At 38.0% G+C, this 144179-nt stretch overlaps 1 long non-coding RNA gene across 1 annotated transcript; it reads left to right on the top strand.

Annotated features, from left to right (window-relative positions):
- The first annotated feature begins 32760 nt into the window (after positions 1-32760).
- On the top strand, positions 32761-141560 carry LOC110358963 (uncharacterized). The gene is made up of 4 exons (XR_002413831.2): positions 32761-32846; positions 129695-129754; positions 138108-138165; positions 140193-141560. It is a non-coding gene; the product is annotated as an uncharacterized LOC110358963 (long non-coding RNA).
- Positions 141561-144179: the final 2619 nt, after the last annotated feature.

Below are 144179 nucleotides of genomic sequence, written 5' to 3'. Positions count from 1 at the left end.
TGTTGCTTAAAGTAAAGTTTAATTATTTATTTTTTTTAACATAACCTCAAGAAAGCATATTTGTTCGCAAAATTTTCTCCACTGAATCTTTAAGACAACCCTAATTAGCGATACACAAATAAACAAACTGCAAGAACATGCCATCTCAGAATCACAAGGAATGTGACTCTTCTGAGAAGTAGTTTTCACCTTTATTGTAACATCAGCTAATACTATGGCCCTTATGAAAGGACCTCCAGGTCTGAAAAAAATTAACAAAAGCTACTTCCATAGGAAACCTTAACAAGATTTTCAGTTGTATTTTGCTGCATTGGTATAGTTGGATGTTTATGTGAACTTGTGTACACTTTTTCCAAAAAAAAAAAGCAAGCAAAGACTAGAGGGAAAGCTTATACAATATCAAAAGTTGAGTGTTATGTATGACGTGAAAGACGAGAGATAGATGAAGACTTTTATGGGACTCTGAGGATGTCTTCATATGGGAGTATTATCCACCTTTGACAAAACTGCCATTTAATGTAATCTGTTTACAGAAAAGAATTTGCTCTTCTCTATTATGTTTGTGAGTCCAAGAGCAATAAGTCACCCATGGCAGAGGTTATTAAGCAGAATTCAAAAAAGAGAGTAAAATAATGAAAATGAGCAAATCATTCCAAGACTGGACATAATCTGAGCAATGTTTATTGAATTGATTTATGGACTTCTGAAGGTGGCACACAGTTAAAATTCCACCTCCAAACAAAACCTATGAATGACATAAATCCACATAAGCTCTTAAAATAGAACATATGTGATATGTAGGGCTTGCATACACTCTACACAATGTTGAGATTCATTCACAGAGGAAAAAAAAAGGTAAGAAGTGTTTTACTGCTTAAAAGTTGCCTATTTAAACTCTTTTTTTCCGTGCACAAATGGGAATACAGAATTTCTTTTTACTATGCTGACTCAGGCATTGTTCTAGAAAATATAATTCAACTACAGAGTAACTCCCAATTGCTCGTACAGGAAGTATAATGGCATATTTTTTTTCAAAAGGAAGAACACAAAGTGAACTCTTTCTGTGAAATGACAATGGATCCTTTATAGTTTGTTGCAAAATTGTGTTATAGTAACACAGGCAATAAATTATGCCTCTTCCCAGTGAAACCTACCACCCAGCTAGGGCTGAAATATCTAAGAGTAGAAGCTAAGTTTTCCTTGAAATAAGGAAGGAGACATTGATGGGAAAGCTGCATGAACTCTAGTTTTTGTTTGCTTTTGCATTCTCTTTCTTCATAGTAAGATCTTATTGATGAGAAAAATTAAAGAGTAGGAATGAGCTATATATTTTATGTTTGATCAGTTAGACCATAAATTTGTATTGGCTTCGGAATTACAACAATCCTGTCCAAAAGTGCTACTCGTGCACGTGTATATTATGCATGTGATTTCATTTTGGTGGTTCTCACGAAATCAGGTTTGATGGAGTGAGTGCTGCTCTTTGATAGGCAGCACCATATAAAAGTTATTCAAATTCATGGATAGTTTAGTGTTACATATGCATTCCTATTTACACTCTTTACAGCTTCTCAAATGTTTTGCATGTTAATAAAATCCTCATCATTTGCATCTGGTTTGGAAATTAATGAAATGACTCAGTGGTTAATGTCTACAAAAATTCCATTTATGTTTCATGATGGCAATAGCATCTTTTTCTTCTTCAACAAATCAAAACTATACAACCTGTACTGATGAGCTTTTTGACTCCACACAGCACCCTCGAGATCTACATTCACACTGGTCTTAAACAGCATTTTCAATATTACTACTGTAGAACATAGCATATAGAAGAATATTACTGAAATAATTAGACTTAATAAATAACTTGATCTATTCATTACAAATTATCAAACAGAACTATAAAGAAACTTGAACAAAGAAAATGAGCCTAATGCTTGTGGAATTACATTCTTATTGTAAATAAATTAGCTTCTCATATTCCTAGATAAGGTGGAACTCATCTTCTACCACCTTCTTACAAAAGAAGGGAGCAGGTGGCTATGTTATGTCAGGGAAGGAGAACAGCAGTGAGAACACTCCATTTATTAGCATTATTCATAAACTTCCTATCATGAGCAGCATTGCACTATTTACTATTCAGCATCAGGGTATGAAAAGCGCACTCAGGCTTCAAAAATCAATGACAACTTGCCCTCTACCCACCGCTTTTCTCTGGCAAGCGGCAAAACAGCCACTCCTAAAACTCAGCATGCCATTTTTTAATTCACAGTTATGTTTCCACTTGAGGAGACAAGCCAAAACAAACTATTCCTCCCTGAGAAGCACCATGGGAATAAGTTCCCTCCCAACTTCAACGATTATTAGGCAAGAGTATTTCTCCATTCCCCCTTACAGTGAAAACACAGCCTGCTTATAAAGCCAAGCTTGCATTCTGCTCCTCTGTTTGCAGAATTCCCAGATGTCATTCTGTGGTTTGGCTGCAGAATCCCAGCTTTGCTTTTCTCCATCAGGTTGAGCCCCTTCACAGCTGAAAATGGGCTTGTGCTACGGCAAAAAGTGGCTGCTAAAGTCCAACAGCCAGTTCTGTGTAAGCGGTACAACCTTCCTCAGCTCATCATACACCTTTATTTCTAACCATTTCTTTACAATTTAGGACTTTGGGCATATGCATGCCCTAGCATGTGTATTTATAGCAAGTGTAGTTAACCATAGAGAAGATTCTAACAGATGTTTTCAAGTAATTCAGTCCTTCATCATTTTATTCCTCAAAATAAACAAAAAAAGAGGTCTTAGTATTATCAAGGTTTGTAAAGGAAGGAAATTTAGTCCAGATTTTCTGTAGTCATACGGCCTTACAAAGTGGAAAATTATTTCCCAGGTATCACGTAGCACATTGTTAAAGTGCATTACTCTGACTAATTGGCATTGTAAATTATTCAGCTGAATTCTGCCAGCATTATACTGTATTTACTTTCTGTCTTTTAAGCAGCAAAGCTGTGGTGATACTTGCAAGGAAAACAAGGATAGAATCCCAAATGCAAGCAGAACATATCGTGAATAATATACCATCATCCAAAAGAAAAGACCATTCATTTGACAGAAGGAGAAATGAGAGAGTGGCACAGCTCACATCACACACTGTAATGAGCCTACACAAAACTTATTTATGTCAGAGGAACGAGATGAGAAAGAGATGTTCCTTAGACTCAGCAACAGCAACAGCCATGTGCTGAGTGGTTTTAGATACCCACAGTGATATTTATGGCATAACCATCCAGCCTAGACAGAGAGGTTTCAGGATAAAACATTGACTGAAATAACCAGTGATGAAACACTTGCTCTTCAAGATGGAAATGATCCATTTGCTTTTCAAGAGACGAATATTTTCTTTCCAGAGCTTTGCTTTACACTGATCACATCATCATGCCTAAGGCAACACCTGACAGGGAGCTGTGTTAGTGGCTGGTGAATGAATCTTTCATGTGTGAAGGCTCTTTTTCTTTAATAGGTGATGATACATAATTTATTTCATTCTTAATTCTGCAAAATTGATTAACTCTATCTGAAGCATGAAAAGTTTTCATAAAATAAGTTGTTTGTTTTATATATGAGTGCATCGAAACTATTGACAATCATGTACCATTTATTCACAACAGTTAAAACTTGAGTGTCTGCAGAGTAAACAAGTATCTCATGAGCACAGATATTTCCAGGTACCTTTTGGAAAATTCAAGACTTTCAAGACAATATTTCCCCAGTCAACTTCCCCAAATCTGAATTTTCTAGGTGTCTAGTGTTTTCATTGGCTTTCATTATGTATCAATGCTGAAAGAGAATCTGAGTTTTTCTTGCAGGTTTGGTCTAAGTTAACTGGGAGGAACAATAGCTAAGGCAAGTTAAATTCCTTACAAGAATTATTTGATTAGTCTAAAATCTCATTAACCAGGAAGCTGTCTCTCTCCTTTGCCTAGCGATGTTGTGTCATGTACATCCCTCCATCAATTAATAAAACAATATATTTTGATTATTAATAACTTCCTTAAGAATCTGTTTTCTGTGGCTTTCATAAATTTATATAAATATTAATTAAGCATCATTATGAAAATTATCTAAGTATGAATCTTTTAATTTTACAGAGGAATAAATCAAGATGCTGGGAAACTACATGATTTGTCCAAGGACACACAAGGAATCAAAGTTAAAGGTCAGTTCATGGGCAAAGCAAGAAATCCTTGTGCCATAGTAGTCAGTGAAAATGAGGCCAGTTTGTTAACCATTTGTTAATTTCTGGGTGAAGTTTTAATCTGCATTTTCCTCACACGTTTCAAATATTTCCAAAGCCTTTGAATACATAAGATCATGAAATTACATAAAAAGGCAATTTAAAATGTTCATTTGAAACATAACAATCCACATATGTCCTTCAATTGTTTTGAATCCTACATGAAGAGTCCCATTTCTAGTTATAGTACATTCCAGGCAGAACAGTCCATTCAGGTTGTGCGTACATTTATTAAGTGAGGCAGCTTTCATAAAATGTCAGCATTCTGGGCAGAAATTGACATTTTGAAAAAGCTGCCTCACTTAATAAATTTAAGTGACTTGCACACACTGTTCTATGTACGGCACACCATAACATAAGAAGTATTTATACTGGCAGTGGAGCATTGTCAAGAAACTACAATGACCTGCAAAACAGATCTCTACATTTAGGATTTTATATAGTGAATTATTTTGATGTAGAGTTGCTTATTGCTTTCAGAGCTTCCGTCTTTTATTTACATTGATTATTTGACATGTACAAGATCATTAACAACCTCAGTGAACTTAACATCAAAACAGCTGTGTCAATAGAAAACAATGGGACTAACAACCTCAGAACTGCAGACTTTGCACCCCAAGTAAGTATTTAACAGAACAAGATAGGAGGGAGGATCCTGCTAGCTCTATATCCATTTTGTGGCAGACGTGGTATATGGTATGTCTTGCAGCTTTTACCCTTTAATTATCTAGACAGAGGCATCTCCTGGAGCATGCTGAGGGCTTTCTATAGGCAAGCAGGGCACGTGGGCGATGCTCCTGCCCTCACCACCCTGATTGTGGTGTGAAATCAGGATACAGACAAGCTGTTCACCAGCAATGAGGACCTCTTCAGTCCCACAGGGCAGACACACACCCAGCCAAGCAGTTGGTTTGGCAGCTGGGTTCAGTCAGTTCATGCCTTCCTACATGCCTTCCAGAAGAAGTAATGTAATTCTGTATTAATATCCTTAGCTATAAAAGGACAATAATAGTACTCTGCCTCTTCACCCTTCATAATTTTATTTTTTTTTACATTTTGAACTCTCCAGAACTATATATATATGAGCATCCTAATGTCATTTCAATCTCAGCTGGGATTTCGCTAAGAAATGATGCTAACTAGCACATCTTGCACAACCATATTATGTGTGCTAGTGACATGTCTATTTAATCTCTGAAATAGAGCTGGAAATCCTACTCCTTGGTAATTCCTAAGTGAAACACGTAGTCAAATATATGCATACATTATACACTGAAATATTAATGCTGTAAAGTAAAGTTTTCAACAGATAGGAAGTTCTGGGATTAGGACTCCCTGAATATTTTGCACTAGAATATTTTCTTTCATAATTTTTTAGTTGTATATTTTCTAGGTAATTCTTCCATTATTTAGCTGAAAGTACTTGCTTAATTGGCTATAAAAATCCTTTTCACTAGCCAACGTACACCTTGTACAGAAGACTCACTGTAGTCCTCTACTGAATACAGAATGAGCATCCTCACAATCTCTTCTATGATGCTACTGGTAAATTATCCAAAAGCTTGTCTTTGCTCGTTGTAGTAGCTCTACGAAGCAAACACAAGTTAACAATTCAACTTAAGGATAGCGAGAGTCTAGGCCGTGGCCTAAAGTTAAAACTTCCTACTGTTGTTTTAGTGTTACCTCTTCTCTTCTTTAGCCAAGCTCCCAGCAGGCAGGGCAAGATTAAAGTAGGTGGCCACAAAGAAAGGCTGCCAGTGATACCAAATTTGAATCTCCCCACTCAATTTTTATTTTATTCTCTACTTAGAAAACATTATGCATTTATGAAACATCGCATGATGCATGGTAATAAATAATTTTAATAAATGCCTGTAATGATAAAGATAAATCAAAAATTAGTTTATGTTTTCATTTCCTTGGGTAAATATATTGAAGAACGACATCTCATTTTCCTTGCTGACCTGGGGTGAGAGCACAGCAGCGTGGCATTTACAACAGATACTTCAACTGTAATTACCGAACAGTTAATATATCAATTTAATTAAAATCCCATAGTGATGAACAGCATAAAGTATCAAAAGAAGTTAACCCAGGCAAAAACAAACAAGACGACCAAAGCAATCAGCTGAGGCAAAATGAATTAAAGTACTTGTCCCATCGATTCAGAGGGGTTTTTTCTCCTCTGAGACAAGAGATCTTGCTGCAGCACTCTTTCAAAAGGATATTCATTGTGAGATACTGCACAGGAATACTAAGAATAACAAAATGAAGATAGGAAAAGATGTTCAGGTTGGATATTTTTACTGAGTTTGATGAAACAAAAGTGACCCCCTGATAAAATGAAAAATAAAGTCATGTTAACTCTTGCTGAAATTCCTTCTACTGGTTTCATTGTAGAATTTCTAGAGTCCAAATTCCTGTATTTTCTAAACCAAGACATTTTTACCTGGTCCCTCTTGGATATTGTAAAACTGCTCAACATCTTGCTACCAACTACTGCTGGTGTAGTTCTGTCTAGACACCATTCTTATTTACCAGATTAAGAGTAGCCATAGGCAACTAGCACCAACAGAAGAGCCCTTTGTCCCTAAAATCTAACATCCGATCTTTACCTAAGTTCGGTCCAATATTTTCTTCTTCCTCCTATCTTAAGAGCTATTCAGCCCTCTTTAGATTTTACTCAAGCAAAATCTCCATTTTTCTTCAGTATCATCTTACGTAGTACAGAGAGTGAATGTTTGAGCCCTAAGGTGGGGAAGGCAGTTTGAGGCTTTAAATGGGGAAAAAGCATAAGCGACTACAAACACTGAAGCAACAGCAGATTGTTGGAGTGGTTTTCCTTGCACACAATTCAACTCTTAAGACACAAGTCTGACAAATAGAGCTTCCTCTCTGAACAGTGGTATGTTCACGGATTATGTTATGGGTCACGAGGAGGATAATTTTGACATGTAAAATATCAATAACAGTTGGTAAATGCCTAAATAGATTCTTTTTTCTTCTTTCCCTTCTGAAAGCTGCTACAATCTCTTATAACATGATTGATATGTAGATGTTTTATATCACCTATCACTAAGCTGGTTCACTTTATTGTCTCCCTCTATCAGATTATGGAAATCACTGTCTTGAAAATGCTTTCAACAATACCTCCAAAAACTTACATGCAGTAAAATGCATTTTACATGAAACCAACATGAAAACTTCCAGTGAAATCCAGGACTATATTAGGTGCCAAGGAGCAACACTGGGAGCTTTCAGAACAGGATCTAAGATAACCAGTATGTTAATAAAGGGTCAGTTGCATCCCACACCATTGCCATGAGGACAGGCAATGGGAAGGGTTGCTGGGAGCAGTCTCTGTCTTTTAAATGTGGCCCCTTTGTTTTCAGTGCAGAAATGCGCCTGTTTCCACTCAGACAGTAAGATAGCATGTGGTTCCAAAGCTGAGTGTGGTTTTCTGGGGACAGAGGGCTACAACATTAAAAACAAAGAAAAAAATCAATCAGATATCAGAGTTTTCAAATTTGGTATTAAATCTTATTCAAACCAGCAATGCTTACTTACACAAAGACTGTTTTGACCACAAGGCTATTTTACTTGGAAGACCCCAGAAAACCAAATTGAGCCAACAGTCTTTTGGCTGAGATCTGGGCTTCCCATTTCCAGCAAGTGTTCCAGGATATGGATTAATCAGCAAGTTTGCTCTGTCTTCCTGAGCTAATAAATGGTTTTGTACTGCAACAAAACTTCAACAAGAACAGAGAAGTATGTCCTTGTTCAGTGTTACCTACGGTAAAAACTAAAGATCCATCTTGCACCTTGGATGAAGAAAAGTAGTTCTGTGCATGATCAGACAAACAGAGGAACTAAACTTTAAGTCTTCCCCTTCGTATATAAATTCTCTAAATATTTGGTAATCAAATAAACAGGGTATACACCAAGAGTACTAGCAGACATCATTGGATTTGGGAAACTGGTTCTGGGTCCAGATTACAAACATTCTAGGGTGGCTTCCTGGACTGAAATTCTCAAGGTGTTTGGAAAAAAGAGGCTACTGGCGCTTGCTCAGGACTGAGTAAAAGCTAAATCAGCTGGGCAGCCTGTCAAACCTCTTGCATTTCTAAGAACATAAAGACAATGCTGTAGAGAACTTGTCTAAGAAGTAACATGCCACTGGAATTCAAGCTCCTCCGGGTGCAAAGAGCACTTAAGATGGAGTTTTCATGATCCCAGTTTTGAACCTTGGCACCTAAACTTCACTTATGTTCTACTCTAGGCAATTTATGTTTAGATTTAGCTTACTTTATTTCTAAAACATCCAGTGTAGTTTTAAAGCTCACTAATAATTAATTTCCTGGAATGTGTAGTTTTCTGTTTACTCTATTTTTGTTTATGTGAATGTCCAAATTGCGTATACTTTGCTTCATTTTTGCAATAAAATTTGCAAAATTCTGAAAAAAAAATATTAAAATAGTATCCAAGTTTTACTCTGTAAAATAATCCAACTGTTATTATTTTTATTATTACTGCATGCTAGAATTTTGTTGATTCCTAAGGGACATCATCAAGTCCAATAACTTACCACCACAGGGTCCTACACTATGTATATTTACACTTATTCTTATTTTCCTTCCTTCTGGCCAGCCCACTGAGTGGGATCTTTTGTTCAGCTGAGCTGAACGCATTGCAGAGAGTGGGAGGAAAAAACAGTTTTATAACACTGTGTACTGGAAGTAATGTGGGCCTTAGAGACTGTTCAAATTTGGTTTGGTTCCAATTGTCTCCAAGCAGAGTCCTGATGTCCCCTTGTCTCCAGTCAGTGCTCCCCCCTGCCCCAGGGATTTGGTAGAGGGCCAGACTTTTATGCTTGAGAGATGCCTCTGACAGGAGCTCCTGATAAGGGTTCGGTAAAGCAGACAGAGCAAAGGCCAGCAGGGACACCCTTGTGTTCTCTAAGAGTATTGGTCAGCAAGTATGAACAACAGAAGAGCCAAAGTAGTTGACCTAGTAGTTGACCTGCTACAACTACCTGAAAAGAGGTTGAAGCATGGAGGGTGTTGGTCTCTTCTCCCAAGTAGCAAGTGATAGGACAAGAGGAAATGGTCTCAAGTTGTACCAGGGGAGTTTGAGATTGGGTATTAGGAAAAATTCTTCCCCAAAAGTGTTGTTGGGCATTGGAACAGGCTGCCCAGGGCAGTGGTGGAGTCACCACCCCTAGAGGTGTTTAAAAGGAGTTTAGATGAGGTTGTTAGGGACATGGTTTAGTGCTGGAGTTTGGTTAGGCTATGGTTTTATTTTAATTTAACAGCAATGACAGACTTCTCAGGTATTTCCATAGGAAACTCAGAGAACTCCTCAGGAGCAAAACGGTTGAAAATAATCAGGAAAAAAAAAGGTAAGGAAGAGAAAGTCTTTGAGACTGATGCTGAACCAACACCAGAATTCACAAAGTGCATGCACACCCGAGTACAGGTCTGAATAAAAATAGCCCCTTGAACAAAATAAAATAAATAATTAAATTAAGGCCAGCAGATTATTTGGGAGGTTGTGTCCAGGGGTTTAGACACAGGCATCTAGCACCATTTTAAATGTTATATGTACCTCCTTTTGCTCAAAATAGATGATGTTTATTTCCGGCAAATTACATATTTGGAAGAAAGTAGGAAATACATAGCTAGAGCTACTACCATGCAATCTTTTTTACGAATAATAACTCATACTATTTACAGGACCAGGTGCCTAGTGACTTTTTTTGCCTGGTCAAATCTGTAGTTATGTCCATCAAAACTCCCCTGTGGGAGATCTTATTGACTTGTGGTGACATGTACCAGAAAGGACAGAACTGTTCACTCACCAGTCCCTCGCTACTGAACTCAGCCAATACATCGCTCAGGACTCTCCAAGTAACTTCCAAACCCAGAGCATAAAGTCAATAAGAGCTTTATAGGATTTTCCACTTTTCCCATGGTAGAAAAATAACTGTGAGTTTGTTGTTTGGGAAGGCATTGATTAGCATATTGTTGGAACAGAGTGTTGACCTAATGATCACAGACTCAGCATGAACAAGTCTTCTAAGTATCTAGAAGAATAAGTACTCATTTCCCTATCCCTCTCGTATTGCTGTTAACCATTTCTTAACTTACAATTCTGTATTCCACTTGTCATGTTACTCAGGCAACTGAATAAAAGCAAAAAAGACAGAACATCTAGCAAAATCAAATTATCAGCTCATCTAAAAACAGTAGAAATCAGTTAATTTTGCATTAAAAAGCTTTTCAAAAATAAAGATGCAGTATTTTCTTGTGCTTTCTGTTTTTCAAGCTATTTATTTAGATAAAATTGGAAATGACCACGAGATGGTTCAGGCATGTCAGGACACCCCCAGAGCATCAAAAACGTATTTGCAGACACTCTGCTATCCAATTCAATACAGCAGGACATAAGCGACATGGGACTGCTGTATTTGTAACACTCCTGTTAACCCAGCTGTGTTGCTGAATTCAGAATGATTGCTACAAGCTTCCTAGATGTTTAAAGACACTGTGTTTCTCTTCATTTTGGGAGAAAAAAAAAATAAAGTTATGCTGAAGTAAAACCCATGTGGGACTGTACTGGGAGATGGCTCATCGCAATAGTGTACTGTAATGGAACAGAGTACTTTTAAGTATTTTAGAGGATGAGAACTGCAGGGGGTTTGTGTAGAATTAAGGGCATACAAGATGTGAGAGTGCCACACTGCCTCCTTTTTGCCTGCCTGTGCTTGGTTTGCTTTCCCAGAGAGTTGCTCCAATGTTATTCCCAGTTCCAGTTATGGATTCATGAGGCATCGACATTTCCTCAGGGAAGATATGGTTTTAAAGTACTGTTGTTTATGTTCTGTCTGAGTCTGTGCTGTACAATTGGTGTTGATAATGGAGTTATACTGAGATGATGAAGAACAGGAATTTTTAGAAAAAAAAGAACAACTAGATTGTAACATATGCATCTCTGCCATTGACTAAGGACAGACTATATCCCTTGTCTCCAGGAATCACAGTACTTCTCATGCAACTTCCCTAGTGTGCGGTTCTGATAGTCGAGAGCACGATGTTTTACAGCTCCCAGAATACAGAGCAATGCTTCTTCACCATAAGCAAAAGTTTTTGATGAATCAGTTCACAAGGGCCCAATGAACAACAAAAGGTTGAATAAAAAGTCTCTGAATACGTCTTATGTATCCACTTATACGGATGAATGTAAATTAGTTTTATATATATCAGCTCTGTTAGAATGTGGCCCATTGCAAATTAATTCACTGATATAAATCAGAAAATATTTAGGCATATATGTATGTATCTGTGTATACACATCTCCATGCCCCTACACACTCCTTTTCTAAACCAATAAAAGTGTATGTAGCATGATTCTTCCAAGACCTGAGTTTGTTTCTACAGATTCTGTTTATTAACATGCATTCCTGTCTAATGGCAGAAAACTGAATGCCTCATTACCTACTTACATCTACAAAATAATTCGGTATCATTCTCATTTTTACACATGGAGCACTGAGACGTAGCATAAATTGATTGTTCGGAGGACAAATTATAGTTGACCCAGGACTGAATCCCAGCCCAAACCTCTGTGTACCAGATGATGCTTCTCTAGTTTGGCTCTGAGATTTGCTTGGGAGAGAGGAGATTTTCCAGAACTAGAGAATTTTTTTAAGAGCTATGGACCTCTGTAAGGTCATATGCTGTCCTTACACTTCAGTCATTAAAAACTGCAAGAAGATAGCAAGACAAGATTGAAGACAGAACACTTCCTGAGAAAGTGGGCATTTTAAGGGGGTACAAAAGGAAGAATTAAGGCAGTAATACAAGTCAATGCAATTATACTGATGTACAGCTGGCAGAAATGAAGGAAAAAGGAAGGGCCATCACTTTAGATGTCCACAATGTTTGTGTCTATGACCCAGTCACTCATAATTCATCATTTAGAAACAAATAAAGAAACAAACAAACAACAAAAAAACCAAGACATTTCTAAAAAATTATTTGTCTGTAGTATTTGTGCCTTGGAATGAGATAAATTGCATTCTGTATGTTCCTTTTTTCTCTCTTCCTTAGGGAGAAGTAGCAAAGTTCCTCAGATGTAGCAGTATATTGCACCATTGCATCTCCCCAACTGCTTTTCTGCAACAGTGGGCACATGCTAAATGAGATTAAGCAGCTGAATAAAACCTGAAGAATCTTTTAAAGTAGTAAATTAATTAATTCAGGACCCTTTTCTTGTTTCCATTCTCTAAGTTGGTTTGTCCCCATTTATTCAGTATTATTCTCTTCAGCCAGTTTTTTTTATCTATTTCATCATCCTCTCATTTGCTATAATATCCTTGAATCTGCATATCAACTTCTTCTGTGAAACTTTATCAAAGCCTTACTCAGATCTAAGTCAATCAGATCTATAGCAGCCCCAGTCTCTAATGTCTTTGTCCCACTTGCTCCTTGATTAATTCTATCACATGCTTCTGACAAGATCTGCTTCTATAAACCCATGGCTCTTGGCTACTGCTTAACAGACTTTTATCTAACAAGCTAACAAGTTCACCCTTTATGAATAATTCTAGAAATCTTTCCCAACACAGTAGTTAAACCTACAGGCCTGTTGTTCTCTGTTTTACAACCTGAGTTAACTGACAATGCACAAAACATCAGAATCATACAGTTCTAGCAGTGCCTGATCAAGTGAAGATGTTCTCTTTGCAAATCATACCTATTTAGTGTTGCATTTATAGGGCAAGGTTTACGATGTGCGTTGTCATCCGAATGGCTGTGGCATCAGTGCAAGATAGATTTGGGGGAAGAGACTGCAAATAAACTGACTTTGAAGGCTGTTATGTGACCGAGGATTTAGGGACCAGGGATTTCTTTCACAGCATTGTCGAAAGTATGGCCAAAAACAACATGAAAAGAGGAAACAGTCCATCTGTTTGCCCAAGCCATATTATACAGTATTGCAGACAGATAGTTGTCTAACGTGTTCTTAAAGACATGAACTGACAGATCAGCATTAGCTTCAATCTATTTCATTGCTTCATTGCCTCCTTACTGAAAGAAAGATTTTCTATGGGACTCTTCACTGAGAGATGCACCAGATAAAAGTATAAACAGCTTAAAAAATAATTAAGCTACATTCAACATCTAAATCAAAATGGCAACTAAAAAGCATGATGCTGACACACCTTTAAACTCAGGTATTCCTTAAATTCCAGCTTACTAAAATCCGGGTAATACATCAAGAGGCATTTTGTTCTATGCCTAGTTTTTACACTTTCCCAAAACACTCACTGCTAGTTAGTGTTAGAGATGAGACACCGAAATGTTTGATGCACTTGTTGGTGTGCACGGGACTCTCTCCAGCGGGTCTGCATCTTCCCTGAAATGTGACTATCAGTCCCAAGGCTCTCTAGCTTACACTGTCAAAAGCTCCACGTCACAGTCAAGCTGCTATCATCTCACACTACGCAGAACTGCACTGCCACCTCCCCTATCACATTTATGTTTCCACTTGTTGCTTAGAGGCCTTTGAGACCATAGATTTTCCATGATGACCTAAGCAATGCTTCTTTAAACTGATAGCCTCTGTCTAGATGCAAAAATAGCCCATTGCCCCTAATAGTTCTTAGGATGGTACACAGAATCTGCATTTAGCCCATCTTTTCCATTGCAGTTTGACTCCCCTTAGTTATTGTCATCCATTCTTTGTATTAATATTCTTTAAGTCTGTTCCGTTGTGAGGACTGTAGCGAAACAGAAGCTCAGCTCATTTAGAATGGCTTGCCCTTGCCTAGGAGGAGGAGATCTTTACTGGTTTTCAGGGACCCAATTTTCCCCCCTTTCTTCTTTCATCACCAAGGCTACAAGCCTTGGCAACAGGGAAAACGGAACATCTATTTTTAGAAGCAATGAATGAGGAGTGTAAAGACCTAGAGATGGACCAATTAGTAACTACTCTGTCTCGTTAGCATTCAGTTTAGGATGGAACAGCAAAAGACAAATCTGAAGATCATCTGCATGAGATACTGGAAACAATGAGACCAATCTGATATTGCCTAAGGGAAATACATAATTACAAAACAGTATGGGTCCCAAAATGGGATCCTGTAGAACCCCAGTATTAGTGAATGTTGCATTAGAGATAAAGAGGCTTAACTGCAACAAGCTGGGTCCCCTAAAAAAAATATGATTCATGCTATGCTAGATAATCCAGAAGAGATAGTTAATCTCTGCTGCAGAAACTGATGTTCATTGATAACAAATGCTGCAAGTAAATCCTAAAATAGGAGATTAACATGGTCTTTTTAGTAAACATGTGAAGAGAGCTCTGCTGGATACTTCTATTAAGCATCTGGGGTGAATGACAATTGAAGTTCGTACTGAAATTTCTTGCATATGTTGCTTACTAAGGGATGTTCTTCCACCTGAACTACAGCCACATCTTGAATGAGTGAATGCTACAATAGGGTACACAAACCCCAGTTCTCCATACGAAATACTGATAAATTCAGGACATATCACAGTTAAATCCAAAGATGTAAAATGAAACATGGTCATAGAGCCATAATACTGGAACTGGTAGACAATCTGCAAGAATCAAAAGAAGCACAATTCTGACTGCAAATAACCAGCTCAGAATAAATGCATAGTCTTCTATTATTGTGCCAGTGTCAGTTGAAAACAGACCTAGACCTAATTTTCCATAGGCATTTATTCAAATAGTTTTAGTCTTCCTTAATTGGGAACCACCCGTTTTGAAAACATACTACTGATTATTCATGCTGCCTGGACAAGTACAGTTAAAAGTTCTATTGCCTAAAACTGTATTCATGAAATACCAGTAAACACTGAGTGGTAGATAAACACAGCTTTCAATGCTCATGTTCTTCTGCACAATCTGAACACAGATATTTGAAGAAAGAATTTTAATTTTGTGGGTACCTGTCAACAAGATAAACCTAACAAGAGATTTAAAACTGTGTAGCTTTCCTGAGGATGTTTTCTTTACATTTTAAACGAAAACTGTGGTCACTTGGACAAACTTGTTACAGTGTGAAATATTTCCTGTTTATGAAAGGCATGCATATTATCCAGGTCATGAAAACAGACACTGAGAAGTAAGAACTTATTAGATGGGCAGTGAGGCCTTACCAAAACAGAGGGAGTAGCAGCTCAGGGTAGAAAATACATTTAAAAGGTTGGACAAAAAGATGCATTACTGGAAATTCTCCTGAAACTTTCCCTCTAAAATTGTCAAGATACACACCCACCCCTGTATTATCTTTATGAATTGGACAAACATAACTCCCACATAGGAAGGAAGGGATTCATTAAGTCAGGATTTGACACTCGAATCCTTTCTAGAGATTTCTCCTCCTGTAGAGTTTTCCCTAGAGAGTTTACAGGCTGAAGGTCTCTCCTGCTGGACTGGCATTAGTTGATGAGAGTTTGTTGCAGATAGGAGCTATCTGATCTTCCTGGACATCCCTTCTGACTCTATTCAATTATTAATGTTTTAATCCTTACCATCCCCATTATACTTCTCAGCCTTTCACAGTTAAGCAAGCTTTAATTTCACCAGTAATCAGACCATTCTCCTCAAAAGACTCCTTGGCAATTACATCCGCAACAAGAGCTACAATTCACTCTTGTCAACCAAGCTCTTCCAGAAGCTCTTTGGCTCTCTGTGTGGGAAGGACTGAGTGTACTAGGGAAAAGCAGATCATCAGGACTCTCCCTATGGGATGACATTCACTAGCTGTAAATACAAAGGGAACATTAACATCATCTTTCCAAAACATATCACAAGGATGGGAGTTTACCGGTTAAGACCCTAGAATGAAATGTCAGCAAACTCACACCACCAGTCTTTCAGTGTCCTCAAAATTTGCAGTACTTTTACATCTAAACTTTTCCTGCTACTTACTCATTTTTATGGTCCTTAGGGCAGGGACACTGTGTGCTGGATTTACTGCAGCCACCACTGCTGTGTCACAGAACATTTCCAAGGTACAGAAAGCATGAGTAGAGTTTACCGGCAGAGTCATGAAATGATGACACTAAAGATACTTTGCTCATGCCTTGGTAGTTCATTTCCATGGCCACACAATTACTTGGCTAGCATCAGACTGCCAGAAGGGGAGGGTTTCAAACTAAGAGTGTTAAAAAGATGAACTGCAACATAAAATGCTGCTCCTATGCAATCCTTTGGAAGGACGGGGTTAGAACTTTTCAGGGTACCATTCTTTACTACCAGGGGAGAAGAAAGAGTTGTGGAAGCATACATACACACACAGATATATACACAATATGCATGCATATGTAAGTACAAGTTCAAGAGGAAAAGACGGATTTGCGAGGCACAGGGAAGAACCAAGACCAAGCACTGCAGTTGCTGGGAAGAACATACTTTTCCAAAGCTGGTTTCTCACACGCTGAAAATTACTGCTGTGAACATCCTTTCTCCCATCAAATCTCCACTACATAGAGAAGAGCTGGCAATCAGGAGCAATGGATCTCACCTGCATTATGGGCAATATGTCCCTCCCATCTCTGCTTCTTCTCACCACTTCATGGGAAGCCTGACCCCAGCTGCTGTGGCCACAGCTGTTCTCCACATGGCTCCTGCAGCTCTGAGCACAGTTCCTTGCTAGTTTCTTCCCTGAGTCACTTCTTTGCTGCACTTGACATGCCAGCTGGTGTGAAGAAAAGGATATGTGCATGTGTCTGAACAGGGGTGGTGATGAGACGGGGATGGGTAGCATCTTGTACCAACTAGCAGCGTCATGGTTTGGCAGCACCCAAACAAATGGGCCATTGCCTCCAAGAACTTCTGAACTTAATGTAAGTATTGAAAAATAGCTTAAAGCTGATTTGTGGCATTTTATCAGGCTTATTAGGAAGAGAATGTCAGAAATGTGAAAGCAGATCTGAAGGATGTTCAAAGACAAATGAATGGCAGGAAAAAACACAAACATAAAAAATTATTTCCTACCTAATTGATCACCAATTACAAACTTCCAATCACAGGGCTACAGATTTTCTTAAATTTTGAGTGTACCCTTTAATCTGTAGATCACAAAGATCCCAGTCCTGATTAGTCTAAGTTCTAGTTATGACCTTCAGCTAAAGCAGTGCCCTCGTTCCAAACTCTGCTCCCTGTACCCTAGCGCTTGGAAGTTTTAGAAAATGCTACATACTGCTACCCTGTCTTTGGGACATTCAAATACCAGAATACATGGCAATTGCACAGCACTAATTTCTGGCCAGACTTGAAACAGACTATGAAAATGGGAATATGGTGTATTTTGATCAGCCTTTCATTAGGATTACGGAGGGTGTTCTGCCATAAAACAGAAAAGGGTCTTGTTTGGTGTCAGAAGCAAGCTGCTAACTCCAAACCACACTCTCATGACCTGAACTATGCTCCTTATCGAAAAAACGGAGGAAACTTCCTTTTCTGCTTTCTCAGGGTCTAGTGTTGCTCCTTTTCACATGGGTGGCACCATTCACATGTACTTGAATTCCTCCTGGTTTGTCAATTGATTCCAGCTTCAAAGGATTAAACTATTTTCATCTTGAACTCTGAAAACCAGGCTATTTTTTTGAGTGCTTTTGGCCATACTTATGAACCTGTGTGGTGCAAGCAGCACACAATGGATCAGTCACACAGGTCTTTTGTGGTTTTACATGAAAAATAAACTCATAAATTGAAGAGGCTGCAGTTCCATGGGATTAATCAGTTTTTAAGTTTGAGACCAAATCATACTGGTCATTAAAAAGAGATCATTTAAGGTCTAGGAAAAGTCACAAGAATGCCATACTTTGTCTCTTCATAATCCCTCCTCTGAATATCTCCATTTACATTACTAGCTTTTCAAAAACACTGATAAAATTCTGAAATAAGTAAGATCTGAAAACTTGCTGAGTCTCTAGGTTAACACCCTTACTTGCCATTATGATGTTAGCAAGAGAAGTTATTCAAGTATAATATTCACTAATATCATTGCCAAGAAAGATTAAACCCAAGGAAGAGCCCCAGTACACCCTAACCTTATAATCTAAAAACTTCATTACCAATTAAAAGGCAAGTTTACAAAATAGCTGTTTCCCTCAACACTTTTCTTTTTAATTGTCAATCACAGCTATGCTGGTTAAATAGTAAAAGCATAAAGCTGAACTGCCTGCTCTATAGCTTGGTATATGTAGAAAGTAACATTGTGGGCTAATATGTAGGTCATGAAGCTTTGCAAGACAAACAAAAAGCTTCATTTGAGCAATAGCCCAGCTCCAATTGTTTTTATTTGTGATGTCAGAAAATCATTGCTGACCATATATTAACAGGAAAATGTGTGCTTTCCTGAGTGCACTAACACCAATGAATCTGATCACTAATTAGACAGGTTCTCAAATAATAATTTAGAAAAGCTAGCATCTCTGGAAGAAAGTAGAAAATAGGTTTACAAAAGAGGTTTACAGATGGCTGTGGGCAAACTGAAAGATGAAAAAGGTAGGGGAAAAAGATGCTGCTGAAGCTCTGAGGTCAGCCTCAGAGCAGCCAACATCTTTGTGGCACTGACATTTCTGAAAAGTCTTTATATATGCAGAAATTCAAGACTGTTTGGGTTACATGGTGATCATGCGTCCAGTGAATTCCACTTTGCAGCAAACTCCAAACCCCTGTATTTTATCAGTTTTACATGACAGATAAAAAGGAGAGAAAACAATAATAAATTTAAAAGATTACAACTAAGTAAAGGTGATTAATAATCTATCACTTCCTAGGCTTCTTTATCATCTATTTCTCTGGCAGTACAATGCAACAGCATTTTCCTAAAATAGCAGAATTTCACTGTGACACAGAGCTGGTTTTGCCACCTAATTCCTGGTCATTATATCATAGCCGTACAACACGATATAAACGGATTGGTAGTTCCCTCATCTTCTTACCCAAACACACCTTAATCCCCAATTGTAAACTGGCTGGATAAAGCATTTTCATGTGGAAATAATCCCACAGTGTATACATGGCAATTTTAAACTTAAATTAGTAGCAGTGAGAAAGATCTAGCACCTGTGAATCAGAATGGATTTTTCCCAGCAAGTTTCATTTGCTGTCCTATCCAATTCAAGATTAGATATGTGATTTCACTTCAGAAAAGTAAAATATCCATTGTAATCTTTTATCTTTCTCCTTTATTCAGCATACAATATCATTTCAAGGACCCCGAGGCTTCTGCAGTCGTGTATGGGTGAGGAGTTACATACGTGCAGGGTATTTTCACTAGTGAATTCTTTGTTGTGCATGATGCTGGGTCATGGTTGTTCTTTATTTGTCTGGCAAATTGATTATAGTTCTTTAAAGACTCTCAAGCAACACAAAGCAGACAGAAGAATTATGAGCTGGTTTAATGCATTTTACCTTGATAGAAAAAGCTTGTAGCTCAGAGCAGCAGTTAGGAAATTACACACACAGCCTTCAGCTTGAGGCTTTCACTGCAAGCTGCATGATTAAATCAGAGGTTTATTAGTACCTTGTCAATGACTTTGCTTTGAAAATGAACCAGAATACTGGCGTAGGAATCAGGTTGTTATCTACAGGGTAGTGTGATGCGTATCTGAAATATTTATCAAACCACTGTAACTGGTTGACATATGTTCTTCAAAGAGCAAACTTTAAAAAGTTTGATTGAGGTGTAACAGGGCTAACTGTGGTTTATTTTACTACCATAAGTTTGTTATACATTTTACATTTATTAAAATTGTAAGCAAGAATTGGTACCAAATCTAGATTTCAACCCAAAACTAAATTTCACACCATATCTGAGGATGGAGATAGCCATTCCAGTTTCCATATTTGCCAGGTGAACTGCTTTTTTTCATTATCTAATAGATCACAGCAATTTGGCAGCCTGGCACATAGATCAGGAAAGTTCTACACACCACGTCCAGTGGATCTGATGTATTTTAGATATGACATTCCACATAGAGCTGCCTGTGAATTCAAAACCAGTGTACCTCAATAATATTAGTATCACGAAAAGTCATGATCCAAAACCATTGAGAAACAAATATGTTTAATTTGCTAATGCCTCCTGCATTGTCACGGAATCCCACTTCTCCAGGCAAGTTCCCCAGGATATACGCTCTCTGCTTTTCATAGACGTATACCAATCTGGAAGAGAAAATCCAACCAAGAAGCCTAACCTGTAAGGTTTAGTAAGGAAAAGACACAAGCTGTGATTCTTCTGAGACACTAGGCCAGACTTTTACAGCCTCTTAGGGCTGATACAGAATGGAGAGAGGATTAGGAAGGATATATTTTAATCAACTTTAGGATAGAATTTGTAAAATTTTTTGCAAGCCAGTTTCCTAGTTTTCATGCATTTCTTAAATCATTTATTCAATCTAAAATGTTCAGAAAGTCACTACATAGAGTCTTGTTATGATTTCTGGCACATTGTATCAGGGCCAAAGACTGGCCATATTCCCCACCACACTCTCCACACTTTCCCTGCCCCCAAGAACTGCTGTACAACTAAAACTTTGAAAAATATCCATTTGCCCTCTGATTATCAAAAATCGTGTACTCTTTTCAAGCACTGCCAACAGATCCTTACTATTAGACCATTTGTCATTTGTTGGGGACACCTCTTGCTCATGTAAAGAAGCACAGAAACACATTAATCTGGAAAAAAGTGTTATTCTATGTCAGTTTTGAAAGCTAGATGTCTTATTTGAAGATATCGTATACAGCAGAATCTGTGCTTTCACTATTTAATAACAGAATGTAAGTAGCAGCATTTGCAGACAGAATATTTAGGTTGCTCAAGTCTTAAAAAAGACTGAGAGAATGTCAAAAGGAGAGATAAAACACACTGATTCTTGTCATTCTGTGACAAAAGCATTGTGTATACCGAATAGATAATTAGTGATTGTAAATCTGCAAGTGAGGAAAGAATGACTTTGAATTCATTTGAGACACTACTAAAAATACCTACTTCATTTTCATTAGTAGCTAAATACAAGGTAAACAGACTGGGGTAGCAAATAATTGAAAATATGTAATTCAATCAATTATATGATTTCATCAACAATAATATTTTCTCTCTCCATGCCTTTATAGTGGGAAAAGCAGGCTACAAGAACTCGAAACACAGGTAACAGCAATTTGTAGGAGAATGGACAACTTCCAAGTGAAGATAATGGTACAGAAGAGGACTAATGAGTCCAAGGAACAGATTATGAAGAAGTGACATGATAGAAGTATACAAAGTATGAATAACATGGCTAATAAAAATCATGATACACCTACTTACCCTTGCTCATTTTACAATTACAATACTCAGTTGGTGCAACACGGATTTTAAAAAGTTCCGCAGCAAGGTTTTACAGCCTCATACAAATATGATGATTTTCAAGAGTCTCAACACTCTAATAAGAGTGTTCACACCCCAGGGACAATGAGGACATTTTACAACAGGAAAACAAAGAACATAATTGTTTGGATTTTGGCATAATCCAAATCCAAATTTGTTTTTTAGCAGATATGATCTTCTGCTGCATGCTGGTTATTCTCAGTGTCTCTCACTGCAATATTTCATTTGTTAATTTATCTAGATCTGTGGTCTTGACCTGTTATGATACTTCTATCATGCTAAAAACCATATAAGTTATTAGTTTAATGAAAATCCTTCCTTTTTTTCCTCCCCATAATTACCCTTTTCCTAGAATGATCTGAAGTGTGTATTTGTACTGATCTGTGAAAATAATCATGCTCAGCCATAGTTGGATGACAGGATTTCTGTCTTCCCCCAAATGCAGGCACTACATTACAGGCAAAATTCTGACAGGGAACATTAGCCATCTTGTACAGGAACCTTCATTTCAAGTTCCTTCTAAGGGTCCTTCTTCCATTCTTCCTCATGCAGGGAACAGACAGCTGAACCTTATTTGGAAGCATAGACTGTGCCAGATGGAGCAAGCTGGTTTAAAAATCGAAGGGACACAAGAGCCTGGTTTCTGCAGGAGATAAACACAAATTGTTCTGCTCTGCCAGCACCTCTAAGCCCTCCTGTACCTTGGTGCAGCAGGCATCAGTTGGCTTTCAACTGCTCTGACGCCCACTTTGGCTGAGTTGCGCCAAGTCCCCGAGTCCCATCATCACGTCAGCCTTAACACTCTCTCTGAGTGTTATTTGTGAACATTAAGTACTGGTGTTTATTTGCTGCATTTAAAATAGGTTTAGGGTCTGAGATATTGCAGTGAAAAGCTACCTGTAGGGTGGTAGTGACTCCACACATCACGAACATCAGTCTGTCTCGTAAAAAGTCTCTAATTGAATTTGCATTGTATGATATTTTTTCTTAGGAGAGGTTAATGTTGAAGGGAGGACAAGGTGGGCAGGAGCCTGGAGGTATTTGGTGTGAGAATCCCTGGTATATTAAGATCCAAGAACTGTTTGGGTCTCATATAGCAGGCACAAGTACTATGAAGAGCTGCAGAGAACTGGCAGGATTAACTACACATGAAGGTCTCAGTTTCTCTGATATTAATGTCAGAAACCTCACCAAAATCCTCATGAACATTAACAAGATCTTTTTCAACTTTTTACCTGACTAAACCCAGTATTTTCTTCATGTCTTGTATAATAGCCACCTCATAGCTGGCACTTAATGTGAAACAGTAACATCAATAATATGAGTAATTTCTGAAGGTATTGCATTCTATAAACTTCCTATTTGAACTGATTTTATTTATTATTTACATTATCAAAACCTTCTTGTTACATCCTTGCCTACTTAGGACCTCTTTTTCAGAGAGTAAGATAAAGAGTCCATTATGAACATGTAGATACATACTTAATATCCACAGGTAATTATTTTCCCACCTGCAAAATAACTCATCAGCAATACTATACTGATAAATAAAGGTTTCCTCCTTAAATATGGGTAATTTTGTTACCGTACAGTGCAGGACTGTGACTTACATGCATATGAATCAGAAATGGTTTCACAGAGGTTTCACCATGAACTAGGCTGCACATGCTAAAGCCTTTTCCTGTCATTTTAATTTAAAACACCTGAAAATACTTCTTAGTACTGAAAATACTTCTTAATTCTACTTAGAAAGTAGTACCTTGCTCCACCAAGTTTCCTATCAAAATTAATCTAGTGCCTTGCAGAAGACACACCTCTCCCATGAAAAAAGGTTGAAAGAGTCGGGGTTGTTCAGTGTGGAGAAGAGAAGGTTTCAGGGAGACCTTTAAGTACATAAAAGGGGCCTATAAGAAAGATGGGGACAAACTCTTTAGCAGGGCCTGTTGTGAAAGGACAAGGGGTTATGGTTTTAAATTAAAGGAGGGGAAATTCAGGCTGGACATGAGGAAGAAATCTTTTACAATAAGGGTGGTTAAACACTGGAACAGGTTGCCCAGAGAGGTGGTAGATGCCCCATCCCTGGAAATATTCAAGGTCAGGTTGGATGGGGCTCTGAGCAACCTGGTCTAGCTGAAGATGGCCCTGCTCATGGCAGGGGGGTTGGACTAGATGAGCTTTGGACATTTGTTTCAAGAAGAGATTAAGCAAGCAATCTTATCGTCAGTCTAGGGCCCAGACAAGTCAGTGCAAGGCTAAGCCGTTGAAGAGTTCCCTCGTTCACTAGAACTTGTATTTTAAGAAGAAATTTTATGTCATTTAAAAAATTAAAAATTAAAAAAATTACTTCTAATTAATTCTAATTCTAACTGTTCAGATGTTTAAGGTGCACTACCAGAGCTCCTGAATGACAGATACTCAGTATTTTTAGTGCTGAGAGATTTTCACAAAATGCCATTCATAAGTCTTGGCAAAATTATTCCTATTGAAATCGGAGCCATGCATGTTAACACAACACGTACATAGCATATCAAGTTTAATCAAAGCAATACTATTTTTGATTTTTTGATTGACAAGTTCTTTTCACTGCTCCCTTAACTCAGCTATGACATTTTCAACACACACGCTTCTGATCAACATATCAGTAAATTTCAGGGTTGTTCTAATCATGATTTACCTATAAAAACAGGTAAACACTCTGTTTGTATTGCAGGTCTGTTAAACCTCTGCATAACAGGTCATGCTGCTATATCCCAGCTATGTGGACTGTCCCTGCAAAGAAAGGATGATCTCTGCACCTTTTCAGCAGATGTCACAATACTCATTAGCACACGTGTTGACAGGGATGGGTTTGTCTCAGTGTTCTTACAAGCAAAATATAAAATGGTCTGGAGATTTAAGCCATTGGAAACAGTGGCATCAGCTGCCTTCAAATCTTGAAGGAGAAGCCGAATTCCAAAACACTCATTTTGGAAGAAAGAGCTTTTAATATCATTTCAGACTTAGAAATTGAGTAAATCAGTCTTGATCACTTGGTTACTAAAAACAAATCGTGATAAGCTGATACATTTATGTTCAAAAGTACTTCTCACAAGTGGACCATATTCATCTGTAGCCAAAATGTGCTTGGAAGAGTTTTGTTATTCTGAGCATGAGTTGTGGGGTGACATAAATACAAATAAAGAAGAATGGTGTTGGGACTTTGAGGGTGGCTATTCACATTGGAAATAACTCCTAAATCAAAAGCCAGCTTCACAATATTGACATTTAAGAATTATTCTTTATAGCATGAGACTTCTTTTTCTGGGCACATACAAATAATTCATTAATATTTAAAACATATGAAATGGTGAAGCTCAGCTTTTTGGCGATGGACCTTGACTACCATTTTAAGTAAGCTTACTCTGTAATTGCAGAGGTTTACTAAGGCCTACTATGCAGAGTCTCTTTTTTTTCCAAAATAATTTAGATGGCTACCTTTCTATTTTACAGGGAAAAAAAAAAACATTAATAACTAATGAAAGTAGTAGAGTGAAGTTTAAGGGGTGTAGAGGGGGTAAAAAGTACTGTGGAAATTAAAGCATTTCTTCTAAAATGACATTTTCAGTACAAATTATATAATTGCCACAACATTTGCCCAGCACTTTGCAGTGATACTTTCACACTGGTGCTGATATTCTTGTACTACACAACACTGCTCTCTGTTTATTGATTATTGATTTATTTGATTTGATTTATTGATTGATTGTTTATTGATTATTTCTCATTTATCCTTGATTATTTCTCAGCACCTAGTAGGAGATAAGCTCTGCAAAAGCCACCCTCTTGTTTGGAGAATGATGTATATCATTGCATGAGTGTGACCAGTGTCTGCCAACTGTGTTGCTAAAATACAAAGCAAACATGCATCAAGGATTCAACTTTCGATCACTACTTTAGCCTTTCCAAAATATGTTACACATCATTATATACATCACAAGGGCACAGACAATTATGCAAGATACTTCACATAATTCATTTTTTCCTCAGAAAATGTATGCCTGTGAGACAGCAAGAGGGACAGAAATGACAGTCCCACTGCAGCAAGGGGACAACAGTGAATTGTGCTCATTTAAATGCTTCAGAGTCCTTGTAGCACAAAAACCAAAGCAACAGCTACAGGGAAAGATGAAAGTTAGCACAACTGACAGTGTCAATGCTAATGAGGAAAGACTATCAATGCAAACTCTCTGTTGGCCACATCAGTAGGACAAGGAAGCTCAATTTGCTGAATGTTCCAAAAACAAAATGACAAATTAAGCATCATCATCACACTTTTAAGTGTATGACAACGGCTTTTGTGTTTACTGTTGAGAACCACGCATTATTGTGGAACACATGTAAATACATATCGTATATCACAGAGCCATTTTTCACCCATAAAAATGTACCCATCCAAAGTCTTGCAGGCATAAATGAAAAGTTTTAAAATATATCAGCAAATGTAGCAATGAAATAAAATACATAGTGGGTGTTGTTTCTGTTTGCTACCTTAACAAACCAGTTGATGGACCAATATTAAAAAAATATCTATACAGATGTCCCACAGATGACAAAGACAATTAATTTTTAATAGCAACCCAGAATGATCATGATATTAAAATTGATCAAGACATATGTTGTATTACCACCAAAATCAAGATCAGAGGAAAGAATGTAAGTCCCACTTACTGAGACTAACTATGGTGTCTCACAAGAGTGCTTCTGAGAAGACCTGATTGTAAGTAGATAACTAACTGATACTGCTGCAGCTTAGCCAAATGTCACAGATATGTTAATAAAGTGAAAGGGCAACATCTGTATTATGGGGAAGTGAGTTTTATAACATACGCTCCTTCCGATGCTCTCCCAACTAAAGCTGCAGATGTAAGAGCTTCTGAAGACCTCAAGTATTGCAAGAAGCTGCATAAAATTTAACCCGGTGCAGTCCTGAATCACAGAATCATGTGTTTTGTCTTGGGAGAAACACAACTAATCACATCAGTAATCATATTTTGCAACTGTTTTCTTGATCAGCTTGGCACATGGAACACTCAACAAGGTAAGTACCATACCTAGAACTACAAGAATTGTGCTGAATAAAAAGCTGATATGCAGATCTTGGCAAAGGTACAGTTACTTAATCTCCAAAACAGGTCAGTAATTTGTCACTTCAGCCCTTTTATGAACCATCAACCTCATTATCGCAGTTCACTGCACAATCTGCCCTTGGGAGTCCAACACTAATAGTGTGCAGAGAGAGGTGAGACACACAGTCCAAACTACCTCATTATAGATCCACTTTAAAGAAACACTTACATATTAGGATGAAACAAGCATTACATTTAGAGAAACGAAAATCAATATGAGGAGCCCAAAAGCTAATGTGTGTTTTTAAGTCATACCATCAAAATCAGCTTTAAGAAGCAGCCCAGGAAACTGTACACATGACAAGTATCATTGATCTAGCTGTTAGAAAGGCTGTATGAATAGCGTCATTATACACTCTCCATTACTGATAAAGGCACTGCACAAGAAAAGAATTGCATATTTGAACAGGAAAAATGCTTTAAAACAAAAGATACAAAGAGCCTCCAATTTTACATCTACATGTATGTGTCTGCATCATTCTCCAGGTGTTAATGGCAGTAGTGCCCATGGCCTCAAGCCTTTTAAGTTGCTAGGTGCTCTGGGGAGCCGTTACTGCTTTTATTGAATTTATGAGGAGCGCAGGATACTTAGTGCCTTCTTGGCATCGTTAATGCAAATTTCCTTCTACAAAGCTTTGAAAATGTGTGGCACAGTAAAGCAGAAGTGAAGTTGCCCCATTAAATGTCCTTAACCACATTAAATATTCTATATAGGTACCACACCTCTAATTTCTGATGTAGCCACTGTAGAATAAGAGAACAATCAGTCTTTTTTCTAAATGATGAAGCTAATAAAGCAAGAGAAATCATAACATAGAAGTGTTGGCAGTTACAAAATACTCTGTTCTGTTTAATATAGCGGAAGCACATCACTTCAAAATCTCTAGCGCTTTATCAATTTTAAACACACAAACTTTTCCACTGTTAAATTTGATCTTGGCCCTATTGTCCTCTTTGTGACACTACTGTAGTCATCAGTAGAAAAAAAGTAATGCTTTAAGTGTCTGAAAAAGCATTTTGAGAATTTAATACAGACACAAATTCTGTATCAATTTTATGTCTTCAACTTATCTCTATTTTGAAAGCAACTTACCCAGGAAAAGAAGAAAAATATATTGTTAAGATATCAGAAAGATTGAAAACAGATTTGTTGTTCATTTCTACACATTTTATGGGCCATTATTTTTCTTACAATTTAAGTGGACTCAGATCAAACTTCCCTCATATACTTTTCTATTTGTTGTCATAAAACACCACAGATCCAAAATAGCCACTGTGCAGAAGTTTTTTCTTGATATTACACTGTGATCAGGTATACTGATATTATTTTTCTTTCTCCAAAAATAATGTTTAGCTAAAGGAGATCATGGAATCATAGAACAGTTTTGGTTGGAAAAGACTTTAACATCACCACATCCAACCATTAACCTAATACAGCCACGACCACCACTAAGCCATGTCCCCAAGAACATCATCTACACGTCTTTTAAATACTGCTCTGGGCAGCCTGTTCCAGTGTCTGACAACCCTTTCCAAGAATAATTTTTTCCTAATATCCAATCTAAACCTCCCCTGGCACAACTTGAGGCCATTTCCTCTTGTCCCATCACTTGTCACTTGAGAGCAGAGCCCAACCCCTCCATGCTCCAACCTCCTTTCAGGCAGTTGCAGACAGCGATCAGGTCTCCCCTCAGCTCCTGTTCTCAGGCTGAACAGCCCCAGCTCCCTCAGCCGCTCCTCATCACACTTGTGCTCCAGCCCCTCACCAGCTTCATTTCCCTTCTCTGAACTCTCTCCAGCACCTCAGTGTCTTTCTTGTAGTGAGGGTCCCAAAACTGAATCCAGGATTCAAGGTGCTTTCTCAGCAGTGCCAACTACAGAGGGAATGTACAGGTGATGAGTAACAGGTCATAGAAGACTAGATAAAACAAATATATTTCAAATACACTTCAAATACACGTCAATAACTTAAAGGGAAGATTTAGCAAAGTAGTCTTATCAAATTCTGAAAATTTAGTAAGCTTGAAGTTTAAGTCACATGCAAACCTTGGAGGCTGAAAAAGAATGGGAGGAGCTACCAAACACTAATAGGGTTTTAATTCAGAAATTTAATCCTGCTTTATAGTCTAGTGTAGCAAGAAATGCAAGACAACAGCATCATTTTTCGTGAGTTCGCAGTTTGCAGGGATATCATACACACTCATAACTGATTTTGTTTAAATAGATATGCTGACCTAAACCGACCGCACATTCTTTAGTGCATTATTTTTAGTGATGCTTTCCCCCTCACTTTCTTTTCCATGTACTGATTCGGAAGTAGATCAACTAGATTTGAAATACAGTGGATTTCAAGCCACGTGGATCAAAAGCACAGATGGAAAAAACTGAATTTCTATGGGGCTTTTACCAATTTATACCAGGTAAGTCTCTGTTGTGTGAGAGAAGCAGAAGAGGTGCCCCTTTTTGCCCCAACTTCTCAATAGACTGGCTTTCTAGCTAAAGGCACACTCTCAGAAAGCCTCTCTCTTTTCAGAAATGTTCCTCTGTAAAACACATAATGATTTGGAAATGTGTCCTCTAACAGTTGCAGATGTCAATGCCTCATCTGAAACACCCTGATAAGTTCAATGCATTAATACAAACAGCCTTGATTCTTCTTTCTACTGATACACGTGTTTTTCTTATTTTCCCCTGCACCTTCATTTCCCCAGCTCTACACATCATATTTTAGACTGTCAGGGTCTGAAACGTGGTGCCAAAATTCATGTTTTACTACTTGGATCAGCAGTCTGATTATCAACACATAATCCAACAAACTTTTAGCACTACTGAAAACCAGACCATCTGAACATAGGTAGTTATTACCTACCTTTGAGCTTTGCTTGTGGAAGTCTGTTTTCTTCCCAACAGGATCTGGCAAGAAGTGAGTTCCTGAGTGAACATATCCATTCACTTTTCTTTGGTTGTCACAAAATAACGGAAAAGGTATCTTGCTTTGGTTTACTGACTCTTATCCCTGAGGCACAAGAATACAGCTGAACAAAAAATTGTGAAAAAAATTCTGGAGAGTGTACTAAATTGATAGAACTGAAATGCACTGTGAGCTGCTTTCATATTTGTCGGATAGTTCATATAAAAAAAGTCCATGAGAAAGAATCAAAAAATGTGATGGGACAAGAAGAAATGGCCTCAAGTTGCACCAGGGGAGGTTTAGATTGGGTATTAGGAAAAAATTCTTCCTGGGAAGGGTTGTCAGGCACTGGAACAGGCTGCCCATGGCAGTGGTGGAGTCGCCATCCCTGGAGGGGTTTAAAAGGCTTTTAGACAAGGTTCTTAGGGACATGGTTTAGTGTTGGAGTTTGGTTAGGTTATGGCTGGACTCAATGATCCTGAGGGTCTGTTCCAAATGAAAATATTCTATGATTCTTTTGCAGGCTGTGCTGTGTTAGCAGGGAGGTTTATGGATCCTTTTGTGGTATAGGCATAGGCAGGCCTTCGGAGGAGTTCTCCACAGGCTTGTTCTCCTGCCTTTAGCTGTGTGAGCTGGCCCATGGGGAAATGGCATTGGCCTGAAAACCTCTCGCCTTTTTTCCACTCAATGTGGCCTTTCTTGGGGCATTAAGAGCTAAGAGTTCTCCAGGCTTGCACTGGTATGCTGCTTGCCGTGCCTGTACTAATGATACAAGCTGATTAGATTTGAAGCTAAGATTATATAGTGGCACTTCCTGCATTTACAGGCCTTTTTTTTTTTAAGGTCAGCTAATTAAATTACAGTGCATTGCCTTGTATCATCAATTTTAAATAACATTGCAGTTTGTTCACTACATGTATTATACCACTATGCATTTGAACTCTACTGACCAGAAGTTACATATTTCCATATTACTCTCTAACAACTAGGGCTTAGACACACAAGTTCTTTTGCCCTAATGTAAAACAATAATTGCTGAGCTTAGTTACATCAAAGGTCCATCTAGGCTGCTTTCCAGTAGTTGCTGTAAAGAGTAAGCCTAGGACAAGGATACTTCGTATGTGAGTAATTAGTAACTGAGCTTCTTGTCCATCTTCCTTGAATTAATGTGGTCTTTAGCATACTTGCATCTTTCATTAGTGATCTGTTTTGTGAATTTTATATTGTGAAATATACATTTTGCTTTTCACTTATTCATTGTAAATCTAAGCAGACTTGTTTATTTCACTTCAGTCTGCTGACAAACCTCAGAGCAAGAAGATCGCTCTTCCCATTCTGTATCTAACATACCAATTGAAGCCAAAATGAGAAGACTATGAAACATCTCAGGGCAGATGCATACCTTTCTTCATGTTCACATATATGCAAGACTCGCCTCTTATGGAGGGACACACCATTACTTATGTAATGGCTGCAGCTGAGCTAAACTGCTGCACTTGGTTAATGCCTCCCAAAGTTCAAATTGAAAAAAGTAAAATAGCTTGTACTGAGCTGCAGTGCTAGAATTAGACCTAAGCTGAGACAGGGATGTCTGTACAGCCAGTTGTGTTTACAGTGTAGACATAGTGCACAGAAATATCAAACAGCAGCTTTTCATACATAAATCTTAACTAACTTTTACTCGCGGTTTGCAATAAGGACAAGATAGTGGACAATCAGAAACCCTTTCCTTTGAAAGCCTCGGTATTTAAACACTGTGCTTCAGCATTGCATGCAAGTTCTAATTTCCCTCCAGCCTGCAGTGTGCCAGGCTAAATTTTTTGGATGGTCATATTTTAACATTTTAATCGAATTTTTGCTCCCACTAGGTGGCATACATTCTAAATGTAGGTTTACATGCACACCAGTATCCTTTGGGGGAGAAAAATCCATAAGCCTAATAAATCATACATTGCATTTTTTTTTTGGCCTGCCTTTTCCAAATTATTTGTTTCTGTACTGTCTCGTTTAGTCAGATACAGAAGGTAGTTAGGTACAAAAAGACTTCTTTTCCATGAACATAAAAAGCCAGGCTTTTATACTATCAGTCAGCATAACTTGGAGGGTACGGACACCTTAGATTATTTGTAACAACCAAATTTTTAGCCAAAATGGTTTCCTTCTCTTGATCTGAAAAATGATACATGCCAATTTGGGTAGGTTTTTGTCTGTTTTTTACTGTCCCAATTTTATGGGGTTTTTTTATTCAGAATCCCTCACAGTCCCCAATTGTTTCTGTTTGTGATATGCAGGTGTTAGAAGAAAGTTTGAGGAATGTCTGTTATTTCAATCTTCTTGTTTAGGACAAGATTCCTCAATAAACTGTAGTGCTTGTTTGTCAAATAAGTTTATATTAGGCGAAGGAGTCTGTATAATAAACAAACAGCATAGCCTACATTAGTTTTCAAAACATTTATTGTTCTCACTGTTTTTCTTTCATTACTTTATGTACGTGTAGTGTGCTTATGTCATTGCTGAATAGTAAACTTTGCCACTTCACCTCTCTGCATTTGCAGCACCTCGCAACTGTACTGTTTTAGTGAATGAAAATTTCAAGCAGTTTTCTGCTATGTGTGTGAAGAGCATAAATGAAAAATGGGCATTTTTTTCTACGGTGTGGCAGATGCACACCCCCTTCTCTCCCTCCCTCCTTCTTCCTTCGATATGGAAGGTGCAGACACATCCCCACCCTTTCCTACAATAGGGGTAACAGCTTCTTTTGTTTGACCCCAGAACCCGTTGATCAGGGTCGTTAAGATAGTGAAAGGAGGGGACGCAGAGGCACCGAGGAGCCGCTGGGCGCCCACAGCCAGAGTGGGGGATGCTTAGAAGCTTCAGGGCACCCCACAGCCACAGAGTGGGGAGAAGCTTCTGGAACGCCCACAGTCAGAACTGACAAGGCTTTAAAAACGGGACCCCTCCCATCGAGGTTTGGCCACCGTTGTGTGGACCTGTCGGAGCATGGGCCAAATGCTGCTGCCGAGAGCCCTCCCGGGACTGGGACGCTGTTTGCCTCATCTCCACGTGTAGGTGAGTGGAATAATTCCTCGCCACTTGGGCGGGTGTTTATTCCGTGCTTAAATATAAGCACGTGTATTTTCTTTAATAATTCCTTGCCAGATTCAGGCAAGTGCATACTATTCCTGGAGTCATGGACGGCTCTGGCATTGTTTTTGGTGAGCCACGTGTATGAACACTGTGGATCTCCGTTGTTACTATTTGCTGCACCTCAATAATTACCTCGACTGATACTTGAACCTGTATTTATGTCACTATTGGGGAGCTAAAACCCCGTTTTCCACCGGTTAATCTGCTGCACCTTCTTTACCGAATGAAAGTTTGTTTTGGACCCTGTTGTCCGCCTAAACTAACTTCGGGGTGACACTGGACACCAAGAAGTTTGCATTAGAGACGATTCTCCAAACACCATAATTCAGGTATAGTGTTTATAAGAAGGCAAAAGAGAGAAAGCACATAGGTAACAGTGAGAGGGATGTAGAAACCTGATCGGGATGCTACTGTAGAGCAGAAAGAAACTGCCTCCTAGGGGCAGAATTCTAGCGGTAAAAGAAATAGTTTGGTTTGCTTCAGTAGATTATGACAATAAATCTACAAGTGCTGAATTGTATTTGGTTTATGTATGGATCCTGGTCTGGCATGTTAGCACCATTGTGGATGATTGGAGACTCATACTGACGTAATACTAAGTAAGTGAAATAAGAGCCACCTCTGCTGACAGTTTTCCAAACAGAACCCCTAACTGTGCAGGCACCTTTATGGTCTGTGTTGTGTAGGAGGGAGTAGGGATGCATCCACCTCAGGTGGAGAGAGGGCAGAAGGGGTAAATGCTCCAGTGTACTGAAACATCGCCGATTTTAGTGGAAGTTGGAGTAATGTCAGTATTTGTAGTCTGATACAGCTCAAGTTTTAAATTGTTAAGTGTTAATTTGACCAAGTAATCCTTATGGACCTTCTCTCCGCTGTAGAGAATCTTAATGTGTTTTGCATTTTACTTCACTAATAGCTGGATTGCAAACATCTTGCAAGTGTGAGCCAATACCCTCTGTGAATAACAGCATCAACTTCAATGAGATTGCAAGGGGAAGTAATTGTCTATAAATTATAAGGAAAGACTCCCAGTCTACTTCTTTCACCTTTTTTCCTCTCCAATTTGGGATGAAATTGAAAAGAAACTTAGTTGGTAACCAAGTAGAAACTACCATACATGAATAACCGTAATTCAAACAGGATTTATAGCTTTCTCAGAGCATTACCATCAGCTTGACAGCTTGGAAACTTAAATTAAGGTAAACATGCTGTCATTAATGTCAATCATTATCAGGTGGAGTTTAAGGAATTGAAATTCCTTCTTCATTCTGCAAAAACAACAAAAAAAAAATTACAAGGGTAAGGAATATTTTTTAGTGACTTTTTAGTGGATTTCTCATGAGATGAAAGAAGTGTATGCTGGGGGAGTACAGAGCAAGTGGTCTGAAAATCTAGGTACTTTAGGTCTGCATTGACAATTATTTGATGCCACTTTTAAAAATCTTGGCTGCATATTTAGTCTGCTTCTTTTTCTCCTTCATGGCTACTTTTTCTCTGTACTACATAAAATATTCTAAGGGAAACCTTTGGTTCTTTACGTGGAGTGTCCAGTAACTTACTCTGTTCTGAGTTCTGCTGAAATTTGTAGGACCAACTTGCAGGGTGATTTAAGCACATTGCTAGCAGAGGAGTTCTGTTTTCTCAGTTTATTCTTTTGCTCAGTGATTTAACTTGGCTTCTCCCATGGATTTTTCCTCCCAGTTCTTCTCATCTGAGATACTACTTTGCTTGGATTTAGATGGAAAGTTAAAACACTTAAAATTTGCTGTCATTCTTTCCTTCCACTATGAAGAAAGAGTCTCATGCACATCCCTCAACTGGAGCCACTGCCTGCATTTGAGTTATACTTATGAATTCCACAAAGAGAATATTGCATTACAATTTCAATTTCTAGTTTCCAAGTGAAGATGTTGATATTACCAGAGTTAGCTCAAAGCTATCAATCATTAGAAAGCTTATTGACTGTACAAAATAGTTCTATCAATATCTCATTTGCTGTCCGATCTAATGCATAAGCTGTGTAATGCCAATACAATGACTCCATCTTTCAAATGATAAGACATAATTTCTTACAAGCATTTGCAAAAGGCCTACATTTTTATGTTTGGCCCATTGAGTCAGATGGATGTGTTTGTCCTACTTTGCTGCTAGGCAAAGAAGAATTGCTCTTACAACATATGTTTCAAGTATATGTAATAAGAGTATTGAAATAAATACTTACTTTGAAATACTTCTCAAAGATAGGCTTTTAGAATGGCTTCATGTAGTCTGAGATAAATGGCAAGCATCGCCTTTATTGGACGGAGATTTAGCTGAATGGTGTGTAATTGAAGGTAACCCAAGATAGTGGTGACAAAACCCAGCTCCAGATCCTGCTCTGCTTTTGTACCCTTCTTTGTTGACTTGTCACAGTATAACGATGTACAGAAACTGCAGCCTTTGTGCGGGCAGCTTTGTTCTTTCTGAAGCTCTGAGAAGCTTTTGCAATTGCTGAGGTCTAGACTGTGATTTGGGTATCAGGTGTGAGCAAATCCAAATGCTGCCCAGTCCTCTCAAGAAGACTTTCCACCCTGGGTCTCCAGGGGCCCAGGACAGCTCAGGTTTACTGATTCTCTGGAGCAGACAAAGCAGAATATGGACAGAGAAGTATTTCTCTTCTTTGCAATTCAGTGGCCAGAACAGCTGACTTAATGTTTAGGGGCAGGAGGGGTTAATGATTTGCTGCTGGTATAGGCCAGCAGCTAATTACTTTCTGTCTCCAACAACAGGGAAGCAGGATGGAATTGCCCCTGTCTAATTTGCAGTCATTCCTATGGAATGCTCCAGTGCAGAAACATGCTGCTGCAGGCTGTCTTAGTGACATTGTTTAGCCCTCAGTAAAATATGCAAACACTGGTAAAGTCTTAGGTGGATAAGACAGCTTGGCTTCTCTAGGAAGTGTATGGTAGCAACAAACCTTTAAGTGCAGCCTGGCAGCTGAAAAATCATAAGCAAGTTTCCATAGAATTGTGTAAACATTCAATATCTTTTTCTAGATATACCAAACACAAGGGCTGTGTGCCTTTGCATAACATTGCAAACTAATTAACTCTTCTGAAGTGGTATATCTTCCTGGTATCTCAAGACTTTGGTTGGGCTGGAAGAACAGACCAACCAGTAGGAGCTGATGTGTAATCATAGCTCAGTCTGGGATGAGCCCTCATGCAGTGAGATGGTTTCAAGATGACTTGATGATAGACACTTTAAAGATGGCCAACAACAAACATTCCAAATGCCTGTTTTTTTTCTCCTGTCCATCAGATCAGTGTATCTGATGGGAAGTATTTGCTTCTGGAAAAAAAATGTAAGGTGCATATAATCTTGTCTTCTGGAACTGGGATTAGAATATCACAATTCTAACCACCAAAAATTGCCATTAGGAGATGCCAGCTCAGTTTTATGATTTTTAAGTGTTTCCCTTACCTGTTTTTATTACTTGTTCATATGTTTTCTCCTTTTAGAACTAAATGTGCAAAAACTTAGGATTTTAATTAGCTTTTAATAGGGAATATTTTAAAAAGTTTAAAAATACTGACACGTTTCTACAATTGCCAAAACATTTTTTAAGAAAAGCCAAATTCAACCTCATTTGGTTTTGAATGAGAACCAGCCCTTTTTGGGGGGTGAAAGGGAAGAAAGCAAAACCATTCCACTACTAGTGGTTCAGTCTCTCAAATTAATAAACTTTTGCTGTTACAGTATTGGAGGAATTAAAAAACAACAACCCGGGTTTGAACCAGAATGTCATGTTTGTTTGGGGTGTTTTTTGTCTGTTTTGTTATTTTCCTTCTTCTTGGTGTGTGTGTGTGTCACTTTCCCTCCCCCTTGTTAACCTTACTTGCAACATTGCGTATCGTGGCTTTCTGCTGCCACTCAGACTTGGGAATGCTAAAACTTAGTTCAGATCTAGAATATGCCATTCTTCAAGTATTAATAGAATTGAGATTATGGATTTGAAGATTAAATCACTGAAGCGAGTGCAAAACAAGCCATACGCAGTCATGGGGTGGAAATCTGTGCTTTTGATCAGAAGCATACAAGAATGTCGACCAGCAAATGAATATTGTTAAGAACCACAGAAAACTAAGTGCAGAATCTCCTCAGGAGACCAAAATGCACAGAACTGAAAAACTAACAAGTATCTCTGATGTTGCTTCATAGAGAGAATACTTAGCACTAACTCTTGAGAATTACTATAATAACAACTGCATTAGAGATATAGGAGAATTTAGAAGTAGTTATGGTAAATGTGAATTAATAGAAGTGAGTGTTTGATGTGGTAAAGAGGTGAATACTATCATTTATACAAACTAATGACTATATAATTTTTTTCTCAGTTTCCTCAGGCTGATAACACAGAGTAAATCTGGCTTGGTTAAGCTGCTGTTTATTGTAGATAATGAAGAGTAAAATACAAGATTTTTGCTTATGTATGTGTTTGTATAAGTTTTGGTAAGCAGGTGTGAGAGCTGCCATGATTAGGTTATTTCCTAGAACCTACAAGCAGACTTGGTCTGCATTAAGTCCTGTGTACTGAGCATCATGAGACTGCTTTTACCACAAGTCTTAATCTTGCAGAGCAGAGGAATTACTGATGTAAAAACTGATTTAATCTGACTTCTCTAGCAAAATTTGAGATCAGTATTATACTACTTTTGTTTCTTGACTACTTAGTGGTACTAAGCACATCAATGTGACACTGTACGTATGCATCACTGCACACTCTATTGTGGCTATTTTATGCAGGAAAAATACAGAGCTGATTGTAGTTCTTGGAGACTTTCAGTGTATCATTGTAAAATTTCTTAGCTGGTGCACTGTAGTGTCAGAAAACACTATATCATTATTAAGAGTGCAAATTTCGGTACTGAGAATGCAGAAAATGCCACACTTTGGACTTCTGCTATGTAAATAATAGAAAATAATGACATATTTTACAGATACACCTGCAATTTCAAACAATAAAATTCATTTACTTATGGATATACATGTTTGCTTCTGTTCAGAAGTATAGTTTGCTTCTGTGAATGAATTACTGGACAAAGCATGATGAAGCTGGTCTAAAGCCTGTGGTACATCAGTTATGCACAGTCTGCAATTTATTAGAAATGGCCATGTAGTTCTGTTAAGATGTTTGGATTGTGAAGCATTACAAAGAGTTATGTCTCTCATAAGCTGAGGCGGGTTGCTGTGGGAAATGTTAGGGTGCAACATTATACTATATATGGTACATGTTTTCTGTATATTCTTTTTCCATCCCTGTATCTATAAACATTATTCATGACAACGTGAATGTTCTTTCAAAAAACACCATATAACTTTTATATTGGATAGAGTAGAGCATTATTGATTTGAGTGGGGAACAAATATCAGGCCCTCCTAAAAGAAAAATCTTTTGTCTTCATGCACATGTAGTCACTTAAAAACTGTGGAAGATATTACGGAAGTGTTATTACTCTAGTGCTTTTATGGATGAGCAGGTGGTTTTGCTAAAACTGGGATGGTGATGTATAGGAGAGATCACTCTGTACTTGTCTATTGCACGGAGGCTGAGAGGTAATATGTGTCATTTTCCTTTTCTTGCTGCATGGAAAAATCAGATATAGTCCTAAGCACGCCCTGGGCCATGTGAGGAGATGCTATTTTGAATGTAGGTCAGAAGAGACCAGAAAAGCTGGGCTCTGCTAAGTCTGAAGAAACCGATAGTCAGTTCAGGACTGGAGGATGTCTCATTAAGGCAGACAAAGCAAGCAAACTGTAGGTGCTGACCAGCTCTGCTTTACTGCATCTGATATAAACTACTGTTGCCTTTGAGCTGAAAAATGCACAGTGCTCATTTTCATAGCATTATGCAGGAAACTATGGAAAGACATATAACTGTACTTCTCATTTGATAAATTGATGGCAGTGTAGGTGAGCTGTTGGGACCCTCTGTACAGAAACATGTCAAAAGAAACACAATAGCCGTCTTTGTGAAGAGAGCCAAGATACAAAAGCCAAAGCTCCTTTCACAGGACGTAGTGACTCTTCAAGGATTTGCCTTGAAAATTTAGCTTCTCTAAGCCCTGTTAACATGCTGTGCCTACTGAAGTCAAGAGATGTTGAGAGAATGTAGAAGTATTGCTGATCAATGTAGAAGCATTGCTAAATCACTGCGTACTCTATGTGGTTGAACTGAGTAGCTACTGGAGATGCAACAGAGTTGTGGACAGAGGTATGTCCTGCAAACCTGTCTTCTGCTGAATGCATCAGGAGCCTTTGGTGGCAATATAATATAAGTACCAAAATGTAATGTCAGGTCTAGTGGGAGATTTGTCATTGCTATATAGAGCAGTAAGCCCCCAGAACCTATTGTTCTTTTGTATGTGTCCCCCTGACTTTTGTGTTATTTTTCTTTTAACCATACACATAAATATAGATATATTTAATTTTCTTCAGGATTTTCATGTAAAGAACTTGTTGTTTTTATAGAGGTTTGGTTCTGCCACAAAGGACGAAGAACATTTTCAGAAGACTTGGTGTAATTCTGTGCTGTGGAGTTGCAGCTTTGGAAATAACCTGGCCAGCTTTACTGAGTTACCAGTGAGTTAATGGAAGGAGGAGGAGGGCAGGAGTGGTGTCCTTTGCAGTCCTGCAGCATTTTGGAAAGGTTTAACCCTAACAGATGAAGTGAAGATGATAAATCGCACTGTCAGTTTTGACCAATCAAGCAATGAAATGGCAATAAGAGGACACTGTGCTTTTTTTTTTTTTCCTTTTTTCTATTTTTTTTTAAGTTATTTGTAGCAAAATTTTGCAAGTTACTGTTAGTTTCATTGAGCGACCCAGAGACCCTTCCAGTTATCTTGTCTGCTACAGGATGCACTCCATCCTAAAGAAAAATGTTTCTTTGGAAGGCATACAAAGTATACATTCTCTGAAGTAACAACTGCCCTATGAAAGGACCATAGGTTTAGCAGTGTATGAGAATTGAAGCAGGTGCTTTGTCTTAACTACACCTTTGTTTATTTTGAACTTTGTATCCTTATGTGGATTTGCTCTGGGAAATCAATTACTGAAGCATGCCTTGGGATTTTATTTACTGCTAAATCACAACAACTATCAGTTTAAGAAGGCAGTTCTGTGTTGATTTGTTTGTTTGCTTGTTTTAATTAAAAAAAGGACCATGTACCATCTCTTATTTATGAGTGGCAGCTGTATTGATCACCTTTAATAAATGTGAGCATCAGACAATAATGATTAACATGGAAGCCCTTTGTGAGTCTTACTATAAATGGCCAAATCTGTGAGGGTTTCCCATCCTCCTTCTTGTCTTTGATATTTGGGGTATCTTCGGAAGTGAAGCTTGTAAACCTGTTTGGCATGAGCATGACCCCATTTCCTTGTAGTCCTTGGAAATGCTTTGTCTCTTCAGGAGAAAGGCATAAGCCACTAATCAAGGTCTTATCCTGCCATATCCAGTATAATCAAACATGTTTTCTGAGACTCCGAAAGGTTGGTCTCTGAGCAGAAGCAGTTTTATATGGAGCTGTAAGCCACTTATGGGTGACTCCTGGAAAGGATTGTTTCCTGAGAAAAACATTGCAGTTTTCCAATTTCTCTGTTGTAAATGCTAAAGTAAACTCTATCTGCTCATCCATGTTCTTTGGCATTGAAAGGCAATGGTGTGGTAGCTGTGTGTTGTCAAGAAGTATTGACACATTCAGGCCCTTGCATATCATGAGGCAGAGCTCCACCAGTGTTTCTTGAGCCCCAATATGGTGACAGTTTTGAGAGGACATGACACGGCTGGAATTATTGGATCCATAAACTGTGGTGGGGTTTTATTACCTTTGTAGTAAGTCAAGCCATTGCTGGCTGTTTTCTTATAACTAGAGTTTAGTGGGAAGGTTGTATCCTTGGGAGAGCTTGCAAGTACACACATGGCTTCTAGAATTGCAGAAGGTTTTGTTTAGCTCTAAACGGCTTATTCATAGTGGTGCTAATTTGAGAGATGAGAAAAAGAAAGAAAAAAGAGAAAAAAATACTCCAGGATTCTAACAATGCATAAACAAAATATTTTACAGTATTTCCAGTTAATATCTAATGAGACAACACATCCTTCTTGGAATTCCTGCTTCTAACTCCAATTATTGTTAATGAGAATTTTATACCCTCTGCATTAGCAATAATATGTTAAGGATACATTCATGCAACAACTTGCAGCTATATATATGTATTTAACACCTCAAAGGGAAATGAAGACAGTGTGTGTGCCTGAATGTCTGTAATTAGCATTGTCATCAATTATAAATATAGCAGCTTGCTGTAAACTTTGAATCTGGATTCAGCTGGAGACTCAGGGCATCCAGCATCCCAGGCTGTTGGGACTGTAGTGGTTGGTAGAGAAGATCTGAGATATGTGCTATATTTTTATTATAAATTTTAGCTATAACAGCAGCTATGCTATTTCAGAGAAATGAAAAAGACATCTGCTACAGAAGCCCATCAGTGTAGCCCATCTGACTGTATACTGTACCTATATATGTTATGTATATTTTACAGCCTTGGGTTAATGGAACCTCCTGATTGCTGATATAGGAAAATGTCTTTTATGCTTACAGTGAAATATAGACAAATCCATAGCCTGTTACTGAAAGTCACGTGTGTTTGTCCAAGTCTGACCAGATAGAAAAATAATTCTTGCCTGGTCAGCTGTTAATGGGAAGGAGCTGGGATTTTTTGGTTTGCATTCGAATTTTTGAAGCACATTATAGTGTGAGATAAGGATACAAGAAATCTTAAATTCTTTAAGATAAAGTAATATGAGAGCTTATTTTGGACTCTAAACCCCTTGGCATCCTTTGTGCTGGTAGTCTGTAGCAGTGCCATCCAGCTGACACCTCTAATTACCATATTTCCACCTAACTATGTCCACAGACCTGTTTAACAAGACCAGTCTCTAGGGATGACCTTGAGCTGTCAGTGAAGATGTTTCCTTTGGTCTTATGTTGATAACTTTCTACGGGGGGGAAAAAAACCCTCTCGTGCCTGATGGTATAATAGCTTGAGCCAAGTGCAAATGAAATCCAGGCAATATGGTCATGTACACATTCAATCGCTTAAGTTTTTAAAGAATTAAAGCAATTTTATTTTTTTCTAAAGCGCAAACAACAGATCTTCAAAATATGTGCTGTACACTGTGTGTTAACCTCTGACATACTGTACAATTTCAAATGTGGAACAATCTGTATATTCTGAAGTAGTTTACTGGAAGATGCGATGTCTTTTTTCCCTTTATATCATTTGCTGATATCCTTAGTCAAGCAGTTCTCTTTATACTCTTGAAAAATGCCAGTCATTTTCAGCACAGTGAATAATCGTCATGTTGAATTATTTACATTCATTTACAATGTGATCTATAAAAATAAAGCATTTCAAATTTTGTATGCATGCCAGATTCTTACAAAAGAAATAAATGTTGTTGTTGTTGTTTTTCTCTCCTCCTTCAAATTAGATGTCTTTGGCATATGGTGAAAATATAAATACGCGTGTTCAGACAGAAGCTAAGTGGATATTATGTATGTTGGTATCAGTATTTGAATTCAGTAACATTTAATTGTTGACTCTTCTGCAAAGGTAGCAGACAATGGATGGCTTATTTTTGCTTGGGGTCTGCCATGACCTCGGGAAGTGCAATTCCGACTCTGTTGTTGATAGCTAAGTGCCAGTATATTTATATCTGGAAAATATAATTGGCAGCTAGTCATGTAAGTCAGAAAATATGTTTACCAGGCCTTCATCTAGCCCATGAGGTACATTAGTTTTTGCAAAGCTCTCTGAATGTCCAGAAGGTCTCTCTCTGATAGTCTTAGACCTGCTTTATCTCTTCAGCACTGAGCTCCTCAGTGTCATCCCATCTTGTGGTGAAGGAGCTCATGTCTGCAGTCAGATCTTGCTCTGGTCTGGATCCCTGAGGAGCCTGGTTTCATGGGATGCTGTGAGCACGATGGACTGGCAGCTGTAGGATCTGGTGGTCTGCCCTATACAAAACACAGTGGCAATGGCTGTTGCAAGAAACAGCCAGAGAGGGATGTGTGCTTTTATGTAAGGTAGCCAACCTTAAAACTTTTTACCTTGAATGGGGGGAAACCCAATTCATGTTGCTGTAAGTTTTTGAAACTTGCTTTTTCTCATGGAAGGGGGCTGATCATTGGACCTCTGGGTTGGAGTAAGGGGGGGGAAGGGTTAAGTTTAGGAAACAGTCTTCTGTCTTTCTATGGAGCCTTTTTCTGAACAATAAAGTAACTTTAACAGTACATTAGTTCACACTGAGGGGAGAGTATGTTTTGTTAGCCTATTATTTGGGATACTCATCTGTGGGGAATTCAGTCCTTGCTCTTGAGAACTGTGCCTGTGTCTTACACAAAATGGTCGTAGGATAGAATTCAGAAATGGTCCTTCATGTGTGGACTGCAACCCATCTTCATCTTACAAGCCTTTCTCATCATCTGTGTTGTTTTTGAGTGGTGCTCCCCACGTGTGACACCACTCCTCATGATGTGTAAGGGGGGTGTCACATTTTAGTGAGTGGTGAGCTGTAGGAAAGTGGAATTTAGGTGCATGCTCTTACTTGCTTGACAGGAACATCCACAGCACGTGGGGAGATTGTCTGTTTGTTTTAAAGTGGGGTGGGGGTGGCTGTTGCCAGGGAGTTTGGCCCAGAGACAAAGAGGTAGAGTGAAATGCCAAAGAATGATGTACACAAACATAAATTTCTGTAAAAGCCAAAGCTATCATCTTAAACTGCATTAAACCTTACAGCTAATGACAGTTAAAGGAAATTATAAGAAGCTCTATTCTCCTTTTCAAACTCTGTGAGCTCACTATCACACATACTTAATTGGATTGTATAACAATACTTTTTTTTAATAATTTGAAATGTAGAAATGGCCAAAGAAAGTCTGTTCTGACATTCTGACTCGGAGTGCTCAGCATCAGCTGCTTCAAGTGTAAGTGAAGGCAGCACCGTACCAAGTAATTCTGGAGCAGTTTGCCCATTGGGAAAGATTCTTCCTAATGCCCACCAGCAAGAAGTTGACTTATTCACTGAAGCATCAAGGTTTATATCTCATGTGTGTTTTTTTTAATCTCATCTAATGTAGCTGTGGATGTTCTCATTATGCATATAAAATCTAAATCCTTTTTGAATCTTGCTAAGCTCTTGGTCTTAATAGTACCTTCAGGAAAACCACCACCGGTTACTTATTTGTAAAAAAATATTTCCCCCTCTGCTTTTCAAATTGTTTTAGTTCATCACTGTTTATCCACTTTCACTTGTTTTTTTAGTATAACTTGTGGTAAATAGTGCTATCCAATTTGTTTTCTTTTTATTATTTTTGTATATCTCCATGGGTTCTGCTTATACCGCTCTCATTTCTCAATCACATGGTCCAAAACTTCAACTTTTCTTCCAAATTCTAAGTTTTTCCTTTCTGAATACAAATATCTTCCCTTAATACACCTTAGTCATGAACTGGACTGAGCATGAGCTGCAACTCATTGATCACTCTGTTTTGTTCTAGTAGTGAAGTTCAGTAGGTGTCAATTGTGTGCTTGGCATTCAAAATAGAGCAGGACTTCCAGTTCTGATTCAAACACCTTCCATTACAGGTGTCTGAACTCTGGGGATTTGTAGTTCAGTGTGTTACCATTCTGGACCTGTCTCATTTGAATCTGTTACAAAAAGCATTTTCCATTTTCATGTGGTTACTTACATTAGTTGTCTGCTCCTACCTGTTGTCTTCTTTCCTTCTGGCTAGTATTGTTGTTAAATCCTGTGATGTCTGTTTCAGCATTGTGTCTTTTTCCTTCAATATAGAAGGGAAGGAATGTTTTTATAGGTGCAAGTTTCATTACCTTTTCATGGGTATTAGTACCACTTGCTATCACGGAGTGCTCTGAGCACTCTAAGTGTTGTAGAGTCCCAACAGCAGGTAACATTTTGCTGAAGACTGATAAAATGTATTCACTAGAAAACTGTAAAAAAAGGCTGGAGAGAACCTTACAACCACAGGATAACAAATGTAGTTGAATTTTGGGATTAAATTCAAGAGGAGACTTAATTTGCTTCTTGTTTCTTTAGAAGACTGACTCCCTGAACCACGGTGAACATTTGGAGACTTCATATAATTACCCCTGATATTTCTGAGGAGTAGAGATGAAGCATTTCCCAGAAGAGCCAGACCAATGGTCACACTGACCTACTGTGAATATGCTGTGCAGTCCCATACTAGTTCAAGCATCTCAGAGCAGAACTGGTACTTTTATTTGTCTCTTCCTTTTCAGCAGTCCTTTTTTCCTAGCAATTATGCCTTTTAAATGCTTTGGGCTGCTGTTGACTCCTGCTGAGGACATAAGAAGGTATACAGGTGATGCTGATCACTTGAATGTCACTTGAGAAGCATCCAGCTCCTGCTGTGTATGCAGTGGGAGAGGCTGTTGCTGTTCCCAGAGGTGGAAGCTCATTCTGCAAAGTCAGCAATCTTTTATTCTGGGGTATGTGTGTTCCCTTTGTCTGTAGCTGGCTGAATTGAATGTGGGACTTTGAGGATTGCCTTATAGAATTTTTGTAATTAATTGTTTGAAATATAGATACAACTTTATGTAGATGAGAAGTGGCAATTAGCAGATTTAGTCTTTGTAGTTGATTGAGACCCAAATAACCATGGTGGCTGGAAAATGTTCCCCACTTCTAAGCTTAACCCATCTCTGTAGAGTTTGCCATTCATTTAGTCTGCCTGTAAAGGTTTTGTAGTTTTTCTTAACCTGCTTCAGGCTGGACCAGCTGGGTTTGTTTATATGGCCTGAAACAAATAATGAGCTATCACTTGAGCATTTTTGCTGGTAGGGACAAAACTCTGCAGCTGGTGAATGGAGAAGTTAAGGATACTCCATGTCTGTCCAAGGCCTCGTTGTCTGAGCCAGCAAAGCTGTTGTGCAGCTTCGCCTTCAGTTGTTTCAGAGAGGCTACTGGAGCTAAAAGTTGCCTTTGCCTTAGTGCTTAGCTTGATTGGGTAATAAAAAAGATAACTCGTAGTGGACTCTTCTCACTTGTTTTTCTGAGTGCACATTTCAAATGATGCCTGCACGCTTTGGGTGAGTCTCTGCACACTGTGGCCTGAAAACAGATTGGTATTTTTACCAGTGTACTTGTGTGTGCCCTTACATACTTTGTCCTTCACACATACACTGCTCTCAATAATCACTGTAAAATAGGTGATTTGTATATTACTGTGCCAAACAGGAAGCTGTGCAGTGGTATTGAGTAGTACTTAAGAAACCCTGGGAAGGTTTCCTCGCTGGAAAAATCTTGCTTGTTTGTTTGACCTGAGGTTATTAAGTTTCTTGAGCAAAAAGTTAAGTATTGTACCTATATACTCCATTAAGCATCCTGTGTTCTTCTACTTCCTTCATGATGTTACAGATTATTCCAAGAATTACTTTCTGTGAAAGATTTGCTCATTCTTTGATGTGGAATCTACTGGAAAAATTCAGGCTGAAAATTCTGTGTTACCATAAGATTTGTTGTTGTTGTTTGTGTGCACTTGTTTTCTCCTAGGATAGTCCATGAACTAACTTATGTCCTAGATTTCGAGATCAATGAGTAAATAACACAATACCCTGTTGGGCCAGCAAGTCTCTTCAGTTTGTGAAATACTAAAATTTTGCTTTAAGCTATTCCTGAATTCTCAGTAATTGAGAGTAATTGGGCAAGTCCAAGCTAAAAGGATCCTATATCATTTGGCAAATCAGGTTGTTTTAATGAAAGAAGTCCTTTTGCTGAGCCAGCTTTAGAATTGCAGGTGACTTTATGCAAAACAAAGACTGCCTGTGGTTTGGTAATCGTCTCTTTTAGCAACAGTGTATGCCTTGGTCCTTTTTCCTCATTTTACTGCTATTCACTTTCTTCGTGCAAGCTTTCTGTTTATCCAATAGTCCAGCTCATTGCTGCATCCATTTACATTTTGGTTTTCCACATGCACTGCAATTTAATTAGGAATAACTCCACGTTAACTGCTGATAGGAAAAAAAAAAGTACAAGGGAGAAGGTTTGTAGGACATTGGCTGTGATGTTTATGGAATTTTTCAAGATTTCTAAGTAATTGATGATACATCAGCCGTCAATCCAAACCCATGTCCAAAGAGACACTTTGAAACTTTAGTGCTTAACAGAACTCGAAATACCCACCTGTCCTCCATACTGATCTGCAATTACTGATTGAGGGAAAGATAGACTGTTAGAATTATTTGCATTTCAAAACACTGCCAATAACTATCTCATTGTTGATGTTAGGTGCTTTGTACTCGGTACTCTCATCAATTTGTTAGTGCAAAGTTCAGCATGGACAGAAAAGTGTAAGAACCAAAATCTGCCATCTATGGAGGAACAAATAGCATGATTTAAGAAAAATGAATATAAAAAATTAGCTTTCTCTAGACTCAAAGGAAACAGATTACACATGTGTTCCCTAAAGGGGGCATGATGCTTTTGTTGTTGCAGGACTCTTGCATTAACACTTGCTTTTTGCAAACATGTGGATTTTTTAATGATTTTTGTTGAAAGTCTGATGATACCATCAGTGGTGTTGTGGATGAAGCAGCAACACTTTTTTTATTTATTGGTGTTCAGTACTGCAGTGATGAAGACAGAAGACCTGGACAAAAGAAAAAGTTAAATAATAGTCTAGACCAAGCCATGGCTAACTATAATTTAGTTTGTAAATTGAGAATATTAACCTTTCTATCTCAGGCATAACCATTACATTTTATTTACTTAACATCAAATATTATTAAAGGTATGTTTCTTTCATCTTCAAAGCATGTAAACAGTGTCAGGTAACACACTTCTGGTGATGCAGCCAAAGAATTTTTCCTTATCTAAATGGAAAAGAAGGTGTCTATACAAATGAGTAGACCCAAGCCACAAAGTGAGGGAAGTTCAGATCAAGGCTAGGAACTTCAGAAGGCCAGCTTCATATGCTTGTACTTAATGCTAGTTCAAGAATCAAATTCATAAAGGCACTGAAATATGTCTAAACGTATCAACAGCCTTTTTGACTTTGGCACTATTCATGGTGCTGGGTTTAAAATGGTACTTGTGTTCAAGTGCTTTCCTAGATTAAAATTGGAAGGACATCGTGCACTGCACTTCATATTTCAGCATGGAGTGACAGTCTTTCTCAATAGACTAGCATTTTAGTGAGCATCTCAGCTTTTCACCATGTGAAAATACAAGATACAGAAATTGTATTTTTGGAGTGATACGTTTATACTTGTTTTTTTAAAGGGAATACTCAGGGGCAGAAGACTATGTGTACTTTATAAAGGAATCTGAGAGATAACATCGCTTTGATTTCCAGAAAGGCACTGATGCTGAGTTTCTAGCTGTGGCATTTTTCTACATCTGCTGCTCTTGCCAGAGATGTTTCCCAGCTGAACCTCTCTGCATACTATAGCAGAGCCCTCCTCCTGCCTCATATGCCATAGGTCATACTTACATTTTCTCATCTCTGCTCATCCCTTCCCCCATGCTCACAGCAGGGCCTCTGTTTAAGTAAGAAAACACTGTTGTCTGCGATAGTTTGCGAGTGAAAAATTCCCTTGATCCTTTTTGTGTGTGTGATTTCAGTTTTGTTAATATGGATGTGGCTGCTAAAGATGTGTGCTAAGGCCTAATGTGGACAAAAAGGTACCCTTATAGGTTGGGGATTCTCAAAAAAGCTATTGGAAGGCAAGCTATTAAATTCCCCTGGGAACAAATTAAAGATGTTTCCTCAAAATTCTGGCCTTGATTATCAATGTTCTGAGAAATTGTCTTTTCTGTAATTTTTACAGGTTTGAGAATAGCCAATATCTTACTCAGCATCCTTACCCAGCAGACAGGTGTCAATCAAACATTCACATAAGCATAGATCACTCAAGGTTGTGTGGCGTTTTAAAGGGCAGCTGTTTTTAGCTTTTTGCCTTTGAAAGAGCAGGTCAAGCACTCTATCCAGCATTAATGATTTTTCTCAATTTGTCACTGGATTGACTCAGTAACTTGCCTATTATTAACCCAGACCATTAAATGCTTTTAACCCTTTTCCATGGAATGAAGGGACCTCTCAAGTATGAACAACTTAAATGAACGTATTAATTTCATTCAGGTGCCATTTACCCTATAACACTGGCTTGCTTTAGTGATCCACTTTATAAAGACAATTCAAAAAGCAAAAGAACCTTTTTTAAAAAAAAAAAAAAACTATTTTACTACACTGAAGATTTTTGTTAAGACATGAAGCATGTGTTGGAGGTGTCAGTAGAAACTGTAATAGCAGAAGCTGGTATGTTTCATGGAGGTGCTAAAGGTGCATGCAATTAAGGCAGGTTATAAAGCATCAAGGAGAGGGAAACTAGTATAATGCAGAAAAAAATGAATAGCAATGAAGAAAACTTATGTTCTGTTGAGTGCTTACAGGAACACAAGGAAATCTGTATACAAAAAGATAGTGTTTGTCTGAGTACTCAGCACTGATATTTATCAATACATTCTTGCTGTGACCAGAAGTGAGGGCTGTTTTGGAAGTTAGTACAAATTGCAATTTAACCCCTGCTCCTCCAATCACATTTAAATTAAGTGTACAGGGGTAAAGCACTAGTGTAGTAAGGACTGTGAGGTGATCAAGCACCAACAAATAGGATTAATCCAGTGGGCGGCTTCTTGTCCTCTTGGGCATGGCCGCTGTTGTAGAAAAGGCACTGAGTTCTCCAAACTTGAAGACTATGAGATAATAGTTCCTCAAGCTGTGTGTGTGTAGGGTGGTTTTGGAAGGAAACCAGTCATTCTGTTTGGTTAGGGTTTTGTGACTGCTATGGGGTGCTTTTGGGGAAAGTTTTTTTGCAAGGCAGGACAAGTTTTTTGCTGCTCTTTGATAACAACAAGTGACCAGAGAGCAGAATTCAACACAAACTTTCTATGCTGTTTTTTTTGCCAATCAGCCAGGCCTGCATCTGATGTGAAATGGGTCATACTACATTCAGGTCAGTGGGTGCTTGCTAAATAATACCCAAACAGCTCCTATTCTAAAATACTACTACGTATCACTAACCATTTGTATATCTTTTTGCCACCGCACTCATTACTCTCCCATGTCATTAACTGTTTAATAGCATCTCAGAATTTGGATGTCCTCGACCAGAATTTTAGCTGGTAGCAACTTCTACCTGCTTTCAGGGAGAGAACAGGACAAGGATGTTTCTCTTCATTCATAGTAATCGTACTTGTCATGATCATCTGACTACAGATCTTGATTAAATTCTTTGTGGTAGCAACAATATGATTATAACTAACTGCTTGTGGCCAAAAAAGAATGAAAAAACACATTATGGATAATCTGTTTCTTTATAAAAACTTAATAATGGCCTGAAAAAAAAAAGATTAGATAGCAGCACAGAGGGTTTTATTACGCAAAATGAAATCAGTGTTCTCAGAAACCTAGATGCTTAATAACAGTAGAAGAATCACTGTTAAAGGTGATGACTTGAATGGGATACTGTTTTTCCAGATTTCACTGTATTTTACACTATTGGTGTAATGGAGCTTGGTGCTTTTAATAGTTTTTATATAGCTGGCAAAATTGCGTTTTTGTTTTTTTTGCTCATAGTTTTTAATGATTTTGCTAGCCTATGGCAAACTAGTTTGTAGGTTTGACACCTTATTATATGAAGACAGTCTGATTCACGACTAATGGTAATTTATACCTTGCTAGAGAAAATTTTACACCCTATGTAAGATCAGTTGTTGCTGTGTTGGTGTATTTGAACATATTCAAAATCAGAGCCCTGCTACCATCGACTTAGAAATGTGTGTTTTCTTTATAAACAAGGTGCAGACAAGAGCCCTGCAGGTGAGGGCTGGCTGAGGAATGTTGCAGTGTTTTTAAAGCATGGCCTTACTTCACCGTGATTGAACAGTAGTATTGGAATATCTGCCAAAACACAACCCTTACTGTGCTTTCACAGCATTCATCAGATACTCCTTTCTGTGCTTGACTACTTTTGGTGAATCTCTTCCCATTTTACTTGCTCATGGTAGAATATGCAAGATAACTTGTATGCTTGAGCAACAGGCAACTAAATAAGACTGCCAGACCCATATGTTGTTGAAATTGAGTTAAAGTTATTTATTACTCACAGGTGCCAGGAAAGCAAATGCAGTAGGAAAAAATATTGTCAACAGTTGTGGGTTTGTTTTTTGTGTTTGTCAGTTTGTTTGTATTTAAGTGCAATGCTTACAAAGTCGCTTTCAGAATGCCAGTGTAACAAGGCAGTCTTTTCATATTACTAGGTTCTGTGACAGGAGAACTCATCATTTACAGAGGACCATGGATACTCTACTTTGAATTCAGAGGTCCTGTTGAAAAATTGTGGAAATAATAGCCAACAAATTTGATTAGAGACCCCTTGTTCCTGGCTTACAGAATCCTGAATCCTAAGCACTCAGAGCACCCAAAAACCCTTTTTTATCTGAGTGTAAGATCTGTTCATTTTTTCCATCTAATCTGATGATAGATACCTACCGTTTTAGTAGAAAATACACAGCTTTGGATGTCAGGATTTCAGCTTTACTCTCTTATGTTACAGCTTTACTAGGATGCATTCCTGTGGCCCCAACAAGATACCTCTTTCCTGTGCCTAAACAAGAAATGTAGGAGACAATTGTCTTTTGTTGCACACAGAATCTCAAGTCCATGTGAATTGGATGCAAAAGAATCACTGTATCAAAGACTGATACTGATGTCTGCTTTTAACATAATGGAGTGACAGATGACATAAGCGATCCATCATATTTTGTAGATAATAGCTAAGTAGGGGTAAGAAACCAGTAAGATTTATTGAGAACTATGAGTGAGAAGGAAATTCTGTTCTTGCAATGCAAAACTACAGAGTTTGGCTTTTTCTCTGCAGGGGACTGCATTCTTCTACCATTGATGTTTCAGATCCTCCACAAGGTCAATGTTTCCTTTTCAATCCATTTCCCATGTGTCTTTCTCTTTTTTTTTTAATTTCCTTCCTGATTCCTGGCTTTTCATTCCAGTTAATTTCTTGCTCATCCATCCCCATTTTTATCCCAAAGGTTCTTATAGAAATATCATATTTCCACTCATTTACTTAATCATTCTGGTTCATTTCTGGGTTTTGAGCTTTTGTGTTTCTCTTTCTGGCTCTAGTTTATGTCACTGTGCTCTGTCCTTCCAGCTCCCAGGTGTGGCATCATTGCTCAGCACCTCTCTTCACATTCAAATACTGCTCTCATTCTTCTTCCCTTGACTTTGATTTCTCTCAAGGAGTTTTAACTTTTGTGCTACCTGAATTCAACCAACTGGGCATTGAAAACAGAAGTGAGAATAATTATTCACTGCTTCCCACATCACACTTATAAGGAAAGTCTTGCTCAGTCTGGACTCTTCAGAGACTTCTGCAGTGAAGATGCACCAAATGTATGCTAAGCATGTGCAAACTGCTTTCTTCCCAAAGTTTTACCACTTGGCGTAATTTAGCAGAATTTCTCAGGGATGTGTAGAAGTGCATCCCTGAGAGGATTCATTCCACTGTCAGTTTTCCAATTCTTATTTTAAAACGTCAAAAGTATTCGAATTTCTTTAACAAAAGATCAATAAAATGTTGAAGGGGGAGGGGGAACAGGTTTTTTCTGTAACATTTTTGAAAATGCTTGAGCTGTTCTGGCTGAAATTTTTAAAAAGAAATGAAACAAAAATTCACTTAAAAAGAGATTACTGTGTGTAAAATTGTAACTTGCACAATTTGGTAAAGCTATGAGCAATTGAAAATGAGAAAGGAGAAGAGCTTTTAGTAATAGGAAAATCTATCGGTTTGCTTATAATATATACATTTGAAGATTATAAATTAACTGTCTAAGTCTTTAGAGTTACTGCCTTAACTCTGTGTCCTTTAGAGCCAAAAATGACTGTGTGGCTCTCTGAATTGCTTAGCAACTGAGATCTGTGTTAATTTCAGCAGATCTACATGTTTTTGTTAGGGAAAGGGTTTTTTTTTGTACAAGACATCTTTAGATTAGTATAATTAAAGCAAACCATCAAGCTCCAGGTTACTTTTATAAAAATAATACAATATGAAGTCTTCTATAATTAGAGATAATAATGTTTTGCCCTTGTGTGCTCCTTTCACCTAAGGATCCCAAAGCCTTTTACAAACATTAAATAAACCTCACAAGTTACCGTTGTATAGAAAGACTCATACATTGACTCCTATTATTTGGTTTGCAGGAACTACTAATAAACTAGTTCCCTTGAGGTTCATCTAGAGATACGAATTCATTTTGTATTGAGCTGTAAGAGAAAATCTTTCAAGAGAGTCCATCACTACTCATTAACTTCCCACTTCTTTCTCCATTTTCAAAAGTTCTATGCCCTTGTTGTGCAGACAAGGTGTGAGAGGAGATGTGTTTTGATGGGTGTTTGCTCTTGGGCTGTGAAAATGAAGAATGCAATGTGAATTCAGTAGCTTTTCATCTGTTCAGAGACTCCCAGGATGTTTTTATTCATGAACAAAGGTTTGTGATTATGTTTGACTGCGATGCCAACTACAGATAGGACCCAGTTATTTTTCTGTGGATCCAACTCTGTATAGTCTTAAGGAAATTATTACACTGTGATTTCTGAAAGGCTTGGGATCTGCTAATGAGAAGTCAGATTAAGACTTAGTGTTACTATAATGACATGCAAGGTCTGATTTAGAGACATATTGCTATCGACTGAATACAAATGTCTATTTCTGCTTTATTCCTTGGATTATCACTTAACACTGCATTTTTGTTTGAACACTCTTGCTTGTTCCTCCTGTGAGGCAGCATCTCCATTGGCTTTTTTTCATTCCCCCCATGCTACTGTGAGGATCATAATTAAGCAGCCAAAACCGATTGCTTTTAAATCCCTAGCAGAAAATGGCTTGCTTGATCATGAAAATTAATAGTTTTGTTTTACCTGCCTTGCAGATTGGATTTAACTATAGCTGATGCAGAGTAAGCCTTTTAAAAGAAAAACAAACCAAACAGTTAAAATTGAATTAGTTGTGTTGTAATTCATTAAAATGAGGCATCATTTGACAACAAATCTGGAATAACAGATTTCTCAGCTGTAGGTAAGTTTACATTATTCAAGTATTAGACAAATTCTAAGACACAGAAAACTTTTTACTATCTTTGCGTATAAACCCTTTAATATAGTTAGTAGTCTTCAGGCTGGAGAAATAATTTGTATTTTAAATACAAAATCCCGTGAGAGATTTGCAGCCGCCACAATGTGACTGTATCCAAGATCCATAGGCAACACACGACCATCTGCATGACAGGGTTTTTTTCAAGCTGGCAGTCTTGTCTTTGCAGCGTTTCCTTCTGCCCCTTCATCATGACTCCACCAAAAAGAGCCACTGTGGAAGGGTTAGGTTTCCTTTCAGATCCAGCAGACTCCCCTAGGCTGGCATGAGACACCAAGCCTGATAGTTCAATGACATTTCATTAGAGTTCCTGTTAGATACTGGGCCTGGGGAAATGGTATCTAAGGCAGCTGCATGTTTTATGACTGTAGGTCTTGAGGACTGGTTATACCTTATTCAAAACTGCCCTGCCACTTCTTTTTGTTTGCGGGTGGTTTGTGGGCCAGCGTGAATAATCAAAGCTTATTTACTCAGATGGTGAAGTGGGAATTCTGATTGGAAAGCTATGGCAATGTTGCTTCTGACTAACTTAAAATTAATTATTTTGTGAACTGGGTGAACTGAAACTGTTCATTGCAGACTTATCCACTTAAAAATTAGTTCCATTTTACTGGTGTTTTAAGGGCAAAAGGCAACTCTGCCAACGGGCTTCTCAGTGCTGTCTTTGGATGGCTGAGGGTTCAGGACTTAATCTCATAGCACTGATGTGTAATTCATTGTCCCCACAGATCCTTTCTGTGTCATTGGAGGTTGTCTAACTTCGGAGGAACTGATAATCTGTTCATCTTAAACCACTGCACTTTTATAAATGATGAAAAATAATTAAATCTAGGCTGCTCACAGATTATGTGGGTGTCCTTAATGACCTTCATGTCATTTTCTGTCTCTCTAGCCTACAGAATGCTTAGTTTAGATGAACTAGACTATGCTAAAGAGGGAAGTCCTATCCTCAGATTCCCTGGAGCCCAGTTTTGCATGCACAGAAGGTGTGACATGTCAGTTCAAATTGTTGCTGTGAATCAGAGAAGAGTTCTGAATCCAGGCCACCAGCATCCTCCTAGTCTTTGAGGTTCCCAGGCTGTTATGAATTATTACAACTGTTTAATCTTAACTGTTAAACCAGTATATTTTGACATTGACAAAATGAACAGGATAGATATTGTTTTCGTATAGGAAATACCTATTCAAAACTACTTTCTGAATTTTATCTGAATTTGTCATTCTGTGCTGATGAAGTTTTGTTTGGCTGGCAAATCAAGTTGTCCCTCTTCCTTTCCTCCTACCCTATTATAGCTCAGCACTTCTGGTCTGACTCATCTGCCAGCACAGCATGGGGCTCTTGAGTCTGATGCAAAAGAGAATAGCTCTGTCCATCTGTAAATGGACTCTTAGTTATTTTCATTCTAAGAACAATTATTCTTATAAAGAGGTAATACTATCAGCAGTATAAATATTGCTGTTTGTCCTGTGATTTCTACATACGAGTCTGAACAGAGGCAGAAACCACACCTAATTGTCTTGTGTTACAAACTAGGAACAACTGTACTAGTGACTGGCACTTCCACAGGGGCTGTGACTTGCAGCCAGCGCTGTCCTGGTGCGATGCCAGACTGATCTGATGGAAACAGGAAGGTTGGTTTAAGACCCCTTTGCACATGACACCTTCTTTGTCAGATGCAGTCTGCACTACTAAGCTATGATTGAGGTCTTAGATATAAGAATATATAATATTTGCAGATGCTGTGATTAAAAAAAAAAAAAGGACAAAGAAGGATGGAATATAAGCTAATAATATTTTGTTTCTGCTAGAATAGTAGCAGCTTGCTAAAGTGGCCTGCCATCAAGCAGTATTTATAGCAATGTATAAAACATATTAGTGACATCCCTTTTAAATTCGAAAGCTTTAGCTAATATTACTGTCTGCATTCAAAGCAGAGCTCAGTGCCTAAAAGCTGGTCAATAAACATTTTAGTACTGCTCTATTCTAGTGATCTGAATTCAATAATGTTACCTTTCCAGGAGCTGCAAAATGGAAAGTGAAAGAATGATTTATGAAGCTTAGCTATGCATGGCCAGATAAGAAAGCTTTAACTGATGCTTGCAGGATTCTCTTTAATGAAGTACAAGTTGCCAAGATAAGTTTGGGTAAATGAAGCCTCTGTCACAATATGTTACAGCAAAAGAAATGACAGACACAGCAGAGCAGATGGAGGTTATTACAGAACAGTGGTGTCAAGAAATGTAGTCTAGGTAACTGCACAAAGACAGAACAGATGCATTAGGTTTGTTATTAACAATTCCATGATACCAACAAATATTTATAGAATCTGTTTAGATTAAGCCTAGCAAGCTTCTGTCCTTAAATTGTCAATTAGCCTTTGCTGAGATCATATTTCTAAGCCCATCAGTTTTCTTCTGAGTAGAACACTTCTCTTTCAGTACCACCCTCCCTTTTTGATGCTGTCATTAACTGCAGAGCCCTGATGCTTTTCGCTTCAAAATGTGGTGGTTTTTTTTCTTACCTACTTTGTTGGCAATTTTAAGCAGTGTTAATAGAAATGAGTAAAATTCCTGTTGTCTTTTTTCAACATCCTAAGTTAATGTATAAAAGCCTCTTGAGAATGAAATGATATAGGTGAGGCCATGTTTGACTCTTGGGGCACAGGACTTAGATTTAGCACATGTGAGAGACTTATCTTGAATTATGCATTTTTCAGGAAAGAACTGGGACTAAGTAGATGCAGATCTGCATTTCATTGTGTTCTAGCCACTGATGTTTTATACTGAGTAGGTAAAAGGTTGTGTCACACTGTCCATCTACTTTGCCATGGTACTTAGTTCATGTGTTCCCTCTGGCTATTGAAAACCTGGCACTGAAGGCATGTTCTGTCTGCACGCACTGACAGTAGGCTAATTTTCATAGACTATTTTAATGCTGTGTCTTTTCAAGGGGAGACAAAAAGCTAAAGGAGAATGCGTCACACAATATACCCTTGTTACCATTTGAAATACCTCTAGAAGAACTAATACGTAACTGATCAGCAGAGGCTTTCTCTTTGGTACAACAAGATATAGAAATACTTTTTGTTCCTCTGCTTCTTCACATATGTCAAGAAGTTTTCCTCTTCCCCCATTGAAGAATTAATGGCTTGGTTGTGTTTCTATGATCACTTCTGTTCCAAGGTTTGGGTTCTTCTACCTTCTGTGATGTTAAAGTCTCTTTTCAACATCTTTTGTACGTTAGTCAGTGTAGGAAGAATTGAAGGAACATTGGAGAAAAGTATGGTGAGGGAGTAAAAGTAGGAAGAATCAAGAGAATGTGCAAACATCAGATTTTTTCGCTAGGGCTAATAAAATAACAGAGAGGATCTGCATTTCCTTTCTGTGAAATCTGTGCATTACCAAAATGAATGGGGTTTGTATTTCCACGCTGTCTTCAGTTCTAGTCTGATCATTTGCGGAGGGTATTGTACAATGGCATCAGTTCATGTTTCATAAAACTCACTTAATATAGATACATTTTGTGTTTTATTTGTCCAGATCTGAAGGTTACTAGCTTTTAAAATTAAATGTATTTTCTGCTGTGTTTTTTTTCTTTCATTTTAAACAAAAATCTTGCAGCCTGCGAAGTAGAACTAAGACATCTCTGTTTTGCTTTTTCCGATTTGTTATGCTTTTTGTAACAATTTAGCCTGTATGTAAACAAAGACAGATTCCGCTCGGATGCCAGAATCAGCTCAGTGTTCCTTGTAGTGTTTTAATAATAGTCTCAACAGCGGTGCCTTTTTATCCCTCCAAGTTGTCTTTGCCACTGCTGTGTTTATAAAGGGGAGTTGGGGGGGAAGCTTTAGGAAGAGAGTGAGAGCCAGAGACAGGAAGAGAGAATGAGAGCAGTAATTCTGTAAGGCTTAGAATTAGCTTCTTGCATTTTCCTCATACTTTATTTGTCTTTAGGACTGTTACAGCTTGGAGACTGTAATCAAGACTGGAATTTATTTTTTTCTGTTCTCAAAATCTGAATTTTATCTGGGTTCTGTAGATCCTGGTAAGCTCTAAAAGAAGAAGGGAAATTAATTGCTGCATCACTTGTTCTACATAATGGACTAGTTAGAAATAAATTTGTCTTTGAGTCTTTTAATAAACTGGAGCAGGAATCTGTACTTGCAAAACAAAATGAGAACTGCTATTAGAAAATTCATGGAGTGGTTATGGGTTTCTTTTGTGCTTGAGGAGAGAGAAGACAGGTAAGAAGTACAATCCTGTGCACCTCTCCTATCCCTCCCCCAGCACGTTCTGCAGCGATTTAAGAAACTGTTGTCATAATGAATTAATTGGTGGACATTTGAGGGAAGAGGAATGGGTGGCTTGGCTGCCAGTTTCTAGCCTTTTGTGTTCACTAGGCTGAAATCTGACCAGGCTGGCAGAAGGACCTAGAAGTATTTAAGCACCTAAGATTCTGTAAATGCAAAACACTTTAATTGTTTGCATATAATATATATATATATATATATATATATATATATATATTTAAGCAAAAGAAATGTGTGTTGTCTCATTCTTTTCACCAGTCAAATGTTTCCTAGGAGAGGCCTTAGCTTTTGGAAGATGAGGGATATGCTGAGCAACATGCTGCACCTTTAGGACTAAGACACAGCAATGCATCTGGTAGAACAGGCGTTTTTTCTTCTCTTGGAATAAAGGTTCAGTGGTGTTTTCACTATCTGTGAAGAAGACCTACCAGCCCTTCTTTGCTTTGGTGTGGCAGGAACAACGTTCCCAAGCACCTTACTTGCTATGTGTTCCTAAAATGCGTGGAGAGAGAAGTTGTGCTTTACTCCTGCCCATCCATCCATCCAACCCCGCACCCAGTGTTACCCCTGGTGGCATCACAGACCCTGCCATCTAGCAAGAGTGGAGACTTCCATAAAGCTCACACCCTGCACACACCATTACTTATGCTGTTATCTTGGCAAATCTTAACAGATTCTTTCTGCTGCTCTATAACATCATTTCTCAAATGTACCTCAGAAATACATCATTATTCAGGTCTGCCTCAGGTTTGACATTCAAAATTAAGAGCTGAATCACGTGTAATTTTTCATATGGTTTGGTTTCAACGGTTCATGCAAGATGCTTGACTCAATTAAATAGAGAATTAAATCATAATTAGTTCAGAGTTAAGGGAATAAAGCTTATATTGTATGTGGCACCTAGAAGCTTGAAAATGAGCAGAGTTTCTTTTCAGCTACAAGGAAAATGAAAGGAAGACAAGCACAGCTCTCCTTTGGTTTTGTTTTTGAGAGTGGCTAGGAAAGATTTAAATAAAGCTCCTAGTAGTTAGAATCATGATAAACTAATTCACAATAGATTTACCTTGGATGTTCAGGCAGCTCTAAGTTCAAGGCAAATACTTCTACTCAGAAACTTATCATTAAAAATAGTAATGATATATCAAATACCAAATGGATAGTAATAATGGAAGTATGTAATAAAAGAACTTTATTCAGTATCATAGTACTGACAAAAAAGAAGGATACAAATTAAGAACTTTCTGCTTTAAGTGACATAGGTTTGTCTCTCTACTTTTAACAAAAGACCACACCAGAATTCATCCCATTCTGTTTGAATCATCTGTCTCTGGCCCTGTTGGTTTCTTGGTTGGGGTTTTTTTGCTTGATTGGTTTGGATTTGGGGGGTTGCTGTTGTTTTGTTTGGTGGTGTTTTTTGGTTTTTACAAAAATAAATCCAGCTATCTGGGAGTTTAAACCTCTTTTGTTTCTTCAACTTTTCTTTGATTAATTTGGTAGACTGAGTTTCTGTGTTCCTCTGACTTAATAAATCTCTATCTAGTCACATTGTGAAAAAAGAAACCTTCAATTTGTGCTTGCTTATCTGAGGCCATGATTTGGTATAACTGTGCTAGGGAATATGATGCTCACAAGCAGAATCTGGGCCAAATTTTGGCAATAAGAAATGTTTCTTTCTGGGTTAGTGAGCTAAGTATGTATTTCAGAATTCCCTAAATTTGAAAGGTTGGTTGAAAACCAGTTTAAAATTTGACCTGAACTGATCAGCTGCATTCCTGGCTTCACAGGACATTTTCTGTTGTGAAGGCAACAGAAAACAAAATACTATTTATTTTGTATAAAATGGTCTTTTTACAATCCCTTTCTCTTTACATATGATAGAGTTACAGTTAATATTCTTCTTCAAGGGTGCTGCTCAACAGTGGGGAGTAGTTGCTTGAAATAAGTGGTGTGTTGCCCCAATTGTCCACAAAAATGCAGTGCCTAAAACTCTCCTTGATGCACTGCTTTGAGGGTCTTGTGATTTGTCCTTTCTTTGTGCAGCCTGATGCCAAATGTCAAGGCACAGCTTTTCTCTCAAGCTAGCCTGAAAATTATGCAGGGACATGCAGAAATTTTATAGCACAGTTTTCCTTACTGCTCATTTATTCTTTTATTAATATATAAGGCTTGGGTCTCTGAGATACTGTTTTGAGACTGTATACCACAATCTGTGTTAAAAGAACAAGCTCTTAGAGGTTTGTTAGAATAATGATTCTTTCTGGACTTTTCAGAATTAAAGAAGTAAATAGCGGAGTGTTTGTGAACATGTTTTTAAGTTGTTTGTATAAAAATGTCTGAACAATATAATTGGATGTCCAAATTTCATAGACAGATACAAGGTTCTGACTAAATGTGAATCTATTTTCTCCGGTGATAAATTTTTGCTTTGCATAGATAAACTAAATTATGGCACCACCTGCAAATCAACATTTTTTGATAGCCTAAAAGCTCCTATTCCCTCTATTCCCTTAATTTTTAAAGTAATATATATTAATTAAATAGCTGAAAAAATACTAGTAAGACTAGCTCATGCAAGTTTTGTGCTTTGAAGGCATTTGTGTAATGTGATTACTAGTTAAGAACACAGAGAATTCCTAATACCAGGAGATTTTGATACAAGTAGATAGAAAGAAGCAGCCATAATACAGGCTCTGCTGTGCTTTTGTTTCTTTTTAAAAACTTAGGTACCGTGCCTGTTATTTTGAAGGATTTAATTTGATTTCTTTTTAAGAGGCTTATGTCTGAGCTGCTCTCAGTTTTATTAGGTCCCAGTAGTTTGTGATATTGATCATTTAAGTAAATACTAAGTGATTCAAATGGAAGCTTTCCAAAGCCTAACTCACAACTATGTTTTTATTTCTTGAAGATAAGTGTTTATCTTAGATTTTCAGTACGTTGAAAGAGTGGTCTGTAATTTAGTATGTCCCTCATCTGGTGACCAGTGAAAGTATGAATGTGATGAGCTAATCCTCTGTGCAACAGTGCAGAGTCAGCGTATGGGAGTCAGTTATGGAAAGACTTATTCCAGGTTCTCTGGATGCATCTTTCTACTTTGATGAAAATCCTTATCAGCTTGTTGAAGAAAGAAATCATTCAATGAAAATGAGATTTGGGTTTATTTATTACTTAAAGGTGTATCAATGGTGACTTTAGTGTTGGTCCTAAGTGTAAAAGTTCCAAAATAGTGGCTTTTTTTTAAAAAACAACACACACACACACATCTATCTATCTGATCTATCTATCTATATCTATATATCTATATAGATATAGATAGATAGAAATACTTTTTCATTGTTACAAAGGATTTAAGTTCTTATTTTTAAGATATTTGCTACAGCATATATGGTTTTCACCATGGTTTTAAGCAGCTCAGTTCTGGACAGATATACAAGGGAAACATAGATTTGATTGACTCTTCAGACATTTATAAGTCTGTCTCCTCATGTGTAATAGTGGGCATGTTGATCCTCCCTTCTTAATCACAGACATTAATCCACTGATTAAGCAGAAGCTTTCACGTTATCTGTGCTAATGTACAAGTGGGTTGCTCCATGTAGAAAGCCATGGCTGGCTCCAAAGCACCTGAGGACCCACTGGAGAATAGTGGGGGACAAAGCTGTGATAGTTTGAAACCCAAGTAAGTGGGTGCATGGGATGCTGAGCTCTGCAGCTTTCCCCAGCTCAGGGCTCTGCACCGGGCTCTGTTGCACACCATGCAGAAGTTCTCTTGTTGCAATAAGCAAAGAGGCATCAGTGTGTTTTAAAACTTCAAGTTACACCTATTACTTTGGAGAAAGTAAGAAAACCCTGAAGAAACAAATTATAGTCACTGGGTATCTTTAATTTTTGTCCACTGTGTTGCAGATGGGAGGTGTTTATTTCTGTGTCCTCTTTGGAACAGCTCCATTAGCAACTAAATAATTTGCTTTTCATGTGTTTACTAGTCAGAATACTGCTGTGCTCTTTAAACTGTCACTAACTGGAACAGGCTAAGAATATAATTGTGGTGGGCTGATGGAATACAAAGTGAGAAAAGTTTTCCTAGAATAAAGTGCTCTTATCCATCTCTCTGGTCTTTGAATGTAATAATGTGATAAATGTATTGTGTGAAAATCTTATATTAAGGAAGAAAAAGAATATTCCAAGAAAATCCTCTTGCCTCTGATTATTGAAGAGATTTGTGATACCTGCATTGATCTCCATCTCAAAAGCAAAACAGATATTTTCTGCTGGATTCCTTGCAAAATCAATACTAACAGTTTTCAGAGAAGGAATACAAATCAGATGGGAATTTTTTGTATGCCGTGACTTGACATTTGTTTTCTAGTTATTGTTATTTACACCAGCCTTGGAAAGATTGAAAAATGGATGTGTATTGTCACAGATAGTCTTCTCTCTCTTTTAGAAGCCCTACATTATTTTAATTTTTTCCCTATGGACTCCTTTCTCTCCATTGCTTAAGGATAGTGGATCTCTTAGCATACATTTAGAAATGAGGTTTGAAAGCTTTTGGTAAATGTTGTGAAGGGAGGAGTGAAATTACCAACCACAGTTTGTGATTAGATGGGATGCTTCTCCCGTGTGGTGAGCAGGTTTCATTTTATCCTAAGCGTGTTTCTCTCTGAAATACATTTTTTTTGAATGGAAAAGCTTCTCACAACATCCAGGATGCTAAAGAACTGAGAGGAACATCGAAAAGGTTTATAAATACATCAGCACCTTTCCTTACTGGAAGAGCTTTGACCACTGGCCATGCTGAAAACCTTGTTCTTGGATTTGATTGAAGCTACTTATATAGTGCAGAGGGAGGAGGGACTGATGCAAACCTTTCTACAAGGTCTTCAAGAGGGCAATGGTGAACAATTCTGGAAACTGGCTTGTGTTGTATTATAAAATCACATGTTCTTTGCATGCAGTTGTGACTTGCGGAGGAAAACCCAAATGTGCGCCTCTACATGTTTGGACCTGTACAGCTTTTGACCTCCTTTATGATCAGAATGCAGAAACTTGCCTCCCAGATCACAACTGCTGGAACTTCTTGAATTACAGTACATTACACTGCCTTTATCATTTTAAAGTATGTTCTTTGCCACTAAACATCTTAAAGGCTATTCTGTCTTAAAATCAATAATTTTTCTTTTTCTGATACTCTTGTTACTGACTGTATGAATTCTGGTATTGTCTCTTGTTTTTCATCAGAGGACCAAAGGAAGAAAAAGCAATCTAGTGCTGATATTTAGTATAGCTTAATATCATCAAACAGAATTTTTTGTTTTCCTTTGCTGAGAAACTTTTCTCTGGTGAATTCACCAAGTATGTTTCGTTCATGCCAGTAGATAGTACTGTCTGTAATGGTTTGACTTGGTCTGAAAGGAAAGGGGTCTGTGTTTTATTTAAGGCATGGCGTCACCACAAGTTGTTGTAATGTGGCCTAGGATTGCAGTGTTGCTACAAATGTATATTGTGGAAAGTCCCTCCTGTTGTTTGGTGGTGGAAAAAAATATAATAATAACAATAACAATAATGTTTTTTCTTTAGCAAGTATAATGAGAGTTTCCAAACTTTGATTCCTGAATTAAGGTTTCTAGATTGAGGTTTACCCAATGAGCTTCAAAGATTGAATACCTGACTTGCATTGGACTTCAGTAGCTATGCCAAGCTGCACTGCAAATCTCAGCAGTAGTTAAATTTGGACACATACACGAATGGTAGGAATATCGATCACATCAAGAAATCGTTCACTAATGTAAAACTGGCTTAATATCTGTAAAGGTGTTTTAAGATGCCAAACAATATTTAGTAATGTTTGCTATATGGCTGAAATAAAATAATACTGATTTTTGAATTGCTGACTATATTGTTCCTCATTCAAGAGACCTAAAAGGATTTGGAAAATCTTACAAATGTGTGTTTCAATAAGCGTTTTCCTGTCCAGGTTAATGTCAGTTGGCTGAACAAATGATAAAGCTAGAAATTTGTTGGTCTTTTATATCAATGTTGACTTATTATTAATAATAAGAATAATGTATGGTTGTGGATTTCATTGATAATCTGTATGCAGCAATGACATATACAAAAGTAGCTGGTTTTATGCTGCAAAGATTTATGGGCATTCTGGTGGTTCTGATGAAAAATTACAAATGCCCATGAAATAAGTCAGCTCTGCCTAGTTACTTATATAGAAATAATCTTTCTACCAGCCATAGGCAGTTCATCAGGCGTGAAAGTGCGAGAAAGGGTAAGGCAAAAATAGGATAATTATGGCATTTGTCAGTAATGTATCTGATCTTGAGAGGCTGTGCAGATGGATATGCAGATGTGTGAAGACAGAAGATGATCTTTCGATCATCTGGATTAATCTCCAGAGTAGCTGGTGATTGCCAGCAGGGGTGAGAAGTTGCCCCAAGCCTGGCCCTTGAACACCATGGCTGACAGCAGAATGAAGTGAATAGCCCCTTCTTTGATGTACTGCATGGCCAATGAGAGCTGTGTTAATCGCCATTCATACTTGGAAGAGATGAGTAAATATATATTTCTCAAACATTTCTCCTTGTGAACTGGCTATTTCTGTGTATGATGTACTGTTCAGGCAGAAAGTAGTTTAGTCAACAATTCCTATTGAAACTGCTCGAGTCTGGTTAACTAACTTGATGTGTTGCAGGTTTTTGATGAAAACCAAGTAGTTAAATATTTGCCATGGTGTTTAATGTACCTTGCTTTAGGGATCTCTTTGTACAAATCATTATTGTAGAAACTCCCAAACAGATCATTTTCATGCTAATGTATATGGTACATATTTATGAAACAAACAGAAATTAATATTGCGCTCTCTTTATACACTGTGGGGAAAACCAATTTTTTATTCTAGCAGTCAAATGCATGATCTACTCTTAGTTACCATTTTAGTGAAATTGCAGAAAGCAGTGATTCATATTATGGTTGCTCCAGGCTTCTCATCCATCCACTTTCATGGATTGTTTTTCACAATCTAATCAACATTCAAAGGTAGTGTAGATCACAAAATATATTATGAAGATACTTTACAATAACTAATGCTGTTCTTTCCTTCTCTATGGAACAGCGATTGGTTATCAGGGCACTGTTTAGAGGGGAAGTGTGTGAGAGAAGCCAAATAAACTCACCTCTCTTTTAGTTTCATCCATGCTCTTTACCTTGCTTGATAAGACTGTAAATTCCTCAGAAAAGAGTCTCCTAATATATAAGCATATTTATATAATATCAGGTGTGATGCACGTCTGATCTCTGGTGAGGCATCTATAGCTAGGAAGAGACAGTTATGCTATTTCTTGATCAACACTTATAATTTTTACTGCAGTTACTATGTTCCTGTTTCTTACTTCTGTTTCAGTGCTTGTTGATATTCTCTATCCTGTATAAATGGTGTTTGCTGCTGCAGTTTTGGTGTTTTGGTTCTTTTTGTGGGGTTTGTTTGTTTGGGGGTTGTTTGTTTGGTTTTAGTCTTTTTAAACATAGCAAGTTTCAGTATTGTAATGTTTTTGAAATTCACTATGGACTAGTAGAAAGTCAATTTCATTGAGTAGTAGGTTTAGAAACCATTCTGTTAGATACTGCATGATTATTTGAGGTGGATACCACCATACAAGAGCATCTGAAAGTATTTGCCCAAAGCTGGGGTCCAATAATCAAATATAATGCTTAAATGAAAATGAAAACTGATAGTTTGCTTCTGCGTGTGGTTAAATCGATATTAAAAAGTGCTCATTTGACTTCAGTAGAGCTACTCTCGTAGTTGTAAAATTAAGCACAATGGAAGTGTCACCAGGTCACACATAACGGTGGATCTTCCATGATATCTTTAAATAATAGCTCAGAGGCTTGACTTTACCAGCATGTGCTCTGCATACAATTCAAGATACTTACGGACATAGTTAAAGCTAAGATTACGTTGTTTTCAAAATGTACAGAATTAAAGATGCTTTGGGCTTTCTCTGAGTTCTCTCAAAGTCAAAAAAGAAAGTTCTGTGGGAAACAAAGCATCACACACTTGATTACTAGACAGCTGCCACTAATTGTGTTTCTAGGATTACACTGCACAGTCTGTACAAACACCGGTCCTTATGTAGTAGTGAATCAAGTTTGGATACCAGCTCTTTAGAACAGAGACCCATCACTTTTGGCTACCAGTTTGTAGTCATGCTGCATGGGAGTCAGATCCTAGCTGTGCTTAAACATGTTTATTATGGGTAATACAGCTGCACTCTTTGGTTTTGAGTGAGGAACGTGAGTTTGCACATTTCCAAAATGGGAAAAGTCCCATTTCCTGATTAAGCCATTATAGTACTATCAAATGCAAATACTATTAACAACTAAGTGTGGAAATAATCAGAATGTTCCATGGAAGAAAATGTACTCAAAGCAGGAATTGAATTATCCAAGGTAAGATAGTGTCTGGTAAGTGAAAAATTTGATTTTGTGCATTCCTAAAATGACATCACAATGGCCTATGTGGCCAAGTGTTTTAAATGCATTTCATAAATTTGATACCTAATGTTTTATTTTTCTCCAATAGGGAATGTTTTAAAGACATTTTAAATATCTCCCTCCTTCCCCCATCAAAGTCTTGACTATCTGGTCATATTTAAATTTAACCAGGATGTACATGAAAACTACTTATTTTAGAAAACCTTGTCCCTGGGTTATAGTTATTTTCAACTGATATATTAGATACATAGCTGTGACTTACATAAAGTCAATAATTTATATGGTTCCTCATCCTTACTCCATTGAAGCACTGAATGTAGCCTGTTAAACTGAGATGAATGACTACTGACATCACCTACGTTCCTGCGTAGAGAGTGGGTTTTTGTCACCATCTGTTGTTGTATGAATCATGTTTTTCTTATGATTTTACGGGAGAACAAAAATAACAGGAAAGAGAAAATGAGGGGAAAAAAAAAGGAAACTGTTGGCTATTTTGTTCTGCTAAGGGGATTCGTCTTGTTAGGAAAGGAGTACTGCTTGCCTTGGCCTCTTTTACTGTTACTTATGCACAGCTAGCTAATTTGCATCAGCTTGGGAAAAAGAGAGAGCAGTGATTATCCTAGTGCAGAAGCACAGGATGGTTGAGTTTGAAAGGGGCATCTGCAGGTCACCCGGTTCAACTCCCTGCTCAAGCAGGGCCACCTAGAGCCTGTTGCCCAAGACCATGTCCAGATGATTTCTGTTTGTATATGTAGAGACCAGATTTCAGACATATTTGGGTGTCTAAATAAAAGGTCCCAGCCCATGTGACTTGAAAGAACAAGCTTCTCTGAAAGTTGTAGAAATCTTATGCTTGCTTCTGTCATTTGAAGTGCCCTGGGGGGCAGCTTTGATTACTGTTATACAGTAAAGAATGGGATTTATACACTGAATCTCAGTTCAGCAGCTCACTGCGGATGAATTTCCTCTTACTTCTGTTAAGTAAAACTCTTCTGTTTTTTCAGTGTAACTACATGTTTATGCTGTGTGTTCATGAGGTGAAGTGTTTGTGGGTTGTGGCTTCTTGTTAAATAAAATCTATCTTTATTGCAACGAATCGAAACCTTAGCAAACTCAGTCAAACTGCTTTCTAGAGACAGGAAGGGAGAAGAATTACGTGCAAGTAACACCCACAAACCAGTAGTCTTTGCAAACTGGCATAATCACAGTTTACTTTCCCAGATAGATGGAGCTCTTATCTGTCCTGCCTTGCCCAGAACAGATATGTAGGTGGGTGAATGAAGTAATGTTCTAGAAAGCGTTGCCTATAAAATAAATTCTCTACATAACCTGAAGGACAAGCTGTTAGCTCATATACAGGTTATTTTTGGCTTTGAACAAATAACGTCAGAAGGAATCAACAGTATTAATCATTAAGGAAAGACAGGTTTTTAGCAGAAAGCTAAAGCAAACAACTGGCACTATTATTGCTCATTAACTGTCTTTGGATCTTAGGCAATTATCAGTAGATGCATATGGAATGACTACTGTCTAAATACAGCAGCAATTAAATCCCATTAGGAGAACTTCAGAAATCATTAACCTGAGCAGAAGGCAGTCCAGCAACACTGGCTTTCTATTCTGTTATCAGCAATTGCAGCAAGGTGCAGAATGGCCAGTATATGATAAAACAAGCCTGCAGAAGCTACTTAGACCCAAAACTTCAGAAATGTTGAAGCCATTACATTTTCTAGGCAGTGATGTAGGTATATCACCTCTGCGTTAGCACTCGCTTTCTTTTGTTTCAATCTTTACTATTCTGCTTTTGAGACTACACATTGCAGGGGACTTAACCAATGGTATTTTCAGAAAGCTTCCTGTTCACAGTGCTTTGGGACAGGTGTTAAAGTGTTGGACAGGTAGTGAGAGAACCTATATATACTGAGCTGTGTAAGATACACTGCAGGTCATTTGAAACATCTACCTCTCGCTTTAGTGCTTGGTCTGTGAGTGCCAGGATGCAGAGCAAGGTATGTGACATTATACAGTTTTTATTCCTTTCCTTCTCAGCTCCACAGCATCTGCTGAGCCTGGTATCTCCCTAAAGGGAGGGACAGAGATGGCAAATATTTCTAGATTTAGAAATTTCCATATATAGAGAAGAATTTCTAGAAAATCCTTTACTTGTGTATTTTCCCAGTACAGGAGGGTGGCATCAGCTGGACCCACATCACGCATTCATCTTTATACACGTCTGGAGGAAAAAAAATTACATTAATATGCTCAAATCATTTTGATGTTAAGTCATATGTCAGATCATGAGACATTATTTCAAATGTTAGTGAAATGACCTTTCCACTGACAAATGTCACAACCTTCAACATTTAATGGTTTTGGAGGGAGCTCGTGTCCAGCTAGTCATTTTTACATAGTCAGGAATACAGAGAAAGTGCATCGTTTTTATCTGGTTTCTCTATCACATCATATGAGCTAGTTAAAGAACAAGTTAATTACTAAAACAGCCTACAATTTGTGCTCAGATTATGGACTTATTGTAGTGTATTTTTTATTAATGATGTTACTTTTGATACTGATACTAGATACGAGTGACCTTCATAAATCATGTTTGGATAACTTACTTTGCATTGAAGTAGAGAGGTTAAAACGCCAGCTTTGAATCTGACCTATTCATATCAGGCTCCTCAAAATCAGCAAAATCTACCATTGACATGAATAGTCTTTGGATCAAGCCTAAATGTAATTGAGGAGTATATCTTAATTATTCATCATTTTCTTCGCAATGACTCACCTCTTCCTCTAAGATTTTTTTTTTTTTGGCTCTACACATACAGGTCATACCTATTTGTTTTCACATGCAATATTTTTGTTTCAACATTACAGTAGGACCCAGCTTACAAGAAATTGTTGATTCAATTTAAAATAAGTCCTTAATGACAAATCATGAGGCTTGTTTATCTTTAATTTTGGCATAATATGCACTTCCATTAGTGCTCCATGGATGATAATGCGAATATGGATTTATAGAAGAAATTTCTTGTAAGTAATCAAGGGAGAATGAAAATTACTTTGGCTGATGTGTTCTACGTATTAAGCCGCCCCTTGTGTCCAGCCCAGCTCTCTCGCCTATTAAAGATAATATTTTTCCAACTTTCAGTGATGAAAAGAAGAAAGGTCTGCAGCATACAGACTTCAGAAACAGGGAGCGTTTTGGCATACTTATTAACACGCTTTGTTTTGCAGATAATGAGAACATTGCAAGCTGTTTGGGTCTTTTGTCTAAAAATTCCCACCAGAGGCTCTTGTAAGCCGCCATGGCTTTCAGCGCCTGATTCCTGCGGAGCCTCAGTCTGATTTAGTTGCTGTTGTCAGCTGTTTCTTGTGCCTGTTGGTGCCTGTTTTGCTATCAGTGGGCACCTCGCCAAAGTTCTGAGAAATTCACAGGCTTTAGGTGTCCTTTCCTTCACTCTCTTCTTAGCAGTTGCAATTTTGATCAGCTTCTCCTCGAAGAGAGCTGTCATTTTGAAGCACATCACATGATGACATAGATTAGCTTGCATTGCCCCATCCTGGCTAGAAGTGAGATCAAACTAATGACTGACATATGGAACCAGAATGCACAACCCCAGTGGATGAGGTGGATCAGATCTTGCTGTCCCTTGAAATTTTGAACAAGCCAATAACCAGCAGTAATTGAGATTTTTAAATGAATGTTCCACTGAGTGTTGCAGACTAGAATAGCAACTTTTCTTCTTTGTAATTATTAGTGGTATCATAAATTCTTTAAGATTCTTCATTTCTCAAACTTGCAGCTTTTTTCTAAAAGCACATGCACAGCAAGAAACAACAGATTTAATGTATGGATGTCACAATCACAGTGGCTATCCTTCAAATCAGAAGAAAAGAGTTGAAAATTACTTGGGCAGGCTTAACAAACAAATGGAAAGTGGTGCTGTCTCAGCAGAAGAATCCACATCACCCAATGCAGATCAAGAGCAAAGTTTCAAATGTTGGAGTGTCTTTGATCTGGAGGATCAGGAAAGGACTGCAGGCCACTAATGAGGAAAGCCCCAGTTTTGACATGGAAACTGCCCTATGTTTATACGAAACAGCTGAGAAACAACCTTTCCTGGAATAATATCTAGGAACCCATTTAGAAAAAAGTTAGATTTGGTTTTAGAATCTTGAGTGTGGATATTCAGGAATCTCTGTGCTACCAGAGCATAGCTGTACCACTTTTATCTGACTCTTAGGCTTAGATGCTTTTGCAACCTGCATCACTTGAAGACTCTCATCTGGAAGAGATCTCTGGTATCTTGAAGGTTGCAATAAGTGGTAATTTTATAAAATACAGAAACATAACTTTGTGAGAACCTGGTGCCCAGTGAGTACTCTGATCAGAGTGCTTCACAGTCCTGCTCAGTTTCCTTCTGTTTCTGGTACAGTGAACCTTAAATTCTTTTCTGTAGAGTGGAACAGCATCCATGTAAACAATATGACAAGGCCGACTAGTGGGGTGAAAGAAAAATAGTGCAGCAGCATCATTGCTACTGTTAAATTGTTGCCAAAGATAGTATTTTTTTCTCAGATTGTTAAGGTGAGTGAGTATGATTATTTTGGAAGGCATTGGACAATGAGAGGATGTCTCCTTGCAGCCTGAAGGATTTAAGCATTCTTAAGGATCCTTAAGTATTACAAGGAGATGAAATAAAACACGATCCTCAGTTCATATCATGACTCATTAGCCAGGCAATTGGCCACTCAGGCTGTGCAGGCAAGGTACATGAAATCCAGGTTTTCCACAGGGAATGGCAGTGAAGGTTCCAGCACATGGACTAGCCCAAAAGCAGATGATGTGGCAGCCAGCAGGTAGTATCTAAGTCTCATTTTGAGTTGAGTCCCAAACTTATATAAACCCTCAAACCTTTTAATTTGTTTGTTTTTCCTGTTTCCAATATTTGAAGTAGTGCTGTGCATTCTGAAACCATAAAGCAGTGGCCAATGAATAAGAAAACATCAGCCCAATTAAATCACTTGATTTTCAAAGGATTTTCAGAGGCAGTTTTTCATGCACGGTGCAGGTAACAAGTGTATTCTTCTCTGAGAATGTGCACCATGGAACTCCTTAGCCACAGCAGGATAAAGCAGTGCTTTTGAACATTGCTTCTGTCCCTCTGATCTCAATGTGAGGTCTAGCTCAGTCTCAGATCTGTAGTTTGTTTCTGTGCTCAATTCCCTCTCTGCGGACAAAGTACAATTTGTTTTGTTTTATGTACTAATTGTCTCCACCAACAATGGTATCATTTAGAAATGTTCTTTTATTTTTTTCTTCTTTTTTAATTGGGAAGACATACCTTTGTAATAATTCATATTTCCTTTATATAGAGAGATTTTTATCCTGTACAGATGAGGATTTTAGAAAAGCAGAGGTTGTTATTTATGCAAAGCTATGTAGTTGGCAGTAGCAGACTTGAAAATCTTACCAATACATAGTCTTTCTGCCTCTTGCTTTAACAAACCAGTTCCACAGTAGAGATCTGTCCTTTACTAGGATTGAAATAGATACAAAAGATACCACCTAGCGCTCTTAATCACCACACTGGAAAAGCAAACAGGGCTCAATCTGTAGGAACATGAAAGCAGGTCAGTTTCAAATAGAAATATAGCATCCAAACTATAATTTGAGCAAGAAATGCCTGTATTAAAAGCATCTGTTACAGACTTTTCACAAAACAAGTATAATTGCTGTTTTCCAGTGCTAATAAAAGTTTAGAAAAAGTTTCTATTCCCCAGTTCTGTCAGTTTCATAACAAATACTACATCTGTCTCTGAACTTTGCCTTGCTTTAAGAAAACAACAGTTTACATCTAAGGCTGAAACGCAGTCCTTTAAACACACATTGTGATTTACTTTGCTCATTGCATAACTAATATTGCGAATTAATGACACTGCTTTTAATATAGAGTGGATTAACACTTAATTAGTTATATTAACAAGCTCAAGACCAGTAGGAAGACATTTATTTTCTTGTAAGACTGCAAAAGAAAACTGATATTTAGGAAATTATCTTTGACAAAAGTCAATCAGAGACAATGAGCGTTTGTATAAGGTTTCATGTGCAGATTGCTGTTGTGATTTACACCACTGAAATTACATCTTGAAGATCACTCAACAGCCCTAAAAGCTAGGCTCTTTAAAAGTATGGTAGGTAACAAGATCTCTCATCTATTTGTTTGATTTAAAGGTATTTAGGAACTCTTTCCAGCCACAGAGTAGCGTATTGATAGAACTAGAGAGCTGGTAAGAGCACACTGGTCTTACCAGTGGAGCTCATGGTTAGCAAATAGTGTTTCTTGAGCCTTTAAGCATTATTCAAAATCTGCTTCATAGTAAGATACTGTGATGGGATTTGTGTTCCCAGTTATATATTTTTATATGTAGTTTTAGTACTGTTTACACTGACAAATTTCACTTTCGAAGGCTAACAGTGACTATGGATGGAGGAAAATCCACTTATTTACGTTCCCTTTAAAGTGCAGTAAAGAATGGGGTTTCACTGCATGGTGCAAAGACAGAGCAAATCCATTTCAGTCAATATTCTTCATTCTTAAAAAGGATTTTTCAAGTATAGTCATAGCCTAATAATCTTTAGTATCTGTAGTGAAGCAGTGATATACATGAAAATACAGGATATGTTGTTCGGGAGGAGTATGTCAAGAAACAATAGGGGAAAAGGAAGGGAGGAGAAGCGGCAGTTTTGTACTAGAAATCTAAAATTACTTAAGGGAGACTAAAGCAGTGAGAAAATGGAAAAATAAACAGCAAACCAGCTAAAGTTTTTGAAGAGAAATTTTCATAAGGCCTTATTAGGTGTACTGTCAAATTTGCATTGAGTTATAACATTACAGAAGAGAAAGATGATTTTAATCTTAAAATTTCTGATATGTGCTTTTTTTGTAGTCAGATCATTTTTATACATACTTATAGTATGTAATTAACTAGAACCCAGCCCAAAGACATGAATTTTCCAAAGTAAGAGGCTCAACCCTCTCGATGTCCATGGGCATTAGATCAGACTTTTACTCTAAAGTGGGTAATTCTCTGACCTGTGGTGGTCAGAAGGCACTCTGCAAGAAAGGCTGTCTAAGGACATACAGTTTGTTATGAGGGGCAGCATTATGTGTAAATCCAGGTAAAATTATTGGAGAAAGGAATCATAGAATCATAGATTAGTTTGTGTTGGAAGGGACCTTCAAAGGGCATGTAGTCCAACCCTCCTGCAATAAGCAAGGACAATGGAGAAGAGAGGAGGAAAAAGGATCCCATGTAGGGAACATGTCCCCAAAAGTTTCTCGGTGTATTGGGGCCGGTCTGTTCAATGCTTCCCTCCCTACCCGATTATTTTCTCTAACCCTACCAACTCACCTAATAAAATATAGTGTCTCTCCATACAAACTGTCTCCTGTACTCTTAGATCATCTTCACCTAAATACAATTAAGAACACGCAATGTTCATCTTGTCAGCAAAACGAGATATTGCTTTCCTTAAGCATGGTTGAGGTTTGCCAAGAAGGACGTGCAGAAGTTATTTTCCCTGACATAAGTATTTTTGAGATAGAAACTTTCCTGATGGTGCATAATTTGAAAGAAGACTCTTATCTTTTTTTCTTCCCTTTTTTTTTCCCCTCTTATGTTCATTAATTCACAATCCTTTCCAGTAACATAACAGCACTGAAAAACATGCCTCAACCAAGTCTTATTAGAATGTGTTGCTTCTGAACTCTTTCACCTGTTCTCAGTTTTCTTTTAAGTTCACCTGAAAGGCACAAGCAAACACCTTCAATTTTAGTATTTTTCTGTCTTGATCTCTGTGGATGAGGGAACTGTTCTTCTCAGTTGGTGACTGCAGAAAACTGTCACAGTAAGTTCAGACAAAAAATGCTTATGTATCATTTTTATTTCTTTGACTCCAACTCCAATCAGCTTTGAACATCATATTAGAATGAAGTATCATTTAATGGCATCAAAGTCAGATATTTACATAAATTTCTAGCAGTAAAGAAAATACAAGATACCTACAGGATGTTCCTCCAATGAGCATTTTTCTCACTCTATCTTAATTGTGTGGCAACAGAAATAATAACGGATGTATAAGTGCATATGTATTTAAGTTGCTCCCAATGTTTTAGAGAAGATACCTTGAATTTTGTTTTCTTGGGATCTGTAATATCTGCAGATTTCAAAAGATCAGAGAGACACTGTGAAGTTCACTGTGAGCACAGTGTGAAGTTATCTGGTGTACGGTCTGGGAAGGCAGTTCTTCATAGCTCCCCTTTGAGAGGCTAAATCCTTCCTGGCTTTCCTTTAATGATTATGAGATTATTGTGCACATTTACATTATGTCAAAAGCTCAAATAGAATTAAAAAAGGACATCTGCAGAGAAATAGAAGGTTTTTGGTAATGGCACCTGTTTATTTTCTATTGAAAGGACATTAATGCATTAACGCAGTGAAAGTCATATTGAGTAGGCAAAGAGAGCAAGTCAGTGGTTGTGGCGTGGTGTGTTCTCCCTGGTTTCCATATAAACAAGTTTTTCAGGATTGGCAACAGGTTTTCATTTTGTTTTCTGTTTTATAGCATGAGGCTTATCTGGCCTCCATCCCCCTCTGTGAAGAGCAGACAAAAATCTCCCCAAGCTCTGACTTAGCAGCGGGTCTCCCCAGGCTGTAGGGAGGCCTGCGCGGTGCTAGATAAGAAAAGAGTGTACTTCAAACAGCTCGGCGTTAATCAGCCAGCAAGGCTTCAAGCTCAGTGTTAGAGCAAAGGAATGCAGTTCAGAGGCTCGCTTACATGAAATGAAATTAAACGAGACAGACTCACTTAATTCTTGCTTTTAAAAAGCTCTTGAAGTGCTGTTTTAAACTAGTTACTTTGTGATGCCACTGAGCGAGGCAGTTAATCTGGCTCATCAGAGAGGGAAAGCGGCAGACCCCGTGGGATTCTTTTACAGAATTGCCGGGCTGGCCTTTGAAACAGTTTCCTTATGTCTTATTCATACCTTTTCAGCATAAGATATTCTATAATCTATTATCTCTAACTGGAATACTCAGCTCCTCCTTTCGCATCACTGTTAGGACAATCCTCGTAAGGAATGTAGGTGCGAGCTTAACTGTTATGAGGCAACACAAGGTCTTACCTTTGCATCCAAGATCTACGCTTGTGTGATTCAAGGGCAATCTTAGCTTGTGACTTTAAGGACAGTGAAGGAGCTGATAGCAAAACTTTACTTTGTAATACACTCAGTATAGAAAGCTGAGCAAAAAATTAATCATTTATCTATTTTTCTCATTTTACAAGTTTTGAAAATTAGAAGAAAGTCAGTATAAAGTCTGTGGTATATTCAAAATAATACAAGATTTTTGAAAACCACATACATGGCAAGTAACAAGTAGAGTCTAAAGTCTAAACAGAATGTGCCTAAGAGAATCCTGTAGTTATAGAAACAATTCCAAAATTGTTCCATATTAAGGATTTCTTTCTTAATTAAGTGATTAGCCAATCAGAGCAATCAATTTATGCTAATGATAGGGCTAATAGTGAATTCCCAATTGGGGTTTAAATCCATGGCTGTAAGCTCAGAAGCATCTGTTCTAATGATTAAACCATTTGCTCTGTATATATCTGATAGTAGCTCCATTAGCTAAACCAATGATAACTCTAGCTCTTTCACCTTAGGCAGAAAGTAAAGCATCTGAGAAAAAAATCTTGTGGTGACAAACTCTCAATAGGTATATATTGTTGTCATTGTGCTCTTTGAACTATGCTGCAGCAAAAACACATCTGCAGCACTTAGAACTGTATCTTTTGCTCTAGCAGAAACAAAGGTGACCTGCCAAAACCGTAGAAGACTCATGTGGAGCATTGGAGCCTTTCTGGAGCTCAGGTGTATACTTGTTGCTAATGTATTTGCATTTATAAAATAATAGCCTTAAATACAAATAGGCAGGGGATTTGTGGAGATAGAAGAAAGGTCAGTAGGATGTGATGAACCTGGTGAGGGGCCTGGAGCACAAGTCTGAGAAGTGGCTGAGGAAACTGGGACTAATTAATGTTCATTGCTAAATAAACTTTTAAAAGTTTGCTACATACATAGCCTGGAGAACAGGAGCTGAGGGGAGACCTTATCGCTGGCTACAACTACCTGAGAGGAGGTTGGAGTATGGAGTGTGTTGGTCTCTTCTCCCAAGTAGCAACTGATAGGACAAGAGGAAATGGCCTCAAGTTGCACCAGATGAGGTTTAGATTGGATATTAGGAAAAAAATATTCCCAGAAAGGGTTGTCAAGGATTGGAACAGGCTGCCCAGGGCAGTGTTGGAGTCACCATCCCTGGAGGGGTTTAAAAGGCATTTAGACGAGGTTCTTAGGGACATGGTTTAGTGCTGGAGTTCGGTTGGGTTGTGGTTGGACTCAATGATCCTGAGGGTCTCTTCGAAATGAAATGATTCTATGGTGTTATGCTGGAGGAGCTCTATGTGAGTGAGAGGAAAGATGGCTTTCAATAAGCAACTGACGTGAGATTTTTATGGTCCCCACCTTACCAAAGAAGCACTTTAAAATTTAAGATAAAAGAGCATTTATAACTCTGAAATGAAAACTGCACTTTTTTATCTGTTTGAAGACTATAGCTCTTGTCCTCCTGTCCATCTCTTTCTTCTCAGTAATACATGTAACATTCTTTTAAAAGGAAGTTATATAGAGTAGGACTATATAGAAGATTATTATTTAATACAATTGCCTATATACAATTTCTCACCTCACTTAAACTATGTTTACTGGTATTTGTATTATGTAGTGGGATTGGTCAATTCAGTCTACACTGCAACATGTAATCATTAGTTTTCAGTGCAGATGCTTCTTCTGGGGATCATTAAGTTAGTGACCTACTCTGACATTATTTTCAAATGAGAGAGACCGAAATAAGGTATTGTTACAAGAAGTAAAATGAGTTTTGGAACACAATGTTAATAGAAAGGAATTTGTCCTCAGAATGTGATTTTATTTATGCTAATAACTTGTGTGGTTTAAATTATAAACTGTTATACAAAAGAGGGAAATCATTAAACCATGAAATATCTTTGTTCCTTAAAGAATAAAATATTGTACTTTCTAAGCATGTTCTCCTCTGATGTCACCTACAAGAGAGGTGACAGCAGGCAGTTACATTATTATGGGTCTATTGTGTTTGCTCTGGCTACATAACATTGAAAGAGACCTGAGAATGAGAACTGAGTATATGATGCCTGCTCTAAGACTGCCTTCTGTGTTTCATCCAGAAACCCATTATCATCTGGGCTCCAACTAAACAATGTTTTTCTTTTATTTTTTTATTTTATTTATTATCTTTAGTCTAAACATAAAATGAAAAGGAAATTAAGGGTCATTGGAAGGACTGAGAATACTTATGAAGAACCACAAAGTGGAAGGAGTTCTAGTAAAGACAAGGAAAATGTGGTGAAGAAAATGTAAAGGGTGGGAGAAGAGACAGTGCAGTTTGTGAGTTGGGGAGGGGCTATTTTACCTCTGTTTATTAAGTGAAAATTACCATGTCATTAGTGAGTGGAACTGAATGCAAAATCTGATTGGGTCAGAGAATGAGGGACGAGCAGGCTCAGACAAATGCTGTTACATTGAGTGTTTTGTCCTGTTGAGTCACTTTCCCACACCCAGTGTTTCAAACTGGAAAACAGAGACCAAAGACCGTTTTGCATCAGACCGAAGGAAGTAGGTGAGGACCATATTCATAGGATGGAGAACATGGCAGAGTGCAGTGCTCCCAAGAACATTGATGTGTGGCAGGAAAGGGTGCCAGTTTGCTTCCATAACAATAATCTGATTTGCTTGCATATCCTGCAGAGGAGAGAAATAAGTATTTTTATTTTCCTTCCCTCTCTTCTTAATTTTCTCCCTCTTTATTTCACGTTCAGTCATCTGTTCTGTAGTGTGCTATTCTCTTCAGTCCAGAGTAGCACACCAGCTATTGCCAATTCCAGTCTTCTGGGAGATGCTCTTGTATTGGACAGCTGTCTTCCCAAAGACAGGGGCATCACCGCCCTAAAAACCTCTTACTTTGCTGTTGTCAAGGCGGAAAGCTTGAGTTTGTCCCAGAAACCAATCATCCAGTTGTCACTCAGCGTGCTCTCACCATATGCTAACTTGATGGGAAGATAACTTCAAAGCAAACGTGACTGTCCGCTCTACCACTCCATGATTTTGTGGGTACGTCTGTGCAGCCGTGCAGGTGGTGTCTGTGTGCGTACGCGAGGAAGCGGAATTAGCATGAAATGATGCAAGTGTCAAACAACAGGGGGAGTTTGCTAGTCACATATGCTGGGTGAAACCTGGCAGCATGTAGCACTTTCTGGTTTTACTTACAAAGGATCAAAAGCCTCATAGGTAGTTTGTTTTTTTGTTAAAAAAAAAAACCAACACAAACCCACAAATAAAATAAGTGGAGCAGGGGGTGGAGGGGAGGGCTTTATTGGGGTCAGACCAGTAATTTCAGACATGAAGTTTATATAAGTGGGAACACTGATTTACTCGCATCTAGCTGTTCCCATTTTCAGTGACTGGGATGAGCTACATCTGCAGGCAGAAACATGATAAAGAGTCCCCAGATACTGGTAGTCTTTAAAAGCAGAAACTGTTTTAAAGCATGTAAATGACAGTTTTTTCCAAAGTTGTTAGCTACTAATCAGCTTATTAGGTATGCTTTAAAACTCCACTGGGAATCATCCTTTTTTGTTGTTGTTTTTTAAGAAACAAAGGCGCAAGTCTTTCTTTTAAAAAATGTGTAAATACAAGTGAATAGCAACATATTCCAAAAGTTATATTTTGCAATTCCTTTCTGTTGCACTTCATTCAGTGCCACTATTCACATCAGTGAGGTGAGGACAAGAACGGAAAGAAAGTGTAAGAACACAATTTAGGCTTCTGTTTGAGAACTGAAGGGCAAATCTCCCAAGGCTCTGTGTGGAAATAGAAAGCTTGGGCAGATTTCTGTTGGATCCAGAATCACTCTCTGTATAATATATATATGTTTTTTTTTTTCCAAAAGGCAAAGCCATTATTAGTATTGGTTGAAAGGTCCTCTGCTTCTTTAAATTTGCACATTGATACATAAGGAAACAAAATGATCAAATGCAGTTTTCTTGTAGGTTGGACAAATGGTAGCTAGAAGATAGGAATGGTTTTGTTGTTGTTGGCTTGCATGGGGTTTTAAATAATAGATGTAACTAAAATCCCATCCCTGAATGGTATTGGAGCTATTGGCTGTCGCTGAGGAGAGGATGAGCTCTGTATCTCAAGATTCTCTCCCATGGTGGGGAGGTTCCCTTTCCTCATGTTTTAACTTCAGTCTCTGAGTAGTAATAATAAAAACAGTTGTGCAGTGTTAGTTCATTGGTTATGAAATTTAACTTCAGCTGTTAAAAAGCAGAGAAATAAGGAACAGAAAAGTGCTAAAACTCCTTAACATCTTCAAATTCTCAGCTGTCAATGCAATCTCTAGTTATATCACTGAAACAAAGAAAAATGTGTTGCTATAAGTAAAAGAAGGTCTAAGAAATACATGACTTCTTCCAATAAACAGCTTAGAATTGATAGGTGGTTTGTGGGTTTTTTTTCCCTCCACTGTTGTCAGAGTCACTGAAAATAAATTTACCCTTGTTTTGTAACATAGTTTCCCCTATCAAAACTGGCTTATATGCATAGAGGTCCTAGAGCTGTACAGTTCCGGACAGTTATTAAAGCCAGATTGTTTAATTTTGACAAATGCACATGGATATATGGACTAGCATATAGTGCACAACTACCTGTGGAGCACTTGTGTGTGGTTTGTTAGATGCTCACTTGCCATGTTTTTGCAGAGATTGGTGATTAGGATGTGCAGGTGCGGTAGAGGATATAAATGAGAGGTGCGTGTGTATGCAGGTAACATAGTTATACCTTCCCTCAAATTGTGATCTGTGTAAAAAGTAGAACTAGCAATGGTCTGAAGTCAGCCATACTGATTTTTATGTAGAAAGTGTTCAAATAGTATGGTGAAAGCAGTGGCAGAAGACTTGAGGAGAAAATTGCTGTTTGTAACTCCTAGAATGGTGATATAAGATTATAGCCAAGCAAGGAAAATATAGTGAATCCTCACTGGCACCCATGGCATCTTCCTGAAAGGAACAGAAACATCCCAGAGGGAAAGGCAGAGGCAAGCACAGAGGTGGCCCGGACACCAGAAGAGGCTGCTGTGGCTCAGAGTTCACCACGTTTGGAAATCTGCTCCTCTTTCTGATGGTGGAGTGTGATTTTTCCCATAGCACCAGGTACAGAGCTGTAAAAATGCAGAAAAGTCCTGAATGACAGGAATTTTGAAGGAGAATTTGCAGTGAAAGCAGTTGTTTAATTGAACAGGAGTTGAACAGGTAGGAGCTTTTCATTTAATCTGAGCTTCTTTTCCAAAACTCTACTTTGAAAAGGCACATAGCTGTTGCCTGCCAACTAAATTGGACTGGTGTTTTGACGCCACACATTTTTATGCACCAGTGGAGCAGAAATGAAAGCTATCAATAATAGGCATGGCCATTCAGGTGTATGCCCACTTACATTCCAATCTTTATAGAAACCTATTCCATACTTCACTGCTGAGGGGTGGAACTAGTGACAGGAAATGTATGAGCCTTCCAGAGCCTGTGCACTACAAGCTCACATCTCCTCTTATCAGGGAAGAAATTCTAGTTTGTTTGATATTCTAAGAATGGAGGGGAAAAAAGAATCCAAGCACTAAACACATTCAGTGTTCCTGTCAGTGCCAAACTTCTACACTGGACGACTTTTGTGTGATGTGAAATCAAAAGCTATTGTTCTCTGGCAGCCCTGCCTGTTGTTCAGTCTGCTCCCATTGAAAAAGAATGTAAAAAGTGGCAACTTCTGCAACTGTGGAAATGATGGATCACATTGCCAGAAGACTCGTGGCTGGGATTCAACACATGCCCCAAGTCTAGGGCCAGCCAGCACTTAGCATGTTTGTTTAGGTATGTTATATACACTGGGAACATATGGTCTTTGTAGCCTATTGCTTTCCAAAGGGACTGGCTTGTACTCTTCCAGAATGAGACGAAAGCATATGAAAATCACCGCAGAGGAACTGGAATCTAATTGACACTGTTGTTCCACAGGTCATATGAAATACACCTTTCCTCCATATAGCACTAGAGTTTTAATCTACTGAACTTTCCTCTTAAAGAAATATGTATTTTAAAATGCAATTACCATGTTTTTAGTGGTTATTGTATTATTATTTGCATGAAGCAGACATGAAGTACCTTATGCATCTCATTTGTTTCTGTGTTTAACGTTGTCATACGTGGCCTCTGAAGGGCAAGTGAAGTCCTCTCAACTTCCCAGTGGAAGCTTTTCTTTCTGTAGTATTGATGTTTCTAGCCCTAAATTGGTACTAGATAGCAGAGCTCAAAATGGTAAGTTGTGCGTAAAGGTAAATGCAAATAAAGGGTTTGTCTCTTCATTTAGAAGGTATGTGAGCTATGATTATTGATTATTTCACAGACTTTAAATACTTAAAAAAAAAAAAAAGTGGAAATAGGAACCTCAGCTGCTGTCTCTTGCCTTCAGTTTTCCCTAAATATATATTTTTTTCCTTTTAAAGGGTGTAGGAGCACAAAATAATTTTAGTATGAGTGACATAGTTATTTTAAGACATTATTTTAAATTGCTGCACTGTGTGTACCCTAGAAACTATTTGCAGACAGTGGAGAAAGGGGGTCTGGGTGTGAGTCCATGTGCATACAGGTGTGTGTGGACACATACACACACAATTAGTTTGCCTGTCACAAATTTGTCCGTCTATTAGACAGTATCTCTGTAACTTCAAGTTTAAATGAATAATTACCTGACTGAATGAGGCCTTTTCAGTAGGTATGTTTGATATTTAAATGTTTTGATTATTTTTAGTAAAAGGATTCAAACAACTCTGGCAAATTATCCTGTTAAATTACATGACACTCAACCAGTTTTATCACCTGAAAGTAACTGTTAGTCCAGCACACGCTCACATTCATGCTATGCATTCACCATGGAGCTTTGTTCTAGTTAAGATCCTATTAGCTGAATGACTTTGCAGCAAATTATAAACATAACTATGATTACAGGGACCAAACGTCTCCCTATTAATTTCTGCAGAACAGGAGCTCTGAGCATCAAAGCCACCATTCCAATTACATCGAAGCTGGGTTGCTGCACTGTGTGGACAAGCAGCACTATGAATAGCACAGGTGTGAATACCTGCACTCGGGGGGGAGGTTGAACACAGCGCAGAGTCCACACAGATCACACATAGGCTAACTGAAGGGACTGGTAATTCAAGCTAGGTCCTTGGTAAATAAAATCAGACAGTGGAGTGGTTTTCACAACTCTTTAGGATGCTTCTGCATGTATGCAGACACCTCCCAAAATGTCTTAACTGATCTGAGGTGCAAACTTTGCCCTCTGGAAACAGATGTGTGTGCAGCTCCTTTGGAAATGATGGTGGTTGTGAGAGTGGCATCCAAGGGCTGAATTTGGGCTGACATGTAAAAACTGACATAACTACACTTGGGATAAAAGTGTTAGAAATACCAAATGCATCACTCTAGTAATTACATCTTGCTTTTCCCTACTGTCAGGGTACCTGCTGCAGCGGGAAACTCCTTGGCACAGGGCAGGCAAATAATTTTGTTCTCATAAGTAAGCTATTTAAAGTGACTATTTTGAACACAACTTGCTGCGCTGTAAATTATTGCAGTGACTGTGGCTTTCAGAGAGGTTCACTAAATGCAGTACTTAGCAGCAGTTTGCTTAGTCTGATTGGTGTCTTTGGAGTCAAACCTGATGAAAAAGTTGAGGTGGTCGCACCACCCTAGCAGGAGGACATGGGCAGGGGGGTCAGCATTCCCTGTTATCCAGTGGGTCATCAGTCTGCCCCAGGCCTTTTGTGCCTCATCTTTCAGAAAATGTCCAGTTGATACAGACAAGCAGATTAGGAAAATCTGATGTCAGAAATAGCATTTCTGCCAAACCTTACTCGGCCCTTTCGTCCCCTCTAAGATGAGAAACTCTTTTGTTAGCAACTCCACTTAGACTTCTCATGTCAGATAGTCATGGCCTAACCCTATATCACTCACCCCCTTATTTCTTAATTTACTGTAATCTCTAATTTCGAATATATTTCTCTTCCAGATCTTGAATTAGGGAGTTCTATATTGTCTATGTAGGAATGCAGAGGAGAAACATTGAAGGGATAGTTCTTAATTTTTATCAGTCTGCATTATTTATTTTTATTACATTGCAATCTTGAGAACAGTAGTTTTTCCTTTTTCCTTTAAGTCAGGAAGTAAAATAATTTTCACAAGAGCATTTAAAGTGAAACAGGTTAGAACAAATCAGTAATAGTAACTGCTGTCTGCTGGTTTTAGTCATCCCTAAAGTGCCAGAGAGGTTAAAAAGTCCTCAAGCTCTGACACAAGAAAGCATAGAGTGTAGCATGCTTCTGTTTTGTGTTAGAATTGGTACAGAATTGGTGTTTTAACTTTCATTTGTTCTTCTGCTGATAAGTGAATACCTTAAATAGGAGCATTTTGCTTGTGGCAACCCCCTTCAAGGACAAACACAAAGGCTTGTCATAGGACTCAGCATGTTGACGTAACGCTGCAAAAAAAATCAGGAAATTGTGAAGAAATAAATAACTTGAGCCCCGTCATTATGATAGTTAATGGCTTCAGGGATGGCACTAAAGCAGACAATATGGTCAGAATGAAGTCTCCATCTGTGTCTGTGCTGTCAAGGGAAATAGTGTTACATCATTTCTTGTCTCTCTTTTGGTCCCTGTGACAAGTAGCCCATGAGGTGTTCAGACCCTGCACTGAACTGACTAATGAAAGATGATAGGATGGGAATTGATAAGTGAATTTAGCTTGACTATAAACCCTGCAACGTCAGATGGCAGCTCCTCCTCTTATCCCTTTTATAATCTTTCTTTTAGTGTGGTGCCCCTGAAAACCTTCCCACATAACTCTGGAATGTCATTTTCACAGTGATTCAGAAGTGATCAGAAAGGCAAGCAGAATGACATAGAGAGCAGGGCTAAATTAATGGGCTGTCAAAAAAGTATTCTCACTTGGAAGGATTTCAGGCTTCTCTCAGATCTGATGCTAACCCAGAAAAAGTCTTGACAAAACTGAATTCTATTAATTTTCAATATAAAAGTTGGAATGTATTTATTGAAAGTTTTGCCAAATACTTTGAGCTCATAACTAGACCATTTGTGTTTATTGCCTGTTCTGGTGACAAGCAAACCCTAAACCAGTTCTGATGCCTGATCCCAGAGAGAGGTCAAGTGGAGTCATATACATGCCTGAATGTGAGCACAGTGGGAGCCACAGTTTAATGATCTCCTTCCCTCAGAGTAAGAACTTTGAGTGCTCGTTTGAAATAGTCCAAGCTGCCTGCAAAACAAAAAGCACAGCGAATTAAACAAACTTCCTTTGACAAGCAGCCCCTGCCTCCCAGCCTCAACAGGGCTGTGTGGCAAGGTTGCTAATATATCTTGGTGAGAATCATCGCATAAGAAGTATCTTGGAGTTAAGTTGTTATAACTGTTTCAGGCCCCAGTTCCAAAGAGAAAAGTAAAATCTCACCAAACAAGATGAAAGAACTTTTTAAAAATAAGGTTTATTTAAAAAAAAAACTTTCAGACTGACTGACTTGGTTAATTTCATTCCAGTCGTTCTTTTGTGGCTTGGGAATATAATTCATAATTGTTCCATTTTTCAAGACCACACTCATGAGTGTGTAAAGATAGTCAAACCTGATCCTGGTTTTGAACTGACTTGTCAGTGTCAAGAAGTGATGGCTTAATCCTTCCTGTTCTCTGGAATCAGTGTTTTGACTTCCTGTGTTACTACTATTTGCATCATTTTATTTTCTTAATTGCCATGGTCTCTAATGTTGCATCCTCCATCCTCTGCAACATTCAGGTTCAGAGCCAATGTCATTGAATTATAACAAAGAGCTCATATCCTTCTAAATCCTTAAACTGGATTATTTGGATAAACTCTGACTGGGTGCTTAACAGTTTGAAAATTGGGCATTATGTCTAAGAGATGAATCACACCTTATTTTCTATTAACTGCAGTCACCAGAAGGAGAACCATCCTGAACTTGAATTCAGGTAGATTGTGGATGGAATGACTTGCTGTCTAGAGTCACTCTGGAGGTAACAGAGAAAACTAGCTGAGATTTGATAGATGCACAGCATTATATAACACAAAACGAGATGAATCTTATCAAAAGTGACCAAGCAAGTATCAGTTTCTGGAGGTTTCTAAATATAGATATAGAACTGTTTACCTACTTGATCTAGGTCACCTATTTGAACCTAATTTTAAAATTTGGCTGGTTTATCTTTTCTTCCATAAAGGAGGTACTAAGTAAGAGGAGGGCAAAATGCTGAGGGATGTCTAAGGTTCTCTTATTTGTTTGATGCTGGTGTGGAGGGGAGAAACTGAGAACAGAACAAAGAGAGTTGTAAACTTGAATGCTTAAACTGCATCACTTGTCATTTGCTGGGAATCAGGACATATTAGCTAAAGATACAGCTGTCAGGTTTTCAGGTCAAGGGCCAGAGCTAGATCTTTGTTATCTGGACTAGGGCTTGTGAGAAGTTATTAGTTCTCTGCACATGAAAATCAGCTCTCCACCTTGACTCCACGAATAGAATAAGGGAGTAGAAGTTCATAGTCTCCCAAACCTTGTATTTTTGGAAGAACAAGTCAGTCCTCCTCCAGATGTCAAAACAATTATCTATGAGGGTATTACAGTAAGTTTGCTGGATGATAAAGACTGTATGTTTCATGTAGGCATGGATAATTAGTTTGCACATTTAGATATATGGATTGACTGACCACAACTGTGCACTGAAATAATTAAGGAATATATATAGGGCTTAGTCCTATCTCTGAAATGAATCAGCTTGTAAGTAATTCCTCAGCTGAGTCTGTTACATGTTCTATTCAAAAACAAGCTATGCTTAAGTCAGACCCAGCAAATGTAAAGCAACCTCTTTGCACTGTGTCTGGCTTATCTTTTGCAATACATTTAAATGTATGCTTCATCTCAGTTTAAAATGTATTCTTTCCATGATGGCAGTTCTGGAAGGCAACAAATAATGAATCATCCAAACATGGAAGTTTTCAGCCAAATTAGGGCGCTACCACCACGATCACAAAGCTGCCAACTTCTGCTAGAAAAAGCAGATTTTATCATTGCGAGTTCAAGCTGCTGAAATAAGCAGTTGTGCACCTCCTTGTCTTGCTTTCCTGTCTTTGTGCTTTGCTGTTCTGTAGTGATTTTTAGTTTAAGCCATGAGAAGTTCAGTTTCTCAAGTTTCATCTTGACTTGGATCCACATCTCAGAGCTGGATGATGGAGCTCCACACAGGTATGGTGCAGTGCTTCAAGGAAGGGGAAATGAAACCCATCTGTGTCTTCCAAACTCTCACTGTACCACCCAGCTGTACTCTTATACAACGTGCTGAGACTGCTGGTGGAAAATGCACAAAGCAAGTGTAGCTTCTGCCTAAACTTTCCTTCCCTGAGCCTTCAGGCACAGGCTCGGTGAAGCGGCTGGACAATCCATGAGAACAGCTCTATAGTCACCACCCGTCACATTACCCGCTTCCGGTACCACTGATTGGAATGAAATTGTTCTGAGATCTCCACAAACTTGTCTGTCTAGAACGAGCAGCGTTTAAAAGTCACTTGCTTACATTCCACGTGGCCAGAAATTTCAGCCAAAACTTCCATGACCTGAATCTCCTGATTATGAATAGTTACATACTTCTTTGGTTGAATAGTCCCTTTTGAAGCCTTTGGATGTTCTCTATTTTGTCTTCTGATGCATTTCTTTTGCTCAAAATGCTATGCCTGCCCTGTAATTTTATACTTTCTGACTGAACTATTTTTCTTTCCAGTGGTGTGTATAGATTTGATCTGGTTTCCAACATTTATTAATGAACTTTAATAAACAAAAAAATATACCCTACCAAAAAGTGTCTCTCATATATCTTGCTTCCCTAACTCCTGTAATGTATTCCTGTGGAAAGCCAATTTTTTCTCCAGGTCATGGATTTAACAAGCCAAATTATTAAAAACCAAAACAAACCCCACAAAACAAACCAAAACAAACCCCACAAAACAAACAAAACCAACAAAACTGACAAAAGCAGCAAGAGCCAAAACCCAGCTATCTCAGGTTTGGTTTTACTGGGTTACATAATAACTCATGTTTGAGCTTTATTTGTTTTAAATTTCGTGTCATACCATTTCTTAACCAAACAACCTTGACAGTGTCCCTTTAACTTATTCCCAGCAACACGCAGAGACTTCACAGTGAATTTATTTCCATCTCTAAGTATTTCAGGGCCCTGCAGCTTCTTCGCAAAATCTTGTGTGCCGAACTTCAGAATAAGCTTCAGTGTCCATTTGGATGGATTGATTGATGGGCCTGTGAGCCCAGTTACTCTTCTGACAAGCTGTGCTTGCAGGAGCTCACTCTGGGTAAATAAACAGGTCAGTGGAGTGAGAAGAATGTGGCTTTGTCGGATATTTTGTGCAAGCAGGCTCTTGTTTCACCACCAGATTACCTGGAGTATATCAGATGGGCAGTCACTGGGACTGGACGTTGCTTAACCTTGCACTCTGGAGCAGAGAGAACAGTCTCTTACATCTTTGAAACAAACTTGAACTAACTGAGCTATTAAATGATAGTTAATGCAAGATTCTGAGAAATAATTTGGATTCATGAACTCATCAGGCGTTATTTAGATGTGAGTTTTTTCATTAGCATTTACATTTGCCAAGCACGTCTTTTTGCTTTTCATGTGTAATATAGACAGGTTCTGTTTCTTTTTATGGGTGTCAGCAATCACTGGCATTGTGGTTAGTACTAATCTTGGACTTAAAATGACTCTTTCCATCTTTAGGTCTTCTATGAGCAGTTTGGAATCTTTGAATAGGTTGATCTGCGAGCTCCTTTTAGGCAATACCATGAAAATGTAAAAGTCCTGCTGTGCTTAATTAAAAAAGAAGCATCAGTATCTCTTATGTACAACTAATGGCATTTTCGTTTAAATTGGTAGGAGGATAGAGCAAGGCTGGTCCAGATCCTCAGCTGATAATTTACATTTATTAAGGGTCTGGCACAGAGAGTCTGCCTATGGAATTATGATTGCATTTATTTTTTAGTTAATGCACACAGTTTGAATTAAGTACTTCAATCATTGCACTGTGTTTCAGTAATGAACATCATCATTGATAACTACGAATTACAGCTCCAAGTAAAAGTTAGGCACATTCATATCCTTCTTCAGGCTTTATTAAACTTTTCTGACATCTAGAAAATGCAGTTTGCTTTCCTACTGTTATGCATTAGAGTTTTTAGAAGAACTCAAATGGGATATGTTTGCTCTGTGCATAATCATGGTTCAGAAGCAATATATTCAGGGAATCCAGTTAGAAGTAAGTAATTCTTCTGAATGGCATCCTTCAAATTCGGGTGTGCCTGCACTTTGTGTGTCAAAGATGCAGCCTGTTTTTTCCCCTTTTGTCATTGCCAGAGTTATTCTTCTGCTCTTTTCCTACAGCATTCAGCACACTGACTTTTCATTGGCATTTGCCTTCTCTGCTCAGAGCTGATTCTGTTTCATTGGGATGTCCGCATAGCATCATGAAGCACTTTGGGAGATAAGGTGCTGTAGAGATATAAACAAGGAGGGGAATGTCTAAGCACTTGACCTGAGATGTGCTGAGAGACTCTAATTCTGACTAAGGCAAGAAACTGAGGTCCCCTGTGGCATGAAAGATGCAGTTAAAAGTTGATCAGCACTGATAAAGGAGAATAACTGTGCATAAAAGTTAATTTGCTGAATTTATGCACTGTCTTATGGCCAAAAAGCTTTTTGAGGAGTGCTGTGAGCATGACTAGAAAGAGCCTAGAGGTTACTTCAGATTCTTTCAAGGCTTCTGTTAGATCACAAGGTCAAGAAATTACAAGACCACCAGCCTATATTCTCTGTCCTTTTTTGAACCAGAGGATCTGCATCTATGAAAAGATCGCTATGTGGAGGCTAGCCAATTCAACCTTTTACTTACACAAAAGACAACTGGCTAAATCTTGAGAAGCCGTCTAGTTTACTGCCTCTGCCTCAGGGTAAGGTCAGATGCTGACAGATGCTTGTCATACGTTTTATTTAAAATACATTATAATGGAGGCTTTATATCTTTCTCAGATCAGCTCTTCTGTTGGTTCACTGTCCTTGTCTATAGAAAACTTTCCTGGAAATGTACTTCTATTTTCTTCTTTGCAATTTAAGCCAATTTTTGCACCCTGTTCTGTCTCTCACAGATATCAAGAAAATCCATTCCATTTCTAGACTAAAAGCCAGTGCTCTCAGCTTTTTCTTTTGGGTTCGTATTCTCCAGGCTTTTAAACACTTTGTTTGCTCTTTTCTAGGCCACCTTCTGCACATGTGCATCTTTCTTCCAGAGCATGCCCAAAACAAGGCACTGGGCTTAAATTTAGCACTGCTGGTGCTGGATGGTGCAATAAGTCATTTGAAGTTCCTTGCAGCTGTTTGCATCCACACAGCCAATGATGGTGTTTGTCTCACACCATGGCCTGGCAGTGTTGATTTAGGTTCAACTTGTACCCTGTTATACTGCTGCCTCGTTGCTTGTCCCCCTCAACTGATAATTTCTGCCTGAGGGTATCTTTAAATCATCCTGTTTGAACTGAATTCAGGTTTTTCCCAACTCATTTTTCTACTTTTTCAACAATGCAAATCTGTGTGCAAATTCATGCATTGTTGCCTAATGTGGCGCAATGTGCAAGTTCAATATTCCACCGTTGTGTTATTTAAAAAGAAGATAAAAAAAAAAACAAAACAAAAAAACTTGAATTTGGCAGCAATAGGTTGAACAGGTGAGGCTGACTGTGGAACACCAGCAGTAGCTCAGCCTGCCAGTCTATTTAAACAACTGAGTAAATCAGCTGCTGCTGAGCTTGGGGAGAAGGGAAGCAGCCAAGTGTGCAAGCCCAGTCTGCTCTTGCGACTTCAGTCTGATGGTATAGAAAATGTCTTATAAAAGAGACGGCATGGAGATATTTATGGCTTTGGTTAGAATCAAAGTGATTACCAATTTAATCTTACTAGGGTCATAATGAAAATAATATTTTGCACTCATTTGGACATGAAATTAATTAACTCCCTGAAAAGTACGAGATGGAAGAGAGTTAGTAGAGACATGCTGAACTGTAAGGATATACCATAAATTACAGCTGACGTAAATTTTACTTACTGAATAGAAATGCTTTTTTAAGGCAATAGACTTAGTTATAACTGGAGTTCACTTGTTAATCAAAATACCTTCAAGAAAACTTTGTTATCACAGTTTAAAATGTCTATTATTTTTTAGGTTTTTTGGCATTTCACTGTAATGCATTAGGAAAGGTATCTGCTGATATTTTCTTTGTTTACTGTAGGGACAATAAATACTGCAACTTGTCAAATAACAAAACCATTGATTACTGAAGAAGTGGTGGCTATTACACAAACGTTATTAACAGTGAATTATGAAATAAATAGTCATTTTGAAAAGCTGTTCCTACTCATTAGATTTAAAAAGATATTTTGCTTTTCTTGTGAAGCATATGCAAGGTTTTCTATGAGGTTTTGCCATATGCCCTCAGTGAGGGGCATCACTTAGTTTTTGTGGCTGTGATTTATTTTCCTGTTTACCAACACTCCTGCTACTTCTCATCAGAGGAGGTGGAAGGAATCCCTGGGTTGTCCTGGTTCCTGCTGCCTTATTGGGTAGCCTATATTTTATCCAAAACTACTTAGATTTCTATATCCCAATAACATCATCTTCTTTCCTGATAGGATAGTCCTCGTTCATGCCTCATATGGAAGCTGTTCATTACATTTGACAATAGTTTTAAAATGTGAGTAGAGCAAATCACTTGGATTGATCTTGTCCATATGGTCATAAATCTGTTCAAAGAACTCTCAAGAGGTTTGTAAGGTGGGATTTCTGTTTAGAGAAGCCATACTTAGTCTTCTCAAGTTTACTATATTTATCAAATATGTAGCAGAAACTAAACAGTCAACAAAAACTATATAGTAGCTGAATCTCTAGACTATAAATAGCATCTATCTATTTGCCTTATATTCTTGCCAGACTTACAGTCTAGCAACTCCTCCACAGTACCCCAAAAACCTATTTTAAGTCTGGAGGCAGATTTGACATCTTCCAGGCTTCATGTACCAAAAATGTTGGCCCCCTAGATTCTCCATTGGATGGTCTCTAGTGGAGGTTTGCTCAGGGGGTACTAGAAGAAGGGGTGGATGCTTCAGTGGAGGACAGTCATTTACCTACAAAATTTTTCAGCTCTGCTTAGCATCCACTACGGTGTGTGTATGTGTCCTTTGCCTTGAGTACATGAAGATCACTGAAGTAGTCCCAGACAGTTGTATTTTCTGCCCTCACGCTTGGTCTTTCACCAGGGTCATCATCCAGGTTAGTCAGTACCACTAACCCATTGTTATATTCATATTATTTAAGCCTGGAATCTATATCCATGCAGATTCTCAGGTATTTGTTGAGATGGTTGGCTTATTGGATGGCTTACTTCTAAGCTGTCATAAACATGTTGATCTGTTCTGACAGCAGCATGGTTTATGCTTTCTTTACTAAATATTTTGTCATGGCATTACAGTACTCTAATGACTGTTTTTCTGTCACTGTTTTTCTGATATGCTTAATAAATCCATGTCTTCATTTAGAGGTAGACATTCCACTTCCCCCTTTGATTTTTAGCCTTCTAGCTTTTGTGTAGGTGTGTTTACCTCTGTGTTAATTCTTTGCCTGGTTCTCCTTCAGTGTCACTCCATTTGTTTCTTTCTCTTTATTTCCAACTTCTGACCTATCTTAGTTTAGGGATGAAGATTTTTTATGTTTTCTTTCTTAGAGGTATCATCACAAATCATATGCTCTTATGCATATGTCAGTCTTTCCTCATTAATCCCTTTGAGTTCACTGACACCGTTCCTGGTTTCAAGTGAGAGCAGTTGAGTTTCTTTATGGGGTTTTTTCATATGTATCTTCTCTTTGGAGTCTTTTCTGTCCCCAATGTGGAGATTGCAGGTATGAATTAAAAAGAAGCCTGACTACTGTAGAAACCAGGTCACATAAATAAAGGGAAATGCAGCATTAACTGCACAATTTATTCAAATAGGGCACACTCAATGTGAAAAATGTGCAGAAGTAATACCATTGGTGTCATAATTTCTACTAATTCTGGAAAATTTATCTCAATCAGAGAAGAGCCTTAAAAAAAAAAAAAAGGTAAAAGAAAAAAAAAGGCAAACCACAAAGCTTCTGCTCATGAAACTGTAGTTATCTCAGCACCTTTTAAGGCATGTACAGCCTAATTCAACAAGGTCCTTAAGTTCCTGCTTAATTTAGAAGGACTAGCTGATTTCAAGAGTATTCAACTAGGCACTTAAATTTAAATGCATGTTTTAAGTATTTAGATGATCCAGAATCCTCCTGAAACAAGCCAGGTAGAGGAATGAACTTGTAAAAACATTAGATAATATGGTCAAGAAGCTTCCTTAAAATCATGTAAACAAGAGCTGTATGTTCAAGTCCTGTAAAGGTACTAGTAGGGAACAGCCTGTAGCATATAGATTACTACAAAAAAATTATTAGGGCAAAGAAAAGGCATTTTAGCTTGTGAATTAGATGATGGAAGAGATATGTAAACTATTAGTTAGTTAATGTAGTAACTAATTATGCATAGAGAAGGGATAGACATACAGAAGGAGTTTGCAGGGATTGTGAGTCAGTGTAGTGGTAAATAACTCACGTATAGAATTGAAAAGTAACCAAGTACTTTATAGTGCATATACAACATGAAATATGTAGCAAGTGTTTTATTAATTGTCCTTTCCTAAAAGGTGCATACAATTTTTTTGTTGTATACTGTATTACAGACTTTCTCACTGTAGAAGCTTGTTTATTCTTACATATTTTGTCCAGCAGACATTGTAATTATTTTGATTATTGTCTTATGTGTCAGACTCCAAACTTACTGTCATGATGGGTTTGTTTAATTGAATCCAGTGAAATCAGTGGGAGTTTTGCCTACATCAGGATTAAGTTAGGAGTTGCCTCAAACAATAATCTGAGATAATTAAAATAATTACAATTAGAAAAAATTTCTTGCATAAAATCTGAACGTGGAGTAGAGAAATAAATACATAAAATAAATCAATGTCAGGTTCCTTATTTTATTAGTTATTCTCACATAACAGAAAACTCACATTAGTGGGTATTAATTTTGCATATTTAATAAGCTCTTTGAATCTACAAGTAGGTGAGATGTTCATGGCTCTTTTTTTTCTCACATGAGAATGTTTTTCCAGTAGTTTCATCAAGAGACATACAGTAAACCAATGTGAGCTTTGCATAAGTGACATAAATGCTGCATTGGAGCAGAACAAAATACACTTGTAATAGTGTGAGAGCCTTAGCAGGCAAAGACACTGCTGGAGCTGTCCCTGGCCTTTAATGTGCTCTTGTCACTTAATCTTCTTCCTGTCAGAAAAGCTTTCCCTTAAAAATACAGAAAGTTGTGTGAACTGCTCCTTTTGCCCTGCTGCACATTGTTGAAGGCTACAATTTTGTCTTCAAAGATAAGACATGACTTCCCACAAAGGCCTGTCTCTCTCTGGAGAGCAAATACTCATAGATAGAAAATAAACACAGGTCTTCAACACAAGGTTGTTCTCTGCTGGCGATTACAGGTGAAAAACTGATCCAAAAAATCCTCTGTTGTCTTCCTGAGTAGAGAAATATTCAAGTACCTTTTGCAGTTTGTTTTCATTATTGTTTTAGATCACACATAATTACCCATCTACTAGTTGTCTTTGAAATGAACTCCCTGTAGCCTGAATTTGTAAGATCAGTAGGTGAGGGAACCTGTTCAAAAACCAAACAAACAAATAAACAACACACAAACAGGCGAACTAAACCCCCAAGCCATTATTTGCTTCAGCCATCTAACCAAACTCACGATTCAAAAATTTCACTGGTAATTACAGTAATGAGCAAAGTATGCTGCTGCTGGAAAGCAGACAAGATTGGAACGCTTTCTGAACTCCTTGGTGATTTCTCATCAGTACTTTTACACAACTCTCATAAAGGATACACTGGCAAGATAGTATAAAGCTCAGGAAACTTCAGATAATGTGATTTCAACACACTACGTAACTGGGGGATTTTTATTACACACTAGCTCTTTCTATGTTGATATAGCGCTCTGAAAAGGTATCATCTGTACTTGTAATATGTTTTTCTTATGATCTAATGGGTAAAAGGGGAAGGCATTTAAATTGTAGATGAATATTTTTTTTTGTAACACCTTAGGAATTTGGAGTATGCGTTTAGGCATCTCTGGAGCCAGGCTATAAATTGGAGAGTCTGTTTCTGACCTTTTTCACTGTAATGTTAACATTGAGCATGAGCCTGGAAAAAAATTGGAAGTAATTGTTGTTGTTGTTACGGATACGTAGTGACAGTGGTTATTGCAGTTAACTGAAAATACATTGCCCTTCTGCAGCAGTTGACTCTAATACTTGTCTGTTACTGTGCTATTGGAAGATAGAAGAAAGTGTCATTTTATATATTTACCTAAAGAAAGGACAAACCGGATGAATCAAAATACTTGGTGAGTTTTTTCGGGCGATATCCAAGAGCAGGTGAGAGAAATGTAACAGTGAGTGGAATGAAGTGAGCTGGTGGGTGCGTGTGTGTCTGACCGTCTCTGAGTATAAAATCATTTTAAACCACATAAGAGAAACTTAAGTAGGAGTGGTAGAAAGTTTCTGTTGTGACAGGTTTGGACATGAGAATGGATCTGCCACTGTCAAGGAGGACATTGGGACTGACTGGGGTTGTATCTTGGTGTCAAGAAGTGAGAGATCGCTGTGGTGGGCAAATTTGGAGGATGGATGAATCAGAGCACCCCTTTGCTTGACTGATGTCCATTAGCAATCTGTGCTAATGGGTATCTCTTACTCATTATCAATCATTATCACTAAGTATTCAAACAGATGGTCCTTAACGATCGTATCTCCCATTAGCTGTGTGTGTACAGCCCCATGGAGCGGATGCTGTGTCATTAGCACTGGTGACTGTGGTCGGCACTGGTCTCCGTCACTGGGGCTGAGGGACTGGGCTCCAGCCCTCTTTCATAATGGGAGCTGAAGCTGAAGGGTGACCTCTTCCTTCCCTATTTTAAATGCTCGTCATTGTGGTTTTATGCTCCACGCCCTCTACTCAGAAGAGTTTCTGTTCTGGCTCCACCATACATCTTTCCTGCCAGTATTACATCTTATTCTTACCACTAGTTTAAAAAAAAAAAATCAATTAAAAGTGGGGCACACTTGGACGGGCATGTGGTTTCAACTTAAATAACCAAGACTGGAGAAACATCTAAGGAACTAGAAGTGAATGTATCTGTTCCAATTGTAGTGGGAGATAGACAAGTATGGCTGTTACTGTGAGATGGTTGGGACAAGTGCTTTCAATGTATAGCACAAGGAAAACTGGAAAAGTAAGAATTTGGCACAAATACGTCAGTGAGAAGATGGACTCATGGGAATAAAAACTTGATACTATATTGGAGAAGAAAGAGGCAGGTTTTTGAATGACTGAGTGTGCATGTACTAGACCTGGCTAAAGAACTCTGCTTCCTCAGAAAGAAATTGTTGGAAAGATTGTATGGGAGTACTCGTCACCTGGGCAAGGGACTTCATGAACTGAAACACCTGCAAGAGAGGCTGAAAAGTAACAAAAGGTTATTCTGGCACTTCATAAGTTCAAGGAAAGGCTATGATGTTTCTGAGGAAACATCAACCTTTTTCTTGCTTTTAGGAAAAACAATGCATCTGCAAAACGCTATTCCTACCTAGGCTTTTAGAACATTTTCAGAAATGGATAAGGTTCAAAGTGTAAAATATTTCTATCCTGTTCTTTTTTTGATAAATCCTTTCTGAAGTTACAGAGGAGAGGAAATACAATTTGTATAGACTGAGGAGAATGCATCTTAATGGAAATAAAGAGTTTACCTGGTATTCAAGGATGAATAACAGTCTTTGACATACTACTCATGAAGTTCAATGATTTATCCACTCAACAGAAATACTCTAATACCAGACTATTAAATAGATAACACAAAGGCATTCATTTTACTGAAAAATGTTTTTCCTGTTCTATTGACTCACTGTTCAAAAAAGAATCAATATAAGATGTTATTTATAAACAAAGGCTGTTCTTCTGATATCACTTACAGCCTGTTACCATGTGCATTAAACATGATCCTAAGATTCCATGGACTTTACTGGATTTTGACTCAGGTTTTTACCCAAATGTAAGGCAGACGTACCTTCCTAAAAATCACAGGTGTTATGCTAGTGTGAAATGAATTACAAGATGAAATTGGCTTATGGTGAAAGCCACTCCTGGCTATTCTGACTTCTCTAACTCCCCTACCTATACTAAACACTCAGCCATTGCAGGGGATGGACTAACCCTTAGATGGGGAATTACACCGGAATAGCATATTTCACCTTTTGAAAATCACCCCTAGACTCCTAGTGGCTTAAAAAAAACGTTTCACAGCCATGTGAGTATGGCAGTTGCAAGAGAGCTGCCCCTGAATGTGGTGGCTGCAGTTATCCTAGTTCTGGAAGCTCTCCTAAAATTTAGGCAGAACTTCCAAAGAAGTTCTGCATGTGCAAAGCTGGATTCCCCGTGCAAGTGTTGGTCTGTCCTCTCTTCCATGGTTGGATGAAGTGCTGGTAGCTTGGACATGTGTGTGTCTTGTGTTCAGCACATACCTGTAAACGAGCAATCTGTTGTACTTTGTTACATAGGTGTCATGCTTTTTGGTGTATGCATATAGATAGAATCATTATAAAAATTTCAAAAGCAATGGATACATTTTTGGAACTATCAGAATTCATGAAAAAAAATATTTGCAAGAGGAATGTGGAACAGGGTATTATGAGAAAGCCTATGGTTCTTTTCCATTCCTGCTGTTGTACAATGCTCACTTTCTGCAAAAATTCTTACCCCTTTCAGTTAAATGGCTGCAGAAGCAGAGAGGTTTAAACGTTCTGAATTACGCAGGATGCTTCTTGTAATTCCACGGGGTCTGGTTCCTCAGTGCGAAGTGTTTTGACAGTGCATTTCTGCCCAGCTGCCTTCCTTGTCTGCGTCTGCCACCACATAGATTGCACATCCTCTTTGCTCTGTGTTTGCACTGAGCACAATGGAGTTTTAATCCAGAACAGGGAATCGTTTGCCCTGTCACAATATCTGTCACACTGGTTAATGAATAATACCTTTCTCCAAAGAATATCAGTGAACAAGCCCTTTTAATATTGCTTTTGTTATCAGAGTTCCATGACTGAAAAAAAGGAGGTGAGAATTCTTTCCTCGCTTTATTTCAGTATAAAGGATAAAGCCTTCTTTTAAAAATGAATTCATAGGCTTACATTATTATGAAAATGTATCTGAAAATGTTATCTTAAAATGATTACATGAGTGGGTAGTTATTTGGCTGTACCATTTATTCCTGTGCTGCGGTGAGATTTGTCAGGGAAATAATATTTCTGGTCTCCAAGGGTGAGGAGGACACTGACAATTTTTAATTTCAGTGATGGTGGCCTTTGTTTCTTTGAGAGTTGTTTGGAACTTTTGTCAAGATGGAATTTATTACTTTATACAATAGGCTTATGTCTTGTATAAACTAGATTGTTCCTAAGGCTTTGTAAACATACATTTTTCTAAATACAATACAAATGTATCAATGGCTTGAAAAAGAGTGTACTGGCAAAATACATATACACACAATTGAAAGCAGAGGAAAAAAAATATCAGTTCTGTAGTGATTCTATTGGTAGTTGAAACATGGCTTTGATACCTGAATATGAGTTCAGGATTTCTCTACACTAACAAGAATTTGGTTTAGAACACTGGAATGTCCTAAACTGTCCCAGCCATCAGAGAAGAGATGAGTGCCATCACATTTAGATTCTCCCTCAAACTCCAGTTACTTTGTGCTCACAAAGTGAAATAATTGTGAATCTGGCAGAGGTGTGGAAAGGCAGACTAACTCTGAGGGGATCTCCACACTGCAAACCCAGTCAGATCCTCCTTCAACATGCTGTCTTCTTATAGTAGATGGAAAATGATGTATAACCAGTGCTGCCTTCAGCCTGCTGGTTAGTGATGGCTTATTAATTTAGAATAGTCCCTGCCTGCTGTGGTATATATCTGAGGGCTGGTGGTCATGAATGATGTGGACAGGTTTTCCTCTGAGTGAATGAGTTCAGAAGAATAATGGTACAGCCACCGTGCTCTGAACCAATCCAGTCCAATGTGGTTTATACTCTTGCTTTCTGCTGATGGCTTTTCTATTAGACTTCAATCTATTTCAGATTAAGCATTCATTTTTTCATAACTGAAAAAAACAAAGCACCATAAAGAAGCTGCTGTGAGGTTCCATCCCACCCATAATCTCTTTCTGTTAAATAAGTGATCACTTATGTTTCAGCCGAGGGCTTTGGAAGAGTGGAGACCTTTTCATAGGCAAAGGTGTGTTTTTTAAAGCATAGAAAGTAAATAAGGTGCCTGCTAGTACAGGCAATATGACTGCTCTGTGCTGTCACCGTGCTTTTTGAAGACTGAATGGGTAAAAAACCAGCATTGTTTAAAACAGCCTCTGACAGAACAACTTTTACATACTCAGCAGTGTGTTTGTTAAGAAGAAAGTACATTTAGATTGAACAGAATGAGTGTCTTTATCTGATGTGAATAGATAGAAGAAAGATGATTGGAAAACAAATGAAGAATTTCTCCCACAGAAAACAGCTTCTTGATCTCAGGAAACAACCGGCTCCTTGTGAAGTGCAGTCAAGGCTCACAAACACATCGCTGTGGTACACGGAGTTCAAAATCCCAGCTGACATTTCAAATGGTATTTAGAGTTATGACAAATCTGATTTATTTGGGTCTCTCTCCAAAGCTGCCATAAAAGAAGTCCTGATTTGGTGACTTATTAATCACAGCACCTTCAGACAGCTTCTTTTTCTAGTTGTGGAAATCACTAGCAGATCTATATGTTGTTTTCAGTACCATAGTTTAATGGTTTTTTGTAATGATGCTGTTCATTTGGCAGGACTCTTAGTTTTCTGGTGAAGTCTTCACCAGAGTAGGTATTTCCTTAGAAAAATATCCTGTGAAACAACAATTTAGGTAATTGAGGATAATGCAAAGTGCTGAGTTGAGTGATTTTAAAGAAGTTACTTCAGCTCTGCAAAGAAAAACTGACCCTTGTGGGTTTGTAATTTAAGTAAAATAGAATTGAAATGTTTCTCTAAGTATTATTGCCCAAGCATGATTTATAAAATTTCTTTTCAAAAGCAACCCAATATCATTAATTACAACAAACATCCTCTCAGTAATGAGGCCCTTCTTAACAAGCGGTTGCATTTAAGGCAGTATTTTAATAGGAAATTTAATTTTAGTTGCAATCTTAGGCTCTGACTCAAAGTTTGGGTCACTGAGGATGCCTAAGGAAAGGTGTCAATGAAAGTATTTTTCCCCAGAGGCTTTCACTGATTTCAGTTAAATGGAGCACACTTTTTTCCCGTTTTACCATACACCTTCTTACTGTTTACTGCAGAATCTTATGCAATCTGAGCTCTGTGCTGGTGTCTAGACTTGATTTTAGAAAACACTCAAAAGATGCTTTAAAGTGGGGAAATCTGGTGTACTGATTATAATTCTTTCTTAGCATGGAGGGGAATAAGGACTTTCTGTGTCTTAAATGCAAACATGTTAGTGGATTGTTTCCAAACTTGTGAATAGAATACATTTCTTGTGTGTGAGGTGGGTTTTTGTTTGTTTGGTTGGTTTGGTTTTGTTGTTGTTATTGATTTTTTGTTTGTTTGTTTGTTTGTTTCATTTTCAGCCCTAATATCTTAACAGTTACGTTTGAATGTCCTAATTTGTCATGGAAACAACAGTAGCTCCTGGCTATGGTCCTTAAAATGTCATGGAAACTTAGGAGGCTGAAGTACTGAATTGAGTTCCTATGTCTTAATGTTCCTACTGCCTTATTGAGTTCTGATAATCTATAAAACCTTGTTCCAGTATTTGCCTTTAAGTAGTAATTTTTCATCTTCCTGATATGTTTGTACATAGCAGACCTGTATCTTCTCTAGAGTAAACTTAAAATAGCAAGCTCAATTCAGTTGATGTTTTTCTTGTATTTGTTCACTGAAATGTCATTGCACAGTGTTAGACATCCAGACTACATGCAGGCTGAAACTTGAGGTGTGCTCACTGCAGAGGATCTTGCTTGGTACAGGTAGATCACTTCCTTTTCCTTTCTTACCTGGGTAGCTCTTGACCGCCTACAACAGCTGCAATTCTCTCACTTTTCTGTGGATGTTTTCCTATAATGAGATCCAAAGACACAGAAGAAGATTTTAGTGTCATAAAGTACTACTTCTTCCATTAATCCAGTTCTTGCCTGTTATTTGTATTCTTTACACTTAGGATGCCTTTTCAATGTTGGATGTGTCTGTTTGTTTTTCTTCTTTTTTCTCTCTTCATCAAGGCATTTAATTATCACAGTCTTTTTTTCTCTTTTAGACTTAAGACTGTTATTGAAGCACTATTGAAATCAGGTTGAAGACTGGTCCTTGAGAGACTCAGCTCTTGTCACCCTTTTATTTTCCTGGCCCTATATGCTGGCACAGCCTCTTGTTTTTGCCCCTTGCTGGAAATTCACTATACTGTTAGAAGAAAAAACAAGGAATTTCTCTGTCTTGGCTAGAATCCTAGGGGACCGCTGTCAGTGCCATAAAACAATCATACGGTTAGTCCTAATATAACAAAACAAATCTAATTTGTTAATGTGTAGCACTGCCAGTGCTCCCAGCTTAGTTATGAGACCGATGTGTAAGGACTTTAGAAACAGCTCACCATTTTATAAAGTCCTGTAGAAAAGCTTCTTTCTTTTTAAAAGTCACTCTGCATAGCTATTCTTTGTCCTTTGCCTCTCTAGTACGAATAACAGTTAACACAAGCCGTTGTCTGGATAAGCTGCAAGAGTGACAGTGCCAGCAAAGCCCAGATTTTTGCCTTCCCCGCTGATGTGATGTGGGTTGTCTCTAATGCATTGCGTGTGTGGGTTCACCGCTCTACATTGAGTAGAGTCCTGACAACAGCAGACTGCCAACTGTTCAACAGAAGGGGACCACAGATAGTTTAGTTGGTCGGTCTGTCTGTCTGTCTAGCCATCCTAATCTATTCCGATCCCCTTCATCTCTGCTGAGCCAAGAAAGCAAAGGCTAATGTAGATAAGCAGGAACTTCTGTTTTTTGAAAGGTTTCCAGGCTTGTTTCTCTTAATGGATGTGTTTAAAATACACCTGCTGTATTTTCCAAATGCTACTAACACTGTTCTCCCCCATAAAAAACTGCAAGTAGCAAAACCTCTCTAGATTTTCAGATGAAAGAAATGTAAACATTAAAAAAAATCTAGAGACTTCCTCCTTTTGCCATTAGAAATGTTAGTTCTATTAATAATTCTGTATGTTGGGTTGACGAATAAGCTATTACAATGTGTCTTAAAAATGCAGACAACAGAGATTAGCGATTGCTGCAAATTGATATGTTTAGCATGTCCTTCACAGCGCTTGACCTGACCTAGGTCGGATCCTCATTTATATGGCATAACAAAAATCTACTTGACAGATGCTCAGAGGATGCATTTTCATAGATTCTGAATCTCTCTGGTGTTAATTTGCTTACGTTGCTGAAAGCAGAGGGGAATACGTCTGAAATGAACCATGTGCAACCAAAAAGAAAATAAAAAAAGAACGAAAAAATGTGTTTACTTTGAATTAATGAATCAGTGAGCTGGTAGGCTTGTTCATTGTAATACTCAGTGGAAAATCACCACTTCTGCACTCACTGAGTAGCTCACCAGCACAGCACATCGAGCTTCAGGAGATTGCGAAGTAATTTGAAAAGAGGATTACAAAAAGTCACAAAGTCTTTGTTATTTAATCTGACATGGAAAGCGTGCAGCTCCCTGCTCAACAAAGCTTGTGAGCATCGAGTTCTGAGCTTGGTAGGGGAAATGTGTGTATTAAATCTTGGAATAAGATCTGTTCACTTTTGCAGTGCAAAAAGCACATCGTCACCACCCAGCACCTCTCTCATGAACTAACAAAGCCTTTAGAGCCAGTTATTGATGTCAGCCAGGTTGGACTTGTGCTAAAACTATGAAAGCCACAAGTTTTTCAAGTTTTGCAGCCCAGCTTGCAGAACATAGCATGGAAAGCCCAAAATAAAGGCATCCTTTCGGAGTTTGTTCAGCACAGTCGTGGCCTCCCATAGAATGATTATGTGCTTTTTTCGTCCCCACCTTTTGTTGCTGCTGATTCTGCTGTGAGCATTCAGATCCTTGCTGCATCATTTCAAAGATGGAATAGCTGCAGCACACCAGACCATCCATTGATGTGAATTGATATTGCTTCACTTAAGCCCGCAGGGCTAAGCCATGTTGCGTCAGCTGAAGATCTGTTCCATAAAATGTCTTGGGATTTGCTTTTTTGCTGTTCTATAAATTACCAGAACGCTGCTGTAGGAGGAAAAGTATCTAGTTAGATGGTGCAGTATTTTGCTTTTGCTGAAGTGTTAAGAAAACAAAAATAACGTGAAACACCAACACACAAGTGGCACGATATAATAGGTGGCAGATTTTAAAGACAAAATATTTTTTGAAAAATATGCAGAGTAGACATACGGGGGTGGACAGGGAAGGATAATTCATATAAAGAAGAGCAGATGGGCAGCATGGACTGCCTGGGACTCCAGCAGCTATCAAGTGAAATCAATCTGACTTTTGTTAAGTTAATGGCTGTTCACCACTGAATAGAGGGGAGGGAAGTACAAAGATTGTGGCCACCATATGTCTTAATCCAGAGCAGAGATATTTTAGACATTTTTGAGCGTCCAGCTTCTGGGACCAGCTGACTCATGAGCTCCCTGATTTGGTAGCTGGTTTCCACAGACTGCAACAACATGTAGTCCAGTAGACAGCTTTCCCACAAGCCTGAAAACCTCATTTTTGAGTCTGTAAGATGAAGTTGCCTTGCAGATTCTGATAAAAATGCACAGGCTAGGACGTCCAGACTTTTGGACTTTTTTGGCAACCTGGAAGACCTGCTAGTCCAGTCACATATACATCACCTTTAAGATCTGTCACCACATCAGGGAGACAGGAAATCTAGCAAACCATTCTTTGAATTTGTTTTCAGTGCCTCCACCTTTCTAATGCAAAGCATTAGTTGGGCACTCAGGTTTTTGTGTTAGCAGAGATTGCAGACTACATGGGGTTTCCTCCTATTTGTTTCCCTCCTTGCTCGGCAGTGACAGGGGTTCTCAAGTGAAGAACCTGGTAATTACATATAGGAGTTACATAAAAAGTCAGGACCAAGGCTGAACATGCATCTTACCAAAGAATGGCGTCATCCTAGTATGTAAGAAATGTTGAATACATGAAGAAATGTACTGAGGACGAGGAGAACAGGGAAGGATTCTTAAAATGGTAAATTGCTTCTTCAGCATGTCAAGTTCATAATAATCCCTACTCTCTTTAGATTGAACCCAGCTGAAAGCCATTTTTTTTTTCAATGCTATATCACAACTTGTAGCCTTTCAGCTTCTCCTATAAGCATGCCTGCCTGTTCAGTGACAAGAACGTTATTTGGTCATCTACACCTATGTACAACAAGTGTATATTGATGTAAATATTTTCACCTTTGGTAGTTCCATCTTTTATTTTTATTCTACGAATACTTGGCTAATACTACTTTCTATCACATATTGTTCTTTTATTGAATTTACATGCTACTGTGATAGACAATAGACTCTTGGAAGAATCTGTCATTTTTCTACAATTTCTTCCAGCATCCTTTTTGCTGATGAGTTAGTACATGGCCAAATCCTCCATGACAGAGGTGCAGCACTCATATTTTTTCTTGTTTATCCTTTTACTTGAATGCCAATGTGTTCTGATCTCTATGGAGACACTCAAGTATGGTTTAATTGAGTGCTGTGACATGAAAGTATTTTTTTTTCCTACACACACATAGGTGTGAGGGATCACTTCACTCAAGCCAATGAACCTATTGCTGGCTTATGTTGCTATAGAGGAGAACAGTTTCCCTTTTATTAGAATGACAACTGCAACACTGGAAAAAAAAGCTGTAGAATGATCATGAAGGGAAACAAAAAACAGTAGATTTTGAAGGGATTCTTCCCTGCATGGTTGACACGGAAGCTGACTAAACAGAAGGAAGGATTTAAGGCAACACTGCCATATGTGAAGTGCTTGAATCATTTCAATATTTAGCACCAGGGGGGAAAAAAAATATTCCTGAAATGTTGATTTAGCACCAGACAAGACATAGTTGGCTCCACTGCTAGTCACTCAACTATTCTTCATAATCCTGAAACTGGTTTCTGAAGGGCTCATAATATATTGAGATCATTGCTTTGGCACTCTTAAAACAAACTGAAGAGGAGGAAAGGAATAATACCAGAGGAAATTGTCCAAGAAAATTGGCTGTCACAGACCAAGTAGGATTCATTATTCAGAGGCTCAGATCCCAGTCATGTGTCTGACTGCTTTGAGTTGCTCTAGTGACACCGGGCAAGTAGAAAACTGGCCCAAATGGCCAGTTTAGAACAATCCCTGAAACACAGCTGCTTCAATGCTTTCTTCTTCCAAGCACAAAGGGCAGACTGGTGGCAAGGCTTTTTATTTTGCTTTCTTTAGAAACCTGTGCTCAAGTCAGAGGTTGCTAGGAATGTAGGTCTATGTGTCTGAAGCGAAATGTAAATTCCATGCATCAGTAAATAAGGTTTAACAGACTGGATGAGAGCTCTGCTTGTTAGTTTATGATTGCAGTTATAATACTTACTGCTTATTTATCTCTGACAAATGAATCCTCAAACACCGACTGTCCAAAAAGAGCCCTACCTTCCTGTGCAAGTATTGCAACATTGAGTAGTTACATCAAAGTGAATTAGGTCCAGACTAAATTTCAGGTATGCTCAGGAAAGACATAAGAATTAAGCATTATGATTACCACAGTTCTGTTAATGGGTAAAACAAATAATCTGGCATACCTTCATCTGTTGTATTGACATTAAGGAACCTATATAGCTAGGACTCTCTTTAAAATGGATGGGAGGATTAGAAAGTGCCTAGCTTACCTGTAGAATCTGTGGCGGTTTTTAACATATGATTCACCAACTAGAAGCCAACTATTTTTGCTTTCATTTTGAGCAAGCTGTAACAGTAATGGGACTGATTCCAAACTGTCTATGCCTGACAGTATCTTACTTGGGAGTCCCAGGCTAGTGTGGACTCTTGGGAATAGCTGTACCATTAAAAATGCTGGGAACATCAAGCACAGGTCATATTCTATTTCAACTCCAACATTAGACGTTGCAGCACAGCAAAAGAATGAGAAGATATAGCATTTCTTTTACTATGTGCAGAACTTCTGTGGCATGCACACAGAGCATGTGTTTTGTTTGACAGCATCATCTAGGAAACCATCTCAACCTTCAAAGCACTGCCAGGCCATTCCAAGTTCTCACACGTTTTCTTTTTTCTGAGTCTCCATAATACAGCACAGTGAAGTCTAATCTCCTACTTTTCATCACAGTAGGCAGCTCAGAAGTTATAGTAAGTCTCATAAATGTCAAGCATAATGAAAAATAAGAGAAACTTACAGGAGAAAGTTGTTCCTGTTCATTCCACTCATAGACACAATGCACATCATCTTCTTGCTCATCAGTCACTGCAGTGTAAAAGTTCTCATTCTATTTTCTCTGATATTCTTGTAGCTACAAAGACCTACAGTCTTTTGAAATAACATCTTTTGCAGAAATAGCAGGACTTGCCACATCTTGATAACTAGAGTAAATGCAGCTTCCTACTTTTACAGTTTTCTGCTGTAAATTTCAGATTTTTTTTCAAGGAAACCAAATGCCTAAAAACTGAAATATCTGTTTTGCATCTCTCACTACTTATTATTTAGTATTAGTATTTATTTGTTTGCTTAAGATGAATGTTTTCTCTGTGGATCTCCGTAGATGTATTAAAGAGTTTTTCATAGCAATGTATGCTGCTGCTTCTCCACTAAAAACTATGTCCCTTAAATATTGATAATAATAGTAATAAGAATAATGCTATTGACTCCATTTAGGCTCTAATTTATTCTGTATTTGGAGGATACTTAATCTCATCCAGCTTCATAGAATGAACTATATATATCTATCTATGTTTTAAATAATAACTTTGAGAGTTAAAGGAATTGTTTTTTTCTCCATCAAATGCCAACTTGAAGAACTAAAGACCAAATTAGTATTTTCTCTCAAAGACTACCATTCATATAGACTTCTGTGCCCACAAAACCTTACAGACTGTTGGTGTAATGTCAAAGATCTATGGGTCTGAGTTGGGTTACCAGTATTAAGTTTTGGATATAATATGCCAAAAGTAGCATCTAATTCTTCATACCCACTCATGTATTCTGCTTTAGTTATAGAAGAGAGTTTAAAGATTAAATCTTGAGAGATGTTTAGGGAGCCTTATAAAGTTTTAGTGAGGGTCCTTTTCTTTACCTATTTTTAAGTCTGGATTTTGAGGCAGCAGGGACAGACAGAAAGATACAAAAGACTTAGGATTTAAAAATATATTATTATAGGTACATGAAATATACAAGTTGAGAGAGCAACTAACTTTCTGTTTTTCAGTTGGTTTGGATCTAAAAGCACGTTCTATGTGTCACTGGAAGATGAGAATCACTGCTCTCTCTTGGCAGATATCATTCATTTCCAGCCTGGCTGTCTCATTAAATAATGGCATTCAAACCTGTCACTGCTCCAGTGCTGATTATTGCCCAGCTTTGGTCACAAGCCAATGTGATTTTATAGGGAAAGTCCTCATTTATGATGAAGCAAAGAAACATTTTGGCAATTTTTATTTTTAAAAGCCTAGTCATTGGCAGGACTCTAAAGTTTGGAATATTATGGGTATTATGAGTAATCCCAGGATTGTTGGATTACTGAGCAGCATGAAAGTGAGATAGTTGAAGCTGTGTGGTAACTGAAGTCAAACAAACCTCTGTGTGCATATGTTCTGAAGAGCACATTGATGACAACTGGTTTGGAAGGAATTGAACAGTATCCTTCCATGTATAGGGACTTCATTGTGAGGATCATTCCCTGAAGCACTGGTTCATCTGCATGTCTTTAGCAAATATTTTCAAATACCTTGAACTATAAGGGTTAAACAAATTGCTTCAGACAGTCGGCTTCTTTTGGTGGGGTTTTAGAAGAACCTCCTGCTGTCCAGTGTGGCCTTGCCAAGGCTCGGCTTCTGAAGTCAGGTACAGTCCGTGACGATCAGAAGCACAGCTCCTGTGTCTGTGCACTGCTTGTAAATTGGAAGCACACCTTTATGAGAGTGCAGAGATACGTTTTTGAAGCATATATCATTTAATACTGTTTTTTCCAGTGTTGAAAATCCATTGATGGCTAAGTGTCAACAGAAAATGAAAACCTTGTGATTTGTAAAGATATAAAAAGGGATGGAAAAATTTGATTCTGTAAATATTTCAGCTGAATAGAAGTCCCATTCAGTGGCAGGTGTCATACAGCTAAAAAGTAAACTATATAAAGTGAGTTATGACTTATTTTTTTCTCACATATCCCTTATTAAAAACCAACCAAACAAAACAAACCCAAACCAACCAAAGAAAAAACCACACACCACAAAAAAAAAAAGGTCTATAATGGTTAGAGATGCAGTGCTAAGGAGCTAAGTAGTCTTAGCTTTCTATCCAATGCTATCACATTGTATACACTATATGGTATAACAAAGATAATTATGTCATCTACTGCATAAAGTGGATGCAGGAGGATGCAGGAAAAGTAGTCATGTCACTCAGAATTGCTAATTTGATAATGGTGGTTTATGCAGCACTATCAGTGTTCTCCCCAGAGGAGCCAACAAACTTCCTAGCTAGCTTTGTAGCTTTATGAGCTTTTCTAGACATGAAACACAGCTGGCTGTAGGATGAGGTTTGCAAAATAGCTGAAGTTTAGAACAACAAATGAAAGCAAACGTAGAAAGGGGAATTTTGGGAAGTAAAATGCAATTACTGTAATCAGGTGGCTGAGCACAAAAAGCCATGTGCTTTCAAAATCAGTGGGTTTTGTTTTAACCTAAAGCAGAAAAAGAGGAGGTTGGGGTATAAGGTCCAGTTTTTGAAAAGAAATGCTGCGTGTGTCTGTACAGCCACCCTTACTGTTTCAAATGCAGCTATTATTTTGTAGAAGGTGAGGTGCAAGAACATTACAAAGACAAGCATGTAGTACATTTGTTCGCTGTATATCAACTAAAACTGGTCAAATAATATGAAGGAATGTTTAGGATTCCTTTAGAAAGCTGTCAAAGGGAAGGAAAACACTAAATGAACCATTCCTTAATATTATCTTTTATAAAACAGTGATGACTAGAAAACTATGAGTACAAAAAAGTCTGAGAAGATTGAAACCCAGAAACATCTGATGGAGGTGATGACGTTTGATGGCAATATATTGCAGGATTAGATTAGTATTCTTTTGCTATAGATGAGATGACCAGTCTGACTAATAGCATATAGCTTGTTTACTTGGATGTTTGAAAGTAGAGATTGGCTCGTGGTGTTGTGATAGGAGCGTTTGGAGATTGTTGCTGACAGAAAGGGATTTAAATCTGCCCCAAAGCAACAGAATTAGCAACTCTAGTAGAAACAGAAATGAAGAATTAACAAGATTTACATATAGAACCAACCCAGAGAATTCAAAGCTGGCTGGAAGCAATCAAGTTCAGGAAAGGTACTTTTGAAGTAGAGGAACTTCTTTAGTGTTTGTTTGTAAAGTGGTCCAGCATTATAACTTCTGTAGCCTGAGAAAGAAAGGGTAGCTCCCAAATTCCATCCCAAATCCAGGAGGTGAGTCCCCAAAACACAAAAAAAGATGAAAATCAAACAGCTCTTTTATTGATAATGTATTATATATCTATATTTCCTATTATTCTGCACAAACTGCTGTGCTCTAAGCCTGTCTTTTATATGGGCTGCCAGCACTTCTTCTTGCATACGTGATCATGACTCTCCTTTCCTTGTTGTCACAAAAGATTACTAGAATTAGAAATTAACTTCTCAGATTACACCCTAGTGAAAGGCACTCTGATGGAAAAACCTTGGACGTATTATGTTTAAAAAGAAGTGACAGGAGGGACAAGGGCTACAGTTTGTGTCCAGGTTGAGGTGCAGCTGAATTTCTGAGAGCAGGAGCACTTCTCCGTGTTCCTTGAATAATGACTGAGAGTTGAGGGTGTTGTGTCACTTCTGCAATTTCCTGAATAAGCTGTCCTTTTATTGCCTTCAGTTAAATCCCACAAAAATGTCTGTGGTACCTTTGATTAAGCTCATCCTCCAGTGTAGGGTCAAAATTAAGTTGTAAACCCTGACAGTGTGTGAGACTAGAGCAAGACGGGAAGACATTTACCTCTCTAAAACTCTGAAAGGGCTACTTGAAATGTAGTGGCTTGCCATATGAAATGTTGTCAGCACCTGGAAATTCCTAGAGAGCAAAACAAAATCTGTTGAAGGTTACCTTTCAACGCTGTGGTAGAGAGAACTGACAGCTTTCCCAGAAGAGGCAGAGTTAATGTTGAACATCTGTCCACTCTGGAAAAGGTATTTCTAAGATTTGAGACAGTGAGACTTAAACCAAAGAAAATTCCGATTTATGAAACTGTGTATTTGATTGTCACAGTAGACAGGGAGAACATAACCTGCAGGAAGGGTCACAGCAACTGAGCAGACCTCAGCTCCTCTTACTTTATGGAGTGATGTGAAGTGTATACTGAAGTGTATTAAATCGTGATTACACAAATGAATAGGCCTTTTGATCAGTCTTTGAAGAATGACATTGCTGACTTTTGAAGAAAGAGATAAAGCAGAATTTTCCTGGAGTCTTTAAACAGTAGCTTAAGGTGTTAGAATCTGTGATTGCTTCAACCTAGGCAAAGAAATTCATCTCGTCACAGAAAGTGGCACTGTATGGCTTGGGGAAGTTCTGTCATATACCCTGAGAAATTTTGGAGAGGAGTCAAATGGATGAGTCTTTTGACTAAAAATTACTGGGAATGTGATTACTTCCAGCTGATGGAACAAAGCAAAAAATATTCCATTAAGCACTGGATGAGAACTTTTGACTTGTATAATAGGTAATAATTTAACTTGTATTATTGGTTGTTATTTTGAAATACACGTGGTTATGAAACATACAAAGTTTAGTATCTGTGTTTCAATGCATCTGCATTCAGTGTATTGCCAGTACAAGAATAATTAAAAACAACAGCAAAAAATACATTGGCATTTCCAGGAAAATGTGTGTCTTACGGAACACTTTGACCTGTTAGTAGTAACACCCTCTCAGGTAGAGATGGATTCAATATGATTCTGGATATAACAGAGGAAACTACATACAGAGAAGTATACATGGATTGCAGAGCTCTGTGTGAGGATTAGACAAAATCTTTGCTGAAAAGCATAAGACACTGATGAGTTTTTGCACAAAATCTTTGGCTCAGAGGTATGACTAAAAAAGGGAGCAGGACCTAGAAAAAGTAGAACAAGAAGTACACTGGGAAGAAACTTGGCAGACTTTATGCTTGCCTAGCATGTCAATAGACATCTGAGTCTTATGAACCCAATGCAGAGGCTCATGGGTTGTTGGGAAAAAGAAGTTAACAGTATTGGGTTTATTCCTTTGATGAACAACATGGAAAATTCTAGAAAAGCTTGTGTTTTGAAATCAAAACTGTAGTTGTTATGTGAAAGTTAGTGTTGAGCCTGAAGACTCTCCCGGAAGTATCAATATCCTTCCATTCACTTGTGTTGATTTTACCTTGAACTGGCTCAATGTGAAGTAAAATGCATTTCTTCTTGGCCAGTCAACTCATAAGAGTGCTCTAAAGAGTTCATTCAAATGAACAGGGAGACACTGAAGTCCAGAGCTGGCTTGGGTGGATGTGGCAGTCTGAGGAAAGAGGGGAGGAAAGTCAGAAAATAATGTATTTATAAAATCTGTTACAAAACTAGGGGGAGGAAAGCTTTGCCCTCACTGCTGCTGCAGAGAGGCTCTATCAATTTGTGGACCTAATGCAAGTTATTTAGTTAAAAATTGGTATTAAATTTGAAAATGGAGAAAGATGTGTAATAGGCTGGAGTTAAAGACATTATTTACGGTACTGCCTACTTGGTCACCATCTCTTTATTTTCTGTTTGTTTCTGCAGGAGGTTTTTTCCCTGTGCAGTTTATGGTACAATTAAAATAGTACAGCACATTCCTGCATGACTGTTAGTAGTTTGTGGTTCTGTGGTTCTGGTTGGTGTATATCTGTACTGTTGATTCTAGCTTGCATTGATTATAACTTTTTTCCTTAGATGGAACCAGATTCACTTCCATGCTTATCACATGGAAAAATGTCTTAGTCTTGCTCACTTGTTTAGGATTAAGTTTATCTTCATATTTGAGGTCAAGCTGTATTTTCCCCCTCCAGCTGAAGCTGATAGGGATTTCTGCTAGTGTTATTGTTATTTTTGTGACTGTAATATGAGACTGTGTAAAGACTATGTAATAGTCTTCTTCCAGGATCATTTTGATCCTGCTATTTACCTCCTAGTTACCTGCTATTTCAGGAACCTTGAACATTGTTTGTGAGGCCTATGATCTTGTTGGGTATCATTTGTGTAAGTTTCTTAAAGAGTGGTGAGAACTAATTTCTACAGAGCAGGATAAAGAGCAGCTATTCTTTAGACTCAGCTGAATGAGAAACTTATTGCCCAGTCCTTTACCATCACTACATAATTATAGGTAGGTGTTTTCTATTGGCTACCACACTGGAATGTTTTAAAAGCCTCTGTAAGGTGTAAAATACCTCTTAACTCATCCAAAGTCCTTGGGGAAGATTCCTATAGATTTCACCACTCTCTAGGACTACCTTAGTTGACTAGTACCTTCCACAGAGGATTTGATTATCTGCTTATTTGTTCAGACTATTATTAAACGATGCAAGTAGCCTAAAAATAATCAGAATATTATTAGTTGATTAGAAAGGATGAATAAATGTGCATTTTTCCTGTGCTGACAAGCTGGTATCTATCCAATCATCCTCTAGCTGAATGGGAACAATACAATCAAATGGCCCTTACTTGCTGTACATTTTAAATAAAGAATCCTACTTACATGGTATTTCTCCTTCGCTACTGACAACTTTTCCCTGTTACTGCACCTTTTACTCTGTGTTTCGTTTGAATGTGGAAACTTCCCAGTACATGTAGCTTAGTCTTACCTGGCTATTGATGTGAGTGGCTTTTGAATCAGGAGTGCAACTACATTAAAAAAAGAAAAACAACAATCAATTTTAAGAGTTTGATGTGAAGACCATTATAATAAATGGAAAGTACTTCCCTGAAATTGAATGAGATTTGCACAACGACCTGTAATGGTTTTCCTATCTAGGGTGCATCCATTCCAGAAACTTAGTCAAACTCTTTTTAAATTTTGTTTTGATGAGCATGTTGGTAGGGTATTCCTTCTTGTAACTTCTCGATAAAACTAGTCTCCAGTTTTCTAATTGCATGCACTACAAGTAATGCTCTATCTAATAATACCATGATTGATACCCACTCCCTTTTGTGCATCAAGATACATCTAACCAATTTCATGTTAACAGGATGGGAGAAAGAAACTTGCTGCAAATTCGTGAATGTGGCCAGGAGCCGCAAAGCACTCCCAATGCATTTCTAACATAAGGATCTGCAAGGAATCTTCATCATCACCTTGCAAATTTTAGGACAAAACCTGAGAGTTGTGGGCAGTTCATGCTGTGTTCTAACTTGTTGCCCTGTGAAAAAAATTCATTTGTGAGCCATGACAGCATTAGTGGCCTGGTTTAAATTGTTTACTCCCTCACTATGGACACCCACATGAACACACATTAACGTGAGCAAAGCCAAGAAGGTAGAGGTAATGCATCTCCAACCAGCATTTACTTCAGTGGATTTTCTTGTGGATTATTGACCAGTTTGCCACAGAACATTGCCACCAAGGGTGGCTGCTGCTTGGCTTCATTTCCTCCTGGCTAGACATATCTCCTGAAATTATGCAAAGCCCTGGACTGGATTCCAAAAGAGAATCCACAAGCTCAGAGGAAAGAAGATTATGATGATGTGAAGGCGCCACTCTTCATCTGTGCTTGTTGGATACATTTGGCAAGGATTATCACCAAATGACCTCCCTCACGCTGAGCAGCTGGAGGAATGATATCACATGAGTTTTGTAAAGGAAAAGATGAGTCAGTCTATTCTTAGCTGTAATCTCTCTTTCCCAAAGAATGGTTATATGTGGAAGGTTCTGGAAAAACCATAAGCAACCAAGTGCATCCTTATTTAGTTGGAAAGTAAAAACTCTTGCAGCATTTTTTCCCCTTAGATTTTTACATCCTGAAAAATTACTGGGATATGTCACCTTCTGTGGCTATCTAGGTTATTGAATGCTATCATCACTTCAGTTTTCATAGCAAATATATATGTTCCTTTACTTGTTTTAATTGTGTGTTTGACCAACAGTAAAGAACAAGCCCTTGTATGCTGTAACAGTTAGTCTCACTCTTTCTTTCATCTTTTGTAAAGATGGCCAATGCTATAAACTACATGTTCTTGAAAAATATAGACACAAAAAGAAAAAATGCTAGCAAGTACTTAGTTCATAACTGGGATTAGTGCTGGCAATAATACAAACATTCTAAGAAGGAAAATGCTGCAGTGTATTTTCCTTAACAAAAGTTAGTGTCCAATCTGAATTCCATCTCCTCAGTAAGAGGAACTACTGAGACAGAAATGGTGCAGATTCTGCTAAATTGTTACTATCTAAATTCTAAGTTAATTGTTACTATAAAACAGTGCTGAACATACTACAAAGTTTACTGTAGCCCACCCCCTGCAACCTACAGTAGTAAGGTTAAGTATTAACTTGTAGTAATAATAAAGTTGTAGAGCACTCCTGATTTTCAGTTGTGACAGGTGATTATGCTCAGAAAATTGCTGAGCTTGAAAGGTAGTTACCAGCTAATTTATTTGCTAGTTTTAGAATCTAAATGATTTTTTTTAATTATATGATGAATGAGATCTTTCTGTGCCATTATGATGCTTTATCTTGGCACTTTTAAGGAGATTGGTACTCATTTACTTGCCTTTCAATGCAAATATGTAGGAGCAGTAGTTTTCTTTGCTCTCTCTTGTGCCCTCAAGTTTCTGCAGTCATTCTGAAGATTAAGTTTAGTTACCCTTACAAAAATAAAAGAGCAGTTTTAGCTACATGGTGCTTCTTTTGAACTTTAGAAATTGGCATTAGAAATGTGATTATGATACCAAATGTTGTGCTAAGGTACATTGACTTATCGTGCTCATATATTCATTCTTACATAAGTTGGGTTGGAAAGAAATGTTAATATATATATCATAGGTTATCTGTTCAGCTATTACCATGAGAAAAGTGCAGGTAGCTGGATGATGAAATAGCAAGATAATAATCAGGAAATGGTTGCAACAATAATGCATTTCTTTTCTCCCCCTGCCCCCATCCCTGTCCCCAAGCTGTTAATACAAAAATCAAGATACTGCATCTTCTTCAGAAAACTATGTATTTCAGGCACTGGTGACAAAAATTTCCTTATCTAATGCTGATCTTCAACATTAATTTCTGAATGACTCTGCCAAAATACCTGCTGAACAAAATATAATCTATTATTCTAGTCTGTTGATGTTGATTCCCAGAAAATAAAACTCCTTTGTGTTGATGCTTGTTTCCAAATACTGCACTATTAAAGGTGGAGTAATAGAGGGTAGTAGCAGACATTTTGTATAAACCATAATAAATTGGACAGCCCATTTTAGAGAGATCCGTTGCTGCTTTGAGAAAGTGTGTTTCTGAAATCTCCTGTGTGCATCACCATCTGTTTCTAAAGAGTAATATACCTGTCTAGCCTCAAGCTATTTTGCCAATGACTCAGGCAATGGGATGAAGCATCCAACAGCTTGATAAAGATAGCACTGCTGTCTGCCTTAAGCAGAGGAGCAATTTAAGCTTTCAAATCACAGGAAAGCATGAATTTCTCTATGGAAAACTGTACAGTAACACCACAGCTTTTTGTTGGGTTGGGATGCATGAGGCTTGAAAATGAGAACGTCTTCTGGACTGTAAAGTCACTGGTCAGTGATCTGGCACTGTCATCAGATGCAGCAGAAAATATTTGTCTCGAATGTCAAAAATCATTGTTTTATATAAAAGTTGCTGGTTAAATTAATCTGTCCTAAGTAGGGACCAGTGATATAAAAATGAGATATGTTTTATCCTCTATAAGGCTATTGCAAAAGATTAGTCTGAAGGAAAAACTGACCCCAGCACAGGGTTTACAGAGGTCACCTACTTAAGTACAGATCCTGAAAGCTACATCTCGGGCTTTATAAGGTCTAAAGTTTTGTGGCTGAGCTTTGCATTGGCAAGATTTCATAAATGGGACATCCATGGAAATATCACTGAATTTATTGCAGTATTCCAAACTAAATGAAATAACAAAATTTGGCCTATTTTAACTGATAATATAGTCACTGACCTGTTTGAATTCTCCATACTGTGTTACATATGAGTTAGCTAAGAAAACACATTTTCTGATGGTTAATGTGTGGACTTAGAAGTCTAGAGGTCTGCATTCAATTCTGAATTCTATCAGGAACTATTGGTGAATCTACAAGCAAATAATTTATACAAAAAAAGCTTCTCAAAGAAGCAGAAGTCTAAGATGTTGGCCACCAACATTTCTGATCTGATTTGCTTTCTTATGTGAAATATTTGCAGTTCAGCTGGAAAGGTACTTCAGGGTTGACCCTTCTCTGCAGTATTTCTCTACCTTTTATTCCAAGCTGAGATGCTATGTGCATGTTCCTCTGGACAGAGGATGCCTCAGAACTCCACAGCTCACACCCACAAAGAGGCAGTGGTAGATGCTCCCTGTTGCCCACTGGATCCCATACAGTTCTTTGGTCTCTGTCTGGATGCTATTTTTCAGCAGCACAGTAATCTCAGATGAGTTAGATCCTTCAGCCTTCTGTGGCACAGCTGGCTTTTGCTTGATGACAAATACACAATTCACCTTTACTCCCAAGGAAACCAGGGATCCACTCTATCTAGGTTAAGAGTCGCAACATCCACCAGGTCTTCAAAAGAATTTGCAAAGCATCTGTAAGTGAATGCTTGGATTTTCAGCTATGTCTCTGCTGTTAGACAACTCTGAAAGTTATTCCATCTTTGTGCTGCCATAACCCATCTATAAAAGAAGGGATTATAATACATTTGCATCATATAGAACTAGTATGATTCTTATTTCTGCCACTTCTACTACAACTCCTGCTGCTATCAGTATTTATGATACTGTTCACAGATCAAAATGTTTTGTGTCACAACCTATACTAGTGCTTGGCCTAAACAATGAACTAAGTAACAGGTGGACAGCAGCTGATGAGGTTTATGCTGTTGAGAAAGACACTATCAGTTATCTTCAGGAAGTCCTGAGCAGTGTGATGAGAACAGTATCCAAGCTGCTTTCTCACTCTTGATTTACATAGGCATCATGAAAGGAGCTAGTCACAAAGAGAAATTCAAAGTAGGACAATATGTTCACTTTGCTTATGTTTATGAGGAACTTGTTCCATGCAAAAACAGTCTCATGGAAGGCCATGCTGGAAAGCTTGATGTAAAGCACCATTTGCTAGCATAATTGGCATAGTGTATATTGGTTTATTTTCAAGTGCAAGATGTTGAGATATTCTTGAAGTAAAGGCTGAGAGAAAACTTAGGGAAAAAAGGCTTTTCCTTCCTAAACACAATGTGAATTATTTTGAACGGCTTTATGATTATAGAAGCAGTAGGTCCAGTCAGATACTCTTTGTAAACTAGAGACTGACGATTTAAAGTACACAGTGGAAAGCACATTTCTGGATTCATTTGCCTGCAAAAGCAATTATCAATCTTAAACAGTCAAGAAGTCAAAACCGTATTCAGGGACCCCTTTCTCTGTGTGGACTGATTGGTGTGGTTTATAATGATGTTGGATGAGACAGCTAATATTTGTTTTATTCTGTACTGTCTGAATTGTATTTCCTTTTTATATTCAGATACTGGGTTTCTTTACTCCTAATGCAGTCTCATAATGCAGTAGTGAACATAAAATCAATAGCCCCTATCTCAAGGCAGTGTAGATCTTCTCTACCTCACTGTGCTCTCCAGATTAAGTATCAACAAATTATCCTATAAGCATGTCATAAAATCTGTGCCCCTTGCACAGCCATCAAATAACTTGGTGACTAAGGACAACCATTTAAATCCCATGTACCTTGCTCAGGGGAGCCTCGAAGACTACTGAGTATTTGAGAAATATTTTGTTCTCCACAGGGGTAGGGTGCTTGATAAAGCTAAAGTAGGAAAAATATCATGTGCTAAGGCACTGTTAGGGCCTTGCTATCCACAGTGGTTCACAGCTGCAGAGAAGGAATATGATACCAGTATAGTGCCCAAAAGGCATTTCCCATATGCATTGACAGACTAAGGGACTTATAGTTCTTTTCTTTCTGTACTGGTCAGATTGTGGGAACTGGGTTTGGGATTTAAGATCTTGGTGTTTTCCATGTAAATTAACAGAAGCTTTAAAATTGGCTTCAGTGTGAATAAGCACCAAACAATCAGGCTCTACTTGGACATTATTGAGCCTGCAACTGCGAACTTATGACTGAAATCCGCCCTGAATTTCATTAGGATTTGATTTCAAAATTTGATGGGTCAAAAAGTTTTTTCTGGAAAAAGACTAATACCAAGAATCTCCCAATCAACTGATGGACTTTTTTTGAAAGCATTATAATAAATATTAGATATTGCACAAATGCATTTTACAAGCATATTTAGAGGCTTTGATGATGACAACACACATCTTGGCAGAGGGCAAGAGGAGGTTTCCAGCTTCATGAAGTCAGTTTCCTAGAACTCTGCAGTGTCACAACTTCGATTTACAGCTTATGATGTATAGGGCTTAAGTAAGCTTGTTGGGAACATCTGTAGTGGAGAATAAGCTGTTTTATAAATCTATATGCCGTCCAAGTATACTGTAATGCAAATCAAACCAATATTGATGCAAAGTACATTGATTGTCCCTGAGCTACTACCAGTTTTAATAATAGAATTGCTGCAGATGCATGTTTGAAGTGGCTTTGTTTAAAGCCCCTGTTTTATTTACAGCACAGATGAAAACTGCTCTGCAGTAATAAGCTTTCCCTTCTTAACAGTGTGTATGTGTTTGTCACTGTTGGTTACCCCCAGGTTCCTGATTTTGAAAGCGACTTCGGCTTGATTCATTGAGCAATTTATGCACCATTTACATGCAGTTCCCCAAGTGTTATTTGAAGTAATTGAGTACATATTTTTATGATCTATAAAACAGTCCTTTAAATTTGTACACATGAGGAAACTCTATATGATGAACCTACAAGTAACCGTCCAAGTATGAACAGCATCAAAAAATCAGGGGCAAAATTTTCCCACAGCACTTCAAGTGCTTAAAACTCCATAGTAATTCTTTCTTTATTGCAGTTACTTACTGTGCATGTCATACTTCTTATGTGTAACACTTTAAGTGTTTTATCAGCAAGAGAGGCTATTATTTTTCCTTCTCACCCACCCCTTTTCACATACAGAGAAAGCAGAAGTAGAGGAAGATTAGGCAATTTTCTGAAGTGGTGTAAAACATCTGCCATGAAGATGGGAATGAAAGTGTGAGAGAGCAGCACTGATTCCACCTCTCTAGACACAAGACCCTCACAAGAAACCTGCAGTTTTGGGGTTTTGTTGGTTTGGTTTGGTTTTTTAAATTAAAACCCCACACTTCCATGAACTTTTTCAGTTCAAATTTACAGCTTTAAAGGCTGTCAATGTCTTTCACTAAATATCTGAGTGGTTCTCTGCATTGTCTGTACTTGGTTGACCCTTCTGAAGAATTTCCCCCACTACATGACTCTCATAGTCTCTTTGAGAATCATACTGATAAGAGTCTATGTGCTAGTCTTTTCTCTTTACCTACTTTACTTTTTAAAAAATTGCTATCTTTGCACTTATTTTAGTAAGAAATATAAGTGTAATATTCTTTTGGAAGCAACTTATACTAAATTTCCACTTCTTTACCAGTAAAATGTCATGCAGGTTGTATAGATGCATGAAGAAAAATGTAGATGTGAATCCATATAGGGAAGGAAAAGCAGTATGTGTTCTGTTATTGTGTCGTCTATTGCATTGTATTTCCTCAGAATTATGAATACATGATGTTATAAGAAAAAGGAACTATTTTTAAACTCTCTTCCCCGCAGAACCTCACCTTAATAACCTTGGCAATTCCTCAATGTACTTTTTCCTTCACTAATCTGCTACACCTTTGTTTCCATATAAACTACATGAATGAGCAACTCTGAGAAATCTTTGTGTCTTAGTAAGCACATATTCTTTGCATTTTTATTTTTATGGTGAAATTTCAGTTTTAGTTTTTAAAAAGTTTCAGATCTCCATATTAGAAGAAAAAAGAATTCCCACCCTGAGAAGATTTATAAATTAGAATCCTGCTACATATCCAACAGTAAATGAAAGCACAAGAACTAAACTATAGCCCAGTGCCAGATTAGCTTTTTATGTTTGAAGTGCATGATAGGTTTATTACCAAATTGCAAATTCAAGAAATTACTCAAGACCACAAAAATTACTTAAGTGCATCATGGAGAGGATAATGTTTTGGAATCATGAATGAGTTACCTCCCTTAAATTAATTAACCAAGCCACATTTTCTTGATTATTAAGAGTGCATGCAAATTACACAGCTAACGTGGAATATCAACATGTAGGTTTGTGCTTATCTCTGTCAGGTGAGTATGGGGATTGACTGCAGCATTAAAAGGAACAATATTTCTCCATCTTGTGGCATGGTCTGCATTTGTGTTTGTGTGTACGTGCTTGTGAACAGGCTTAGGTATAGTTACATGCCAAGAAAATCTCCCTCAGGAAGAAATAACTGTACTGAGTGCTGGAGATAATACAGTATCTTCCTATTCATTTGTGATCTAGTGTTTTAACACCAATACCTTCAGTTAGGAAAGAATAGATTAAGAGCATCCTAAATGTTCTTAAATTCACTGAGTTTGATAAACTGTAATCACAAAAATCTTGGAGAGAATTATCTATGCAGATACACTATTAAGGGAAAAAAACATATCTAGAATATGAGAGAAGAATAACATGCAGCATTATTTTTTTCAAGAAAGAATAGCTCCATAATAATTCCCTTTGTGCTATGGGATGCTGAGAGGCCTTGTGTGCAAAAAAAAGCAACACATAAAATATCAACATTCACTAGGGATTTTGTCTCTCATAACATTACTATAAGCAAATTGAGAATCCTAACCTGCTTGAATCTGCTCTAAGGTTCTGTGTAAAGCTGGAAAACTGTTCCCAGGCACCACTTACAAACCTTGTGCCATCAAAATGGGTGGAAGGCCAGCAGGAGTTCTTCAGATTCCAGTAGTACTCAATGTTATTCTTAATGGCATGACTGGTGACATAAAGTATGATTCTTCCAGGTGCAGCTGACAACCATCCTAGGAAACCTGTCAAAATGTTCTAAGAGGTTTATTTCCAAAATTATCTTTACAAACTGGAGACATGATCTAAACCCACAGTTAGGCTGTTTCAGTAAGTGCATAATAAGATGTTTAGGTAGAAATAAGCAGCTGAACAAGAATGAGATTAAAAGATACAAATGTAGTAATGTTCTTATAGCTACACTTGATCATAGATTAGATATGAATTGTCAATGTTATCCTGTTATAAATAATCTAAGTACAAAAGATGAGTATAATAGAGTATAACCTGCAAAATATGTGAATTAGTAGCTCTGATCAGATCCAGTGTAAGGCACACAGTTCTCCTTCAGTCAATAATTCACAGTCTCATACCACAGGTCTGCATTTGCATGATGAGCTAAGAATAGAGGGCTTTGACTTTTGATATATTTCAGTATGTCAAGGCTGTTAACATACTAGGTGGGTTTTTTTCTCATTTGCACTCTTGTCATGAGATGAAGTTCCTTTATTTATTGAACTGCTTCGTTTATTTTAGTTTCAAAAGAATATTAAACAAGTTTACTAATCAATAACAGTAGCTAGTTCAGATAAGGGTGAACCTAGAGAATTATTTTTAAAAGATTGATGTAAAGGTATTGAGGACTGGGTTATAAACCTCCCACTTGCAAGGCTACATACAGATTCTCATTCCATACCCAGAGGAGTTTTCTCATGCGATTCAGTGGCCACAGATCAAGCTGTAAAGCTCAGCTCAGCTACCTGAAATAATCAGGAGGAGCAGTATTCAAGTAATGCAATTTCTAATGAACAGAATGGTGAGGGGACAAGACTGATAAAGTCAATTTCCTGCTAAAAAGTACTGATGTGTTCAAGTTCAGCATTGTGATTAAATAACATCACATTTGGTGAACATTTTGCATAGCTAGAACAAGAATAGAGTGGATCACTTTGCTTTACTTCATTTTTACAAAATGGTTTTATGTCAAATGTCCAGTTTAATTTTGTCTCCATTTGGTTTGATTTGATGCTGGACAATTTTATTATCAAGTATGTTTGCTCCTTGCTTTAGCCGTGTTATTTTCCACGTGGCATAGATCAGTCAGTTGCAAGCATATTTTAGCTTCTCAGGGTTTGATTGCTGGTACAATGCCTATTTGTATAGTACCTGTGTATGACCCAGGACGAGAGTACATTGTATCTTTCCTGGACAAAGCAGAAAATAATAGCTCTTAAGCTTCTGTTTCCACCTCTTAGCACAGGAATGGTCCTGTGCTGGCTGGCGTGTGCCATTGTTATGTTAAGAGACCACTTCAGGCATTGCATTTAACTCAACACCACAAAGCCTTTCCTTTTTTCCCAGCATCCAAATGCACTAGAAAACACAGTTTATATAAGTAAAAAAAAAATAAATCTCCATGTTATGCAATTGTTCTACTTAAAGTGCCAACATCTCTGCCTCAAAACTGAAATCTGAGAGTTGAATTAGTTGTACTAGGAGATCACAGCAGATGGTTATTCATAAAAGAGTTCTTTGTATGGGCCATTTAGAAAGAGAAAAGGAAGCAGGTTTCCTTTTTCTGGAAACTTACTCAATCAAGAAGCTATTGTGGAACTTCTGCAAAATGAACCTTAGTAATAGAAAATGTGACTTTAATACAAGCAGATAATTGCTGTGAAAAGAATCACAGAACTCAGCTGACTATTCCAGATTCAGGAAGATGCTTGTGGAGGAAGAAGAATTTAGAGCATCCTCCTTTAGTGCAACAGGACACACAGTTGCTTTCTTGAGTCCCTGCATCTACAGGTTTCTGTCCAGAGAAACAAGTTACTCAGGGACTGTGCTTGATTATTCTTAACTCTGGAGAGGCTGTGATTATTCATCCCTATCAGCAGGTGAAGAAAAAAACTCTGTCCCTTCACCTCTACTGGACCTCATTTGGCTACATAAACTGGGGAGAAATCAGGCAGTGCCCCAACCCTGGATGCAGTTCATCAGCAACTCTGATCATGCCAGGCCGCCCTCTGATAAGGACAGGTAGGCAGCCTCCTGGATTTTGGATGCTTTCCACTGAGAGCTGGAAGCATTGCAACTGTTCTGTCATCTGGTGGGTATAGAAAACAGTCCTAGAGTGGATGATGTTGTGTTCTATGAAACATATAGAAAACAATCATGGAGAAAACACACCCTAAAAAAGTTAGCTCATGAGGGAAGTGAGTAGGCCGGAGACCCGTTAGAGACTTCATCTTCCCAATACCTCTTCTTCCTGTGGTTTCATTAGCTTAGTTCAAAAACTTTACTTTGCAGACTTTTTAGTCTTTTTTAGGCAAAAGCAGAAGTCATAAAAGCCCACAGTTACACATGTACTGAATGTATGAAGACGTACATGTTGACACTGGCAGTGGCAACAGTGCATGGCTATTTACTGTTGTGTGTCTGAGAAACAACACAGCTTGAGTAAATCCTCAGCAAACTTAATTTTATCCTCCTACATTTTGATGAAGTCATCGAACAGCCTCTTTGCTAAAAAAAGAACCAAGATGTACACAGATCTCAGCTAGGAATAGTGACACTACTGAGGCATCCCTGATGCAAATCATGCTATCTGCTACCTACACAATTCCTGAAACATCTAGCAGCAGACATCCTTGCATACATAAACCTCAGGCATAGGAGTACCACACTTTTATCAGAACAAAAATAATTCTGTTGACCTGAAGCTGAACCCATTATCTGTGCTGGTTCAAGACAGCATCTGTACTTAAAAGCAGCACCAAGTAAAAATACCATGGATGCTGTCAGGACAGACAGCAATAAATCATCTTCCCTTTTGGACTGGAGGGCGGCCTGTCAGCTTGTGCTGTGATCTCTTGAGAAGTACTGCTGCAAAGTGCAATAGATAATAGCATTTTCTAGAACAGGATGCTAGTTCGTAGTGATTCTTCTCCTGCAGTTGAAGGGAGGGGTTTTGTTTTTAGCCAGCCCTGTGTTGGCTGGTGCTCACCCATCTCTCTTGCTTACTGCTCTGTATATATTTGGTGGGTCCATGACGCTGGGGCCCTCGTCTCCGGTAGGTGCACATACTGCTCATCAGAGACTCAAAAGAAGCTTTCACTTATCTCAGTGAGTAATTATTGAATACATCCAGTAATTATTGACTACATTCAGTGTGACATTCAGTGTGGGGGAAAACTGAAGGGATTTTAATTCACTAAATTCTCTTTGTGACGTGATAAGAGTTGGAAGAACTTGAGTGAAAAGTACATACCATCTGTGCTTTAATTTAATATTTCACTTCCGATGCTGGAAAGAGTTAAAAGGTTGGGACAACTCATTTTTTTCAGAATGAAGTCTCAACTTTCCTTGTCCACCAGGATACAATTTGAAAATTCTTGCTTTCTGTCTGCGCTTAGGGAAATACTTCTTAGTACTAGAAATGAGCCAAAGCCTCCCCATTCATTCAGTTAGAATTACTAATGATCTCCTTTACGATCTCCAGCAGCAGGGCAAATTAGCTTTCTCAAGTGTTTCAGACTGTAGAAAGTGTGTCACAAGTTGTCTGAAGGTTTAGATACTCATCTTAGTATTTTCCTGTTGCTGAGCTACTTGCCCAGCTAACACTAGTGCTGTCCTGGAGCAGGTCTCCAGTTGCCTGGCTCCAAGTAGAGCTTGTGAATCTCCAGGACATGGCAGGGATTTTACACTGTCTTCATTTAAGAATGACTATGCCACTACAGAGTAAGTGCCTGCAGGTTAGACAGGTCCTTTAAAAAGATGGTTATGGTAACGTGGAAGCAAAATTAATTATAAATTCAAAATATACTATTTAGGTTTCTGGAAACAGATCTTCATAAAGACATGAGTTACTACAGGGAAGAAAATCAAAGTTAATGTAGTTAGAGTTTATCTCTGGTAAGGGGAACTGGTGAACTAAGTTGCAGAGTGGAATTTGGAGATGACAGCAGCCAGCACAAGGAATGTGACCATCTCTTGGAAGTGGCAATGCCCAGTTAGTACAGCAGGTGTAACTTTTTCTATGCTTGACTAAACTACTAGCAAGCCATGAACCCATTGAGAGGAAAAATACTTTTCTTATGGGTAAGGCAATATACATATTTTCAAGTGAAGTTTTTAATGCACTGGAGCTAATCATTTACATAAAAAATTGAGTCAAGAACTCTTCTATGTAAACAAACATTTAGAGAATCAATACATGCTGGTCATTTCTGGCTTATGAGTGAGATGACAGTGGTGCCTTTATCTTTATTTCAGCCCCCTTTAAGTTGATCTGGTGATTTTCTGACCGTAGCACAAGGTTTGATGTAAATTCCTCTGTTGCCAAGGGCTTAATAACTTCTAAGAGATACTGACTGGCATTTAATGGATCTTGAAAACAATTTCCTACTTTGTCTCCTCTGAATCAGGGTCTCCAAGCACCGTAAGTCACTGTGATACGTCTGTATAAAATAATCATGACAATGCAAAAAGAGGCACTTTGTATTGGCTGCCCTTTAGAAACAAGTAGATCGCTTTACGCTCCAGAAGGACAGTCTGAAAGTGCTTGGATGACAGCAGTGTTGAAAGTCAAGCACTGAGAACGAGTAGCAAAATTGTATAGTTTGCAAGATATAAGCGTATTTATTATTTGCATAAGTCATTAGGAGTAGTCAGGATTTGGATGTTTCTTTCACATGCTATCTCAAAAAAATATTACTTGATAGGATACTTGTTTATTGCATCTGTCTTGGCCTTGATTAAAAAATTGATGTCTGAACTAGGAACAGAACATATATTCTACTACATGCCACATAGAAAACGGATAAAAAATTGCTTTCTTTTCTTCTACTAAAACCAAGCTCTTCTTTTCTGGCTTCTAGTTGTTTGAAATAGTTTTATAGTTAAAAGACAATTTGCATAATGCTTTTAAAAGTCTTAATAGCTGTAATAATTTTAAACTACTATGGAGTGTATATTACACAGTAAGCATTTAATTGTATAAAAAGGAACATTAAGACACATCTAATCAAAGGAGTAATGAAAATATTAAGTATGATGGTTTTTGTTATTTTTTTCCTAATTGCATCTGGACATCCAATTTTATTGTCTTTTTCAAGGCCTGAATGACCATGAAAAATGAGGCTAAGTCTTCACTATCAGAGATGTGCTCACATAAGCTCTATGAGAGTGCTTTATTTAGTGTCCTTTTCTGGAGTTGCACCAATTGGCTACACTGATATCTGATCCTGCCCCAGTCAAATCAATTAATATTTTGCCATTCATGTGATTTCAGCAAGGCTCAGGGCTTCTGTTACGATTGGTGGGTTTTGTTTATTTACTGAAACACGAAAGACAAAAAATACGAGTCATTATCTTCAGTGCGCTATTTAGTCAAGGATCAATCTCATCAAGAGGTGCAGCAGATCTGCCACAAAGAACCTGCAGCTGTCCCAGAACAAAACCCACATTGCACATAATCACAGCTCCGCACAGCTTTCCTCCCTCGAGTGTCCAAGCAAGACACCATCGCATACAATCAATGCAAATCGCCTAGCGGAATGTCATATAGCCATTTTTCAAGGATTTGATGCAATTTGTCCTTTCAAACAGGCAATTTTTAATTTATTGATTTTCTGTTTTGAATTGGGCAAGTCTCTTCTTTGGTAACTGTATAGAATTTGATGATGACTTTGTCATGAAAGCATCATTGTGGTTCAATCTTGCCATTTTTACAAGCTTAGGTAAAACCTCCTAAGTACGCAATGGGGCCTGCAAGGTGGTGAGGAAGAATGAAGTATTCTACCTGGTATAAGCGATGCCGTGTGTTTGTGCTGAGTAAGCGTAGGACCAGTCTTCTCTACGGGCTTTGTTTTCAACCAAGAGAAATTAAGAATAGAATTCCCATTTTATCAGGAATGCTAACAGGTAAAAAATATGTTCTGGATTGGAATAGCAAATTGATATTTGGCATTTGTCACAAAAGAAAATGTTCTGAGATTTTTATTTTGATCTTAAATTTAAGAGTAAAATACTTCATTTTAGTGTGATTATATTATTTTTCTTTAATATTTTCACCACATTGAGTGATAAAAAATAAATATATCATATCAAAAAATTAACAGAAGGAATTAATTTTTAATGAAATGTTTCATTTTTTAATAAAATACCTTGAAAATAGCCTCAACATTTTTGACATGAAGGGAGCAGAGTTTGATTTTAAACAGATGGTTATCTTTACTCTTTTCAATCAGCTTTATATCTTGTTTCTTATTGTCATGCTCATTAATTTTCTTCATATTTTAGTACAAATCAAGGCATGTTGTTGAAGTTTTCTATTAATCCATTGTCAAGATTCAGAATCTACATCTCCACAACTTTTCCCTTGGCTCTGTTCGTAAGGAAGGATTAATACACACATATGGGTTTATTTTTTTTCTAAATTATGTGCTCTTTAATATGAAAATAATTTGATCTATGTTCTGTAGCTAGAATCTGCTAGGTTTCACCTGGGAAATAATATATGTAATTAGGGGATGATGATCTTGTCTTTTATCACTGAAGGCAATGCAGGATTTTTTTTTTAGAGACAATGATTATGTGTTTTATAGCATTTGGTACCGGTAAGTCCCTTAAGGGCTGAACATAAATGCAAATAAATTAGGAGCTTCATTGCATATTTGCAATTTATGAGCTAGTCCAGTTTCACCTACCAGCAGGAATACCATAAGGAAAGTAATTCTCTGTTAGATCCCTGACACTTGCTTTGGGACTGTAGGAAGAAAAAATACCAGGGCATAACAGAGTTCCTGTTTGCTCCAGAAACTTGAGATTTGTCCTGCTTCTGCATTTAAAGACTGAGTATCAATCTGACTTCCTTCCTTCTCCCCTTCTCTTGCCTTTCTCAGTATGCATTTTTGGAAAGCTGAGTTGATGCGTTCCTGAATACACATATGCCCCAGTACTTCTGTTTAGAAAGCTGTTTGTTGTAACATCCCTTTATCTCATGTATTTGATAAAATTAAATCTGCTTATGTAGTTAATAGTATATTGTAGCTTATAGCTCAATGGGAATTTTTTTAACAGTAACTGTTAACTTCTGTAGTGACTCAGGTGCTTTACCCAGGGGTGTAAAAAGGATGTTTCTCTGTGCCTTCACAGTAAAAGCTCTGTGCAAGGGAACACGTTCAGTGATGCTTTTCAGCTGAGCTTGCAAATCTTTTCATCACTTTATATTGCACTGATATCATTGTTCAGCAAAGAAAGTTACATCTTAGAACACAGAGAAACTGGGGTACAAGTGAGGATTCCCGAAGTCAAACTGAGTTTGTGTGAAAGAAGTTAAAACAGCAGCATCCCCTACTGGGAATGGCTTTATAAAATCAGGTTTTACAAGCTGAGTGCTTGGGATTCGAGTATCTTATTGACACTACGGAAGAGAAGTTTTGGAGACATCTCTGATAGTATTCTGTCTTCACTAACCTTCTAATGTATGAAATTGTTTATTTATTTATCTATCTATTCATTTATTTACAGGAGCTGTTTTCCTTCATGCTGTCTGTTTGGCCTTTGAAATACACTAAGCAGCTATAACCGGTAAGTAGCTACCCTGTAAGATGTTGCTGTTTTCTAGGTTTTCCAACTGATACAGACCTACTTTGTTTCCTCTTCCTTATCTATTTTTTCAAGAGAAACTGCCCTCTTGTAGAAATCTGGACCTGAAAATATTCATGTTTATTGATACATGCAATTGTCAGATATTCTGGAGGATTATAATAAATTTACTTCTGCTTTGAGAATAGCTGTATCTAGATAGAAAGATGTTTTCAGTTTACAAGACCCTTTTAGATTGTTTCTTTGAATATGGGTAACTCAGAAGTGGCTTATTTTTATTTCTTTAGCCTGCAGCAAGACCAAAAGTGACTTTACATAACGTAGTTCGAACCGTCTGATGAAAACTGTATACTGAAAATCCTCCATTTCTGGCTTTCCATTGAATCCAAAGAATGTGCCAGTGCATGATGCTCCAGATACATGCAAATATATGTGCACCTGTCTGCAATGGAGCTCTTCACATTGATAGAAATGTTGCTGTTTACTTCAGTGATTGCCCATTGAAATAATGATAGTACATTTATATTTAGATAGTAGCATCTATTTCAAATGATCCTGAAGAACCGTATTATCATAAGACTTTCTGTCAGTCATAGGAATCCCTAAGGATTTCAGTACATCGCGTCGTTAGGATTTTATCACAGGAATGGGAATATAGAGATTTGGGGATTTGGGGAATGATCTTTTGAGGCAGTTTGCAGTCTTCATTGCTATAAATGGAAAAATTGTTGCGAGTTGCTGAACTTAAACACATTTTTAGTAACATCCAACCAAAGCGGATGATAAGATGGGTGAAAAATGGGCTGGACCAGGGGACTGAAAGGGCAATGGTTAGAGGTTCAAAGTCCACCTGGTGGCCAGTTATGCCTCAGGGACTCATACTGGGGCCAGGACTGTGCCACATCTTTATTAAGAACCTAGAGAACGGGATGGAGTATCCCAGCAGATTTTCAGGTGATACCAGATTGTGGGAAATCTTTACAGTGGAAAGCTGGGCTGCTTTTCAGAAGTACCTGCACAAGCTGAAAAAGTGGCCTGACAGGATGCTCATGGTGTACAACAGACACGCATGCAAAGTCCTGTAGATGGGAGGAGGAACCCCAGATGCAGACCAGGTAGACGGTCAAATGGCTGGAAAACAGATAGGCAGAAAAACCCATGATGGGTCATTGTGAAAAGCACGTTGAAGGGGAATTACCAGCGTGCTTTTGTTGCAGAGAAGAAAAATGGCATTCTGGGCTGTATTAGGAAGGTTGAGGGAAAGGATTTGACCCCTCTGCTGAGCACTGGATCTGTTCTGGGCTCAGCAGTATGAGATACCAGGGACATACTGGAGCCAGGCATGTGTAGGGCCACTGAGATAGTGGAAAACTGCAGCGGCAGGCATATGAGAGGCTGTGAGCTGCGGTTGTGCAGCCTTGAGAAGGTGAAGGGGGATCTTAGTCCTTAGATCTACAGGTGCCTAAAGGATGGTGTGGAGGAGCTGGAGCCTGGCTTTCCTCAGGGGAAATCAGTGCAGGGATTAGAGGTGATGAGCAGCATTTCAGATGGTTGCAATGAGTTCTCCAAAAATACATACACATGCTGCACTTTAGATCCATAAATGCCTTCTAAAAGTTTTATTTTGAAGGAGTTTGGGACTATAATGTAGTGTTTTCCCATCAAGTAAAGTTGAAACTGCATTAACATCACATATATAATTATGTATGTCAAATGAAAGAGGTTTTAAGTATTTTACATATGTACATCTAAAATGTATAATTTTATTTAAATACCTTAAGGACAATTATTCTACATTTAGAAATTACTGTACTCTTTTTGTGTATTAGATGTTCTTCTATTTTAATTTAAAACTTACTGATCTAAACCATGAGGATCCTTTTCACTTTCATATATTAATTTCTAAATATTTTTTCTAGAATATAAGAGACGATTTTTTTAGCGAACCCAATTCTGAGCTTATCTGGTTGTATTTGTTCATAGGTCAAATGACTGGAGAGGAAAATATAAAATTATGTTTTTAAAGACAATTCAGATTTTTTCCTACCTCATTTAGATGGAAATCTTTGGTATAAAAGTGCACACAAATTTTAAAGAGCGTGGAAAAGAGGAGCAAATTCTGGGGTCACAGCTAATGGCAGCGATTATTAAAGAACTTTCCAGAACGCTGCCTTTTTAATGTTGAAAAAAAGCATCTTCCAGATGCAGCTAATCTTTTTTTAATCCTGTTTGCTTTTTAAAAAGGATTCAAATTTTTAAAGTGGCAATAAAAGCTCTTAAAGCCATTAATAGCTGTGGTTGTATTAGTAGCAGAGCTGCAGAGGCAGTTATTGCACCTGACAGAGGTTCACCCTTACTCACAAGCTACTACAGTGTGTGTTGGCACAAAGCTGGCTCCCCTCTCCTTTACCTCTGAAGGGCAACAGCTCCCACAGTGTTGGTGGAAGTTTAAATACATTGTACTGGTGGAGAAGGAAATCTGTAAGCATAGGGAACAGGGTTCATCCTGCCTTAGTGAGAGCAAGGGCTGCAGAAAGCAAGAGCAGGGTAAATAAGGCACCACCAGTTTCCGTATCCTAACTGTGCCTCTTCCGTGATGGCCAGAAAAGCACAGGGTGCCTAAATTAATATAGTGGTGATAAAATCTTACAGTGAATTTCGTGTATGAAGATTACTGGGTGATTTGTGGTATTCTGCTTCAAATAATTTAGAGGCGGAAAACGCAGTTTCATTGTGCTTCAAAGACCAGCTTCCTTTCGGTGCTTTAACTCTTATCACTTTTTGCCCTTTTGTATTAAATCGCAGTGGTGCTTTTTCAGGCTACTTTTTTTCTATCTCAGGCCTTCTTTTGGAAATGGCGATATTTCTAGAGGTAATACATAGTATGCTTTATTACTGCACCAACTTCCAAACTCCAAAGAATAGACCACATCTAGACTTTTGGTAGCACAAAGTAATGAATTCTTAGAGGTTTACTGTCAGAGCTGAGTGAAAACTGCAAAATACATCGACAGACAGTTGACAAATGTAAAAATGAGTGATTTAGCTGCCCTCATGCTCCTCTTCTTCTTGGCAAACAACAGGTGACCATTACCATTAGCTCTGCAGAAGAAGCTAAAATATGCTTGGTACTCAATGATATGATATTCTCCTCTAAGCTATGCCTCTGAAAGTGTATTTTAAATCACCAGATTTGAGTGCTTATACCAAAAGTAGTTTGGATGGGACACAACTGGAGGGAAAGTGTTGGGTTCCTTAAAATTTGTGTAAGATTTCTGAAAGGGTTCCCCTTAAAAAAACTGGAGCAAACATCTTTCTGCTTTCTTTGCACCTTGGACTTTCAATATCATGAGGCATATAAACAATTCTGAGAGAAAATTGAATTTAAGTTAATGAATATTATAGTAGCCTAATTAAAAAAAAATAAATCTGCCTTCAGGAATGCATGTAGGTACCTGGAAAAATAAAACCCATCACACAATGTTCATAATCTTTCCTTACTGTGGTCAGATAGATAGTTCCTTCTAAATAGCTTCCTTTTCATAGCAAAAGCAGGTTCAATGGCTTATTTCAGGCTTCTCTAATTCAAAGAACAAAAACTACTCTGTGAGTCTCAAACCACTCAGATACCACTAAAATTGTTGTCATATACAACTAAAATTTGTCCTGTTCCCATAATAGATTAGTGAGGAAGCAGTGAGGAAGCCATTAACACGTGATGGTGCAAAAAGCACCAATTTATATCTCCAGCATTTGTCTGGTGAAGCCAGTTCCAAGGACAAGGAACCTCCTGGAATAGACGATGGTCTTCTCGTGGAGCAGCACACATGTTCTTAAATAGGCTGGTACTTCCAAAGTGATTTCCAGTGGCTTTGCATTCCTCCAACAAAGTGGGTAGTCTTTTCCTACTGCTTTCAACTCATAGGGCAGAAACGTCTGGCTAATTGTTGAGGGACCAAATTGACTCTTCAGGAGTGTGATGCTCTCGTAGGTAAGAAAACCTACCATTGAATTACAAGGTTGGACTACAATGAACCCCTGAAATCTCATAAACTGTGGGGTTAGGGTTTGGTCAGTGTTGCAGATGTTAAGCCTTCAAGAAGCCAGTGTGTATGAAAGAAAAGGGATAATTACACTTTTTGTGTAAATATTCAGTATTAAATATGTGCCTTTATGTGTGTTAAAAAAGAACCACATTGCTCATTTTGCACCAGACCTTATCACTAGTGCTTAGGGAAATCCTCCCATGTATTTCTGTCTTTCTCTATAGAGTTCTTTGGCCATTTTGTCATGGCTGCACACTTTGCTATTCAGGATTTCTGTACTCTCTTCCAAAAGTGTGTGATATGATCCATATATCTGGGTCTTAAGCATTGTGGAGGCTAATTAAATACAACTTTTATTGGTCTATATAATCTGTAATAAAGAACTGCCATATACAACCATCGTTAAGTCTGAGTATGTAGTGTAGTCAGAGATCTTCAATCATTACAGAAAGTTTCTCTCTTAAAGAGGGCTGGAGAGCACAGTCTTTGGAGTTGAATACTACGTAATTGCCATATTGAATTGGGATCTAAATTCGCTGCATTTTTCTGATATGATATTGTCACTTTCCATCAAGCGCCAAGAATGCTCATAGGAAAATAGCAAAGCACCTTCTATGCTGCACAGGATATCAGTGTCCTGAGAGCAGATTTTGGGAAAGCTGAGCCTGAGAAGAAGGTCAACATACCAGCCAGATCACCTGTTGGGGAGAGTTGTGTAGCGTTCAGAGGTTGTTCCACTGCTTTCAAAGTTAACATGCACTCACCATTTACTTTGCTATTAGAGGAAGCCCTTTGTAGGTGCCTTCATCTTGCCAGTGCAGTAAAACTGTGTTGGGTTGGTGATGTTTTGTGTTTTATTTTTCATTTTGGGATCATGTGAATACACACACCTGATAGAATAAATTTGATACGTCAGTTCTGGGGTGCCTATTCATTACCGTCCTCCTGCTGTTTGCATTTTATTAATGAAGCCAACCCATCACCCCCCTACCAGCAGACACTTAATTCCTTCCCAGAATCCATCTGCTTTCCACAGTCCTTTGAAACCAGCTTTTCATGGAATCAGCTTTAACAGTGTCTTGTTTCCATGGGTCAATTAAATACCAAACATTGTTATTTCACAGCTACAGCTCCTTTTAAAGTGTCTCTTAGCTGTGATTAATTCTAAGATGATTTCTGGGGTGGGGATTGGACAACCAAGACCCTATTTTAAAAGAAATTTATTCTTATGGCAAATCATGATCATAAAGGTGGAAAATGAACTCCAAAAGGGAAAATTAAGAGTCTGATCCTGCAGCTCTCTCTTACTCATGCCCTTCTTAGACAAGTAATCACATAGCTTATCATGGGGTGCATGATATTTTAAAGATAGTGTTTGATTCTAATGATGCATATTTCAAAATAATCAGAGAATGCATGTATCCATACATGATGTTTATATTTGTTACAAGCGTAATAAAGAATAACTGTAAACATACAATTAGTTTAGGTGCAAGGGTGAATAAATGTGTTAACAACAGTATTGTAAGAGTACCCGTCATCCTTCCAAGTACTGAAATAAATTATGGTTATAGTCAGCATAACTTGTAATGGCATACACAGTATGTTAACTATAAAACCAATTTTTTAAATGTTCTCTATATTTCCAATTGGAAGTAAAATTTTTACCAAGTTGAAAAATCACTTTTTATATCTTCAGTATTGTGAATATATTAAAAATATATTTTAAGCCTTTATGAAATATTAAAAGGTGTCACTTGTATGACCTCTCTACTTGTAAAGGTCACTTTTGTGCCTTCAGATTGGTATCACTACTGAGGTAATAATATCACTTTAATGTATAGTGGGGTGTTGCTGAAGAACTGGTAGCAGAAAGTTTAGCAGAATGGATGTTGTGGGACCTGAGAACCAGTAGGTTTTGCATTTCATTTGTGCTGAATGCCCAACTTTATCTTCCAGCTCAACATCTGCTGCTGAAGTTCTGGGAATATGTGCAAAGATTTGCAGTTCACCTCTAACTTTATTATATAAAGTATCAATTTAACCACTGACATTCAGTTTATCCCTCTCACATGTTTGCACTCTCTGGGGTTTTTTGAAGTTAAGACAACCTGATCTGTGGCATTTTAGGTGGTGGGTAATAGATTGTGAACTGTCTAAACTGAAGTGAGGTGACCCGTAACTAAAAAGGAAAAAATTGCTGTATTCAGTAACCATTGCATCCGTGTAGCTGATGCTTTGATGGAGACTGCTTCAGCTGCCTTAAAATCTGAGAGTTATGGCATTTGAGACCTGTGAAACGCTTGTGCAGCACAGATACAACTTGCAGTTCTCAATAAGAGCGAAGATGTTTGAGTGGTGGAATTGAATATAGAATTACGTTTTGTAATACTGCCAAAGGATCGGGTAAAATTCTCTCATCTGGACTAGTTTGTATGTTTATACCTAGAGGGGGCAGTGATGGTGGTGGTGGGAATTGTCCTGGTTTTTGTTCCCATGGTCACTCCTATCACCTGCTTGACAAACTATCATGGTTGTCTGCCAGTTTCAGCCGGGAACTCCGGTTTGGAAATCCTCAGTCTGAAAAATCAAACATGATTATTATTCCTTAAAATAATTCTGTCAGATAGAGTGAATGTTTATCAACCAGATAAAAGGGAAAAAGCTAATTGTTTCTGGTTTTGTTTTAAGAAGCTGTACTTGGGCTAACAATTTTATGCATTACATTTTTGCTGCACATGCACATACCTATATGGTTTATATATGAATAAGAGACAAAGAGCTCTGTTTTTTTTGCATTGGGGGGGTGAACTAAATCACCTTTGAAGGTCCCTTCCAACCCAAACTATCCTGTGATTCTTTGATCAGTCATAACTCTCTGCTCATAGCAAAAAGATACTGTGACTTTCAGCTGTTTGCTGGAATTACATGAACACATCTTTCACATGTTTTTTTGCTAGCACTTGGCTAGATATCCTTGATGTTAACATTTAATTGTGTAAAGCTGTTGCTAGAATGTTAGAAAGCAGAATGTATTAATTCTACATCAAGATGCATAAGCAATGTTGGAAAATCACCTGGAGAGGGCCTGGTTTAGGCTGTTCTTGTGTTTGCTTAAGCCATTAAGTTTGAAAGTGTTTGAGAATAGAGTTTGAGCCATGACCTCTGGTAGAAATATTTACATTCTGTTATTACATTCTATAAACCTTTTTTTTTGTAAGTAGCACCAAAGTGCTACTCCTGTGTACACTGCTGCTTTATGAAAAGCTACAACTTTGAGAAGTGCATTCAGTTGAGAGTAAAGATTCAGGTTCTTGACCTTCAAATCTATAACCACCATCTCAAGGTACACTGGAGGGTTTATCACCATGGAAAAAAAGATTTCAACTCCATAAACATTTATAAACTAATCCTGGATGTAGAAAGGGAAATAATGAGTAGTCTTAAAGCAATCATGCAACTTCAAAACAGAGGGAGGTATTCTGATATGTGCCCAATGTCTAGAAGGTGACATTAACATAAATGCATTTCACTGTACTTTAAGTCGACCTTAATTTTCTGTGCACTGTGAAGGTCCATATCTGGAATCTAATGATCATACGAGCTAAAACTGTAGATATTTTCATCTCCTTCTATTAGTTTTTTGTTCAATATATTTCTAAGAACATGATTTTTCTTAAAACAGCCTGGTCCTGGTAAATATTCAGTGCCCAGCTGTGCTGGATGTCCAGACATCGTTTCAAAAAACAAGTATGTTTATTAATTAGCTGGTAACCGATAAAAATTAAAAAGGAATTTCTAGCTTCCAGTGTTTGATTCTGGACTGATATAAAAAGAAGAAATTTTAACATTTTGCATTGTCTGAAAAAGTTTTGGTTTTAAACAATGAGTTATGTCATTTTAATGTGATGTGGTTTAATTTAATAGGGAATATATTTCTTTTTAATAATAGGAGATAGGTATACTGGAGATAGGTATATATATATAGGTATATATACTGGAGATAGGTATATATAGTAAACATCATGGTAGAATAAATACCTAGAGGTTTATGTTGCAACGTAAGTTATATAATATGGCAATCTCCAAATTGCATGTCTACTGTACTGCAAGTGACATATATGATAACATAGTCACCTCAAACATTTCAGTTAGACCACCATATTCCTTTAAACATTTTTTATATTAGCAGACTACAGTTTTTGACCAACTGTATTGTTTTGACTTAGTGGTGAAATACATAAACAATTTAGGATCTTAGTTTATTAATTAACATTCTTAATTCATAGCATTTATCATCCAGTGGGGGTTGGATCAATCTGAAAAGAAGATGCAAGCAAAGTAACTGTAAGTACTGTGTCTTTATGGGTGATCTTTGGCTATTGTTACCTCACTGTCTTCTGAGATAATGCTATTTGTCCCCAGTTTTCCTTCTTTCTTCAGGGAAGACGCCTCTGTGCACTTATGGGAATGAATGTGATATTTATTCTACAGGTATTTTACAGATAGCTATTGGACGGATAGTAATTTCTGTGATGCCTTCTGTGCTGCAACTGGATAGACTGAACATTTCTTTGTTTGCATTGTTGAAATATGAAAACCATCTTAAAAAAAATCTTGTTTTTTGTTCCAATCCCAGTAATGCTGTTTTCTTTGTAACAAAGTGCTCTACAAAAACCGCAACATCAAATGTAAACCTGACTCCCAGTGCCCCCTGCCACATGCAGAAACAAACCGCCTAATCATCCACCTGAAATAGCATTTTAACCATAGCAACCTGAACACTTACCTTCTGAAATGCTTCGTTAATGGAAATACCAGGAGAATACTTTGCATCTAGAAAATTACAGTGATTTTGAAATATTTAGTATTTCATTTGCAAGCTTCAAACCTGTGGGGAGTCCTTCACTTTGGCCATTCAACTTGCTTTCTTTTTGCTCTCAATTTATATATCTGCATCACTTTTAAGTTTGCATTTACAATCTGTGGGCAGAACCTGAGTCTAAACATTTTTAAATGGAATCTTCTAAATGTTCTGTGCTTCAGGGCGTTTGGTTGGTTGTGGGGTTTTTATGTCTACAACTATATGAAATAAAACCTAAACCATGGCACAGGTGTATAAAATGTAGAACAGCCAAAATGTTATTTTCATGTTATTATTATTTAGACTTTCTTGCCAAAGAAAAAGACTCTAGATTCATCTTTTTTTGCCTTCCCATGAGTGTATGTTCCATGACACTCTTGAGAATCGAGGCCTCACGCTCTGGACTATGTAAGACCACAGTTTTAGTGGTGCAAAGAGTTTGGCAGTAGTATCAGTTTTATCATCTCCCACATAAAATTGTTTGTTCTTACCTCTTACAGCACACACCATTTAAAAATGTAATAAATAAAAGTAATAAAAGTAATAAATAAAAGTAATTCAGTGTCCCCTCTCCTTCTAAATCCCCAATGCAGTAACGCAACAGTTTGGTTTAGCTGCTGGAAGGGAAATACTTGACAACAAATTATTGCCAATTATTCAGTTGTGCGCTGAAGACGACAATACGGTAGATAGTACAATCAGCGTAAAGTGCACATACTTCTGTCATGACAGCCCACATAAATTTTACCGTGCAGAGACACAGCAGTATTAGCTAATGTGTGCATATGGGCAACTAACAGCCACAGTTTGTAATAGGATTTCCACTGAAAATAGCAACAATTTTTGTATTTTAGGAAACTACAAACAAAACTACAACTCATATTCTTTGCTCAGGCCATACTTCCTGGAATACAAGCCCCGCTCATTGTTTCAAATCCTTCAGAGTTTCTCCTTCATGATGAAGGTTTCTGTGGAGTATTTAGAAAACAGCTACCAAGTTTTATTTCTTTATCTGGTAAGGCAGCAATCATTAGGAGGCAAATTCGGTAATATTCTCTTACTTCTCTTGTCCTAAAAGAAGCTCAATTCTTTGCTTTATTGAAAGTGAAAATTAGAATTGTGTATTACATGTTAAAGAAAGGGTAAATCAACTAGTGAGAGAACCCAAATAGTCAGGTCGCAGATTCTGCTGCACATGCCTGAAGACATCATAGTGCTCCTGTTTCCTTGTTTTAGGGAGAATTGTGTTCCTGTCTCTGTATAAAATACATTTTCTTTGAGAAGGTTTCAGACTCAGCAGGCTGAATTTTCTAACTCTTCAGTGCTATGTCTTCATATTATTTTTGATAATAGTGAACATTAATTATATCGAAAATATTTTTTTCTGTGCTTGAATGTCTGAGGGAGAACAAGTATTGATACACATATGAAAAACAAACAAACAAACTCCTCCTGGCTGAAAGAAGGTCCTAATGGGAAATATTTTTTTCATGTTCCCTATGAGATGCAGGATTAAGAAATCGCAAATTTCCTTCACCATGCTTACACTGGACTTTTGGCGCTGTAAAGACACATTTCCGTCAGTTCAGCTTTTGAAATACGAAGAACCTCAAGTGGAGTAGATGAGAAGTAGCTCAAACCTTTTTAGGAGTCCTGTTTGTTGAGATGTGGACTGCTAGAGTTATGCTGAACTCTGTGGGACAGCTGATATCGGAGATCATCAGTCCAACACTCTCTATTGAACTGTCCTGTCTGGATGAGAAGTGGTCAAGGGGAAGGCTGGCAAGTGAGTGCTTGGCCGTGCAGAACTTGTTGCTGACTCCGTAACGTGATGAGCTGGTGCTCATCTCAGTGGTTTGCGCTTCCCTGAATGAGGAGGGAATAAAGCAATGAAGAAGAAGAAATTGCTTTGGAGCTTTCTTATGAGAGATGAAATTGATAGCAGCTAAAACGTGAAAAGAGTCTAATCAGAATGGAATGATGTATCAGGGGAAAATACAACAACAAAGCAAATACACGTGAAGAAAAGAAATGAAAGTTACATTTTTGATGGCTAAAGAAAAGTGAGAAGATGATACTTAGGCAATCTTTCTATGAATTTTTCATCACATCCTGAGAAAGAAAGCAGTGCCCCAGCTGTTTGGGTTTGAAATTTAGAATCATGATAGCTGTGATGCCAGGGATGATACATAGATTGAATGGAGGCTCCGTGCTTGGTTAATACTCCATTTTTACCATGCTTTAATCCTATTCTCTTGACTGTTACAAATAAAGAAATGAAACCAAAATTACATAAGCCTGGCCATCATAATCTCAGAGGTTCAGAAAAGTATTTTCCTGTGCATCTCCTTCTCAGAGAGAAAGAACTGCGCTCAATATGGACACCCTATTTTTTACCATCAGCTGCAGGTCCTGTGCAGCTCTTTCCCAATCCCCAGGTAAATTTCTTTTGGCTCCTAGTAAATACTGACCTCAGGACCCTTATTTCTTCAGTTCTGAACTGACAACTTCAGATATGAGACCTTGTGAAAAGGGAAAGATGGTTATTCAGCCTATTTTATCTATCTTCTGCTGCCACTCATTCTCCTCATGATTCTGAAGGCAACCCCATTGCTAGCAAAAATATATCAAGCAAGAATGAAACTGCACAGGCCTTTTTCTTTGCAGTATATAAACCTATATATTACACTGGTGTTACACAAGTGTCTGCATGTGTCAGGAGAAGGCAGCAGATTGTGGTGTGTACAAAAATAGGTGAAAAGCTTTCCCAGCACAGGGGCAGTGCAGAGGCTTTTACACAGCTCAGAAAACAAGCTTCAAGCTTCTTTTTGGACCTTATTCATGGAGCATTCACCAAAGCCAAAACAAGTGTCTCAGAAGATCTTTTTAGGACCTGGAAATTAGATGGAGCTGTATAATATTAGAAAGTAAAAGATTAGTCCAGTTTAATGCTGGACTAATGCAGACCAGTTTACTTAGTAACTGAACTGGTTCTCTCTCCATCTCTCTGCATTTAATAAAATGTCTCAATATGCTTTCAAAACTAAACCAGTTTCTATAGCCAGAGGTGTTATCTCAGTTACTTTTTAATGCATACTTTTATCACATAGCATTTTAAAGTTCCATATAAAAAAAAGATTTGAAAAGCGTTATACAAGTATTAATAGTTCCCCTGAATTTGTTGAACTTATTCTGTGTTTGAGCGAATTATGATGTATAACGCTTGATAATTTCTGGGAAGACATAATTTTAACTTCAGCTATGTCATTTTATTTTATGAAGCTGGTTATTAGTAGTATCAGTGGAGCCTTGCAAGCTTTATGCATTATAAAAAAAACCCCAAAATATGAGCTGCTGTCCAGGCTTATAATAGTGCCTGACACAACGAAGTGTAGGTTGTAAGGCTGTGAAAACCAGTACCCGTCAACTCAACAGGAGAAACACAAATGCAGCAGCTCAAAACACTGATTCATTGTCTCACTGATCTGTAACTAATTTGTACTGCATAAAATCATTTAAGATCATCGTAGGTTAAGTGTGTGAGCAGAATTGCCACTTTCTTGAGAAAACCTTGATCCTAATAAGCTGAAAAATTGTATAATATATCTCAGTTTGCCTTCTTACCTGCATTCCCACACACACATTCAAAAGGACCTCTGGTGAAGAACGTGGAGTTTTGCTGGTGCAAATGTTACCTGATGCATTTAATTAGAAAAACATTGGCTTTCAGACTCACCCAAGGGTGATATGTGTTACCTTCCTGGCCACTGTGACATTGCACATATTTTTGCATGCCAAGTTGCATCAGGCTGCCACTGAGAACAAACAAGTGAAATAACAAGTCCCCCTGGCATGCCACAGTATAAAATCTGTGACCCAGATTCTCTTAGCTCTGCACGTCGCACAGTTCAGAGTTAGAGGGGTGACAACACAGGCTTATGCTGCTGGGACCTGGTCTGCCTGAGCCAGGCCCTCAGGGAAAATATCAGGAGCTCACTTGTACTGGGACACAGCAGTTGGAATCGCCAGACTGAAGGACACTACCAGACAGTCCTTTTTGCAAGTGACCAAGGTCACTTCGTCAGCTGATACCTGTGGGAAATGGTGCCACAGCACGTTCTTTAGGGGAACAGCTCTGAGAATAGCTGCCCTGGCTTTGAGACTGTATAGACACACAGGAAAACATAGTGCTTCTAAGCTCCAGGAAAAAATGGGGGAAAAAAGGGCATGTGGCATTGCCTTTGTCCGGTGGAGTGCCACAATACAGAGAGTGTATTGAAGCAAAGTGGCTGCATTCTTTCCAATGACTTAGTAGGTTTTTGAGACAAGGACATTTTTTGTGTTTAATTTCTCATCAAATAGTCTCTACAAGTTGTCCCAAAGTAAAGCCTAAGGGCAGACAGACTCGTCCCTCTTGATGTTACCAAGAGAAATGCTGTACCCATACATTATCATTTATTTTAGGGAAAAATATGAGAAACCCAGAGGGGCCCAAGTAGACTCTGGAACGTCCTTGGCAGGAAGGATTAATGTCCTTTGTGTTGTGGGTATTTGTGTATTTTTATATCTGTGTATTTCCTGATTCAGGAAGTTGGGGAGGCCTTTTCATATCTTCAGTTCAAGAGGATGCCTAATTTTGCAGCGAATGACCTCAACTAGAATACCTCTCTGAATTACTGGAGAGCATCTGCTATGTCTTTGTTATTTCCAGATGGAATAATCTATAACACCTGAAGTGATGTTTCTGCTTAAAATGCCTGGCAGTCCAGGAAAATCAGCTGTAGTTTAACCTTCAGATTTGGATGCAGTTTGTGTGAACCCCATGCAGTAAATTTTTAATGTGCATAACATGCTCAGAGAGCTTTGGTGTAGGTTTTGGTAAGGAAGGCAACAGGCTCTGCCAACATAGCCAAGGTGGTGTTATCACGGGAATGTGATAACATGACATTATGTCAGTATTCAAAATGCATTCTAGTTAAACCTACTATATTGTCATGTTGGAAAATGAGCTACAGGATTCTCATTGTAAATATACTGCATTTGCCTAAGCTTTCTAACAGCTCAGCATACAGGTGATTTCAGTCACAAAATAAGAGAAACAAAAGCTGTACCCTATAGGTCATTCTATACCTCTGCATACTGGATTTAAGCACAAAAAGCCAGCCTCTAAAATAAGTCATTCTGAATTGTCCTTGAAAATTGTCAAAGACTAATTATTCTGCTAATGTTGTGTGACTTACTCAAAGGCTATTTTTAACATGAAATTTTGCTCACAATGAGAATGCTTCATTCTGCTTCAGTAGTTAGTCATATATGTCCTTGAAACACAGGTCCTCGGTTTTGAAATTATCAAGGGCTTTCTAAAGTGCAGACCAGTTTACTTAGTAACTGAACTGGTTCTCTCTCCATCTCACTGCAATTAACAAAAGCGAGTTTTCATAAGCAAATACAGCAAATTACCACAATACCTGAATTTGAAACCTTATACACTTATAAC

The sequence above is a fragment of the Columba livia genome, chromosome 4 (genome assembly GCF_036013475.1).
Source record: "Columba livia isolate bColLiv1 breed racing homer chromosome 4, bColLiv1.pat.W.v2, whole genome shotgun sequence".
NCBI classification, from domain to species: domain Eukaryota; kingdom Metazoa; phylum Chordata; class Aves; order Columbiformes; family Columbidae; genus Columba; species Columba livia.
Note: the sequence above shows the minus strand (reverse complement) of the source record. Positions and strands in the feature narration are given on the sequence as shown.